This window comes from Pseudorasbora parva, chromosome 24 (assembly GCF_024679245.1).
Source record: "Pseudorasbora parva isolate DD20220531a chromosome 24, ASM2467924v1, whole genome shotgun sequence".
NCBI classification, from domain to species: Eukaryota; Metazoa; Chordata; class Actinopteri; order Cypriniformes; family Gobionidae; genus Pseudorasbora; species Pseudorasbora parva.
The window spans coordinates 7685482-7829660 of NC_090195.1; the positions used below are offsets into that span (position 1 = coordinate 7685482).

The window sequence follows — 144179 nt, forward strand, 5'->3', positions numbered from 1 at the left end:
ACACACACAGGGATGTGCTGCAGCACAAACATTTTTAAATATTAAAAATAAAAGAAGCATTCAGTCTTTACGCCCGCAAATTCCGCAATGTAAATAGCGACTCCGCCATGGTGCAAGTGCCACTGGCTTTTAAAAGGAATAGAAGATTAGACTCTGATTGGTTTATTGCACGTTGCGCCTAAAACACACCCACAACTCATTAAATGAATAGAAGATAACCATTTTAGACCATGCGCTGACCATTTGTCCTGTCACTAAGCTAGCAAAAGTGGATTCAGACTAGGGATGTTAACTGATGACCGTTTGACCGATGGTTGACCGTATCAATGTTAAACGATCAAAGTTGTCGGTTGTCGGTAAAAAAAAAAAAGTGATCTCTAAATTAGGCTATTATAGACAGTGGATTAAACGCTACTACAGTTAGCCATCTCATTCCAAAATCTTTTTGTGTGAAGTGAACAAATCCCTCACACTCAATTTTTAATAACTCGCCTGTTTGTACTTAATAAACCAATAAAAACATTTGGCCCGAGGTCACAGCGTTTGCAAAAAGTAAACACTATGAAGACGACAGTATGAAGCCTGCATTCCACATAAGTATGTATTTCCATACATTTGGAAATATATCACATCTACATTTCAGTGGTAACACATAAGGTGTTGATCATCATCTTTCTTTATTATTGTTAGCACTAACTCGAACTCTTGTTTCAAATGAGCTTCTTACGCTAGACAAATGCCTTTATTTTCAACGCGATCACCTTGTCCCCAAACCATTTAGAAACTAAGGCATTTGCTTGTCGATTAAAAATAAGCTCCTCGGCGCCGAGTTTGCAGGGGGTTATGACATGCTGTAGAGGATTTTAAAAAAGTGACGTGAGTGGAAGGGAGGCGGGAGGGCGGCGCCGGGACAGTGTGTGTGTGTGTGTGTGTGTGTGTGTGTGCGGGAGGCAGTGCGGCAGAGAGATCATAGAGAGATGCGACAGAGTTGCGAAATTGCAGGCGAGGCTCGCGGCTGTTATTTCAAATAGCGCGGCATATTTTAAACTAATTGGTTAAGCGTTTTCAACCGGCTAATGAGGCTCGGTGGTCGGTCAGGAAAATGTTTAGTTTTCGGCGTCCCTAATTCAGACATGCCCTATATGGACTTAGTCCGTGCACTTTAGACCATGAGCTAAAATTGTTAAAGGGATAGTTCATTTCAAAATGAAAATTCTGTCATCCTTTACTCACCCTCAAGTTGTTTCAAACCTGTATGAATTTCTTTCTTCAGCTGAACACAAGGGAAGATATTTTGAAGAATGTCAGTAACCAAACAGTTAACTGGAGCCATTGACTTCAATAGTAGGAAAAAGAAATACTATGGAAGTCAATGGCTCCAGTTAACTGTTTGGTTACCGACATTCTTCAAAATATCTTCCCTTGTGTTCAGCTGAAGAAAGAAATTCATACAGGTTTGAAACAACTTGAGGTTGAAGGATGACAGAATTTTCATTTTAAAGTGAACTATCCCTTTAATATAGGGACCATATCTCTCATTTCCGCCAATATCAATGATTTTGATCACTCTGCACTTCGGCTTATCATCAGACTTTCTGTCCAATCAAATGCTCTCTCTAAAGCGTTTCACTTCTACATTATATATAGACACTGAAGCTGCAGCTAAAATCGATAACTTTTACTATTTTCACACCATTTACTGTTTTCTACATCGTGAATGGCATATAGTGCACGATATGAAATGATTCAGACAGTGTAAATATGCTTTCCATTGGGCGAAATAAGTCTGGCTTCATGTTAGTGTCATTCAAACCTCCACAGCGCGCACACAGTCTGCTCCGGTCCGGAGACACGATAGCACAGAGCGGATCTTACGCACAAGTCGATGCAAAAAGTATCGGACCAATTTGAATTCTGCACAGAAAGTTATATTTTAAAGCGATATGGAGGAGATTAAGAGGAAAGAAGCTGTTAGAGATTATGAGGAAACTGGCTTAACATAGCTCATCGGCTCTAGCCAATAAATGCTATAAATGAAACACTATTGGCTAATTAAAAAACGGGAAGAGCTGTTTGATATGTCCCACCTTGTCTTCAGGCCTTTAAAGTAATGGAATTTCTATTTTATATCTATTTTATAAAAATCGTGTTAGTTTGCTTATTGTAACGGATTAATGAACGTTTCATTGTGTTTACCTTGTAATGTTTTAGAATTATGCACGTACAGTACTCTGAAATTGAAAAACAAAACAAAACAAACAAACAATTGAAAGTAAAAAATTAAGGTGCATGCAGGCCAAGACGAAGAAAAAAATGTGGTGTATTAGATGGATAAATTTGACTGAAAAAGCCAGAACATCACCAGTCATTGATCATATAGAGAAGAAGCAGTATATGCCAGCTATCTCCTGAGAGAGAGAGAGAGAGAGAGAGAGAGAGAGAGAGAGAGAGAGAGAGAGAGAGAGAGAGAGAGAGAGAGAGAGAGAGAGAGAGAGAGAGAGAGAGAGAGAGAGTGAACGATTACCAATTTAGAGAGAGATCTTTGGCTGATAGAGATTGAGACAGATGAAAAGAGAGAGGACAGCTAGAGGCTGAGATGAAGAGACGGTCAGTAAAAAAAAGGCGAAGAGAGAATAAAAGAAAGAACTCAGAAACAAAGAGCATAAAAGGAATGAGGAGTATAAGAAGGGCAGAGAGAATTAAAGAACAAAAGGAAGAGGAGAAAGGCGAGTAGGTGTGGCGCAAGAACAAGAAAATAGTCCTCTCACATAATAGTTGGATTGTTTAAAAGTGCAAAAAGGAGAGTTTGAGCAACATCATGGACATCAACATAAAATCTTATACAAAATCTTATCACACACACACACACACACACACACACACACACACACACACACACACACACACACACACACACACACACACACACGTCTAGAGAGGCTCTTGTGGTAAATGGGTTACATTAGGCATTTAGGCATTTGGCCAGTGTGCACAGAAAACTATTAAATAAATGTACTTATGAAATATGCATTTACATGGCCCCTCTGATGCACTGAACCATGACAAAACAATCCACTGCTACCCGCACACGTGAAAAAATAGGCTAAGGATACTAGTTGTATAGCAATGCTCAAAACTGTTCCTAGGCTTTTAATTAATTGAATGTGTGGTTTCATACATTGGAAATCAGTTTATTCTTTAACATGAAACTAAAGTATAAACTCAAATACCATGTGTGGAGAACATTTTACAGAATTGATTAAACTCAATAAAATCAAGTTAAGTTAACTGAGCTGAATCTTTTGCAGAAAAACTAGTAATAGCACACATTAGGATGCACAATAGGATGCAGAACCCTTCTCGAAAACTTTTAGCAAATTTTTACTATTACAGCTCTCGACTCGGTTAACTAATAGTGAAAAGTTTAGTAAATGCCTTTACTTTTGATCAATTAAATGCATTCTTGCTGAATCAAAGTAGCCTATTAATTCTTTCAAAACAAATAAAAAACACAAACTGACCCCAAATGGTAGTGTAAATAATAGTTTAGTGTAGTGGAAATATAACTAGAATAACAATGGCATGAAGTGTATAATATCTGGAGCTGAGAAACATTGATTAACAGTACATGATGGGAACTTGGAATCCCATCCCAAACAAAAAATAGGATAAGATTTGGTAAACTATGTTTTAATCATTTAAATGGACTGCACACAATGAAATTAACAGTTGCACCAAAAATTCAAACATTATGTTGCATTAGATCATTTTAATTAAAAATTTGCTGCAAGCAGCAAAAGCTCAAACAAAGAGTTCTATTTAACATACACACAAGCCTAAACAAGATAGCATGCATACATGTTCACAGGATATGGACCGCTTGTGTAGATGTGATCTGATCAGAAGGGGTCACCTAAAAGTCCTTGTTTCAGCTGGAGTTAGAAACACATGGAGCTCCAACATGCACCAGGTCTGCTCTGACAAATGGCCAGGACTGGGTTGCACATATCACGTTCCTCTTAAGAAAACAACACACGGTCCTTCTGTTGCTCATTAAACTCTTGATGTCATCGCGATTGTTCTACTAGCCAGTCCTCCTGTGTTCTATTTGCTCCATTTCCTGTGCAGGTTTATACCGTGTCCTAACCAGATGTTACATGATAAACCACCCAGCGCATCCACAGCTTTTATGTAGCGTTGTGCTGGGTCATGAGGATGAAATCTTACTGGTACAAAATTGTAGTCCCTGTATTAGACAATAAATGCACTGCAGATCAAGACTGGCTCACCTCTACAGCCGGTGAAAAAAAAATCTGAAGGGACTTGGGCAGAAATCATATTGACGGATGAGCTATGTGTTAAAGGTTTATTAACGTTACTGTAGTGCAGTGTTTCTCAAACTTTTTCTGCCATTCCCCACTTTGGAGGTAGGGAAGGGTTCAGAACCCCACCTGTCCTTAATCGCCCCAACAAAAGGGTAATTAGGCTTTTAGTTTGCCTGTTAACATTTAATTTATTAACATCAGTGCATTTCAATGCATTTATATGGGTGTGGTCCTGGTCAAGACAACCTCCTGAACTCCAAACTGAATGTCAGAATGGGAAAGAAAGGTGATTTAAGCAATTTTGAGCGTGGCATGGTTGTTGGTGCCTGACGGGCCGGTCTGAGTATTTCTCAATCTGCTCAGTTACTGGGATTCACACACACAACCATTTCTAGGGTTTACAAAGAATGGTGTGAAAAGGGAAAAACATCCGGTATGCGGCAGTCCTGTGGGAGAAAATGCCTTGTTGATGCTCGAGGTCAGAGGAGAATGGGCCGACTGATTCAAGCTGATAGAAGAGCAACTTTGACTGAAATAACCACTCGTTACTACCAAGGTATGCAGCATAGCATTTGTGAAGCATAGGCCTGAAAGCCGTTGGAGCAGAACGAGGTCAATGGAGTGAAATGAGAGACAAGCGCAACAGGGCTCGAGATTAGTTGAGCTTTTATTATGTTGCAGACAAGCACTTCCGCTTCTTCCGGTCATGCATCTGTGGAGGAATGCAGTGCTGTTTTATCATATTAGATACATTTGAGTGTGTTTAAAGTTATGTCATAATGTTACTACTTGCGTTCACTTGGCGGCTACTATGAGACAATTGATGCACACTGCTGTCAGCTAAATTGATATTAGGCATAGTAAAACATGGTACTTGCGGTAAATCAAGAAAACCAGATTGAAACAATAAGACTAACTGTGTTGAGCTATATAACAATCATTAGTTTTTTGGTGATGAATGTATCCAAACAGTTGCTCATATGTCTAACAAACACATAATATATTAAAGCATCTTTGGTGTTTCCATGGTTTCTACAAAATAAACCCAGAAATCAAGGGTAACACATGAATGATGACATTGATAGGCGACGCACAGGCACATGTCATGGTTAAAATTGCTTATTTGGATAAATAAAAAAAAATGATACTAAGGATAATGTAAGTACACAAGTCAACAAAATAACATAACATTTTTCGAGTGGTTTTGTGGACATTTGAAATAAAAAAATATTAAATTACCAAGTGTGCCTTTAAATATGGCCAAAATCCCCCTTTAAGACAAGTAATTTCACTCGGCGGCCATCTTTGAAATGTCTCTCATGCAGAAATCTGAAAACAACTGTCTCATAAATTTGGTTTCTAAACGCTCGAATCATGACAAAAAAAACTGCATGGACAAAGCATGGACACTTCCTGTTTCTATAGCAACCGGAACTTCTAACGTGACACGATGACTTTATTAATCAATGATTGGCTCTTTCATTTAGAAGGTGGGGCTTATTCGTCAAATTGGGCGTTGTACTTTCTCCCATTCATAAGTAATCGGAGTGAACCATCTTCCTATCAAATCTTTGATATGGCACATCAACCGACTATTACAGTTAATGAAGACTAAAAAGAAAACGTAATTTCATGAACTTCTTTAATAAAAAAATAAAAGCAATATAATTAGTAAAACTTTTTCATGACTCCAAAACAAATTAAGATAAACAAATTAATTTTTATATTTTTATTTTTTTCTAAAGTTTTAGAAACACAATATATTATAATATACTGGTTTGAAATTTGAGGAACTTCTTTGGAGAAGCCATTCACACAGGAGGCATTTCTTGAAAAGTTGACAACTACTTTTAACTCTAGTGCATGTTTTTAAGAGCGGTGAGATGTGCACCAGCACATGTCAAAAGCACCCGATTCGTTTTCATAGTATGGAAAAGAGCAGAAATAAAATCCTATGGGTTTGGAACACAATGAGAGTGAAAAAAAACTGATGTCAGAAGATCCATTCCTTTAATCAGGGAGCCAGAATCTCATTGGAACAATACAGGGCTGGTCCAGTGACAGCTGACCTTGCGAACCCTATACAGCACTAACCAAATGCTTTCTTATTCTGCCTGATGTTGACTGCAAACATCTGCCCTTGGGAGGAAATGAAAACCTCCTCTCAAGGGAGACACCAGCTGGGACTGGACTTCTAGGGGATTCCTAGAACTTAGGGCAAAGGTGCAGGAAACGTGCCGGCTGGGATTTCCTCAGAGCCAACAAGGGGAGCATATACTATCTTGCCTATACTAGCTGTTAAATTGAATCCAGCCTTGAAAAGCAAAGGAAATGCCATTCCTCATGCTAGATCCTTTTGTCTGGGTAAAACATCCTATACTATTGTTCTGTCTGAAGTTTTAAACTGAAACACCTGCCAGAGGCCCATTTGGACGGAGTGTCTGCTTTCACTAGAAGTTTTTCCTATAAAGTAATTAGAGTAAGCCTTTTGGCCTGCACTGAAAAATAAGCAAGTTTAAAACATAACTGCAGAACTGGGGTATTGTTCCACTGAAATGGTCCGGTTTTCCTAATAGAGGATAATGGTAAGGTTTAGAGATGTTTTTTTATTTTAAATTCCTTTCAACTTGAGTGCTGTTTTTTTAGGCTAGTGCAAAGGTCAACAGTGTTTTGTTTAATATTGAGATACTATTAAAGTGTTTTATTAATATTTTCCATTTTCATTTTGATTAAAATTGTAATTTTATTTTAGTTAAAAAGTGCCACAACTATAATTTGTCCCTCTATATGATCCTTCACAATATAATGCTTTAAAGTGAACTCTGTTAATTTGTTTATATATCATATACAGTCTTGTTCAAAATAATAGCAGTGCAATGTGACTAACCAGAATAATCAAGGTTTTTAGTATATTTTTTATTGCTACGTGGCAAACAAGTTACCAGTAGGTTCAGTAGATTCTCAGAAAACAAATGAGACCCAGCATTCATGATATGCACGCTCTTAAGGCTGTGCAATTGGGCAATTAGTTGAATTAGTTGAAAGGGGTGTGTTCAAAAAAATAGCAGTGTGGCATTCAATCACTGAGGTCATCAATTTTGTGAAGAAACAGGTGTGAATCAGGTGGCCCCTATTTAAGGATGAAGCCAACACTTGTTGAACATGCATTTGAAAGCTGAGGAAAATGGGTCGTTCAAGACATTGTTCAGAAGAACAGCGTACTTTGATTAAAAGTTGATTAGAGAGGGGAAAACCTATAAAGAGGTGCAAAAAATGATAGGCTGTTCAGCTAAAATGATCTCCAATGCCTTAAAATGGAGAGCAAAACCAGAGAGACGTGGAAGAAAACGGAAGACAACCATCAAAATGGATAGAAGAATAACCAGAATGGCAAAGGCTCAGCCAATGATCACCTCCAGAATGATCAAAGACAGTCTGAAGTTACCTGTAAGTACTGTGACAGTTAGAAGACGTCTGTGTGAAGCTAATCTATTTTCAAGAATCCCCCGCAAAGTCCCTCTGTTAAAAATAAGGCATGTGCAGAAGAGGTTACAATTTGCCAAAGAACACATCAACTGGCCTAAAGAGAAATGGAGGAACATTTTGTGGACTGATGAGAGTAAAATTGTTCTTTTTGGGTCCAAGGGCCACAGGCAGTTTGTGAGACGACCCCCAAACTCTGAATTCAAGCCACAGTACACAGTGAAGACAGTGAAGCATGGAGGTGCAAGCATCATGATATGGGCATGTTTCTCCTACTATGGTGTTGGGCCTATTTATCGCATACCAGGGATCAGGGCCGTGCACAGACATTTTGAGTGGCAGTGGCCCAAACCAAAAAAGGGGCACTATAAGGGGATTGAGTATCATCTTAATATAGAGAATGAATAATAAACCTTTTACAATCATACTGTAAATACAATTGTTAGGCGCTAGTGCTAATTAAATTTATGTTCTTCTAATTATTCTTACAAAAAGTTGATTCTGGGCTAATTTGATCACTTTTCTATTTAATTTCTTTATTGGAGATTTAAGTAGCAAATGAGAATCACAAAAATTATTGAATATATTTTGAGACAAAGGTCTTGTTTATGATTTATGTAAATCATACGCAACATTTTTTTAATAACAGAATATGTAAACTATGGTATTTGGGGTAAAAGGCATATTTAACATGATAATAAACAGCTGATTCCATTTGTTGACATGACATGGGTAAGATTCAGCTGGTAAATTTCTTAAGTTGGGTGTCCAATCTTAGAGGTAACATCATATTTATAATAAATATATGATAATAATCATATAATACAAATATATTTGGTTTGTTACAACGATAAAACTGTATTAAATTACAATGGGATTTCATTCATTCAGTGTTTTCAGATTATAATTACTTATGTAAGCCTATATTTGTCATTCTGAGTATACATATGATATGACAAACATGGACATGTAGTATACTTCCTTTTATATTAATTTAGAAAAGATAAGAAACTTATGGTTGTTTGTCAAATGGTAGACATTTGAACTTGGAAATAAATGTAAAAGACTTTACAACAGTGTTAAATTAGATTTTCCGTGTATATTTCCACCATGTATATTTCCTTGTCCGCTGTAGAGTAATGCAGGGAGTCTTGTGAGAGGTTGTTAAGCCAGCCTATCAGAATTTAGCAGTCTCATCCCTGATTTGGCTGGAAATGCATTATGTCATATTATAACGTTGAGTTGTGTTGCTAAGTAAGCCATGGAGCAGTCAGTGCGGGTATCCGAGCGCAAGAAAACGAGACGTTGCACATGTGAAATATAACGTCGGCGCACATCCAAATAAGCTTATTTTAAATGCAAAATTGATTTTCGTTAACTCGAAATACTCTCATTTGCGAGACGAAGATTTCTCCACAAAACTCAGTTCACGCGCGCGCGAAATGCCCTTTTGCGCGCTCAAAATATGATCTTGCGCACGCAGAATTGTGTCAGAATAGTAACCCCATACAAGAGGGGCACTTTAGCCGAAGAGGGCAAAAGGGCAGGGGCTCTAGCCACCGGGCCACCCCCCTGTGCACGGCCCTGCCAGGGATCATGGATCAGTTTGCATATGTTAAAATACTTGAAGAGGTCATGTTGCCCTATGCTGAAGAGGACATGCCCTTGAAACGGTTGTTTCAACAAGACAATGACCCAAAACACACTAGTAAACGGGCAAAGTCTTGGTTCCAAACCAACAAAATTAATGTTATGGAGTGGCCAGCCCAATCTCCAGACCTTAACCCAATTGAGAACTTGTGGGGTGATATCAAAAATGCTGTTTCTGAAGCAAAACCAAGAAATGTGAATGAATTGTGGAATGTTGTTAAAGAATCATGGAGTGGAATAACAGCTGAGAGGTGCCACAAGTTGGTTGACTCCATGCCACACAGATGTCAAGCAGTTTTAAAAAACTGTGGTCATACAACTAAATATCAGTTTAGTGATTCACAGGATTGCTAAATCCCAGAAAAAAAAATGTTTGTACAAAATAGTTTTGAGTTTGTACAGTCAAAGGTAGACACTGCTATTTTTTTTAACACACCCCTTTCAACTAATTGCCCAATTGCACAGCCTTAAGAGCGTGCATATCATGAATACTGGGTCTTGTTTGTTTTCTGACAATCTACTGAACCTACAGGTAACTTGTTTGCCACGTAGCAATAAAAAATATACTAAAAACCTTGATTATTCTGGTTAGTCACATTGTACTGCTATTATTTTGAACAAGACTGTATATATACACGTGTGTGTGTGTGTGTGTGCGTGTGTGTGTTCTATCCTAGTGGGGACCTCAAACTGAATGAACACTGAATCATGGGGAAACATTTTAAAATGCAGAAAGTTTTGTGTGATGGGTAGGTTTAGGGGTAAGGTTAGTTTAGGGGAGAGAATATACAGTTTGTACAGTATAAAAACCATTACATATATGGAGAGTGCCCACAAATATAGTGAAACAGACGTATTTGTGTGTGCGTTTGTGTGTGCGTGTGCGTGTGTGTGTGTGTGTGTGAGAACAGTCCTAGAGTAAAAAATAAATTGGAAGGACATCAAGGCATTTTAACTTGTGTGCATACAAATGAGATTTGAGCGTCTTGGAATAAAGTACATCACATGGACCGATATTATAGTGCTTTTTTCTATATTGTTCGGCAGAAATGATCTCGTTTTCCCAATAGAGGATAATAACTATATTGGAAGGAAGTCAGAATATATTTTGCTGTGCTGATGGGATGTGTCCAGGCACAACCTGGTTTCCCCTCAATCGCTGTTGCGCTTGCAATCTTAAGCCAACCAAATCCTTCATAACCTTTTCATCGAAGATGGTTGGGGTCGATTTCCATCCTGTTCATGCTTAGTGTAGCATGCTGCCAGTGAAAACCAAAAAAAACACTCACTCAAGTGACCATCGCCACTGAGATGTTTCCTTCTGCACGTCACTATCGGGTCTCCTGGAATATATGCCTCACCCTCCTGTCTGCTCCAGTCTTTTAACACAACACAAACAGATAAATACGCATGGACTATAATGAAACACACGTGACAAAATACTCCATACATTCTATATAAACACTCAGAACTTCCTAAAAAAAAAACCTGCATAAAATCATGTGAAAGTAAACATTCCTCTCCACAGGTGGAACCCCTTTCTTGTGAAGAAACACAATTCTGTTAATCAGCCTCATGTTTTATTCCCAAGCCATATGATAACTTCTATGGCTGTATGAGTAATCAAAACCAAACCAAAATCACGATGTGGCTTAGTGGCTCAAATGTGCTAATCATCTTCCTAAACTTGCAACGAAAACCAGCTGTTATCAACAAATGTTTCTAGCATGTTATATGCTTGGCAACAGTTACACTGTACATTTTTTTTGTTGGTTTTTGTTGGTTTAACTTAAAAAAGTAAGTAACCTGGTTGCCTTTAAATTTTGAGTTTATTGAAATTAAAAATCTGAGTTGATACAATGAAGGAAATTTGATTAATAAATAGAAACTCAAAATATGATTGTATCTGAACCACATAAAAATTTTGATAAATCATGTTTCACTGCATCATCAGAAATAAAACACACACAATTACTCAATATGCTTACAAAATCTTTTAATAATATTTTAATAAAGGTTGTCAAATCTCAAAAAATGTTCATTGTATTAACTCAATTTTAATTTCAATGAACTCTTCAATGAAATAATTTTCTACAGTGTAGAGAAATAAATGTTGTGATGTTATTTCCATCAAGAGGTGCATACATTTTTGATCAAAATCTTAACTAAGTATAGTTTAGTCCAAAAACTCAAAAATATAAGTTAGTATAACTTATTAACCTACAAAATGCATAAACTTAAGAAATCATAATTAATCATAAAAAAGCTCACTCTGGTCTTGCTTTGATGTTATTGGCCATGCAAGGAGTTCTGTCTGGCAACGAGAACTAATTCACTGATTGGAGGACATAAGATGGAGACTTTTTCATTGTGATGCAATCTTAAAAACGATAAGTAAAAATTTGTAAGTTACTAAACAATAATATGTGAACTAACCCATAATTAACCAGATTGACTTTCTTTCTGTTTTAATGAAAATAATAGTTTTGTTTAAAGTCACCGTGATGGAGATAAGTGTTTGCATTAGTTGGGCTCTTAACCCTTGACTGTGTAATATTAATAGTTCTCTGGCTGCTTTGTGTTTGTGAGACACATTTGTTAAGGAACAAAGAGTCAAGAGAAAATATCAAGTGATGTTGTTAATATATTGATGATGAAAACATCATCACGTATTACCAAAATCCTTGATATCATGCAGAGTCTAATGCTCTAATTGTCAAAGTGGTTTATAATAGTTTTGAAATATTAATATTAATAGCCATGAGATCCTTCACTGTTGTGGTAATTGAACAATGTATTTATTTAATTATTATTTGCACTAAAAGTTTACATCTACGACATTAGACCCACACACACACACACATCAAAAATCGGCGTATGAATCTCTACAACGGTGACAATCAAAAAATAAATAAAAAATCTGATAAACAGAGCAACTCTAAACATAAAACAAGCTACAAAAATACCAGAACAAACCAACAAAAGTAAAAGCAAATAGTAAGAATCAAAGAAAATTAGTCACAATTTAGATGCATAATTTATTCATGCCGCAATGCATGTTGGGACCCATGGGGAAGTTTTGATTGGTAGAACCCAGCATGGTGTACTGAACTGGTGTACCAAGTTTGGTGAACTTAACAATTTAAGCATAGTGAACGTGAACACCAAGTTAAGTGAACTTAAATATACAAGTTTTGGGAGACTCCATTACTAAATTGAATTGAGGGAACGAGTTTACTCAAATTAATTGAGTTAAATCAACCTATTAGGGTTTTCAGTGAAGAGTCCAGCACTCTGTAAAGTCTCCTCCAGCACATCCCAAAGACTTTCAGTGAATTTAAACTCTGGACTGCCAATTCATGAGAATGATTCTTCATGCTCCCGTCAACCATTCTTCCACAGTTTGAGCCTGATGAATCTTGACATTGTCATCCATGATGTGTCTTCATGGTTGTTTAATAAATGAAATGCTACACACTCCATCAATTAGGGTTAAAAGAACTGTTCCCAAAAATATAACATGCTAGAAACATAATCACTGCAATAATGATCCGACCATAGACTCTTAAGTGCTTGCCTAAGTAAATCCAATTTTTTTGGCCAGGAAGTGTAATTTATAATTTTGTCTTCCAGGGAAGAAAGAAAATCAGATGGGTTTGGATCGGAGGGTGAATTAATAATGACAACATTTTCTTTTTGGAGATGAACTATTCCTTTAAGTCGCAGTAATGTACAGTCTTAATTCTATTTATTATCATGCAGAGTCATGCCAGGAGCTACAGATGGTTGGAAAATGATAGGAAGAGGTGGAAAAGATCAGAGAGTGGGAGGAGAGAGACAGGGTTCAAGCGTTGATGAAAGATCTGCAGAACGAGATGGATCGATTTGGACTAAAGTCTCAGGATTGGGCAGATGCCAGCACTCAGAAACGTCTATCATGATAGACTTTAACAAATGACTCCTGATGGACTTTTGCCTTCCATTTAAGACGATTAGCTGCAATGATGTGCTTGTGCGTTTTAGCTTACAGTTAAAACTGATTATTAGGAATAACTATAGCACATCGAGTCCTAAATTAGCAGTACAAATATGTGCAATCTTCCCCTTTACAGATACAGAGTTTTATAGAAGGCTTCCAAAGTCTTGCGGACACAGACTTTCCTGCTGCTCTGAAAGGAAGAACAAGGGAAGAACAACTCTAATCTGTTCCATTCCAGGAATGTAGTGTTTAGAAATGGATATTACATGTTCAGCACTCCTGATGGACTTTATCCAAACTGCCTTTGACTCTGAGCCCAGCTGTCTAGTGCCACAAACCCTACGGGTTTCATTGAAAGCTGATGACTGATCACTAGCAGTCAATAATCTAGTGCAGACGGGACTGAATGGGCTCTTTTAATCTGCCGTAAGGGGATCTAGTAATCGAGTTCCCAATGCAGCATTTAGCATCGCATGAAAATGCAAACTCTACGTCTGCTCTTGTCTGGAGGGCTTTATTGCAGTGCTATTGGTCATTCTGATAAATTCATCTATTGGGAAGCAGCCAAGACTTCCTCTTTAACATCCACAGTCCATGGCTGCATCCGAAATCGGATAATTCCCTACTATACAGTAGACGAAAAACGTGACAAAAGTAGCATGTCCAGATTCACAGTGTTTCCTACCATTGACCTTTTGTGTGTGAGGCTTTGGAATAACAAAGTGTCCACCAGTCCCACAAGCATTATAGTTAACTAAAACCATAAAAACCCATTCAAAATATTAATAGAAACTATAATAATATCTCAGTTATACTAAAATAACACTTTGTTCCACAGTTCTTATGCGACTAATGTAATTAATCGTTGTTCGACTGCCAAAAGGACTGTCTTCGATGTCAAATGAGTGTCTGTGTGAGTGAGTTTTTGAACGTCAAATAAGTGTTTGACATGCTTTTTGTATACTGTGTGTAGCAGGGAAGTTTGCATATTATTGCTAGAGCATGATGCTACAAGTTCAATTTCAGGGAACACACACACAAACAATTTTTAATTTCAATGCTATGTATGTCGCTTTGGATGAAAGCATCAACTAAATGGCAAATTAGCAATTAGCGTCTACACAAACACCTGAGTATGCAGTTGACTTCATCTTATTTGCTAAGTCAGCATATAAAACAGCACTAATTATTCATCTGTTGACCGTAAACTGATCGAGGGCATGTGGGTGGGGTTTAGACAAGAAGAACCATTGCAACATCTTGTAAGGTCTTGCTTCATTAGCAGGTATAATATGTGCTAATGAGAGAGCAGCACATGTGGGTCATCTCTAAACCCGTCATAAATCACAGAGCAATCTTTCATTCAAACAGATAAACAGCTGTCATGCTACATGCAGCAAATGATTGAGGACTGCAGCATTCGTTCAAGTTTTGTGCCCTCTTTCGAGCTGTGTGAGTGAACTAAACTAAACTTTTTTATTAGGCATTATTATTCACAATCATATGTCTCTTGGTTTGTTGGATTTCTTGCCCGTTTCCCGGATTACCCGTCTCTCCTGTCTTGTTTGCCTTTTTGGACTGTTTGCTTGTGTATGACCTTTTGCCTGCTTTTGACTATGATTGTGGATTCCCCTTTTAATAAATACTGCATTTGGATCTTCTACCTACTGTCTCAGAGCGGTTCTTAACAATTAGAGACTTTTTTTCTCTTGTGAAGTTGTTGTTTGTTATCTTTAGCAAGTTACTGTGATTCCCCCCTCCCTTACTTCAACTCTCATTGCTAGTTTAGCATAATACACACTTGAAATTTGGTGTCACACTTTGAATGTTATTTATATTAATATAAATGGTTTCTGATTAACTGTAAATATTTGTCAAAAGTAAATTATTGAATACATTTTTGTTGTTGAGTGTTGTATTTACCATGGAGTTAATAAGACATTTACATAATGCTCAAAGTTGCATGTGGGCCACATAAGGGCCATTAGATTTTAACAAAACTCAGCCATACTAAAATTCCACATAAGGGCCACATACAATTGTATTGTTTGGCTCACGTTTGGTGGAGTTATGGCACACTTTGGCTGTGCTGTGGTAAAGAAGAAGTGGGCCCGATCTGGGCCGGCAAACACAATCTAATATGGGCCACATCTAAGCTGTTTATCTGGTCCAGATCTGGGCCAAAGGAAATTTGCTGACTGGGACAATATGTGAACAGTGAAGTCCGATTTACAATCAATGACTCCGAGGTGGTTCTGCAATGAATCGTTCAAAAGACTCACAAACTCAGGAATAATTAATTGAATCAGTCTGAAGAATCCTTCACTCAATGTATGCACTGAATCAGTCAGGGGTGCATTTTCCCAAAAGCATTGTTAGCCAACTATGGTCGCAAGATCCGTCGTTAACGAGTCAGTGTTTCAAGTTTAAGTCGGAAGCATCTCTGCGTGTTACCATGTCTTGAGATAACTTTCAGAATGGGCATTTGTTTCCCTCTATCAGACCAGCACTGCAAGCAATGGTTTAAGATTTCTTTTTTATTACAAATTGAGTCAGCGTCTATAAACCTTCGCATCCTCCCAGAGCAAAACATCAGCAGGATAGTCAGAGTATTTTTTATTAATGATGAAAGATTGTGAAGCACTTCTTACTGTCTCTGCAGAAATTGCCAGGGGTGCAGGACAGTAACTGCTCGATTAAATGGTTGCATTTTCATGGACGCATCTAAGCTTTATGATCACCGGATCACTGTCTAGAGTCCTTAACGGATATGAGAAGAGGTTTCAGGTTTGTGATGCAGAAATAAGAGCCTGAATAAATCAAATGCAAGAGAAAAAAATAAATAAAAAGACACTATATGGGGAAAGTAAACTTTCTAATGCACTGTTATCACATTTATCATCTAACACAACTCTTCCTACAAAAGTAGTTTTCATGCAGCTCTCCTCATCAATCGTTTTATATAATTACATGCATTCAGCGACGTCAGTCTGCATCATTTTAAGGCCCTAGAAACGAACCCAAAATAGTGAGCAACTGAAACATGCTTCATCTACCTTGGTTCAAATTTTGTGGGGAATAATTCACATAGAAGCATCTTTTACAACCAATGCAAGAGCACTCCAGGGCATCAGTGTGATTATCTCCCAGTTTCGTAAACCATTTCTCTAAACTCAGAGTTTTTATTGTGTGTTTATTACTTTTAAGACAAATTCATGCTTTCTTTTACCAAGGGAACATGAGTCCTGCAAATAATGCATTTCCTTCAGACAATGACATTTCAGCAGCGTCCATTTTTCAGCAACAGACAGTATTTGTAATCCTTTGTAACATCAACTTTGGCTAAATCTGTGTGGTCCATCAGGTTACGATTCTGTTCTGATTTTGGACCATTTTCAGTTTGTAAAACAAAAGAGACTTTTGCGAAGTCTCCATGTTTCTTTTTCCTTCATTACTGCGGAGACTTTGATCATCCAATGGTCATATTTTGCTGAATGACAGACTGGAATATTGAGCTAAAGGTGCCCAGCTGTATTTATCTAAATATCCCTTTTCTCAGTCTTTTTGGGCTCAGTCGAGCTGTCAGTGTTAATTTTTTGGCCATGTTTGTTTAGGTTTATCTAAAGGTTGTCTCTGTGTGCGTATATACAGTATGTGTGTGGTGTATCTCAGGTGTTTCATGTGCTAGCTTAACTCTTCTGTTGTGTAAGTAAGCTGCGAAACGCTCTGGCACTGATGCTCCAAAATCCTGCCAGTTTCACTAGGCACCAAACCAGTCCCAAAGCCCGTTACAGATGCAGTGGAGTCAGCCTGACCCCGCCTATTTTGCACTGTTCCCCCTGCCACAGAAGATAGAATACGATGATTCTGTTCCAAAACCTAGCTACTTCCTACATAGGCAACATCCTAACAGAATGCTTACTGAAACGGATTCTCATAAGTAACTGATTTAGAATCTTCACTTACAAGTTTTACTCAGTGTTGGGGGTAATGAATTACATGTAATGCAATTTACGTAATCAGATTACTTTTTTAAGTAACTAGTAAAGTAACATTACTTTTAAATTTACAACAAAATATCTGTTACTTTTTCAAATAAGTAACGCATAATGCACAAGTAATGCGAGTTATGTAATCAGATTACTTTTTTAAGTAACTAGTAAAGTAACATTACTTTTAAATTTACAACAAAATATCCTACCTTTTCAAATAAGTAACATAATGCATTACAAGCAATGTGAGTTACATAATCAGATTACTTTTTTCAAGTAACTAGTAAAGTAACATTACTTTTAAATTTACAACAAAATTTCTTATTTTTAAAAATAAGTAATGCATAATGCACAAGTAATGCGAGTTAAGTAATCAGATTACTTTTTCAAGTAACTGGTAAATAAACTACTTTTAAAGGTTCAATTTGTAGTATTTATGAAGCTCTATTGACAGAAATGCAATTTAATATGCATAACTATGTTTTCAGTGGAGTATAAAGACCTTACATAATGTACCGTTATGTTTTTTTATGAGCAAATTCTATCGCCATACATCACGGGTCCCCTTACAGTGAAATTGGCATTTTGCACTGTCATGTTTAGTAGCCCAACACAGATAAACTAGCCTACTCAACAGAGCAAATGTTGAACTTTTTTTTCTTTTTCTCTAATGTCCTATTCTTCTGCAATCCAACTTATTGGTTTCACTTTTTGGTGCAAGGGCATTTACATTTGTCAAAAAAAACAAAAAACACAAGCAATCTCAGTCGAGGAGAGTAATAATGTAATAATGTAATAATGCATTACTTTCCATAAAAAGTAGCTAACGCAATTATAAACTTTTTTTTTAGGAAGTAACTCTATATTGTAACGCACTAATTTTAAAAGTAACTTTCTCCAATACTGATTCTACGAGTGTTCCTCATATAAAGTGTTATTAGTCAAAAGTCATGAGATTAATCACAACCAAATTTGTTATTGACAGACACCATAAACCAGCCAATCAGATTAGACCTGGTCATTTCAGACAGAGCTTAACATTCTTGCGTACAACATGCATCAGATGGTCAGCGAATGTACTGTGGGCGGTCTGTGGGTGTGCTGTCTGAGACTAGCCATACATTGACCCCTTGGTCATATCAGCCAGTAAAACGAACAAAAAGTACCACTACCTCCCATTGTCTCATATCTTATACATTCATACACTCCTACATGTTCAGTAAATTTGCTCGGATCACAGAGGTCAGGCCGACCTCTAACCTTAAAGGTAGGCTACTGCTTAAATGTGTATAGCTTATGATGTAATGAAAACATTGTGTTTTTTCAGGGACACCTCTCTCCTGCCAGGCAAAAGAAGCACTGAGTTTTCCTTGTGTGTTTTGTATGTGGTTTGTTCTGAACTAAACTCCATCTGGACAGCAAAGGCTCAGTGTGGGTGGAGCTTTCAGCGTGAGATGTGTTAGGACAGCAGCAGTGGACCGAGCACAGACTGCAGTGGGAGTAGATGTTTGCCATTTCTGATTAATTTCTGAGTAATACTTAGACATCTGATAGCACACGCATACGCATTCACAAGTGGCATAAACTCACATCCAAAATCATTATGTCTCATGGGAAGATGTGAAATGATGCAGAGCAATACAGTAAACAAACAAACAATGGAGATGAAAAGACAAAAATAAGAAAACATTACGAATTTAAGGATTTTGATTCCTTATTATGAGACTTTAGCTGTGACTTATTCACGATACAGCATTAGCCTCGAGTACCTTTTATTAAACAGTTACCACAATACAGATATTAAAGCCAAAAATATGTATCGATGCAACTTCTATGAACTAAAAGCCTTCCTTCCACTGCCAAAAAATAAAATGGCGCCTTGATTCTTGATTCTCAACGGTTCTGTGCATCACTGCGCAACATCCTTAGCAACCACTCTTAGCAACATAAACATGTTTGTTCTCAATAGATATATCGTTCACTGAAGCTTACTGTATTATGTAGAAGAGTATTGTACGAGAAAGATTAAGTGACCGAAAAACAAAAAAAGTACTTCAGTATCAAAAGTAAAAAATAAAAAAAAATTGTCAACGCATTACTTTATTATTAATGTATAAATGCACACTATGCCATCATGGTTTAAGCCAGTCAGTGATGCTCCATCTGACATAATAGCATACAACTAACTTAAACTCATTTCAATATTGTATAAAAGTTACAAAGCTCTTTATAATGCTGCTGTCACTTTAAGGCCAAATGCACAGATCCAATACACTGATACACATCTGATATTCTCCCAACGGTTTACCTTCACCTAAGACATAATCAAATTTGTTTATGTGAATACTCAACAAAATGAACATTTTGACATCCGTCTTCTTCCACTTTGCTATAAACTATAAATCAATGTTCAAAAATGCTGTGAAATCATTGAACTTCACATGACCCTACAAAAGTGATTTCTGAAAGGCTTTCAGCAAAAACCCAAACACCTTTTAAAGAAGAAAAAAATAATCCACCGACTTTCAAAGCTGCTACAGAAACGACTTTTGACTTTGAGGACCTTGATAGAAATGTAGTGATATAAACGCTAAATACTGCTACCTTTTTAATGGGCACAAATGGAGAAAAATGTGTGTTGAATCAGATGGTGTAGTTAGGGCATCTCCCAGGCTAACTGGGTCATGCAAAACCTTGACATGAGGGTGAGCAAATGATGCTAAACTAAACTATTCCATCTTTTGGAGCATAAACGAGTAGAAATATTTACGTGTTTATCCATTTCTTCTGTGCCTCACAACAGTCATCACATGGCAGAAAGTCTATACAAAGTCCACATGGCAATACATGTGGTTATATGACTCACAATGGAAGTTCCTCAGGGAACACAGAAAATAGAGGGGTGAGCGATAACATTTATATCATATTTCCCCCTCACTCCGAACAATCCAATTATTACCTCTTGCTCACCACTCATAACCATATTAGAGTGAGTTGTCATGGCAATGGAGATTTCCAATCAGCTCTCTCACATTTCTTGTCACATGGTGGATGACGATATTAAAGGGCAGAATTTATCACCAGGGGTTCTCAAAATCTCATTTGAGATTCAATCATGAGAGCAACAATAGCTTAATATTCTGTTTCATCTGGCAATGTCCCAGAATCCTCAGGGTCACCATTAGCGGGGTAGACTGTGCACATTAATGGACCTGTCATACGTTATTTTTAATGAACCCAATGACATTTTTGGTTATGTACGCTTCTAATAGGGGAACCCAAGGCTAGTTATCACACTTTTTACTCCAGTGAATACCAAAATTAGGGCGTGTTGTCACAATGGTGAATTGAAAAATTAATTGTTTTGTCCAATAAATATTGTAATTAACAGATTCTATGCATTTACAACATTTAAAGCATGATATCATTAATCCCCTCCACACGAGAGATTTACCGCCTAGCATTGTTTTGAACCCTTTTATTAAAAATCTTGTGTGACATTGTGTGCCAGGATTTGTAGTTATATCATTGATGCTGTAATCATCAACAAACAGATACGGCATTAAAGAGTCCTGCTCTGTGGAAATCTCCAGCAGAGACAGGTTTGCCTCTTGAATCCTGTATAATCCTGCAACCTGTCTGTGTTTATGTAAGAGAGCTGAAATACCTCCCCAAATATCTTCCTCGTGCACGTGCACGGGAAACCGGCATCCCTCAGGTCGCATGGCTCAGTCATGCTGCTTCCAGGCCATAATCAGCCTCGCTGAGATGTGAACTGTGACAACAGCCCAAACCATTACATATGTCATGGGATAAAGACAGCCTGGATGTAATACCAGATCTTTCTGGATGGTGTCTGTGGTCTTTCGGGAAATAAATAAATAAATAACATTTATTATAAAAAATAAAATAAAATAAATAAATAAACAATACATTTAAATAAATTTATTTATAAAAAAAAAAATATTAAAAAAAAATTATATTTTTATATATATATATATATATATATATATATATATATATATATATATATATATATATATATATATATATATATATATATATATATAATGTGTATATATATAATGTGTATATATATATATATATATATATATATATATATATATATATATATATATATATATATATTTTTTTACAAGTTCAATGACAAGTTCTGAAGATCTTCCAAAATCAAATTATCAGAGCTTGAACTTTATACTCTGTACACTTACTGTATATCAAAAATAGTCTCATCTAAGAGAGACAACATCTAAGATAAAGTAAAATGCTTAAATAAAACAAACTAAGAATGCTATCTAGGTATAGTTAAAGGGTTAGTTCACCCAAAAATGAAATTATTGACTCACCCTAATGTTGTTCCACACCTGTGAGACCTCCGTTCATCTTCAGAACACAGTTTAAGATATTTTATATTTATTTACACTACATTTAAAAACAACCCAAGTTGGGTTAAAAATGGACAAACCCAGACATTGGGTTGTTTGAATGGGTCCATTTACTAGGGTTTAAACAACCCAATTTCTGGCACCCATTTCCAACCCAACTTGGGTTGTCTTTAACCCAGCATTTTTTAGAGTGTAGTCACCAATGTCACGTGATTTCAGCAGTTTGACACGCGATCTGAATCATGAATCAATCCGCTGATTCATGACCGTTTGAATCTTTATTAGCGGACTGAAAACAAACACGAAGAGAAGACAATGCTCAATAAAGTTGTAGTTTTTGTAATTTTTGGACCAAAATGTATTTTCGATGCTTCAAGAGATTCTAATTAACCCACAGATGTCACATATGGACTACTTTGATGATATTTTGATTCCTTTCTGGACATGGACAGTATAGTGTGCATACACTTGGATACGCTCTCGGACTAAATATAAAATATCTCAAACTGTGTTCCGAAGATGAACGGAGGTCTTACGGGTGTGGAACGACATTAAGATGAGTCATTAATGACATCAATTTCATTTTTGGGTGAACTAACCCTTTAACTATAAAACAGCTACCACTGTGCAATAACATTTTACTTTGGGAAAAGTTTGCTCATTGTTGATTGATATAATTGCCATTTAATAACGTAGTAACCTCCCTTATTTCACTATAGCAAGCAAGACAAATAATACATCACTCTTTAAAAACAACAGCATAAGTGTGGGAGTATTGGCTCAAAGTTGAAGTTTAGATCTCAACACAATCTAGTCAAATGGTCAAGCTCACAACACTGATACACTTTTAATTTAAAGTTGCATGAAAAAGTTTGTAAAACCAACGCATTGTTGAATCATGTTCCTTTTACACTTATTTTCACACACTATATTTTAATAAATGCACAAAATATTGTTTGTGTGCTGTTAATGCAAGCAGTTTATTTGGTTAATTGCTGTGACTGTCAGATCAAATTTCTGCATGAATTCGTTATCCTGCAACTGGATATTTTAACTTTGAGAACTGTTCATTTTCTTAAGCACTACTAACAGAGATTTTGTAGTAATCCAGTTGAGTTCTGCTGGATTTGAACACAAACATGAAACTCTGACTGAATTATTGATCAGCGGGGATAGATTCTGTAAACACGCCGGTCAGACTGTCCATCACACATTCTCCGCTTTTATTTTTTCTCCACTCAAATCAGATATCATGAGCAATCACACTAATGTACAGTATTATCACATTGGTTGCCATTAAATAGTGACTTATGATTTACAAGACTGGGTATTTCTGTCCAATATGTGTGTAGCTGTAATGTAACAAGCTCGCTCTACTTATTAAAAGCCTGAGTTTGCAAACATTGCAAGGCTATTTAGTCTACAGACCATATTTAATTTTTAATCACTCAGCAATTTAGTGGAAAAGACCAAACAATTTTAACACTTTAAAGGGTATTTAAAAATATATTTTCCCACTCCAATTCAAGATTATGTTTAAAATGAGATGAGGTCACCATTCAGAAAGAGTATTTGTTCTTCTAAATTACTTCAAATTTAAAGGTGCAGTTTATCATTTCTGCATCATTAACAACAGCAAATGGAATTGCAAATAAATAAATGTTAATTTCCAAACAAGTTTACCAAGTCAAACTAGCACAGTCCCACAGTTCGGCAAAAGATGACAATATATTTCAATGCTTTTGAGTTCACTGGCAAAAAGTTAGCATTCTCTTGCAAATGTATTGCGTTCGCTAAACGGTTGATGGAAATAATGAAATGGAAGGGAAAAAAGACAATGTATTGTGTTTGATCGAGAAAAAAAAAAAGGAGAAGTATTTTCTGGACATTTTTGGATTTGTGTGCAAAATTTTTGTTGAGCAACACAAAAATGATGATGGAAATAAAAGGAGAAGGGAAAAAAAAAATTATGTTCGAATGCTTCCCCATTAACTTTGCATTCTCTTGCAAAGTTTTTGCTCCGGCTTGCAAACACTCTGTGAACAAACTCCATGTCTCCTTAGGGCCTCCGTACAGTCGTGACCCAAAATCGGACCATTGGTTGGGTCAACGTCAGTTTGTTGAAAAAGACTGCAATACCATTTGGTTCCACTAGAGTCACAGGTATCACACAACTTTAAGTTTTATACATTGATTAGCAAATAGGGCTTGGTATAATTGTTGCAGCTACACACTTTAATTTGAATCAAGTTAACATGCTTTAAAATTATACTACAGGGCTGTTGACTGGTTGGCGAACGTGTTGTCAGCACTGCTGTAATGATTTCATCAGTAAAATAGTTTAGTAATTTAAAAGCTACATGACATGTCTCACTAGCAAGGTAATAAAGGTGCTATTCTTACAGTTTCCTATTAGTAGATGCTGCTGCCGAACACTGTTGAAGGCCACGCACAGGTAATTCACATATGCTCCATCTCCTCTCAATTTTTCCTTACTTAAAGTTCACCAGTGTACTAGAACTGGATGAGAAGTGTTCATTCTTAGAAAAAAGATTCAATGGGTTTCTAAAATGAATATTGACTAAATTGTTAACAACCCATACCAAAATATAAGCAGTATATTTAATCATAGACTGCAATAAAATGGATGACATACCTTCACTCTCTTCCATTGAAGTAAGTGAAGCTGCCAGTGTCCAAATATAGCGCTGACGCCTTGGGTCTCGAGTCTGCGCAGTAGTAAGTGGAGCCGCGATACACTCCCCGCACACACTCCCGCCTAATCAAAACATTTAGTGAAATAAACAGTTACGGAAATGTAGAAATTAAAGTTAAAGCTCAAATCTCCTCCCAAAGTTCCTGAAAATGTCCACTGGTGCCTCAGTAACTTCGCTCAGAGTATTCCGCTTTTCAGAAGTATTACATTTCTCGCAGTTGATCATTCAGAGGCTCCGTAGTCAGCGTGGATGCGTCATCAAAATATGCAGCATTGATGTTTTTTTAAGGAAACGCACGTGTTGTTCCCCTGAGCCAAACAGATATAATTTTTTATCATTAGTCCCACCCGCTGTGGCCAGATTCGTTGAAACTGTCATCAACTCAACCAATAAACGCAATATTTGGTCTTTTGAACCACCAATCACATGTTTCTCTGAAAAATGAATGTGAAAGTGAGTGTGAATTTGCATGCATGAAAACAAACAGAAATAAGCCTACTCACATAGCACAGCACACACAAGTCAGTATATTTCTCTATTTGTATGTATTTTGTGTTTTACACCATTTTCACTCAGTGTATTTTCCTCAATTTGTGTTTGAGAAGATTATTTGGACCGTTTGTTCATTTACATAGTATATTTTTTGCACTGTTTGTTGGTCACAACTTGTTGCATTTGTTTTTCATGTTCAAATTATATTTCTCTGAAGAAAAATGTTTATTTCAGTGTTGTTATTATATAACAATCTTTCTATTTACTTTACTCTTTAAACGTTTTAGGACACATCTACATTGTCAGTAAATAAAATACACCTGTTTTCACTCAAAAACTGAGAAACACCTAGAATTATGTTATAATAAATGGCTATAACTTGCTAAGGGATAGTTACATGTAGACAAAATTTCATCTGGAAGTCTAAAACAACCAAGTCTAACTTTCTAAAGGGACAAATCCAAACTTAATGAATTTCTGTTTGAGTTTTACAGTAAAAATACCACATTTTTGCTGCCATTTTTCTTGAAATGATATCAATTGATTCTCAGAATAAATCAATGTAAAATTGGGACATCAAATGAGCTAGACGAAAACTTCAGGTTCTCCTGTTTAAAATGATATATGGCACATGATGCTAACTGCTAAAATGGGTGAGAAAAACAAAGAAAGGCACACGCCCCAAAAATGTCTTTAAGGGTTAACTAAAGTATGTTATACGACTTGCTTAATTCATCAAATTTAATCAAAATAAAAGTTAATTAAAACTAAATTAAAACTAAATTCATAAAATTATGGGAACCCCTAAAAGTTTCTATACTGTATATGAAGTGCCTGACAGAACCCTTCTATAAGGTTCTATATACAACCTTTTCTTTTAAGAGTGTACTTTTTGTCTAGCATAGACAGAGCCAATCCCTTGGGCCACAGCGGGAAAATGTGTGTCATCCTTTGTCCTGTTTTCAACAGCTCTGATTACGCATTTAACATTTAGAATGATGGCACGCATTTGATATTTCGTCCAAACCCACCATGGCACTTCCAGCAGGAACCCGACAGGCCCTGGGGACAATGCTTCTCATTACCCTCACTTACCCCAGCAGGAGGGCATCTTGCGTCCTCACAGATGGTTCGGAAACCTGGACGTTGTCTACAAGCACCAGAATGACAGAGGCAGTGTCAGCTTCCGGAACTCTGACCATCCGTCTTTTGACGTCTGCGGTCATGACAACAAACCCTGCTCTCCCACTGACATATGCATAGCGACACATGGATACATCCCGAACAAACACACGCAAACCCGTTTCAACAACGGATGACAGACACCCTATAGACCGCTGCTGATTTCTTGGCCGGATGTCATGTGTGACCCCGCTTGCATGTTTAATCACATTATGTAAATATCGTGTTTGTCGTGCTAGTGTGCACATGTTCGCTGGTATTAGGTTGTTTTTATGCTCCATCTGTCCTCTAGAGTCGTCCTATAACCACAGCTGGACTTAAAACCAGACTTTCATGGAAAAAATCCAGACATTTTTTCAGCCAATTAAAACCAGAGGCTGTATTGTGATTTCAAGGGGGACATTATCTCTACACTGAAGTTAAAACACCCATACTGGAGCCGTGAGTGAGTCCTGGCTTTCTTAAGCGTCTATAAGGTCTGACCTCAACCTGACCCTGTGGTCTGACTGCATTTTATAACTGTCAGCGAGTCTGTGCCATTGCAGGATCTACATAAATCTGATGAAATTACATGCTTCTAAACATTAAGCATGCTTGCCATCATTAAAAAAACAACAACTGTTTTTGGATGGATGGATGGATGGATGGATGGATGAAATAGATGTGATTAAAAAATAGATGGATGGATGGATTTAACTGACGGATGGATGAATGATGGGTGAAATGGTTGGATGGATAGATGGATTTGACAAATAGATAGCTAAAGGATGGATTTATGGATGTAATTGATAAATGGATGGATTGATGAAAAGGATGTATGTAATTGACAAATTGGATGGATGGATGGATGGATGGACAGATGGATTTGACAAATAGATAGCTAAATGATAGATTTATGGATGTAATTGATAAATAGATAAATGGATGGACTGATGAAATGGATGGATGTAATTGACAAATTGGATGGATGATGCATGGATGGATGGATGGATGGATGGATGGGTGGATGGAATAGATGAGATGAACAAATTTGATGGATGGATTGATGAATGGATGGATTTGAAAAATAGATAGCTAAAGAATGGATTTATGGATGTAATTGATAAATAGATAAATGGATGGATTGATGAAATGGATGGATGGATGTAATTGACAAATTGGATGGATGCAATAGATATGATTAAAAAATTAGATAGAAGGATGGATGGATGGATGGATGGATGGATGGATGGATGGATGGATGGATGGATGGATGGATGGATGGATGGATGTAATTGATGGATAGATAAATTATGGATGGATGGATGGATGGATGGATGGATGTAATTGATGGATAGATAAATTATGGATGGATGGATAGATGGATTTTACAAATAGACAGCTAAAGGATGAATTTATGGATGCTATTGATAAAGATATAAATGGATGGATTGATGAAATGCATGGATAGAATTGACAAATTGGATGGATGGATGGATGGATGGATGGATGGATGGATGGATGGATGGATGATTGGATGGATGGATGGATGGATGAATGTGATTAAAAAATGGATGGATAAAATGGATGTATGTGATTACAAAAATGGATGGATGGATGTGACAAATAGAGAGATAAAAGGATGGATTTTTGGATGCAATTGATAAATAGACAAATGGATGGATGGATAAAATAGATTATAGTACAGTAGGCCTATGTGATTAAAAAATTGGATGGATGGATGGATGGATGGATGGATGGATGGGTGGATGTAACTGACAAATTGGATGAATGGATGTGATGGATGGATGGATCTGGTGGATGGATGAAATTGACAAATTGGATGGATGGATGGATAGAATTGACAAATAGATAGATAGATAAAAGGATGGATTTATGGATGCAATTGACAAATTGGATGGATGGACGGATGGACTGTTTATAGTCCAAGCAGAAATCCAGATGCAAAATGGAGATTACAAGAGACCTACTGAGGAAAAAAAGATGGAGAAAGAAAAGAAGAATAGAATGGTGAGAAAGGGAGAAAGTGATGCATGATGGGTCACCAGGAGAAATGGCCAAACGCTTAACCCACAAATGTGAAGCCTGGATCTGTTCAAAGCATTTGGCTGGTCTGTGAAGGATGCAGGAGGAGCGTTTTGAACCAGGCAGCCAAAGAGGAGCTTTCCGAACGGGGGGAGCAGATGCCGTTACAACACTAGAAGTGATATTGAGAGGGAAGGATATATGGAACAGAGGGACCACAACGTCTTCGATCTCACTCTGAGAAGTACTGCGCACGAGAGCGAGAGAGACTACAAACAGAACGAGCAAAAACAGAATGAAAGATGGTCAGAGAAAGAGAAAGAGGCACAGATGGTTGCTGAAATGTGTGAGTGCTCTAGTTTAGGATGTCATCATTATTGTGTGTCGACAAAGATAAATCCCAGAAATGAAATTATGGCACCTGCTCATTTCTCTTTCTCCAACACAACTGCTCAGCAAGCGTAAAACGCTTCCAAAGCGTTGCATATTGCTTGCAGTTATAGTACAGTAGGCAACATTGTGGAACATTTTAAAAGTGATAATTAAGAAAAACACAACCAAATGAAAATGATTTAGAAGTGCACTGCAAATAGATGCCTGGTTGGATTTACATACGTATATATGCATGTTATGCTTGCTGGATGAGTTGAGTTTACCTCAAAAGACCTTTTGCAGGACCACTTTGATGAGCACGTCATGTTCATCTTCATTGGCTGATCTCCACTCATGTGGCTGAAATGTGACGGTTACACAGATCCAAACAGAGAGTCATTGGCAGAGTTTATGGATTTGAAAACTAAATCAACAGAGCTATTATCCACTGCACAGCAAAGCACTAAATCAAAAGCAGCACAAAAACGCAATCCTGATTGTATCTTAACCCAAATGCAGGCTGTTGTACTTTACTTGTTCAGACTAACAAAAGTGCTGAATATTTGGAATGTATGTTCGGAATGTTTTTAGCGATGCTCATGCTAGACTTAGCAAGCACCGATATGTTTTAGCTGTTATTGGTCAGTGGAAACATGCCATCTTTCCTGCGGTCAGTGACGTGTAGGATCATGTGTAGTTTCACAGATGTTAGCGGTGGATTCCCATCTCGTCTGTCTGTTTACAGAGAAAAGCTTATTCCCTGCAGCCCCGTGCAAATTGAAACCTCATCAGAGGTCCATGGCCGTACCCTGCTGCTCTGCTTTTTTTCCCCATCACATTTGCCTCTAAGTAGAAAATCATTGATCTGGGACATTTAATCTGATTTTCGTTTCTTTTTCGCCCTTGATGTGCGTGTTCACACTGAGATGGAGATTGGCTTGTTTTGCTTAGGAATGTTTCCTGTAACAGAGGAACACACACTCCACGCAGCACCTTTGTAAGAGTGTTGAAATAAATTGTGTCAAGTAATTAATAGTAACACACAAGCAAAAGTTTGTACTGTTCAGGATCTGGAGGATTGAGTCAGAGATGGCTGACTGTTGGAACAACTATGGGAAAAAAGAAGGGGAAAAAAGACGTTATGAAGACACCTTTGATTTTATTTTCCTCTAAACCACTAGATGGCACAAAAGTTAATTCTGTGCTAATTTGATCTAATATTTTTTAAATTTTATAAAAAAAATTGTTTAGAAAAACAAATAAACAAATAGGATAATTTGTCAACTCCCCTAGTGTTAAACAGTTGAGTTTTAATGTTTTCGAATCCATTCAGCCGATCTCGGGATCTGACGGTAGCACTTTTAGCATAGCATAGCATCATTCATTGATTCTGATTAGACCGTTAGCATCACGTTCAAAAATGACTAAAGAGTTTCGTTATTATTCCTATTTAAAACTTGACTCTTTTCGAGTTACATTTTCCTTCAAACCACTAGATGACACAAAAGTTGATTCTGTGCTAATTTGATCTAATATATTTTTAAATGTTGTTGATTCAAAGAAACACTTGTTTAAAAAATGAATCAATCAATAAATAGGCTCATTTCTCATTTTAAAATAAATAAATAAACAAATAGGATAATTTTTCAACTCCCCTAGTGTTAAACAGTTGAGTTTTAATGTTTTCGAATCCATTTAGCCAATCTCGGGATCTGACGGTAGCACTTTTAGCATAGCATAGCATCATTCATTGATTCTGATTAGACCTTTAGCATCGGGCTCAAAAATAACCAAAGAGTTTCAATATTATTCCCATTAAAACTTGACTCTTCTCTATTTACATTGTGTACTAAGACAAACAGAAAATCAAAAGTTTAAATTTTCAAGACCGATATGGCTAGGAAGTATTCTCCCATTCCTGCGTAATAATCATGGAACTTTGCTGCCGCAGCTAGGTAACTCTTTGGTCCTTTTTGGTCTAATCAAATTCAATGAATTATGCTAAGCTATGCTAAAATTGCTACCGTCAGCCCCGGAGATTGGCTGCATGGATTTAAAAATGGTAAAACTCAACTGTTTAACTCGAGGGGAGGGGAAAAAAGTGGAGTTCCTTTAAGTAGAAAATGAGAATCATCAAAATTATTGAATATATTTTGAGACAAAGGTATTCTTAATGATTTTCAGTTTAACTTTAGTTAGTGTGGGGGAAACACTAGGGAAAGCAAAGGGAGATCTTTTCTTTTAAAGAAACTGCTTTTTAAGGACTACAATAAACAGCTGCTAGGGACTTCAACAAGCTTAGGGTTAGTGACATCGCTACCCCTAAAACGTACATAAATCCTGCATGCCCCCGGGAACACGCACCAAAGGCCAGAGTTGTTGTAGTAGAGCACATTTGGGAGTCTGCTCAAGTTGTCACATCCATCTTTTCACATTTATTGCAATACAGCATGTAACACAAATTCAATAGCATGTCATAAAAGCAAGATGAAACTAAACTATACCTGTTCTGTCTTAATGCAGCATATATTCTCTGGATCGGTGCATCTCAACCGTTCCCCACATGAGGGATTGATAGATTATCATGACAGAATATGCTAATCAGTGACTTGAAGATAGTTAACTCCACATCAGCTACATAAATTCATCATCTAACCATTTAGAAATGTCCTGTTGCATTCTACATGACATGTTGTCACTTCATCATTGCTAGCCTGACAAGCCAGACCCACATCAAGATGTTTGGTCTGGAAACTCACCATTGACAGCTCAATCCGAGGGGCGGGATAAACGGTTGTCTTTCAAACTCCCTCTGCACGCGATAGGATAGCGCTACACCAACCAGAGCAACGAAGGTGAAGCAGAGCTCGCTGACTGATTAAACATTCGCCGTATCCAGTCGGCTAAACTACGAACACATCTTCCCTTTTTAAGAACGACTTCAGTGCCATTCTTTGTTCTTTTCTCAGAGAAAAGCTTAGCTCCAAGTCTTCCAGAGTCGCGGTCAGAGCTGATTCGAAAGACCGCCACCGTTCGCCAGTTTCTGTGTTTACTAGAAGCACGCAAACGCAACTCGGCCGTCGTCATTATGGCCCCGCCCGTCGACTCTATACACGATGTGATTGGGCCGTCCAGATTTTGAGGAACACAGCTCAGAATGGTATTGAGAGTTCCTAGACGACACTTGCAGGCAAATTAAATTTGCTGCCGCTAGGGTGCGTCTAGATTTCTAGGCTACATCATTGCCTGACTCCGGTTTGAACATAAAAGGCTGAAAAGTTTCTGATGGGAGGTAATCGGAGCTGCTAACACAAGCTCTTGAAGCTCCGCCCCCTTCTTGAAAGGGGGATGTGAGCAGTAGCCCATTTGGATTTAAAGGGCTACACACAAAAAAGGGGCGTTTTTGCTCACCCTCAAGAAGTGACAATTTTAACATGTTATGAAAATTATCTTTGGGGTATTTTGAGCTAAATCTTTACATACACACTCTGGGGACATCAGAGGATTATTTTACATCTTGTAAAAAGGGGCATTATAGGGCCCCTTTAAGCTAATTAAAGGGGGGGGTGAAATGCTGTTTCATGCATACTGACCTTTTTACACTGTTAAACACTTGGATTCCCATCCTAAACATAGTCAAAGTTTCAAAAACTAATGTTGGACGTTTGATGGAGTATTTCTGTGTCAAAAATACTCCTTCCGGTTTCTCACAAGTTTCGGAGAGTTTTTTACGAGTATGGGTCTACTTGACGTTAAAAGATCGGAAGGTCCTTTTATGGGCCGTACGGGCTCTTCTCCCGGTAGGGTGCGCGGGCGCGTCACTAGCGCGAGAGAGGAAATGCACGCTGTAAACAGTCTCTCAGCTGCAGATCCAGTCGTCCGTGAACACTAATGTCGGTTATAGTCCGTGCCGCGCTCCACTTCATTCCTCCACTTTGACATTAAGGCGACTTCAACGCTTCAGCACAGCATTCCGGGAAGGCAGCGCTGCATTTGAACCGATTTGAACGCAGAAATGCTTCAGTCGCATCGCAAAGTGGATCTCCACACTCCAAGAAGTGTGTTTTTGACGGAGCCGTCCCAGCGATAAAGGTTCGGTCCTGGAAGCAGCCGGTAAGTAAAACTGCTTCAAATGTCTGTGCTGTTGCTTATCGTCACGTATGTAAACATCAGTAAACGACACGATCGCGTGCTTCGTCATTCAAATGCACTAACGGACTTCATTGCTGTTCTATGTAACTTATAACGTTACACTACTCTGACGTGCAAAACCGTTTTGCTTGCTACTAAGGTTTGGTCGCATACAATAGTCCATAAACCGAATCATGTCATGTTGACAGGCCTCTAAATACAGTACTTACCACAGAGACGGACGTCCTGCTGTTGCTGTTTCTATTTCAGCCTCCGAATTAGATTCTGGATCATATCTATTAGCTGAGATAGCTAAGATGGGTTTCTCCACGCTTGAGGACGTCACCGCTTTGCGCATATGTCATTCTTTAGCTCCGCCCACACGATACGCCTCCAGGCGCTCGGTTTTTTCCGGAAAGACTCGGTACAGCCCATATTTCTTTTACAAATATAATAAAACGAAAGACTTTTCGGAGATATGAAGGATGCAATACTACTCTATAGGTACTCAAGATTTACATGAGATTGACTGAAACTGAGTGTTTCACCCCCCCTTTAAACAATGAGATGGTATTTTGGGACAAAAGGCACAAAAACACAATTAATAATATTAAATTATAATAAATAGTTGGCTGACTTTTAGATTTCTTGACTTTACATGGTTCGATTCAGATGGTAAATATTATTAAGTTAGGTGAAATAATCACCATATGACTAATGACACCATATTTAAAATATGATATTAATCATATAGTATAATAAAATATAATTTATTGTTACTACTGTAACAATGCTGTCAAATTATGATGCGCTCTTTCGATGCTTTCAGAATCTTTACTTTTCAAAATAATTTTGTTTCTGTGTTTTTAAAAGATATTATATTAACATTAATGATCATTATTTATTGAGCAAAAACAAATTATTTTATTTATAAAAAATAAACAAAATCGTACAAACTTAGCTAAAGTGATTGTTTTGGAACTAGAACTAGACATTGTTAAAACATATTGATTTACCTGAAGTATCAGATGATAGAAAGCCTCATATATATATATATATATATATATATATATATATATATATATATATATATATATATATATATATATATATATATATATATATATATATATTCAAATAAAAAGACTACTGATTTATTTTCACACAGAACCTGTTGATCTATAAATGTTCAATACAAGCGTATATACCATTTTCTGCAGTCATATACTACGAGAGTAGTAAAAATCATCTTAAAGTGTGCGTTTAGCCCCGTTGTACCCTAAATTAAAAGTGGGGAAATGGGATTTTCCCATATTTGTATTCTGTAAGAAAGCAGGAGAGATGCCCTCTAGTGGACATGAACGGTACACTGCATGTTAAAAGGCATCCAAGCAGTAAGGGTAGCCAAGATGTATTGTAAACACAAAAGAAGAAAGAATTGCGTAAACATTATGCATTCACTTTATTATATGGTATAACATAGGCGATATAGACTTTAACATATATAGAATATAGTCTCTCTCTCTATAAATGTAACTAATATAAATACAAATGTAATAAAATACATATTTTAAGTTACTGCTATTACTACTACTAATAAAATATGATTAATAAAAATATGATTAAATACTATTATTGTCAATAATAAATATTAGTATTACTACAGTTGCTGTTATTAATTTACTCGAGTTCGGTGTTGGGTTTCTGATTTAGGATTCCGTGACGTTGCTCTCCGTGGGTTCTCCGCTGAGGTGGGATTCAGAGCGGAGCGCAGCGCGCATGCTCAGAAGGGAGAGGTATGGTTGAAAACTCGCAGTCCATCGCGCCGAGCAGAAGAGGAGCAGCACAACTAAATGTGACTTATCTGAGCATCATCATCATCACATCTGCGCCTCCGGGAGACCAAGACGAGACGAACTGTAAAGGAGCAAACAACGCGATCGGCAGAGCCTCCCGGAGTGATGTGATATTATTATTATTATATCTCTCGACGTGACGACTGGTTTGCCTGCCTCTAATGTTTCCAACCCACTGAGACCAGAGGGATTTATTCCTTCTTTTGTTCTTTGCTTTTTTTATTGACTATTAATAAAAGCAGCCAAAACGAATAAATACGGGTCATTATGGTTTTGTTAACACTGACTAATAGAAGAGGGTTGAATTGCTTGTGCGCGCAGTTCTTGCTGTGGATTTTATGTGCTGTGGACGGAGAGGAGCAGCAATTCAGTGTGGAGGTAAGAGATCCACAGAGGAGATGATGGTGATGATGCTGATGTCCTTCACGAGCTATGTGCATAACAAACCCTGCGCTGGATTGGGCATTTGCATGAAAACTACTAAGCTTTGCACGTTAATCTCCCATAACAAACCAATTCAAAGTTTATTAAACGACAACAACACTAGCCTGCAGAACGCAGCAGGGATGGATTGTCTTGTTATTTCTGAGACTTGTTGGTGAATGTTTACTGTAATAGCAAAAGACAAGCCCGAAGCATCTTCATTGAAACATCTTAATGAAAGCAGTTTGTTAAAATATGCATCAAGCACTAATAAGGGGTCACATGCAGTCTCAGTTAGGGGTAGTAATTAAAAAGCAGCATGCAGCTTATGTTGTGAAGCATTTTGTAATGCATGCATAACATCTCTTATTCAAAAACATAGTGAAGAAGAGTCTGTTTAGTTGCACCTCTGACTTATTGTATGGCACACTTCCATAATTCCAGTCCAGAAGCTTGAATGTTCTCTTTTCCTGCTGCTCTGGACACGCAAACACACACATAGCCTACATTGAGGTTTGTTCTATTGGCACAATCTGATTCACGAAAGGGCGGAATAAATCAACTCGACATGACTTGATATCCGGCCAGTAACCAAAAGAAGTCAACCTGTCATTACAGCCTAAATATCGTAACAGTAAACATGCTGTTACAGTTCAACTTCTTATTTTTATTAGAAATGCATGCATGCATTTCATGCAAAGTTTTCGCCTTCAAAACGTGCCAACATTATAAAAGTCCGCTGTGAATTTACAGTTGGTCAGAAGTTATGCTCAAATGAGACAGCTGTTTGTGTTGTTTGGAATAGTGAAGTGTGTTCAGGGCAAAGTTTTTCTCCATAGCTTATAATGACTCAAGCGCTGGATGGTGTTGCAGAGGCAGACCGCCTGTTTATGAGCTTGACAGCTGGGTCAGATGCCCTTTATGTCTTTGAGGAGCCTAAAATCTGCGGTCAAGCAAACAATAGCTTGAGACGCCTGAAATTTTCATTCTGACAACTGTTATTCTTTCTGTCTCTTGAAGATTGCTATTTCAGACACTTTGAGATTAGAGGCTTTGTCTCAATTCTAGCAATTCTGTTACATTTTACAGTACCAGTACCATGTACTTTGAAGTCTCCAGTCACCATGTATTTAAGCATCCCATCATATAAATGAGTATTTTGAGATAGCTCAATGAGAAGCGAAGCGGAAAACAACTCAACACAGTCTTCTTCCTGGACTGACTGATTTCATCTTAGAAATAAAGGTTCTTCTATGGTTCCATGAAGAACCTTTAACGTCAAAAAATAAAGGTTCTAAAAGAGGGTTTTCACAGCGAGGTCATTGAAAGGTTCTTTGGAAAACCAAAAAAAACGGTTCTTCTGTGAACAATTCTTAAAAGAACCATGTTTTATAAAGACATTATAAAGAACCATTAAACACTATAAAGAACCTTTTGTGCAAATCAAAGGTTACAAGGTTCTTCATATAACCACTGATGCCAATATAGAATCTTATATTTTTAAGAGTGTAATGGAAAAATAGTTCCTCATATTATTATAATGCTCTTTAAACTAAATGCTGGAATACACTAAAAGACTTTTGCTCAGATTTTCGCCCCAATTTGCGATCTGGGTCGGCAATAGTTGCCGAAAGTCTGGGCCAGTCTGCGGATTTTGTGCGTTTGGAATTGACAGAATTCACAGAAACTCGCAGTCGCAGAGTGCATGATGCTCAGCTTTTCTCTGTAACACAAAGTTGGCAAGTTTATGGTGCCTGCCATTTAAAAATCTCTTCAGATTCTAAAAGATTTTTTTTAAAGGATAGATCACCCAAAAATTAAAATGACCCCATGCTTTACTCAAGCCATCCTAGATATATATGACATTCTTCTTTCAGACGAATACAACAAAAAATGCATTATAATGGAGGTGAATTCTTCTTCTTCTTTCAGCTGTTCCCTTCAGGGGTCACCACAGCAAATCATTTGCCTTATAATGGAAGTGAATGGCAGCCTAAAATATTAAGCCCAAAAAAGTGCATTCATCCATTATAAAAATAATCCATACGGCATGGATTAGCCAGGACATACATAACTCCCAATTGTATTTGTCTGAAATAAGAATGTCATACACCTAGGATGGCTTAATGGTGAATAAATCATGGGGTCATTTTCATTTTTAACTATACCTTTAAGAACTGTCCTCTTAAAGGTTCTTTGGTAAACCAAATGGTTCTTATCCTTGGAAAAGCTACCCTTTCGGAACCTTCCATTGGGATAGTTCCCTCAAAAATGTAAATTCTGCCATCATTTACTCCCCCTATATCATTCCGAACCTGTATGACTTTTGTCTCTTGCAGAGTACCAGAAAAGGTATTTCGCAATGAAAGTCATTGGGGTCCAATGTTGTTTGGACGGCAACATTCTTCAAAATATATTGTTTTGTGTTCTGCAGAGTCATAACGGTTTGGAATGACATTAGGGTGAGTAAAGGATGACAGAACATCCATTTTTAGGTGAACTATCCCTTTAAGAAAGCCTTGTGTGATGAGTCAAACATTGAATCAGCCAGGGTAAAAGAACATGGGGCAGACAGACAGAATGCATTTTCCACTTGTCTGATGTTATAAACGGACGCCGATGTAAAAACACTGAAGTTTATTGGCGCGGTTTGGCTTGTATGCTCGGCTGCTGTGGCAGTGGCAGAGGTTTATATTGGTAGCTTCCTGAGCACACACACAAATACAGGGATAAGACGAGCTTCTGTCTTTCCAAATGACGGATCTGTGCGTTAGCCAGAGTTTAACCTAAATCTGTCCAGGTTTTGATGGCAGAGCAGCGGTCGGCTGACATGACCGTCTCTGTGGGACTGAGGTCAGGAGCTGATTGGTCACTGGGCTGCAGCATCACCTCAATTTCCTGGCTTCTTGTGTTCCACACGATTAACTCGGTTTTACCAGACACATTGAACTAGTTTTATTATGTTATGGTTCAATATCTATTCAAATGTACAATGTACACACTCCCAGTACAGTAGAAAAGGTCTCTCTCTCGCTTGCTCGCTTTTTGTCTGAGTGTGTTTTGGAGAGAGACATTATTAATAGTGTGACAGACAGACAAAAGAGGGATTTAACTAGTGTGCAGCAAAGGCAGTGAGGTGTGTTATAAAAGAAACCATTGACAAACTATTTGGTCTTTTAGAAAGCCAAATTATTAAGAGCTGACAATGGACATGTAATCTTTTCTTGGCAGTTCTCGCGCTCTCTATACGTATTGCTCTCTGGAGGTCTTTATACGAGGCTTTCAGTTTGAAAGAATGGCCTCCCAGAACCAGCCGAGAAGTTATCTCCCGGGCACACAACTGATTTATTTTTTAATTAAAAAAGAAAGATTTATTAAATGGAAAAAGTTGTATTAATATAAATCGTTTAGATTATGTGGCGTTATTTCATTCATTGTATAGATTCAAGTCATCACGTCTTACGAAAAAGCTGTAAAAAAAATCGCCAGAGCTGTCAATCTACAAAAAGCGTCACTGTGAACAGATAAAGCTCTATCACACCTCTCCAACAAAGGCGCATTCTCTGCAGAATGACATGTTTGGATGATGTTTGTCACTTTGTATAACATGATGTGTGAGTGTGAATAGAGTTCAGTTAAAGTTCAGCCTCCACCTTTCTACTGCAGCGTCTTTCGTTTTTCTAATTTTACGTTAAAGCCAGAGCGAATGTTATTTCTGCTGCCATAGCCACAGTGATTCACCCTCAAAATACACATGCATATGCACTAGATGTATTGGGCCTGGGGATATTTTCCAGAGTTTTGGTGATATTATATCACAATTGTATGCATTTGCTCTGAAATGTCCCAAAAGCGACTTTTTTAAAAAATAGCAAAAAATGAGTTGCATCTTGTATAACTAATAAAAACAAGTTTAACATTGCTCAACTTATTTTGATGAGTTAAAACAATGTAAAACATATGTTGTCATAACTTATTGAACATACATTTTTTACAGTGTATATGATGTATATTATGATTATACACTTACCTAAAGGATTATTAGGAGCACCATACTAATACTGTGTTTGACCCCCTTTCGCCTTCAGAACTGCCTTAATTCTACGTGGCATTGATCCAACAAGGTGCTGAAAGCATTCTTTAGAAATGTTGGCCCATATTGATAGGAGAGCATCTTGCAGTTGATGGAGATTTGTGGGATGCAGATCCAGGCCACGAAGCTCCTGTTCCACCACATCCCAAAGATGCTCTATTGGGTTGAGATCTGGTGACTGTGGGGCCATTTTAGTACAGTGAACTCATTGTCATGTTCAAGAAACCAATCTTAAATGATTCAAGCTTTGTGACATGGTGCATTATCCTGCTGGAAGTAGCCATCAGAGGATGGGTACATGGTGGTCATAAAAGGTTTGAAATGGTCAGAAACAATGCTCAGGTAGGCCGTGGCATTTAAACAATGCCCAATTGGCACTAAGGGACCTAAATTGTGCCAAGGAAACATCCCCACACCATTACACCACCACCACCAGGCTGCACAGTGGTAACAAGGCATGATGGATCCATGTTCTCATTCTGCTTACCCCAAATTCTGACTCTACCATCTGAATGTCTCAAAAGAAATTGAGACTCATCAGGCCAGAACATTTTTCCAGTCTTCAAATGTCCAATTTTGGTGAGCTCGTGCAAATTTTAGCCTCTTTTTCCTATTTGTAGTGGAGATGAGTGGTACCCGGTGGGGTCTTCTGCTGTTGTAGCCCATCCGCCTCAAGGTTGTGCGTGTTGTGACTTCACAAATGCTTTGCTGCATACCTCAGTAGTAACGAGTGGTTATTTCAGTCAAAGTTGCTCTTCTATCATCTTGAATCAGTCGGCCCATTCTCCTCTGACCTCTAGCATCAACAAGGCATTTTCACCCACAATAATCTCACATACTGGATGTTTTTCCCCTTTTTAGACCATTCTTTGCAAACCCTAGAAATGGTTGTACGTGAAGTAACTGAGCAGATTGTGAAATACTCAGACCGGCCCGCCTAGCCCCAACAACCATGCCATGCTCAAAAGATTGGTTGATTAATTAATTGCATTCATGAGAAATTGAACAGATGTTCCTAATAATCCTTTAGGTGTGTATACTATATGACATTCTCTACTGACGGTCTATGATGTTGAAAGCTTTTCTAAGGATGCTGATTTTTTAGAAGGCAGACTGAGATGGTGAAATGCAAAAGGAATATGGTTTGTGTAACATTAGCAACACATTATTAGTGGTTTGATAATGTAGTCTATCAAAAGGCTAATCATATTAATAACCGTTAAGTGTCCGACATTGTAAAGAGTGGTGCAGCATTTACTACAGTAAAGTTAACCTGGCCAAATGTATCTCTGAGTAGATGTGAGTGGAGGTGGGGCTATTTTGCACATTCATGAATCCACATATACTGAAGCAAGGGTGTAGTTACAGTCAAGCTATTTTAAGGCATGAACACATTTTCAGGAACATTTTTAAATGTGTCATCTTGGTGATCAAAGAGTTGTAAGGGATGAAATTGTTGACTACAGGGCTACTTTACATGATCAGACTCTTTAAATGCACTAAAATGAGCTAAAAAAATAAATTAAAAAAAGCTGTAAAATGTTTCATTGGAATGGATCAACATAACCACATACCAATAAACTGCAATATTTACCTTCGAATGTCTTCACATTTTACTGAAACATATTAATATATGGGAAACACTATGCTGATTCAAACAGATAAATCGTAAATATTTAATATATTGTCTAGCCCTTCTTGTATGCCAGTGTTTTGGGGATAAAACATTATGTGATGATGCAAATAAACTGATTTACATAAATGTTGATTCATGTAAATGAATCAACATTCTCTGATGCTACTTTGAAAAAAAACCAAGCAAACCAGTGTAAAAGCTCAAATACCTAAGAGTCATAAGACAAGGAAAGATAGTCATCTCCAATATTTCATAATATATCACCCAGCCATAATTGGACATAGAGGTTGACAATAATATGCTATAATATTCATGATGTGCATGTGATGACACAAATAAAACGGTGAATTAGAGTTGAATTGATTCATTTAAATGGAAAGTTTGAACTGATTTAAGTGAATTATTGACAATAATTAATTTAATCAAAAACACTATCAAAATGCTCTTATACCTTTGAGTAAGGATCAGGCTTGCCATCTCGGATATTTCAGCAGTAATAAGAATTTCAACCAGCCCTATTGTTTTAGCGTTGTAAAATGAAACATTCAATTTGATTTGAATTCATTAATTTAAATGGACAGTTTGAACTGATTCATGTAAATTAAAGGAACCAATTATAATGCTAATGATTCTTTTAATTAAAAAACACAAGTAACACTTATTCAGACAACTCTCAGACATTTCAAATATATCCGAAAAAAATCGCCTAGCTCTGATAGTATGCAAGTGTTTTGGGTTGAATAAATCAGATTATAGGTCTATATTTAGATAATCTGTGTATCATTATTCAGAGCCACGCTTTGGATTTTGTCACACTCATACAAGCCACTTGCGCATACAATACACACACATTTTCTCATGCTCGGCTCTCAGCGCAACACACAGCTTCAAAGAGAATACACAATGCACAACTCATCCTAACTAAGCCCTTCGCCTTAACTTTATATGTGGGTTAGTGGCATTGAGGTTGCATCCTGCTGAGCGGCGAATCCGTGAAGGCCCAACTACACGGGTTCAGTTCTGTCTTTTTCACTGCCCGACAGATTCGATCACAAGAATCCTTTAAATAATGGAGCCATTTGACTTGGTCGGTTTTGCTCCCGAGTACAACATTAAAGTCTCTTTTGATGGCTCATGAATGAACAGAAGCTCAAATGTTTATTAGATCGTTCCCTTCATCCTTCCATCTGTGTTTATACTTGCAGTGTTTATGAGCAGCACTTTCTGTCTTGAGGCTTACTAAGGACATGAGGAGACTGCTGACCTTTTATCACTGCTTATTTGTTAACAGTTGCATTCATACATAATGAGAATCTATGTGTTCGCATGTTTGTAAATGCGTCAATGCATGCATGCTTTCTAGTCCTACATTGTGTCATCGTGTGCATTTCCAGGAAAGATTGTAGTGCTCCGTGTTTCATGTAGCATGTTGCGTTCACACATGGTCTCTCTGATGTCAGTTTGGCTCTATACGGCGAGCAGATTTTCACTGTGGAGGGGACGACACATCCGTCTGTTTATCTGTCAGAGTCTTGTGAGAACCAAAGCGCACCAGTACAACCCAAACACAGTCGCAAACCTAGCGCGTGATTCTGTCTGTGTGCAATGCCTATTTCTAGCTTTCTTACTCCCCGGACGTTATTTCTTTTCTGTCTCACTCTCGCCGTCTCTTGGTGTTTTTCTTGGCGTAATGTTTGTGTGTTGAAAGAGACCGTTGCTCTTCAGTCTTTAATGGCACGGGTGATTGCTGGTGTTGAACAGACGCACATGACACTATCGGCCCTCTTGAGATATTTGGGGTTTTCTATTTACACCGTAGGGACCTGGGGAAAAAAAAGGTTCTTGAAGCTCAATCCAGTGGTGACATGATGCCGAGCTCACTTCTTTTTAATTTTGTCAAATTAAATCAGATTTTATTTACTTGAAATAAGTCAATAACAGTTAAAGTCCATTTCTGATTTTATTGTTGTTCGCATTTTCATGTTGCAGGGTTCTACTTGGCGATGTTTTAAAAATATATATATATATTTGATATTTTATAGGCTCTGTCAGTGATTTGTGGAGTACCATCTCCTAGTGGGGGCTATTTTATATATTATAAAAATAATTCAGCAGAGGCAGGGATATATTACGGTGGCCCAGTAGTGTGCAACACAACAAAATTTAAACCGCATACATAAGTTCACAACACAACGAAATCAAGCCATAAAACAACGGAAACAAGCCACAACACAACAAAAATGCTCCTAACCACTAGGGGGTACATTACAGTTAGTTGTCCTAGCCATCGTTCTATAGATTAGTCTTACAAAAATATAAACACTTCAGTTTTAAGTGTGTAACCATTGTATATCAACATGAAATATCAATTAAAATCACCTACATGCATCATAGCTGCATATTTATACTCGTAAACGCTTTTAAGTGGTTGAAACGTATAATTTGTATGAATTAAAATGACTTTTTTTGTTTAAATGTTCAAATTCCAATGTGTGCATTACTGAGTCAGTTTTACCAATACAACCAAGCTGATGAGTTTTAACAGGTCTTTTTTTTTTTTAACAGTAATTTTAATTCATACCAATTACAATTTTCAACTGCATGGTGGAACTGGCAGACGTTCCCTTGGGCATCAAGCCCGAGTAAAACTGTTCACGAGGATAAATATGCAGCTATAATGCATTTAGGTGATTTTGAATTCATATTTCAAATCGATATACAACATGAGGTTACACACTTAAAACTGATCGTAGTGTTTATATCTTTGTAAGACTGGTGAATCTAAAGAACAATGGCAAGCAAAAAAATGTACCGCACTCCTAGAGCCCCCTAGTTGTCAGGAGCATTTCTGTTGTGTTGTGGCTTGACTTTGTGGTGTTGTGAACTATTGGGCCACCGTAATATATAGACCAGAAGGGGAAATATATATATATTTTTTTTAATATATATATATATATATATATTATATATATATATATATATATATATATATATATATATATATATATATATATATATATATATATATATATTCTGTCATGACAACTCTCAAAGTGTTTGGCATGGTAATGGACTTGACAATGTTGAAATGTTGATATGGTCTTGGCGCAATAGATCTGCTGAGCTGCTGCTGTTATTGATGTACAGGACTTTCTACTGCCAATGCATACATGGCACTGTTGTTAGCAAGTAGGACATGCTGCTGCTGTACAATACTAGCCTAGAAATCTAGACGCACCCTAGCGGCAGCAAATTTAATCTGCCCGCAAGTGTCGTCTAGGAACTCTCAAAACCCTTCTGAGCTGTATTCCTCACAATCTGGACGGGCCAATCACATTTTGGTAGGCGGGGCCTAATGACGACGGCCGAGTTGCGTTTGCGTGCTTCTAGTGAACACAGAAACTGGCGAACGGCGGCGGTCTTTTGAATCAGCTTTGACTGTGAGTCTGGAAGACTTGGAGTTAAGCTTTTCTCTGAGAAAAGAACGGCACTGAAGTTGCTCTGGTTGGTTGTAGCGCTATCCTATCGCGTGCAGAGGGAGTTTGAAAGACGACCATTTATCCCGCCCCTCGGATTGAGCCCTGTCTATGGTGAGTTTCCAGACCAAACATCTTGATGTGGGTCTGGCTTGTCAGGCTAGTACAATACAGCATACATGAAAAACCTGTAGCAGATCTATACAGGTGGAGCTGGAGAAGGTGGAGGGTTTCTGAAAGTGCGACGCAACTTCTACAGCAAATGCTGACCAAGTATTTGAAGGTTGAGCAGCCAGCTCATTGGCTGCTGATACAGAAGGAACCAATCAGCGGTGCCCTGTTTTTATAGTAACTGTAAATAAGAAACAAGTATTCTTTTCTTTAATCTACATTTATTTTGTATATATTTATTTATTTTGGGGGAGAAATATGGTTCTGTATATGTAGAATACCTGAATGGTTTACTACATTTGCCAAAATGAGCAGTACAACAGGAGCACAGTGCGTTTTCCTCAATGCACTGAACTGAACTTGACCTTCCATTTCAAATGGAAGCAAAGGCCACAATGGTAACATCTATTTCATGTTTTATTGATAATTTAAAAAGTCAAAACATAAGACATTTCACACAAAATTAGATTAAAAAGGCCACTCACTGAACTAAAATGCAATATAATACAACGATTTAGCACACTACAAGATTTAATGCATACTGCTTCACATAAACTATAAAATATTAGGTCATATACTGAGTACATACTGAGCAGTATGCTAGTATTCAATTCTGAACATGTAGCAACAGAAACGAACTTCTCTCTGAAGGGAATAAACTGCGAATAAATGAAAATGTTTTGTTTGGAACTGGGTCGAGAGGTTAAAAGCGTGCTAGACCCGTTATAGAACTGTGACATTCTCTGACATTTGGCCAAAACAGTCGGCAGCGGTTGATGGAGGGCATGAGACGGAGGGGGTAGCCATGGAGATCCCATGTGCGATATGACGGTTTGGTATGTGTCCGGATTAATAATTTAGTTTGTGTGAAAACGGATACCAGGGAGCGATAGCCCTTACCCACACACACTTACACTCACTTAAGCACAAGTGACGCAAGAGATCCAATGTGACTGGTGTCACAGCTCAGCTAAAACAGACATTGTGTGAAAAGGTCCATTTTTAATATAAGCCACACTGAGTGCTTGGAAACACACACACGCATATAACACATATGCATATATAGAGGCAGCAAAGCAGTTATGGTGACTCAAATTGCATGCTGGGATGAAGGTTAAATCACACATTAAAATGAATTAGCCTTGCAAAGCTTTCCAAATGCCAATAAGGATCAAATCTAAGGATCTGAAAAAGTTATGAGTGACTAGCTTAACTAGAAATTCCAAAAATAGTGACTGTTTTCATACAGGTTTCGTCAAACACTCCCCTCGTCTGCCATTGGTCACACTCCCGCCCCCAAACTCACCCCAGTGGTTGAGCCAGTGTTGCCGGGCTGGTCGAGATGCTCAAACAAACAATATTTTAAAATCACCACAGAGCCAAATGTTTATCGTTTTTAATACAACAAAATTTGAACAGGATTTCACAGGATGGAATCGGAAGTATTTTTGACCACCCAAACAACAGTCACTTATTTATGTGTTATGTATATTACATCTGTACATGTTGCCATGGACACATCATTGCTAATGAGGCGTTAGAACGGCCTTTAGGATTCAGCTTTGATGTTTCTATGAGGCTAATTAGGCCTTGTTTGTCTTATTACCTATTGATCCATAAAACACATCAGCTCTGAAAGTTCACTGGTGTGGTTCAGCGATCAGAGTATGGCGTCAGGTACACTCCGGCCTAGACCTTTTTGGAGTTCAACAATGGCTATGTTCCTGTTGTTATTGTTAATAAAAATGACTATCATATATAGAATTATTTCAGCTGAAATAAAGCCGGAAAATAATAATATTAGATAAAAACTTAAAGGGATAGTTCACCCACAAATGAAAATGTTATTACTTACCCTGAAGTTGTTCCAAACCAGTATAGGTTTAATTATTTTGCTGAACACAAAAGAAGATATTTTGAAAGTGTTGGTAACAAGAAAGTTGACAGGACTTCCATAATCATTTGAAACAACCTGAGAGTGAGCAAATGATTACGATTTAAATTGTTGGATAAACTATCCCTTTAAACTTTAACAAAAAAATACAATAATTATCCTGGTGATTAGTCACATGGCATTTACGGCTCAAGTGATTGACTAAAAAATACGTTTCCACAAAAATGCCTATGAATAAACTAGTCAAACTATTTAATTATTATTATAACTAGTTTGCTATTCAAAACACAGAATGATAAGAACACTGAATGGTTACAAATATTAAAATGCAGTTTCCAGCAAAAATAATAAACAGGGAATGAATGGGGCGGGAGATTTTAAAGGTAGTGTAGTCAATTTTCTGAGCAAATTAGCAATTTAGCAATAGCAAGCTAGTTTTGAAAACATAGATCCCATCCTTCCTTCAAAACGTCTCCAAAGCTACACCTCTTTCAAAAGACATGAACGTACAGCAGGGAACAAACTAAAGCGTCACAAAAGATGGCGTTAAATTACCTCATGTCTCAAAATACATAACATTACAGTAATAATGAACAATGATAATGCAACCAGACCGAATTCAATGATTGAAGAAACATTTTATGGTCCTACACCTTCCCGCACCTTGGCACTTAACTTAGTGATTGCCATCAGGATGTGAAAAGTCTTTCAGCCAGCATAATAAAGAATGTTTCTGGAACAAATCACCTACCCTGCCTTTAATGGTAAAAGGTTAAAGATTTCAGCTAATAACTGGAAGTGTGTAGGATTAAACCCCAAACGAGTCTTTTAGCTCAAGTTAAAATAGTTTTTTACAGTAAAGTGCTTTTGACAACAGCATCTGCCAAGTAAATAAATGCCAATCTCACCAAAAAAATATAGGCTACCTGTAGGCCCAAAGCTCTGTTCATTTGGCACAAAATCCACATCCAAGGAGCCAACGTATCTCATGTCCTGGTTGTGGTTTTTAATGGCCTAAATCTTTTTGAATCTGCACCAAACATGCTATGTGTTCCCAAATCCAAAACCACCTGAGAAAACTCTCCCTCCCTCTAGAGGTCCCCTGGGGTAACAGTCCTCACAAAACCTCTTCCCTGTCTTAAAGACACAGTAATTTAATAAATATGGCCCAATATATGTCATACCATACCATATCACCAACTGAACAATCCATAGCATAAAATAAACATTTTCTGATGATTTCTCTACTAATATAACATTAATTAATCTGCCTTTACTGTAATAAATGTGTTTCTGCTCTGATATCAAGTGATTGATAGAGAGGTGTAAGAAAACATCGACCTTCCATGTGGAGCTCCGCTGTCTATCATGAGCAGATAAAAGAGGGCATATATAACTGAGAGAATAAATGAGTTTACATACCAGTGAAGGTGAACCTAAAGAGCCAAACAAACACCTTGAATTATCTGTCACTTTACCTTCACTCCTCCTGTGTTTCTTTTCCCTCACTAATTATATGTGGTAAAGCAAGTGCACAGTATGTGAATGTTTGAATGCCAGCTAGCATAAATCTCATATTCAGACAGGAGAGAGGTGTTATACATTTTAGGACGAATCAAATGCTGATGACTCTCAGCAACTTTTACTGACATATCTTATAATATGTCAGTGCCATTGTTTTGCCTCAAGATGCACATGTTTTTTTCCCCTAAAGCACATTTTAAAATGGACTCTACTAGAGCCCTGAAGGTGTGCTGTGGTATCTGGCACCAAGATGTTAGCAGCTGTTCCCTAAAGTCCTGCAAGATGCGAGGTGGGGCCTCCATGGATCAGATTTGTTTGTTCAGCACATCCCACAGATGTTCGATTGGATTGAGATCTGGGGAATTTGGAGGCCAAGTCAACACCTCAAACTCGTGCTTCTCAAACTATTCCTGAACCATTTTTGCTTTGTGGCAGGGCGCATTATCCTGCAGAAAGAGGCCACAGCCACCAGGGAATACCGTTTCAATGAAAGACCATACATGGTCTCCAACAATGCTTAGGCAGGTGGTACATGTCAAAGTAACATCCACATGGATGGCAGTACCCAAGGTTTCCCAGCATCCTGGTGCCATGTGTTGCCCTAGTAAGCGACACACATCCACGTGATCAGGTCACCTCCTTCCATTGCTCTATGGTCCAGTTCTGATGCTCACTGTTGGCACTGTGGTGGACAGGGGTCAGCATGGGCACCCTGAATGGTTTGCGGCTATGCAGCCCCATACGCAACAAACTGTGATGCACTGTGTTTTCTGACTCCTTTCTGTCAGAGCCAGCATTAACTTCTTGAGCAATTTGAGCTACAGTAGCTCATCTGTTTGATCAGACCACACAGGCCAGCCTTCACTCCTCACGTGCATCATTGAGCCTTGGCCACCCATGACCCTGTCGCCGGTTCATCACTGTTCCTTCCTTGGACCACTTTTGACAGATACTGACCACTGCAGACCGGGAACACCCCACAAGAGCTGCAGTTTTGGAGATGCTCTGACCCAGTCATTTAGCCATCACAATCTGGCCCTTGTCAAACTCGTTCAAATCCTTACGCTTGCCCATTTTCCCTGCTTCTAACACATCAACTTTGAGGACAAAATGTTCACTTGCTGCCAAATATATTGCACCCACTAACAGGTGGCGTGATGCAGAAATAATCAGTTTTTTTACTTCACCTGTCAGTGGTCATAATGTTATGCCTGATATATATATATATATTAGGGCCGGGACTCGATTAAAAAATATATATAATTAATTAGAGGCTTTGTAATTAATTAATCGAAATGAATCGCATTTTAATTGCATATAAATATTTGACCTGAGAACAGTGAGAAGTAATTTTTCACATGGATTTTTAGTATACCATTGAATAATGACTGAATACATAAGCTTAATCAACAAAATATTGTTTATTTATTTCAGTCCAGCAGATGCAAATTCCTTGCACACAACCATGCTCTTGTCGACGCTTCCATCCTTTCGTTTTCCCATCCACGGGGCCAAGCAAAGCAGTCTCCTCAGCTTCTTCGTTCATGTTCACACTGATTTGTTGTTGTCGTGACTCGTGAGCGCTAGTTGGTGTTCCAGTATAATCGGTCCGTCGAAACTCATTCATTGAAAAAACGTTCCGCGGTGCAAAAATAAGTGTGGTTAAAATTGTTATTTATTTTTTGTGTAATTAATCTTAATTAATGTGTTAAAGTCCCGTAATTAATTAAACTTAATTAATGTGTTAAAGTCCCGTAATTAATTAAACTTAATTAATGCGTTAAAGTCCCGGCCCTAATATATATATATATATATATATATATATATATATATATATATATATATATATATATATATATATAAATAAAAATATGGTTATATTATAATATAATTATATATATATATTAATAGGGTTTATTTGAGAGTACTAGATTAATCACATGACTGATAAACTAATTAAATGCTGCTTCAAAACTATTTTTTTTAATTATTTATTCTATTAATTAATATTATTATTATTAGTTTTTACAATGTTTGAAAACCATTGCCGTAGACCACTAGCCTGACAAGCCAGACCCACATCAAGATGTATAGCCATTGTTTAAAGGTGAAGTTTATAATTTATGCTCCACTACTGGCAACAGAAACACAAAAGTAATGATTTCAAAGTAGTTTTCATTGATTTGGACAAACAAATAATCCCACAACAGGGGTTAAAACAATGCTGTTATGCTTAAACCAGTCAGGACTTTCAAACAAACAGATTGCAGTTCTGAAATGGCACACTTCACTTTTAAGGTTACTAGTGCAAATAATACAGCCTTTCTAAAACCTTGCCAATACTTAACGCAATAACTTTAAAGCACCATACCTTCTACAGATTGAGGTGTTGAGAAGTTGAGGTTCACTGTGTTTATTTATACTCAAGTTTTTTGGCAGGATTTTAGTTTGTTTGCAACCTTTGGGGTTTGATTGAGGGTTTTGAAATAAAGCCTGAAAATAGTTTGTCATTCTGTTTTTCTGGAAAAATGTCCCTCAGCATGCTAAACAAATAGAGGAATGTGAAGTGTTGGGCGTAGACGCTGGGAAGCAATAGCTGTGTTGCGTTTTGCAATCAAATAATAGCACCTCTGCACAATGCCGCCCATGAAAATGTGATACATTGGCTTCTCTGGTTTAGTTTCCTCACTTACTTCAGGTCTGTGCATCATGCAACACCTTACCACATATGTGCTTGTGAACCTGAACTACCATAGATCCCCTTGGATCCCGTTCCAACATCAAATTAGGTAATGATTTTTATTCATGAAGTCAGACTTTCAGTGCCAAATGCCTGTGCCAGGTAAAAGCATGGTTCCTGTGCAGGGGGAAGACATCTGAAGATAACAGATCACTGTTTACCTACAGCATGCTGTGAGTGAATGAAAATACAGGATACATTAGCAGAGTGTTAGACTTTTTCTGGCCAGACATGCCATCAGCCTGGGGTGAAGGTCAACCAGTAGGCAGAGGGAATTCTGTGAGGAAACTCAATGTAATTGTCTAGTTGGCAGGTCTCTGCGTTTACTGTGCATATTTTAGCTGACCCCTAGATCATATCTAGAAGAACATTTAAATGCACAGCTTTCTATATATCTCAGTTGATATAATGGAATTCTAAATTTCAATAACACCATTGTCAGATATTTCTACTCAAATCTGTTAGTAGAGAGAAACAAACAGACAGTTGCTGACATAAAGTAAGATTAACCTTGGAAGGTTGGACTCTGATGGAATTTGATGAAAAATGTTTGCGTTTATATTGAAATATAGTTCTGATTGCAGACTTTTGGGACATATTTACTCAAATGTGACAAATTAGCGTGACAGCGAAATCCCAAAAAAGCACAGATGGGAGTGGAAAGTTCTGAGTGGAAATTAAAGAACACAGACACAACCGGATAATTTCCGTAATGAGCAACGCAATCTACCAGTTAGCGTCTGGTTTAAAGCATGCTTTTTTGGGGGGTGGTAAATAATGCCGCAAACACCAGTAAATTGACGAGTAAATCACTGTGCAGGATTCATTTAAATACTCTCATCCCCTAAATTTAGCATATGAAAGGGAAACTCCTACAAATGCAATATGCTCAGCCACAAAAATAACCCTGCCCACGACTTTTCAGCGCTATTTTTTCCCTTTTTTGTCTTTAGTAAAGCCTTACACGGCCAACGGCAAAAGAGGGTTTGCGATGGCTCAAGCAAATCTGGCCCCAAGTATCTTGGTGAATCTGAGCACAGTTTGAGACATTGTCGAGTTCGTCTTCAGTAGTTATAAAACTGATATTAAATATAAGTATTAGACAACGAACTTTAAATATTCATGAAAATTAGAAATGTTGCCTTGGCAGCTAATTTGAAATAAATAAGTTAAAGTACCAAAATTACTAAAACCGAAATATATATATATTTTTAAAGCTACACAGAAATATATATTTAAAGCTGCTGTCCTTAACTTTTTTTGTGTTCAAGATTTACAAAAATTATATAATGAAAATGTACAACATGAATCCATTTTCCAAACTGCGTTTTTGTCTTACCCTGAATCATTATGGTACACTTATAATAAGTGTTTATATTGGGACTAATTCAGACCGGTCTGGTAGGAACCGCTGCGGAGGAGCACAGCCCCTGCGTGACTCGCCATAGACATAAACAGAGAGAAGTAGATCCGGCTGCAGTGTTCTTCCGCAAAACGCATGCCGTTCTGTTCATGAACTGCTACAGCGCAAATAGTTACGCTGCAGCTTTAAAAAAAATATAATAATAATAATAATAAATATGACAAAAGTACATTAAAAATGACCAACACTTAAAATAAAAGCTAAAATATAAATAAAAGCTTTATGAAAATAAATTCATTTTATGACTCTTAAGTATTAGCCTATTTAAATCTAAACAGCGACTTTTTTGGGGGGGGGGGGGGGCGGACAGGGTAAATAAAGCAGTAGAAAGAATGTGATTTCAGAAGCAGCCATAGGGAAGACTAGGGTTAGAGTACGTGATCGTCAGCACCACCCTAACTTTTGGTCTGATGCTGCTGGCCTGCTGTTGCTGTCCTCAGACTGCTGTGACGTGTGGTTCTGTGGCTCTGCAGTCACCTGACCGCTGCAGGTTCATTTAGGCCTTTATGGTGCTATCATAATTCCCAGTGAACAGCTCTAAATAGAACATCACATGTTGTCATCTCGAGACTGGTAATTACGACATTGCGTGAACTCAGAATAACACACCACAGCTAATTATCCTTGTGATGCATAACACATAAAACTACTTAAGTGAATCAAGAGTGTGTAATGGAGATATATTCATGTGACCTGTTATATATTAAGCTTTCTCCCATGTACCTCACAGAACAACCTGAATTTGTTCTTTATTCTTACTTTGGCTTGATGAATTCTCAACATTCCTAGCAAATAACATAGAAAAGCTGTGTGGCGTTGTGTTGAAGGACGTCATGAATGCCTTAAACAACGTTCAGTGGCCGGTTGCATAAACATCTTAGACTAGTTTTAAAAGTTAGTAACCTATTTTTTTCTTCAAGATTGGTCCTAACTTTTTGAGGTCAGTTACATTAAAAGGTAGTTTGGTCTAATCTAAATCTGAAAAATAGTGATTCCCGATTGTATAACTGCTAGTTGATCAAACTAGTTATTAAGAAGCTAAGTTTATGCAACAGGCCGCAGTACGTATACGTACATACTTGAAACTTTATTTGATGACATTCTTAAATAAGACGCATAATATGATTTACCAAAGTAGATCAACAACATTGGAAGGGCTATCATTCCCATTGATTTTAGGGGTGGATTAGAATTAGGCTTAACTTCAGAGACATGGTTTGGCTTATGATTGTTTGCTAGGAAAGTTATTACAGATAAACAATGTTGATCCAGTTGATTTACTTGGGTAAATCGTGTAATGCGTCTTATTTAAGAATGCCATCAAATAAAGTTTGCCAGCTGCAGGACACTACAATGCTGAATCTCACACAGAAATGTCTAGATCATATTTCACCCCAAAATTAAAAGAAAAAAATGGAAATTATACTTGCCATATTTTGCATAAATATCATCCTTATTACAGTAATGCAAAATAAATATTCTCATTACTGAAAATGATGAATGGAGAAATCTGCATCATTTTCTTTATGCGAATATTATAATTAGATGTCCAAGCACAGACGGTACAGAAACTCAGTTGTATTTTCTCAGTTTAAGATATAAGATAAAATAGTTGCATGTGGGCTACAATTAATAATTTAAAATTTTGTCTTAATGCAAACTTTTATGAAAGTTAGAAAGCTAAGTTAGTATTATCAAAGACTTTAGATATGCAAAGACGGTGCACTCGTATTATTATAGATGGGAAAAAGTGCGCACAATATGGCAGAATAAGTCCCACCTTCTAAGTAAAAGAGCCAATCACTAATTAGTATAGTCATTGCGTCACTGCAGCTGGCGTTAGAAGCTCCGGTTGGTATAAAAACAGCATGTGCATTCGCTGGTCTATAATGCATATATGAACAAGTTCTCCATTTAGGATTAGAACGAACCCAAGCGGTCTTTGGTGATGTGGATGATTACGTTGCGTTATCTGTCAATCATCATCGTATAAAGCCCGCCCTGACAATTTTGATTGGTCCGAACAGTTTCAAGTCTCAAGTTTCGGATCAAGTCCAGACCGAATTGCCCGACCTCAAATGTTGTGGGTAGGGCTAAATTTGGCTGGCATCCAGGCTACCTCAACACAACCCTCTCAGAAAACGTTCTGCATTTTTACATTTAAAAAAAAAAACATCATTTGGTGTGATTTATAAGCTGTTTTCCTCATGGGGACCAAAAATATGTCTCCACAAGGTCAAAAATGTCTGATATTACTATCAATGTAGGGTTAAACAGGACCACACACACACACACACACACACACACACACACACAGTGCCATGAGTGTTGTAGAGTTGTGATGCATTTGGCTGTTGGCTGAAGGCAGCAGATGGGTCAGCAGAGGATCCGTGTAAGCACTTCCTACTGCTTCTCTCTGGCATTAATGAGAAAACCACTTCAAAACAAACTCAACATTCTTTTTAATCTGCTAATGGCAGTAACGGTAGCAGCGGCCATGTTTCTACAGAAAACACTGTCAGTATGATTTAGTTCAGCTATGCTAAGATAATATAATTCTGGATTTAACTGGCTAGGCCTATATATTAGTGTTTTTTTTTTCTTCTTCATTGCGTATTCATTCATAAGAAACAATGTCAGAATTAGTTATTTTAGCTATGTTAAGAAAAAAATATTTTTTATATATATATATATACACACACAGTTATATTATACTGCGCCATTAATGGAATTTTCCGGCTTTCCACTGTTATATGGTAGGAGGCGATTCAAATCACAGGTGAAAAAGAAGCAGAAACAATCGATAGCATATGTAAGCAGATGTATATGCAAAATAATGTGATCATCAACATTAAAAACAACAACATAAATCAAAACTGCGTTTTGGGGGTGTTAATGTACTCGATCAACATCTATGTTTTCATCATCGTTCAGAGGTAGCACGATTCAACAGCGAAAAATGCTACCTATCAGATTGTGCTACTAGCATCATATTCATGTGATTTGAGGCTTCATTAACATTCATACCTATCACTACCCTAAACCTTAAAACAATGCAAATATATATATATATATATATATATATATATATATATATATATATATATATATATATATATATATATATATATATATGCATTGTTTAAAGGTTCAGGGTAGTGTATATATATATAAACTTTCTCCATTTTGACAGTATTGATGTGCACATGTGTAGTAAGCTCTGGTAGGACAATAGATTTTGACAAAAGTGTGATTTTCTCATGTTTTTGCTCAAAATGTTTTTTTAATAGTAAAATGTATTTTTTTTTTATTAAACTTACCCATATTCAAGAGTTGATAAAAATGCATAAATTCACTTTTTTTTCTTACTTTTTTTTGATCAGAAGCTCTTTCTTGTGGTATATTGCATGTTCAGATATTCAAACAATAAAATATTATGGAGGCCATGAAAAGTTTGTGAAAATTTTCAAAAATGCTGACTGGGAAAGAGATATTAGCAAACTGTTTACATTTCCAATGTGTTTTCTATGGAAGCTTGTTTCTGCCACAGAATAAAACATTTTAAAAGATAATTGCAAATTTTTATCTCACAATTGTGACCCTTTTTTCAGAATTGCAAATTATAAAGAAAGATTGCGAGATATAAAGTCAGAATTCTAAACTTGCAAATTCTGACCTTTTTTCTTGCAATTCCGTAGCCTGAGAAGCCAAACCCACATCAAGATGTTTGGTCTGGAAACTCACCATAGACAGGGCTCAATCCGAGGGGCGGATAAATGGTCGTCTTTCAAACTCCCTCTGCACGCGATAGGATAGCGCTACAACCAACCAGAGCAACGAAGGTGAAGCAGAGCTTGTTGACAGATTAAACATTCGCCGTATTGGGTCGGCAAAACTCCGAACACATCTTCCCTTTTTAAGAATGACTTCAGTGCCGTTCTTTGTTCTTTTCTCAGAGAAAAGCTTAACTCCAAGTCTTACAGAGTCGTGGTCAAAGCTGATTCGAAAGACCGCTGTTCGCCCGTTTCTGTGTTTACTAGAAGCACGCAAACGCAACTCGGCCGTCATCATGGCCCCGCCTACCGACTCTATACACGATGTGATTGGCCCGGAAAGAGTTAGGTAATTACAGCTCAGAAGGGTATTGAGAGTTGCTAGACGGCACTCGCGGGCAGATAAGATTTGCTGCCGCTAGGGTGCGTCTAGATTTCTAGGCTAGCAATTCCGAGTTAAAACTTGCAATTCTGAGAAAACAAAAGATGTAGATGCGAGATGTAAACTAGCAAAAATTGTGAGATTAAAAATCGCAATTACCTTTTTTATTTTTTATTCTTTGGTAGAAACAAGCTTTCATTGTCTGATTATGGGATTTTGCTGTGAAATCTTTATGGAAGTAATGTGTAATGATTAAACAAAAGTATCTCTCTCTCTCTCTCTCTCTCTCTCTCTCTCTCTCTCTCTCTCTCTCTCTCTCTCTCTCTCTCTCTCTCAGGCTTGGCTGCAGAAGTATGGCTACCTCCCTCCCACAGACCCCAGAATGTCTGTCCTGCGGTCAGAACAGACCATGCAGTCTGCTATCGCTGCCATGCAGCGCCTCTACGGCCTTAATGTCACCGGTGAACTGGATAAGAACACCATTGAGTGAGTAGGAGTTACACTCACCATAGCTCCCATAGTGACTGATTCTGGGTTAGAAGTTTAAGATGATGTTGTTCTTCTCAGAGACTCTTTAACATTGCTGACTGTGTTTACATGTACAACAAAAGTGCCCTTAAAGTGACTGACCCTGTTTAAAACAGCAATAAAGATGGATGCCAGTTTGGTTCCCTGTCATGATGTGTTTTTACCAGCAGTGGCGCTAGCAATACCAAGGTCATGGGTTCAATTCCCAGAGAACGCATGAACTAATACAATGAATGCAAAGTCTCGCTGGTTTATCATCTGCCAAATGAATAAATATATTTGAGTATGCTATACCCCCAGCTAGATCAGTGTAAACCAGTCTGGACTTACTTGAAAACAACCTAATTTGATCGTTATAGGGTAAAGGGACGGGGAAATCAGAAACGTCTTCACAAGCTGCTCAAAGCCCAAAACACAACATGATAAATGTATTGATTATATAAAATGTATAGTTCTGTATCTCCTGCACACTGAGTATGATGTACAGCAGTGATTCTCAACCAGTTTTAGAAGACATTTTTTGCTGTCTTTGCAGTTTACTGTTATTAAAAGGTACTTCAGCCATTCTGATAAGAATGAAGGGCCACATTTGACTGAAAATGTTGGGAAACACTGACGTACAACATCTGGCGGGAAGGATCATGTTGATTTCATAACTCTTATGTATTCTTTTTGTTTCCTTTTTGCTTCGGTATAGTGATATCACCGTAAGGTGAGACTGATTACTCTCTCTCTCTCTCTCTCTCTCTCTCTCTCTCTCTCTCTCTCTCTCTCTCTCTCTCTCTCTCTCTCTCTCTCTCTCTCTCTCTCTGTAAAATCTATTGAAGCTGCTCTTAGCAAGATCATATCAGGATAAGAGGTAGCTGATTTACAGTATAATTAAATATATTAGTGATAGTGGAAAGCATTAATTCATTAGCTGGTATTTGGCATGTCTATATGTTGGTATTGGAATTGAATATTTAAATTAAAAAAACAACATGGTGGTCCTACTACCACTAAATGCAAAAACACTAAGTAAGTTAATTATACACAAGCATAGTTTGACATGATGTATATAAACTTTACATTTGAGAAACCTCATGGAATTTGAGACGCTATTCTGAATTGCTAATTTATCAAGGCCCAGACAGGCTGAATGTCATGAGTGTAGAGCAATGCAATATTAATGAATCTACTTCTTTCTCTCTCTCAGCTGGATGAAGAAGCCACGGTGTGGGGTGCCAGACCAGTTCGGCGTTGCCTCGAAATTTAGTGTCCGAAAAAGACGTTACGCCCTCACAGGGCAGAAATGGCAACATAAACATATCACATACAGGTGAGTTACAAAAGCACAATTCCTGTGTGTATGTGTGTGAAATAAAATGCAGTTTTTGTTTGGAGAAATCTTTAAAACAAGAGTTTACTTCAGAAACAAAATTGCAAGAGATACTAAGTTGATTTCAGACATAGTTTATTCTTCTTGCTTTTTTAAAAAGATTAAATCTAACAACATTCAGTGAGGATCAAGAAAAAAGACTTTGCCATGGGGTAAGAAAAATACTTAATTTAAAAAAAGTTTTAATATTTCATGCAATTGTGCTTCTCAAGAATAAATGTGTCTTGTTTTGGGGATGTTGAAATAAGTTTACTGGAAAAAGACTCTAATACTGATTAAGAAAATGATTTTTGCCATGCCAGAAGCAGTGCTATCATAATTAGGCAGTGATTCTTCTCCCTCACGTCACTGTCCACCTGTCAGACTCCCTTCACTCGTCCTAAATCACTCTGTCCAAATTTGTCATCTCTTTGCCTCTCCCAGTTGGACTCCTTCGGTCTGTGTTTACAAACCTTTATTGGAATGACTGTAAAGGATCAAGTTTCACTAAATGATTCAAGCCAAATTGTTACCCAAATAATTTAAAGATTATTTACACCAGTCAGGCATAACATTATGACGGGTGTAGTGAATAACACTGAATATCTCTTCATCACGGCACCTGTTAGTGGGTGGGATATATTAGGCAGCAAGTGAACATTTTGTCCTTAAAGTTGATGTGTTAGAAGCAGGGAAAATGGGCAAACATAAGGATTTGAGTGAGTTTGACAAATTGTGATGGCTAGACAACTGGGTCAGAGCATCTCCAAAACTGCAGCTCTTGTGGGGTGTTCTTGGTCTGCAGTGGTCAGTATCTATCAAAAGTGATCCAAGGAAGGAACAGTGGTGAACCGGCGACAGGGTCATGGGTGACCAAGGCTCATTGATGCACGGGGGGGGCGAAAGCTGGCCGGTGTGGTCCGATCAAACAGATGAGCTACTGGAGCTTAAATTGCTCAATAAGTTATTGCTGGTTCTGATAGAAAGGTGCCAGAATACACAGTTAATCACAGTTTGTTGTGTATGGGGCTGCATAGCCACAAACCAGTCAGGGTGCCCATGCTGACCCATACACAGCCAAAAGTGTCAACAGTGGGCACGTGAGCATCAGAACTGGATCACAGAGTAATGGAAGAAGGTGGCCCTGGTCTGATGAATCACGTTTTCTTTTATATCACATGGATGCCCGGGTGTGTGAGCGTTACTTACCTGGGGAACACATGACACAGGGATGCACTATAGGAAGAAGGCAAGACGATTGAGGCAGTGTGAGGCTTTGGGTGATATTCTGCTGGAAAATCTAGTGTCCTGACATCCATGTGGATGTTACTTTGACCCATACCACCTACCTAAGCAAATGGGGGACCAAAACAATATTAAGAATAATGGTCATAATGTTATGCCTGATTGGTGTATACATTATATACACTGCCATTTAAAAGTTTGAGGCAAAATTCCTTTTTCAAACAAATGCTGTTCTTTTTGCGGGATCAGACTCGGATCAGACTCAGACATGTATGGGTCAGGCCTCATTCTATCTTAAATAGTGAAATAACATTCATTTTTGAAGGATCATGTGTCGCTGGAATAGAAGATGCTGAAAATGCAGCTTTCTATCACATGAATAATAAGAATTATGTGTTGCATTGTTTCTGACCTACATTGTAACAATTTGTTGTTCTTATATGACATCATCAACATTGTGATTTGTACAGTATTGTGAGATGTATTGTACATTATGCTCTTGATCCTAAATGCAAGATTTCTTTGATAATCCCAGAGCTCATGTATGTATGACCTATATCCAAATATAACTGCATTACATATGCCTCAAATAATCTGCCTGAATCATGCAGGGAAAAAAGTGTCCAAAAAGCAGCCCAATCCTCCTAGAACATAATCAGAAGTTTATCCACCTTTAAAACTAGTCCCACCTGAAAAGGATGTGTACACTTTAAAAATAATTAGTTGTTTCAACTGAAAAAAAGTAAGTGTTCATGTTGCCTTAACATTTTAAGTTTAGTCAACTCATATCCAAGTTGTCACTTAACCTCTTACACTCCAGGGCCATTTTTTGGGATTTCCGCCTGGATTTGGCCTACCCAAATTGAAAAGCCTCCCATACACACATAAGCCCCGTTTCCACCAAAATTGCCCGGAACTATTTGTACCAGGAACTTTTTTACAGGAACTTTTCTCCCCCCCAGACCTGCAGCTGTCTGCGTTTCGACCGCGATAAAGTTCCGAGAAGATTAGGCAAATTAGTCCGGTGATGTAGGACTGCGCGCGACTGTTCCTCCAAATCAGTGAAGGACAGTAATCATTTGTGTGTGTACCGATTGAAAGATTTAGTGATCTGTTTACATGAGACGTTATCTAAACCGATCTGGTGTTTACATGTGATGACTTTCAATCGCAATCATTTTGTCACATGCAGTTTGTCTGCCGCACCAAAAATGTCAACGCTGTTTTCTCCAGCAGCTGGAGTGTGTTGACTGTAGCCATAGCAACTCTTAACGGCCACCAGGACTAATACAGTATTATTTATAGCTATTTGTTGTAAAGTGTAATAATCATCTCAGAAAAAAAAATCTTCTGTCAGGCGCAGTTAAAGTAAAAACTGCCTGGGGCAATATACGCTGTGCCATTACTCCAACATTATCTTCATAACTTACGAAATAAAAAGTTTAGCCCTCAGAAAAATGTACTTTCCTCTCTTGTCAACATGAGCGCGGCGCGCGCCGTCACGTCATGTAAGGACACACACTTAAAAGTAATCGGTCAGGTCGTTTACATGGTGAAAAAAAATTAATAACGAGTATGGAAGAGATTCAAGCTTTGCTGCTTTTGCTGGTTATGTATAGGTTTACTAAAGAGGTAATTAACAACGACAGAAAAGAGCACTAATATGCAGATTCAGCAGCATGCAGCTGCAGCATATTCAGAAAGCTTGTAAAGCTAGATTTAAAATGACAATGTATATTATTATCAGCTATTACGGACATTGAACGTGAGATGGCTGAGACGACCGCGCGCCACCAGACAGAGAGCAAAGACTGATATTTACTGAACGCAGAACGAACCTCGCAAAAGACTTTTAAAAATGCCGGTTGAACTGCGTGAGCTCAACCAATCAGCATGTTCAGCGCCCAAGTCCCGCCCTCGAAAGTTCCTGAACTTTGAAAAAGTACTACCTCGCGAGCAGGGCCGTTTGGAGGGGGAAATATTTACCCGGAACTTCAATTTTACCCTGGTTCCTGCGGTCTAAACACACGAAGTACCACCCAAAGTTCCTAGTTCCTGGGTAAAGTTCCTGTGGTGGAAACGGGGCTTAAGTGTTACAAGTGTGTAACTCAGGCCCTGTGAGATCTAGGAAACTGCAGACAGATTGGGCTATTTCCACTAAACTCCAGAAAATAGTGGAAAAAAGAAGTTTGTCTGTGTCATGATGTATTCGAGATTTAGGCCCTGTCCACACGAAGCCAGCGCGTTCCCAATCCGATCTTTTTTTTCCTCGTTTCAAGAAATATCTGCGTCCACACGAGATTACAAAAACGGACTAAAAACGATGTAGTTTGCATGCCAGGCCAGTGTGTGGAGCTGTAATTCTGCCACAGAAATACACTAAAAACGGAGAAGAAGAGTTGTGGCTAGCAGGGGTATAGCAGTGGTCGGAGGTGAGGCAAAATCTCCATAGACTGTAAAAAGCATGGACGTAGTGTCCGTGAAGTCACCCATAGGATTCCGATAAGCCATTCTGAAGCTTAAAGTAGGGTCGAGCTGGGCGTTGCCATCTTGTGAGCGAGTCATCGCGTGTCACTCCTGGATAACAGAAAATGGGGAAAAGGCGGGATGTGCGCGGAGCTTAGGTGACGCAATGACTATAGACGGCGGATAAATGGCTATCCACTTGTAACCACGCCCTTAATTATGCAGAACTTTAAGTCTTTAGATAACGTAAACAAATGAGTTATAAAAAAATTCACCCCCCTCACAGTTGTCATGAAGATCAAAATTAGCCTTATAAGCCAAAACCACAATTTGTCCCAGGCTGTAAACATGTTTTTTTCTGCTTTAAAGTTTTAACATGGAGCTCAATGAGATTCTGCTCCCTTCTGGAGCCTGTCCCTAGAGGCCAGTTAAGAAATTGCAGTTTACATTACTTCCGTATTGGCTTCAAGAGAAATCGTGGGAGGTTGCCGCTTGAAAATCTCACAATAAAATAACAATAAATAAATTTGCTACTTAACAGATGTGTTTTAATAATGCCTACACCTACCCAACCCTAAACCTAACGTTACAACAATGCAGATACGGTCATTAAATGAGGCAATATTGATGTGCACATGCCCAGTGCCCATAGTTGTATCCCTTAACTCTTCACTGTGCTGGACGTAGTGTGATGACATTACCGTTTCAGAAAATATACGGATTCGCTGTACACACGAAAACGGAAGATGATCGTTTTCAGATTTACCCACTTTGGGACCCGGTTTCGAAAAATATCGGAAGCATGTTTCTAAAACGCCTTCTAAAAACACAGTTTCATTGAATTAATTATACCTGCTGGAAGCAGCCCAAACTGTCTGCAGGTTCCTAGAGCACACAGGGCCTGAGTTACACACTTTCAAAAATTAATTTATAATAAAAAAATCAAAAAGCGCCTAATTTTTTGGGGGGAGTTATAACAGCTTACACAACATATACTTACATGTTTATGACTTTAAGCAGTGTTTAATGTAACTTTAAAGGGTTTCCTGTAAAATGACACCAACATTTTGAACCTAGACCACTGAATGTGTGTATGGAAGGCTTTTCAATTTGGGTAGGCCAAATCCAGACGGAAATGGCACCAGAGTAATTTAGTGTAAATACATTACTTTGTGTAAAACAAATGCCAAAGTGATGCATATCTTACTGAATAATTCCATAATTCCTTTCCATTAAGCTCCACATTTCTGCTTTAAAAACTCTATGGACCAGTTTGACTTTGAAAGCGTGTTAATCTAAAAGCATTTTCGCAAACTGATGGACATGACAAAATTACAAAAGACCATACCGGTGTACCAGCATACTTTGATATGATGTAAATCAAACAATATGGTCTACCGAGGAAGAGAGAGAGAGACAGAGAGAGATTATGATTATGTAATGGAATGCAGCTCGGTGGCTTTAGGCAGGAGTGTGTGTGTGTGTGTGTGTGTGTGTGTGTGTGTGTGTGTGTGTGTAGCCAGGCTGAGCAGATGGGTAGGCAGATGTTCCCTTCAGCACTCCCTGCTCTCTGTCTTGGTCCAGACTGTACCACCCTTCACCTTCCCCCAACCCTGGATCATACCATGTGAACTTGCACACACACACACACATGCACACACAGAGCCCTCTCCTCATCCTCATCATACTATAACAAGCAAAAATACCATCGCTCTGTGTGTTTGCGTGTGTGCGCGGCTGTGCGCTAACTGAGTTGGTCTCAAAGCAGTCTGTGTTCTCATAACCACTGACACACACAGTCATTCACGTAACTGACATGGTTTCAGTGTCGCCAGCTAAAGACTTGGAAGAACAAAGCACAGGGTTGTGTATTCAGTGTCAAGGGGACTCTTTTGTGTGAGCCCTTGTGTTTACATGAGTTTATACGGTATAATACCATAGTTTTCATAGGGACAGCATGTGTAATGAACATTGTTGTTACCTTTTGATTTGGCAGAAGCTCGTCTGGGCTGGGTAGAACATTTTATACAACAAAGGAACACTTTAGGATATTTAGGATTCAATACGAGCTCTGTGGACAGTGTTTGTGGCATAATGTTGATTATCACAAAAAATAGCTTGTCATTTTTTTTAAATGGATACAGTACCACACTTTCATTAGATGTATACCAGCGTTTTAAAAATATGACTAGATTTCTAAAAAAAAATGTTTGTTGTTTTTTTCAGTGGAAGTAAATCAAGCCAGTGAATTTAAAATAAAAAATTCTAATGTTTTTATTTATTTTTATTTTAAGCACTGGCCTGGCATTGATTGATCATTCAGTAATTAATCATATTATAAAATAATATTCTCTATTTAATTCTGAAAGGCACACAACCCTGCGTTGTATAGTGGACAATATCCTTGCTGTTCAAGTGGAAAGACTTGCTTCTGGTGGTGGTGGTGGTGGTGTAGTCTAGTGGTTAAAGAGCTGGGCCAATAGCCAGACAGTTACAGGTTCAAACCCCAAAATAGGTGATATATGAATTATAACCATTGTGCCCTTCTGGCAAACACTTAACCCCTACCTGACGTTATGATTTAACGCGGTTAGATTGTGGAAACGATTTCCACTGGCTCAGTTCATCAACCAAGTGCTTTTTGGCATCCAGACTTTATGCAAATGTATGCTCCTTTCTCTGTGATTCTTTAACATCTACTGAATCAATTCTGCATGTAGCAGATGAGAAGCACCGCTGGAAGTTTTGTAAGACACCTTACACTCCACATAGCTAACAAGCAGCTATCACGGCAGTTGAGCTAAACAAAACAACAACTAAGACTAGAGACAAAAAGAAATATATTTGAAGGTCATGAAGTTCAAAGACAGGATTAGGATTTCTGGGAAGTACAGCTGAGAAAGAAAAATACATGAACAGTGGAAGCCAGATGTTGATCTAATAGTTTGCTCTCACAGACAGAACAACTGTACAAGGGTGATATCCAAACCTCATCCTGCACCACCTGGAGGGAATGAGAGAGAAATAGAGATAGAGAGCTTAGGTTTCCCTGAGATATTATGTCTTGTAAATATTTTAAGAGGCACAGCTTTAATGCAGTTTAAATTCCTCAGCACATTTTAGAAAACAGATGCTACTGAGTTGATGGAGAGTTTTGGCTAATACACAGACACAGACACTAGCACAAAGTGTCCAATGTTACACTTAAGTATAAGAGTCCAAATCTGTTAGGGGTAATTACATGTAATAAATCATGTAAAAAAAAAATGCAATTTTACCAAACTTTGATAGTTGCCTTTGCCTTTGACTTGGAAGATTGTGATTAAACTACATTTTATAAAAATCACCTATCAAGTTTATAATATATATTAAATCAGCACATGAGAGTCAAATTGGATGACTACAAGGGACTCATCTCAAGATCACTCATTTAACAGTGCATATAATGCCAAGATTATAAATAAAAGATCAGAACAGAATAGTTTGTGCATAAAATAAATCAAGTCAAAACCAACACGTTGAACGATGTTCACTAACCTGGGGAAGTTTTTCAGTTGGATTGGCATTTGTTCTCTTTAGCATGCAGTGTGAAGTATTTCACTCAGCTCAAAGCAAGTGAAGAACAAATGTATACTCTCGTGTGTTATGTATTACTGTTACAAACTGCTCTGAAACTCGGGTTGAGTATCCAAATGCAGCTCTTATTGGGGCAATAAAAAATCATAATCCATAAAGCAATAGGTCAAAACACAGGGCAGATAATCCAAAAAGATAACACACAGACAACAGGGAAAACCACAAAGCCAGGCAGAAGATCAAAGCCATGACACAGAAAACCAAAGAGAGAGCGCTCAGAAATGCAGTGTGACACTTACATGACTTCGCATAAAATGAGTGAAAACACAGGGCTTAAATAGGCAGCCATTTAATTAATCAAACACAAGTCCAGGTAATGGGTTCAGGGAAATGCGGTTCATGATAAGATAGCCCAGGAGTTGGGAGGAGTGTCCCAAGTGATTATGGGATTATGCAGATGTGACAATTATATGTTATTATCTCTGACAGACAGCATGTTGAAGCCATTCATGCTGCCATTTTCACACAATACACTTTTTTTAGAAAGTGAAGATGCAGTCAAAACATCCGGTAGTGTGGGTTTTTCAAGAAATTCATGTACCTGCAGGATCTCTGCTTCTCGTAAATGCTACCGTATATTGTGCACATCATTTTTTTGTCATTCATTTAGACACATATGGCGTATTTTCATTACAGTCCCTGACAAAAGTCTTGTCGCTTATCTATTTTCTAGAAATACCTGATATTAACCTGACTTTTAATTAATTAATTGGTGTTAGAAATACCTCATATGAAAAGCTAAAACCCTCCCAAATGATGTTTAATGCACTAAAATAAATAATTTTCACAGAAAAAATATTTATCATTTAATCAAGACAGAAAGGTCCAATTTTGGCAAGACAAAAGTTTTGTCGCCTGTACAAAAATTGAACAAATTTACTGCAAATACAAAAGTATGTCAGCAAATTAAGTTGTGGTGCTGTGAGATCCAAATGTAATATCTTGTATGACTTCCATGAGCTTGAAGGACTGCATCCATGCGGTTTGGCAAGGATTCATACAATTTATTGATGAAGTCATCAGGAATAGCTAAGAAAGCAGTCTTGCATGCCTCCCAGAGTTCATCAATATTCTTTGGTTTCGTCTTCCATGCGTCCTCTTTCATCCTACCCCACATATGCTCAATGATGTTCATGTCTGGTGACTGGGCTGGCCAATCCTGGAGCATCTTGATCTTCTTCGCCTTGAGGAACTTTGATGTGGAGATGGAAGTATGCGATGGAGCACCATCCTGCTGCAGAATTTGGCCTCTTTTATGGTTGGGAATATAAGAGGTAGCTAAGATTTCTTGGTATTTTAGACTATTGATGTTGCCTTCCACCCTGCAGATCTCTCGCACACCCCCATACTGGATGTAACCCCAGACCATGATTTTTCCGCCACCAAACTTCACTGTTTTCTGGGTGAATCTCGGATCCATTCGGGCACCAGTAGGTCTCCTGCAATATTTGCGGCGACTGTGGTGTAATTCAACAGAAGATTCATCTGAAAAATCCACCTTCTGCCACTTTTCCAGCGTTCATCCTTTTAGCAGGCTGTGGGCCTTGGCAAATGCCACACGGTTTTTCAATTGTCTTTTGTTTAGTGCTGGCTTCTGGGCACTGATTCGACCATGGAGGCCATTTCGAGACAGAATCCGACAAACTGTTCTGGTTGACACAGGGACTTCAGGTGACCAGGTCTCGTGGAGCTCTGCTGCAGTGGAAAATGGGCTGGCCTTGGATTTTCGAGCCAACAAACGGTCCTCTCGAGCAGTTGTCTTACGGGGTCCGTTTTGGACGGGGTCCCTGCCTGACCTGGGCTTGTCAAAAACGTATCCAGTCTCTTCAAATCTTTTTTTTATCCTCTGTACTTGACGATGAGACACATTGAAGGTGTCTGCCACATCAGCAGTGGATCTGGTCTTCAGCCTCTTGATAATCAAAACTTTAGTCTCAGGGTGAATCTTAGGCATGTTTGCAGAGGTCTAGTTGCAGTTGATGTGACGGTCTAGTGTACTGGGGTTCTTTTTATACACACTTGAGACCTAATTGATCCATTATTATTTACAGGTGAAGCTCATATGACAAGGTGACAACACTTATGTCTTTGCAAAAATTGACTCAATGGGCTTTACCAAGCTGTGAATATTAGAATACTTTTTGAAAGTTTAGTTTTTCACTGAGACATTATCACAAAAGCTGGTGGGATTAAAATGCTGATTAAAAAAACAGCTATCGCCATTTCTTGTAAAAAAAATCTTGATTAGAAATATATTTCAGCGGCACTTTAGGTCAATTTGTACACAAGCGACAAGACTTTTGTCAGAGACTGTATATCTGAACATGGTAAAATTCCAATGCAGCCTAATGTATATCCTCAGATCAGTGTTATATAGAGGTTTTCATTTTTTTTGAAAACAATGACTCAGACAGAATGCAATCCCAAAATACACTGCGATGAGCTTAGCAGAAAAAAAATATAAAGAAGTAATCTAAATAGTAAAATTGAACACCACGCATTAATGATGCCTCATAGCAGCATACAAATAGCTCTGAGTTTCCTGTATGCTTCATAATTATGTGCAACACAGAGATGATAAAAATGATGATAAAATTCACACTTTCTGATTGCTGTCATCTACTCTTTCCAGCATAAAAAACGTCACGCCTAAGGTGGGAGCGGAGGAGACCCACAACGCCATTCGCCGGGCGTTCGACGTGTGGCAGAACGTCACGCCGCTGCGTTTCGAGGAAGTGCCCTATAGTGACCTGGAGCGCAACAAGAAAGATGTGGATATTACTATCATTTTCGCCTCAGGTTTCCATGGCGACAGCTCCCCCTTTGATGGAGAAGGGGGTTTCCTTGCACATGCCTACTTTCCTGGTCCAGGGATTGGTGGAGATACACACTTTGATTCGGATGAGCCCTGGACACTAGGGAACCCTAACCATGACGGTATGTAAACCTGTTTATATTGGTCGCGTATAAACCCAGCTTTATTGGAGAATAAATCCCAGTTCTCTCTCCATTAAAGCGAATAACTTTGTTGTCTTGCCCCTGCTTTTCTGGGCTGCTCTAGAAAATCGTACAATATATCTGTAGTCAGTTTGAGTTTACATTCCTTTAAAATGAAAAGCAACTGATATTTTGAGAGCTTTGTTAGAACAACAAAAAGTTTTGCTGATGTTTTAATAGTTCAACAGCAGAACTTTATATTCAGTTTTTTTCTGTGAAATAACCAATGAAATAACCAGTACTTATTACTTTTGGATAAATGTTCTGCTATTATTATTTTTTTCTACACGGGTCTCTTTCAGTATTATTGGTTAAGTGATTTCAGATTTACCCCTAAACTTCTCATAAAAACTATAACAAACTGTGGTTGCTGTCCACACCGGTCAAATGGTCTCTTTCTGTCTAGGTGGGCATTTCTTGACCAGAATAAACTGCAGCGTAAATCGGCCAAGCCAAAGTCTGTCTCTGCAAAACCAGATTGTCTCTGACAACTGTTGGCAGATCTCTCTAGAAAAGAACAAGCAAACAAACAGAACAACTAAGACAAAATAAACCCAACGTAAGCGACTACATTATACATTGGTGTGGGTTGGTGGTGTTAATTGTTGTGTGGGATAGTAGCTATTTCTTCTACTCATCTGAACATTCTGGGGGCGAAAATCTAACAAGCCCAAATTCAGAAATAAATGAACCTGACCCTGTGGTGCAAACTGTGATTTTTTTTTTTTTTTTATCACTTTATTTTCATTTTCTTATTTCAGCACATACACACAATGTCACCAAGTACAAAAACTATACACGTTATACGTCTCTAATTCGTAAGGTTCCATTGTGCAAACTGTGATTTTAAAGAAAAAAGAACATAAAAGTCGCTTAAACTATCCAGACATGGCAACATGGTTCTGACATTGAGTTTTCCGAATTAGAAAGTATAATTTGCACACAATACACATTGTGAGGGGCAGAGCCAGAGAGCTGTCAGTCATTCTACAATTGTATCCATTACCTCAGATGTGTGCAATATTACACATCAACTAGAACATATATTTTTTTATACTAATGCCACAAAGCAATAATAAACTTGGCTCGCAACTCTGTGCTACACTTTCAGAGACTTCACAGTATAACAATGGTAACCACACAGCATGCTATACCATCACCAGTTCTACCAGCATGCCCATGGGGGCAAATGCATTTGCTATTTAAATAACGTGGCACGCGAGATAAACATTGTAAATGCGTCTGGCTGAAACTAGCAAAAAATAAATACATTTGTTGGCATCGCATTGCGTCGGGTGTATAATAGAGCCTATGAAGTCTGATTGTAGTAGCCCAGTATATTTCTATGGCATCGCAGTCAAAGATTTACGAGGTGGATTTACTTACTGTAGAGTTAACAAAAGTTAACACGAGCACTGAAATCTTTGAAGTGGATATCATAACTATTTAAAAATGTTTTAAAATGAGCAGTTCATTCATAATTCCATAAGATCTTACCTTCATACTGTGGAAATGCAAACCCGAAGATGGAGCGAGCACAGCACTGAAAAGGGACAGGGCTATAAGATCTATAAAGTGAGATATAAAGATGAAATTATGAGAAGCAGTCACAGCTGGCTGATATAAAGTCAGAAACACGTAAAAAATGCAATTGTGAGATATAAAGTCACATTTTACCATATAAACTACACTCTCAGAATAAAAGGTACACTGCTGTCACTGGGGCGGTACCCTAAGGTACAAAACCGAAAAGGTACTAATATGTACCTGTAAGGTATATTAATTCGCACTCTTAAAGTACCGTTATGTACCTTTTAAGGTACTCATATGTACCATTTAGGGGTGAGTAAGGTACAAAGATGTACCTTTTCACTTTTGTACCTTAGGGTACTGCCCCGGTGACAGCACTGTACCTTTTTTTCTGAGAGTGTATTTTGTTGTGATAAAAAAACACAATTGTGAGACATAAAGACATTTTTAAAATGATATACAATAACATTTGTGAGATATAAAGTCACATTTATGAGAAATACAGTGTCAATTACAACATATAACATAGAATGGGTTTATCCATAAAGAATAAATTTGTATATATATAAAGTCACAATTACGAGAAATACAGTGTCAATTACAACATATAACATAGGATCCCCTTGAAAACAAGATGGTGCATCTCAAGGGGTTTATCCATGAAGAATAAATTTGTATATATATAAAGTCACAATTACGAGAAATACTGTGTCAATTACAACATATAAAGTCACAATTTAATGATTCTTTTTTTACCCTGAGGCAGAAACAAACAAGCCTCCATACTTCAATATCCTCTCCTTCAAATCTAACTCCTCTCTCATCCTCCATTTCCCCTGCACTCATTCCCAGCTCTTTCTCTCTCTATTTTCTACATTTCCTACACTTGTCATCCTGCTATTATAGGAAACCTTTAGGTGTCTGTATCTCATTCACCTCATTTCAAATTGTTGCCCTTTCTGACATCTATCTTTATAATAGACCCATTTACATTTATACACTCAAATACCCACAAAGTACGTGGTCAACAGGAGACAACACTTCTGCGCCTCTGTCGAATCAGTCCCCTGCCTGCCTGCCTGCTGCCGGGCGCAGTTGTTGTGTTTGTTTTGTTGATGTGCAGTGAGAGATTACAGCTCTCTGAGACCGCCACATCCTCCCTCACGTGGGCTGACACTTCCACTCTCTGGTTGTGGACATCCTCTCTACCTCTCCACCTTCTCACTGTCTTGTCAGAGACTCAGCTTTAAGTAGGTCAGCCTGTGTGTAAAGCAGTAAGTGACAAGGATTCTGGGAGTATAATAGTACGCGGGACGAAGCTCACATGATGTTTAGTCTGGGTTAGGGGGACAAACCACACAGAAAAATGCAATTTTCTCCCTTGCGTGGTTGCTATTTTCACATTCTTACCTTCTCTTTCAATTTTATCGCTCCGCCTGAAGCAGACACAAGCAACATTACGGCTGGGCTGAAGAACTGTGAGTGTGTGTATGTGTGAAGGAGAGCAGTTAGACCTCACAGCAGGAACAATCTTCTGGTCTCGTTCTAGGCTGAGAGAAAGAGAGAATTGTCTGTGACGATAAAGCGATAAAACCATTTGTTTACTTGTACAACTGCAGCTACAGTTTAGCACCAAAACTGTGAACAGATGAAGCTGTGTCGCTTCTGCTATGGGTGTTGTGGAGGAAGATATGGGGTGGTAACCAAAAGGTTTGAGGTTCAAATCAGCATGCCGAGTTTTGATTGGCTAGCATGGTCCCATTAGCCTGTTCTAGTAAATGCCAACTACATTATGCTCCATTAACAACCATTCAAAGAGTAGTTGCATATATCCAGAGTTAAGTGTCACTAGTATTTTTGCTTCCTTTGAACTCGAGCATAATGGTTTTCAAATTTTTTAATGCCAGGGATGCTCAAATATAGCCTGCGAAAACCCAGACAACTTCCGGCAAATTTAGATTTGCTCTGCATGTAGTCTGGCAAAGAGCTCATTCAAGCCCATTTCTAATCTGTTAAAATCGCGGCACCAATCAGAAACATTGGGGCGGGCTTTACACAATGACGACAGTGCAGTGATGGTGAAGCAGGATGCGGTGGAACATCTCTCGTTCGAATCAGCTATCGCATCGGTTTTAAGCGATTTAAACTTATCCTTTTCGTTAAAACCCGAGCAAAGAACAACCCTCGGCTACCAGATGTGGATTACACCGGTTACTTTAATGAGGAGGATGGGGAGTGTGATCATGTGCTAACACACACAGCAGCTCTGGATCTGGCCTTTCTGGGCTTATTTCCTCACACTAGATCTGATAGTCATGTAAAAAAAAAAAAAAAAAAAAAAAACTAGCGTAACTATGCTCATGTCTGAAAATGTTCTAACACATCTGAAATGACTGCATTTGAATGAAGTTCATCAATATTATTTTATTTTCTAAATATTAAAAATCACATTCTATTCGCAATACAAATGCCTTACAACAGGGGCAAATGCGATCATAGTTTGATGTTTTCTGTTCAACCGTCAATAAGAGATGTTTCTGTTGGTCTGAGATGATATTAGGGTTTCCAAATTTGGCAAAAATGTTGACGGAGTGGCGGTGGACACCAGCTATTATCATATTTCTTTTACAACAAGAGCAAAAGTCATCAGAAGCCATTGGAACATCTTCCTCAAAATCACAAACAGAGAATTGCTGTCTCAGATATTTCTCCGTCGCTCTGCTACGTCATCGTCCGTTGGTGACGAGCCTTTGGAAATGATTTGTTCATGAAACTTTGCCAGACCATAACTCCGTTACTACTGAGAATGGTCTGGTTTTAACCAGGCTAGCTCAAATATAATGATGGCATTATGATATAATGAAAAGATCCTATTCATATTCATATTCATAACATCTACTTTAGTAAAAATATTATTCATTTTCTAATATTAATATAAATAAAATGTTATGTGTGGAAATATAAAGACTTTTAAAAAATGTAAATGTAAAAAAATATATAAAAATATTTTATGGCAAATGTATACTTGTTTAATTTGTATAGCACTTTTCATAATAACTTATTTTAAATGATTTTGAATTTTAGAATTTTCAACTCCAATTCTGTAAATGCTTTAAAAATTGCATTTAACAAGTATTTAAAATGTAATTTCTCATTTTTTTTTTACTTTATTTATTAATATACCATAACATATTTATTTTAAACATTTTTTTTTTCTTCATCAATTAAGTAAAAAAAAAATTGCATTAAGGTTAGCAAAATTGGCTTTTGTATTAAAGGGTTAGTTCACCCAAAAATTATTTCATTAATCACTCACCCTCATGTCGTTGGACACACGTAAGACCTTCGTTCATCTTCGGAACACAAATAAAGATATTTTTGTTGAAAGCTGACGGCTGAGAAAGGCTTTAGAAAGGCCTCCATTGGCATTCAGTACATTCCCACTCACAAGACCCATAAAGGCACTAAACACATCGATACAAAGTCCATCTCACTACAGTGGCTGTACAATAATGTTACAATGCGACGAAAATAGTTATTATGCGCGGAAAAAAATCAAAATAATGATTTTATCCACCAAATTATTGACGTGAACTCGACGCATGCACGAGAATATGACGCTGCTCCGCCGTTCGAATACATACCCTTAAGAGGAGGAGCGCCGCTATCGCGTGAGTTCACGTCCGAGACCTACACGAAAGACAATAACTTGCCAGATAAAGTCATTATTTTTATTTTTTTGCACACAAAAACTATTTTTGTCACATTGTAACATTATTGTACAGCCACTATAGTGAGATGGACTTTGTATCGATGTGTTTAGTGCCTTTATGGGTCTTGTGAGTGGGAATGTACTGAATGCCAATGGAGGCCTCTCTGAAGCCTTTCTCAGCCGTCAGCTTTCAACAAAAATATCTTTATTTGTGTTCCGAAGATGAACAAAGGTCTTACGGGTGTCCAACGACATGAGGGTGAGTAATTAATGAAATAATTTTCATTTTTGTGTGAACTAAAACACAACAATTAAAGTGTTTTTCCTTTATTTTAAAGGTACATTATGCCATAATTGTACAGACAGGTAGTTTTATATCTAACATCTAATTCAAATCAACCTGTATGTAACAAGAAAACCTGTAATATTTTCAACTGCTGGTACAGGCACCATTATACTTTTGAAAAGATAAGCAGCAAATGTTTTGTTTTTCACCAAAATGTCCCCGGGGATGGGTACACACAGCCAAACGTGGATTCCGACGGATTCTGAAGTTTCCCGCACTCTTAAGTTGATGCGATAACATCGACTACAGTGGAAAATATGGAACATTCATGTGGCTGCATTCATGCAGGAAATTAAAATTCCAGAGTGATATTTTCTCTCCCTCACACAAATCATGTAGAGACAGGGTCTGCTGTGAGTGAGGAATGCCCTGAATGTTTCCTGAATCAGGAGACATGCTTAAATAATTCAAGAATTCCACCTACATTTCTGATGAACAGTTAGTCACACACGTTGGGCCGTCCACAAGAGCAGGCAGGCAGGAATCGTAGCTCGTGTTAGCGCAGTGTGCTGGATGCTGGAGGAAGAGGAGGGAGGAACTGTAAAAAGCTGTGCAAAGAACAAGCCCTGTTGGAAGAGAATAACTGGCAGGATAAGTGTGGATGATTCAATAAATGCGCAGAGGAAGATGAACTTTTATACTGCGTGTACACATGTGTCAGTTGGCTATCAACATAGAGCAAGAGGTGTGTGTATGTGTGGATATTGATTACAGATGTCAGTGGCGTATAAGAAAACCCTTAAGGATAGATAGATAGATAGATAGATAGATAGATAGATAGATAGATAGATAGATAGATAGATAGATAGATAGATAGATAGATAGATAGATAGATAGATAGATAGATAGATAGATAGATAGATAGATAGATAGATGGATAGATGGATAGATAGATAGATCTTACCAACCACCAACATTTTCAATCGTAGTGTATATTTTTTCAAATAAAAGAGACAGATAAACATATAGACAGAATCAACACAATGGCTGCAGTCAAAAATGAAATCAACCAATCATTGCAGAAGATTCACAATCCAATCAAAACCTGATAGATTCAACAAATTATAGAAGTTAAATGCAAATGCAGCTTTATGTTGTCTTGTTAAAACCATTGCTGCATTCACTACGTGTCAGAATTACTGTAATTATGGGATGACAACTCTGAGACTGAGCACGTCCTCAGAAATTATTCATTTCTATGGCAACTCTTACAACGGCAAAACGGATGTATCCGTTTGTTCTTTGTTCTCGATGCCATCAAAACTTATTCACTGCAGTCTGGATGAAATCCCTTCTAAAAATGTTGAAGAATAAGCAAAGTGCAATATTGACTATAATTAAAACCGCAGAAACATGACAGAGAAGTCGGTGCTGTAGTAGTTCAACAAAATAAATACTGTTTTTTTTTTTACTATTTGGAACGGGTTTTTACGGCATTGTGAATGCAGCATATGTCATGTGACCAGTCTGTGATGTCAATGCATGCTAAAAAAAAAAAAATACATTTCAGCTAAAGAGACCGAGCACACAGTACACACTTAATTGAATACAGTATATGGCAGAATTAGCATTTATGAATAACCAATATGTGATTTGAATGGCCTGCAGACATTGCGTTGTACTGTACAGTATGTGATCCATATCCTGTATGTGTAAGGAGAGCGACTCACACTGCTACACACCAGGCCTGCTCTCAAAATAGGCTCTCACCCACCGACTGGAGCATTAGCATTCCATGTGGGGAGCAGCAGCACCTTCCGCCGGCACAGCCTGCCCGCTCTCTCTCTCTCTCTGTCTCTCTCTCTCTGTCTCTCTCTCTCTCTCTCTCTCTCTCTCTCTCTCTCTCTCTCTCTCTCTCTCTCTCTCTCTCTCTCTCTCTCTCTCTCTCTCTCTCTCTATCTATCTATCTATCTATCTGCCTTCCTTCTTATAAAGCAGTTTGATAGTGAATTTAATATAAAAGTGAGCTCATAAATGTGGATTCTCATTAAGTTGTATTTGAAATATTGCTATATGTAAATTGACACTAACAAAACAAGGCTGTGATAGACTAAAGTCCATTCAATATAGTTCAAAATCATACATCTGATCACTTACAAAAGTACCGTAACTACTGAACACCTGTTCTCAACAAGTAGCATGTTTTGAGGTCGCATTCATGTCTGTTCGTAGCACAAATTATTCATGCAGCAAAGTTTAATATGTTTGCACAATTTGGCAAAAAACAAATCTAATTTAAATTTTTCTGAAAATGTTTTGATTTCATTAAAAAAATCACAAAATATTAGCCAAATTGTGCACAAGATATGTCTGTGAATGGCTACAACGATCGCCATTTTGCACCACCATGTTTTTATAGTAGCCCTGAAGGGACAAACTGCTATCTACTCTCTGTGCTCTCAGATGAGGACATTTTTGTCCTGTGTCAGCCACCATAGCTTTTCTATATGCTTTAAAAGTGAGGGGTGAGCGGTGTGCGGTTGCAATTCGCGACCTCACTGCTAGACTCAGATCAGAGGCAGAAATCGAGTTTGTGTGGAGTAACATTTACTGTGAATTGAGCCACTCTGAGAAACTCAAAACACTGGATGGTGAGCTGATCATGTGTGAAAAAAGATGTCCACGTCCAAAAATGGCTGAAAAATGGTACTTTCAAAGGATTGATTCCAATAAGGTAAGGCATGAAGGCACGTCTGAATTCAATGTTAGCTTCTCTTCTTGTCTCTTGAGGTACCTTCATCTGATCGATTTTTGAAGGCAACATAGATGTATCCTTTGCTGCCTTTGATATGCTAAGCCATATCGCATTTTCTCTTTTATTTTGATTAATCGTGCAGCCCTAGTTAAAAGTTTTTAAAAAAAATCGTTAAACATGAGCAAGCGCTAAATATTCTACACGAGTACTGCGTTTTTGATATGGTTTGTGTTCAAGGTCAGCATATATATTAGTAAGGATGAAGATCTGAATTTGAAACAGCGGCAGTAGAGCCAAAGTAAAGGCCGTTAGTCTAGTCTAGACGTGAGAACTGAACAAGAGAGGGGTTTTTGGACAGATGAAGAGAGAAAGATGGCCGAGCAGCTGTTCTCTCCACAATGCTTCATCTGTTCACGGGCACCGGCTCATTTCTTCACACCCAAGAATGAACCTGAACCTGATCTCTCCTGGAATCAGCCACGGCTAACAGAAGAACGCCAGGAATCTGAGTACTCAGCGTTCTGTTCGCCTCCCTTTTTCTCCATTCCTGATCCAATTACTTAGCGATGGCCTTCTCAGAGGGCTAACAAAAGCCCTCTTGTTCTCAACTATCCCATGTTTTTAATTAGCACTCATGTTGAAATGAAGACTAATAACGTTTCTCGTCCAAAATTTGCATTTCAGAAGGGATTCTTCTGATTTGCAGTTTTACCGTTTGTGCTTTAGTAGCTGTTACAGCTATGCCTAATGTTTTACTGTAATGATTTTCCCACTGTTAGCATGGTATTCTTAGCTGCGTCTGTTTACCAAGTATAATTCAGCAAGGGTCTGTTTGGGGATTGCGTTAGCAATACTAAGTAAAAGGTTTGTGAGGACAACACAGGTATTGATTATTCAACAAAAAAATGTGTCAGATATGTGTGCATGATGTAATATCAAGTCAAATTTCCGACTTTACATGCTGATAAAACTCAATTAGCAAACAAATTCAGTGACAAGTGTGTTAAAACATGGTAAATGAGCCACTTTGTTGATAATCATACACCTGCAAAACAATACCATTGCATAATTTGGTTGCCAAATTGCACCAGCGACAGGGTCATGGTCGGCAAGGCTCATTGATGCACATGTGGAGCAAAGTCTGGCCTGTGTGGTCCGATCAAACAGACAAGCTACTGTAGTTTAAATTGCTCAAGAGGCTAATGCTGGTTCTGATAGAAAGGATTCAGAATACCCAGTGCATCGCAGTTTGTTGTGTATGGGGCTGCATAGCAGACCAGTCAGGGTTTGCTGAGAAACCTTGGGTCCTGACATCCATGTGGATGTTACTTTGGCATGTACCACCTACCTAAGCATTGTTGGATATTATGTTCACTCTTTCCCTGGTGGCTGTGGCCTCTTTCTGCAGGATAATGCGCTCTGCCACAAAGCAAAAATGGTTCAGGAATGGTTTGAGGAGCACAACAATGAGTTTGAGGTGTTGGCATGGCCCCCAAATTCCCCAGATCTCAATCCAATCGAGCATCTGTGGGATGTGCTGAACAAACAAATCCTATCCCTGGAGGCCCCACCTCGCATCTTACAGGACTTGGTGCCAGATACCACAGCACACCTTCAGGGGTCTAATGGAGTTCATACGGGGCAAACTAAATATTAAGAAGGTGGATAATGTTATGCCTGATTAATATATATATATATATATATATATATATATATATATATATATATAGTAAGGAAGTATGTGATTTTGGATGCAGCGTGTTTCACCAACGTACACTTTCAGCTGTGTGTTTTTGATTCCCTCAAAAGCCCTTTGTTTGGGAATCGTTCTATACCATCTTGATTTCTTACTCTATGTTTAGTCATATTCAGGCCCTTGCCACCATGTGATACAAAAAAATAAGTTAAAATCATACTGATAAATGGTTCAACAAATGCATATACCATCAATTAACAACCTTGTAGCTCACAGTGGGTCTGTCTTTAAAGGCTTATATGTCTCCTATGTAGAAAGCGATTACTATTTTTACTTCCAGAAGCAGAATAGTGTCTAGATGACATTCTGACGTCCTCTGTGGAATATCGTAGTGCTGTTTCACACAGCTTTGTGCATGATCTCCATTTGGTGTGATGTTAGATACTACCCAGAAGCTCTTCGTGCACTCTGAAGAAAGAAATCGTAGGGGAAAATCAAACATGGTTCACTTTAAAAGAGGGGAAGACATTCCGTTAGGCCTTGGGCATTTACTGTTTTCTCTGAAATCCTCTTGACAATGCTGTAAGCGTGGGCCAGTATGGGAGATAGAGATGTAACATTCTGCTAGACAGAGGAAGTCAGTATGGCGAATATGGCAAATAAATGAAATGGGGTTCTTGCTCACTCTCTAATACCTGTGCTTTCTGTCTCTAGTTGAACAGGACGTTTGTCCCCCTGCAGAAAGGAAATCCGTATGGGATATAAAAAGGGTGTAACGTGCCCCGTGGGTATCCTGACTGATGTCTTTGTGTGCGTGTTTAGCTTCTCATTTTTAAAGACGCCCTGTTCCTCAATGTCACAAACATCCACACAGATCTTGCCTTACTGAATTGCTCTCTGTTCCCCTGAGAAACGCTGAGTGATGTCATATCTTTTGAAGGCTAATGAATCCCTGAAAGTTCATCAAGCCGTTCGCTGTTATTAAAATAATTTCCTGGCAGTGCATGTGGTAGAAAGGCTTGTCAATCATTCAGCGTGTAGGATGATCCACTTCGACATTTCCCATCTCGTGTTTGGAATTAAGCGGATGGATCCATCATCTGTAATCAGAGCCTAGGTCGCTGGAGCCTTTATCGTGTGTGTGTGTGTGTTGGCCTGTGTGAGTAGGAAGTTCATCAAACGACTTAAAAAGGCATCGCTCATTTTGCAATGACTAGAACTTGAACCCACTGTTATGTCTTTGTTCCACATAGAAGTGTACCATAGTATTACCATGGACATCATACTATTATAATGCCATGTCTTTTTTGTTCTTGTTCATTCCCTTTAAAAATGTTACTATGGCAGTATTATGCTGCAGAGATGGTAATATTATGGTACCTTGAAATATACCATGGTAAGTTAATGAATGTACCATGGTATTTATATGATAGTCCAAAGTACTTTTAAGGTCCATGATCCTATATGGTAAATGTCCCAAAAATATGGTAGTACCTTAGTCAAATTTGAAGGTTTTACTGGGGTATTATTTTAAGTACTTTTGCAGTACCTTAGAGTAGCATAGTCAATTAATATGGAAATCCTTGCATGCCATGGTATTTATCAATGTACCACTGTATTGCCATGTTTTATTGGACATTTAACATTTACCAAAATGTCCTTATTTTAGGTAACTTGGGCTCCTTGTTAAATATGAATGGCAATCATTCAGGAGTATGGTATACTGTATATCAAAGTATTAGGGTATCATCGTGTTTTTTACCATGGTAAAACCATATTATTTGTTAAAGGTGCACTATGTAGTATTTTTGCAGTAAAATATCCATAAACCACTAGGCCAGTGTTAAATATTTTGTTCAGTTGAGTACTTACAATATCCCAAATGTTTCCAATTATTTTAACTAAGGACCCGGGACGTGTCAGCATAGCGTTTGAGGGAGTTGCCTGTCAATTGCGTCATATCTGCGTTACCCTCAGTTTTATTTGGCAGAAGCGCTTTTCTCTTAGCAGTGTGAACATGTCACAGCAGCCACAGAGCGAACGCACAGAGTAACGTCATAACATCATTTTAAACACACTTAAATGTATCTAATATGATAAACAGAGCTGCTTTACCTTATAATCATGACCGGAAAAGAGGAAATACTGCGGGCGCCTGGCAACTGTGTCCCGTCCCGTCCCGTCATAATAAAAGTCCCAGTGCTTGCGAGCCATGTGTTTGTGTAACAATTGCTCCAGCCGCCGTGCTCAGCTCCACAACACTCAGTCCTGCTCTGCTTTACACTACAGTAACATTAATAACCGCATCCATGAACATGATTTCTGCCGAGTCCTATTTTCCACCAGCTGTGAGGTGAAGACCACATGTCCCAAGATACTGCGCTCAAACTTGGCGTCATCAAACTACACCTTTGTTTTGAATAGGCGACCTCCAGTGGACAGAAAATTACATAGTGCACCTTTAAAGGGTCATGAAACCCCCCTGCTGCAGCGGTGTTTTTTCACACCTTCGATTTGAAAAAGCTTGTTAAAAGGGGAGTGGTCGACTGTGAAAAGGTGGGATGGTATTGTGTGGAAAGAGGGAATGTTTGCATAAATAGGGGAGTGTCAGTAGGTGCATTAAGATTAGCGATACCAACAGCAGCAGTTACAGCGGTTCTGAGACATGTTCTTGGTTCACGTTGGCATTGTTTACCACAGTGAGATTAAATGAGGGATGAGTACAGCGAATGAGAGAGCTATGAGTGGCGTGCAGCAGAGATCGCAAATCATTCAGCTCTTCAAAGTTCAAACCAGCATAATTCAGTGAGAAATGAAAATAAATGTTATTCTGCATGACGAAATATTTTGCAAACGTGATAAAACTATATTTGTCCAAATATGCACGCTGTTTGGCAAGATGAACAACGCGCCGACGTGATAAGAGAACGTGAACCACCCAACATGCGATGCGACAGAGAAGTAATTCTAGATCGGGGTAAAAGCGAAGGGGTTTGAGGCTAGTCTTGACTGCGCATCTGAAGCAGAGCGACGCGCGCTGGGTTGCCGTGACGATCCGCGCTGTCTATCACTCGGCAGCTAAATCTATATTTGTCCAAATATGCACACTGTTTCACTAAGAGCCCGAACACATGCGGTTTAGTGCATGGCTGTGACGACAAATAAAACGGAGAGGACGTGGCTTTTGTTCATTAGCCTACAGATTACAGATTGGTTATTTTGCACTCCTGACATAGATAGTCAACGCTTGCAGGTTCGGCGTGCGATTCCTCAGGTGAATTTTACTTTACCGAGCCTTTGTAGCAAGGCTTCCACAGACGGCGCCGGTTACAGCTCGCTCGGCACCCTTTACGTTACTTCGTATCAGCACAACGCCTAGCTTTCCTCCGTGACTTTTCCGCACGCTGCTTCCAAAACTTCTCTAACATATCTCTACAATAATGATGGAAGAACGAGCCTGACAGAAGTGACTGTCTCATGCATATTAACTAAATTATCTTGTATGCATACTACAGCGCAGGGATTGGACTGAATGAGCTTTATGTCATGAATATATCGAGAATCGCTCAGAGCGGTCGACGTCAGCATGTGCCCAGCAGCCCATACTTGGGCCGAAAAGGCCGCGCCGACGTCAGCATTTGGGACGTTGCTCCGACTAAGCTTTTCAAACCGGAAGACAGAAATCGCTCTGAAAAATTCAAAAATAACTATTTTCACATATGAATACCATTAATGAGTACCCTTAGTGTTTTCAATGATGTGCAGCCTATACATATCTGTTTACATCTCAAAAAAAAGTGTTTTGGGGTTTCATGACCCTTTAAAGAACTTTAGAGTACCTTGTAAATATCATGGTATGCAAATATGGTAGTTATTTAGTATCATGGTATATATTGATGGGCCATGGTGTTAACGTTCTTTTTGGACATTTAACATGGTAAAAACATATTATTCTTGAACAACCGTGCAAATAACATGCCAAAAAAGTGGAATCATTCAGTACCATGGTATACAGTCTATATCAAGATGCTATAGTATTACTATGTTTTATTGGACATTTACCATAGTAATCACTTGTTCAAATAAATTTGAGTACCATATAAATAAATACCATGAAACATGTGAATAATATAATCCTTCAGTACCATGAATACACATATGGTAATCATTCAGTTCCAAAGTATATATATCCCGTTTTTGTTTCCATCACATTGCCTTTCTTTCTCCTCTTTTTGAACTTGCCTTTCAGCTGCCTGCTAATTAATCAGGGTCTCTGGTCTTACATAAGAGATGTGATGGTTCAAACACAGCTGTTCCTGATTGAACTTCAGCAGGAGCATCTTGGGAGAACTGGGCCTGAGCTCGAATCGACTGATACTGTGTGACACGCACACTGGTTATATCCTCCTCTCTGTAGAAGGAAGCAAATATTAAAATACATTTTTATATTTTATGGAAAAAGCACCCTTCATGTGCACTTGCATTCTTGTAATCATTTGTGAATCAAACTACAATGATTGCACTGTTTCTGATTCACTCAGACACATTCGATCATACTAATTATTTGTTCAGGAATCATACTGGCCTTGCTGTTTTTGATTCATCCTCCCCTCCCCCTCCCCATGCCTATTTTTCTGTGGAGTGAGCTTATGAAAAGAATATACAAGTGGTTGCTGTTCTAAGAATTGGCTCATAAGAATCATGTAAATTTTCATTCACAAAAAAGAAACAGCTAACATGAGTCATTTGTATGTTCTGATTCACACACACAAAGAAAGAAATGCTCAGAAGAGTCGTTCATTTGTGAATCAAATTACAATGGCCATGCAGTTTTTTTAATTCTTTAAAATTAACTCATAAGATTCAAACTTGAGTACCAAGTGGTACCAAATGGTCTTTTGCTATGATTTTGGATACATTTCTCAAGCCTGGTTTTATCCTTTATCACTGTGGAGAGAGTACAAATGGACTAATTTTATGAAAAATTACTATGCTTAAAATAGTCATGTTTTGCCAGTTTTGGGGTGGCTCAGGAGTTGATAAGTGGTTGCTATGAGGTTCTGACTGGTTGCACTCTGCCTTAAAGGAATAGTTCACCCATTTACTCACCCTCGTGTCATTCAAAACCTTTTGGACAGATTCATTCTTGAGTGAACTATCCCTTATTTCAAAAGAGCTCACCCAAGTCTTTATATTTCCCCTTAAAAGTTTTGAAATGCTATTCACTATTCATCTGTGGTATAAACAGTGAAGGGTGATTTATGCAACAGCGTTTTGAAAAAACTAATCGCTCTAATTTCAGACAGCTCAGTTACAATGTGGCCCACTTTCTATAGTACTACAAAGTCTCTCTTGATTACGTTCTTGCACACCCACCATCCCGTTACTCATAAATTCTTAATAACTCTTCTGTGTTATGAGGCCTATGTACAGTTTGTTTCCTTCTAAAACCCTACCAAACTAATATATTTATCGGATAACAGAACTGTAACTGTTCTCATGTGTTTTGTTCGCTCAGTAGTATTTGGTCAGTTGTGTATTTTGGAGTGTTTCACAGTCATCTGCTTTGATGCCGCCGAATTCCCCGGGGCAACGTTCCGTCCGCTGAAATAGATCGAAATACCCAGGAGTGCAAAACGCATCATTTGATCAGCGTCTCCTGTGCCGAGCAGTTTAAATAAAACACAAGTTGACTGAATAAAAATGTGTCATATTCATTTGTGTCGGCACGAGATGGAGTAAGTCACAACTGAAGGAGAAGAGAAAGGATAGACCGCTGTCTGTAGCTGCTGATGTGGCCGTCATGGGGTGTGCTGTTCTCTACGGGCCTTGTTTTCCTTCGCATGACGTCTGCCTTACTTTGGTGTCTGGCCTGTGGAGTAAAGTCCCACTTCCAAACCATCACGAGGTGAACAGGGTGGGGTTTTCCATTTGTGCACAGAGGGAAGATGCTCAGTGTGGATGTTTGATATGAGGGCGTGTAGTGACTGCTCGTACTGTAATGAATCCCAGCAGTAGCTGTGGTTTCTCTGGATGAGTTATTCTGGAGTGGAAACCGAGATGGATAACAATTACGCACACAAACAACCACACACACACACACATACAGACTGCAGCTTTGATTGTGACATATTGTGAATTTAGTGGTATCTTCTTTCTTTTAGACCATACATGCACTTCTCATGATTCAATATTTTGTTACATATTACAATCTCATAATTAGATCCTCATTATTACTGCTAAAAGGTGCAGTAAGCGACTTCTGAGAAACGCTGTTGAAAGTGGATCAGACTGAGCACCAAAATAAACGTGTAGCCAATCAGCAGTAGGGGTGTGTCCACTCATGATGGGGAAGGAGAGAGAGTTAGCAAGAGGGAGATTTGAAGAACGACTGTAGAAAGCGAGATGGCTGAGAGACATTACAAAAGAGAAAAGCTCAGAGAAATATCACTGGAAAAAGAAGGGCTATGATCAGGCCAGAACCTTTAGGACCCGTGTTCTATTAGAAAAGCTTTCCAGCACCTCTCCAGAGAAGGCCTGAAAATGGACGGTTGTGTTGTTTCTGCTCCATACGTGAGTAACATTGATTTTGAGTGTGTGCCGCTAGCGACTAACAACAAACTCTTTCTTGTATAGTCTTGGGTTTTGTAAGTACATATGTTTGGGCTTCCTTGTTTATTTTTTTTAGCAGCGCACTGTTTGCTTCACTTGCTATGATAAAGAGGCATTCGCCCGTGCGTGTTTGTGGATTGGGGGGGGGGGGGGCAATGAAGGCAGGGGGGTGTTTTTTATGGGTTTATTTCAAATATTAAGTGTTCAACAACGATTCTCAGAAATTACCTTTAAAACAAATTCTAGTTGATTGGGTCCTTAAAAGTGGGGTTTACATATCAGAATGGAGCCAGGTTGCTGAATGTTTTAGATTCATAAAAAAGAAAAGGCTCAAAAGAGTCACCTTAGAAACCATTTGCAAGAGCACATTTTGATTCACTAAAATCAAAATGACTCGAGTTGTTTATTTGTGAATTTGACTACAATCATCATGGTATTTTTTAAAATATATTTTTTTTGATGAATCGAGTAAAAAATAATCCACTCATAAGAATAATTTGTTCATTTTTATTTACCTGATTTTTATTTACCTCATTTTTATTTATCTGAATCAGACTGCAATGGTAGCACGCTGTCTTTATGTTTCACTAAAATGAACCAACTCTGAGTTGTCTCAAATCAAAATAAACAATTTGAATTGAATCTTTAAATCAGCCCATCTCTTGCTCTATATTTTTTTATTTACTTTTACAAATTCAGGAATCAGACTTCAATGATGTTAGGAAATTTAAGAAGTGACATCGGAGGGTTTTAACGGCCTCAGTTTCACAGTATGTTGTTTTGTGTGTGTAGGGAATGACCTCTTCCTGGTGGCGGTACATGAGCTGGGTCATGCGCTAGGCCTGGAGCACTCCAATGACCCCACTGCCATCATGGCCCCCTTCTATCAGTACATGGACACAGAGAACTTCAGACTGCCACACGACGATCTGCAGGGCATCCAGAAGATCTACGGTAACATTCACACAGAAACGCACTAAATTCACAACATACCTTTTCTCAGCAAACACTAAATATTAAACCTGAGTGTGTAGCTCAAATCAGTACTCCTTAAAGGGGTGGTTCAGTGGTTGTTTTCTAGGCTTGGTTGTTTTTATGGGGCGCAGTATAACATGTCTTAATACTTTATTTTTCTTATATTTGACCTTTATTCCACACCGCTGTTTCCCCTGTCCTTTGAAAAGCTCATTTGCTTCCTGCTTCTATGAAGCCCAGCCCCCCGAGAAACGCAATGTTTTTCTGTTTTTCCGCATACTCTACAGTAGGGAAGCAGCAGCCTGTGTGTTTTTGATTGACAAATTGACTCATAAGTGTCTCTGATGCTCACTGTTTTTTATTCATCACGCTATACTGCACTGATTTTATCCCCTTTTTCTGTGGAGAGAGGATTAATTAACAAAAAATTTACATTTTATTAAACAATTTAAGTGCTGTTTTGCCTGTTTTGTGATCAATATGTCATCTTGCTCTGGTTTTATCTTTTTTACTTTAGAGAGAATATAAATTAATAACATTTTTACATTTTATTAAAATATATATATATTTATAAAAAAGCTGTTTTGCAGATGTTGAGGTGACTAGGGTTATTGGGTGGGTTGTATGCAGGCTTAAAGGGATTTTTCACTCAATTTTTTTTTAATTCTGTCATTATTTACTCGCCATTCCAAACCGGTAGGACACATCTTCTTCATAAAATGTAAAATCTACATTTCCCTCCGTTCCTCCACACCGATCCAGAATAACATGTTGGTGAGATGTTCAGATCCTCTTTCCTGGATCCCATTCAACATCCGTCCCTTCAGTCTTCCTCTTTCCTCCCCGACACAGGAAGCGACTGCGGAGGGCGGAGATACTCGTTCATCTTATGTATCACGCACACATTCCCAACCACATTCTTTCAATATCCATTACTCTCACGAGACCAGATCTCTCTCTATATTTCTGTTTCATTCGTCTGTGTTATACAACATGAAGGGCTGTAATCCTCGCTCTATTTCAGGAGATTTGATTTCATACAGTCCCTCCTCTCTGTGGTCCTGTGGGCCGCTCACATCTCCAGAGGGGTAAATCCTGTCAGGAGACACTCCTCCTTGATTCATGCTTAAAGTCATTCATTATTTTCTCTGTTTAACCACCTATCCTTTCATTCTGACAGAGGACTTCTTGACCTCTCGATCTGTCAGCTCGTAGCGTTCTGCCGGCTCTTCCAAAAATCTGACGTCTTAGTTCATTGTGCTAACAGCTTGAACTCTTCAGCGCGGGTCAGCCGTCTGCTGTGATAATGAGTCCATAGATAATCGAGGTGGATGCTGGACTATAATTGATGCGAGAGCACATTATTATACCAACACTCCAGATGAATATTATGAAACCAGTTATTCAGTTCACTACATTATCTAACTTGTCTGACCATTATTTTTTAAATAATGCATAAAAAAACACATATTCAATAATAAATTATATATACAGGTCCTTCTCAAAAAATTAGCATATTGTGATAGTTCATTATTTTCCATAATGTAATGATCAAAATTAAACTTTCATATATTTTAGATTCATTGCACACCAACTGAAATATTTCAGGTCTTTTATTGTTTTAATACTGATGATTTTGGCATACAGCCCAAAATTCTTAAAAATCTAAAAAAAATTGCATATCATGAAAAGGTTCTCTAAACGAACTATTAACCCAATCATCTGAATCAACTAATTAACTCTAAAAACCTGCAAAAGATTCCTGAGGCTTTTAAAAACTCCCAGCCTGGTTCATTACTTAAAACCGCAATCATGGGTAAGACTGCCGACCTGACTGCTGTCCAGAAGGCCATCACTGACACCCTCAAGCGAGAGGTTAAGACACAGAAAGACATTTCTGAACGAATAGGCTGTTCCCAGAGTGCTGTATCAAGGCACCTCAGTGGGAAGTCTGTGGGAAGGAAAAAGTGTGGCAAAAAACGCTGCACAACGAGAAGAGGTGACCGGACCCTGAGGAAGATTGTGGAGAAGGACCGATACCTTGGGGGACCTGCGGAAGCAGTGGACTGAGTCTGAAGTAGAAACATCCAGAGCCACCGTGCACAGGCGTGTTCAGGAAATGGGCTACAGGTGCCGCATTCCCCAGGTCAAGCCACTTTGGGCTACAGAGAAGCAGCACTGGACTGTTGCTCAGTGGTCCAAAGTACTTTTTTCGGATGAAAAATAATTTTCGGTCATTCAGAAATCAAGGTGCCAGAGTCTGGAGGAAGACTGGGGAGAAGGAAATGCCAAATTGCCTGAAGTCCAGTGTCAAGTACCCACAGTCAGTGATGGTCTGGGGTGCCATGTCAGCTGCTGGTGTTGGTCCACTGTGTTTTATCAAGGGCAAGGTCAATGCAGCTAGCTATCAGGAGATTTTGGAGCACTTCATGCTTCCATCTGCTGAAAAGCTTAATGAAGATGAAGATTTTGTTTTTCAGCACGACCTGGCACACGCTCACAGTGCCAAAACCACTGGTAAATGGTTTACTGACCATGGTATTGCTTTGCTCAATTGGCCTGCCAACTCTCCTGACCTGAACCCCATAGAGAATCTGTGAGAATCTGTGATTGTGAAGAGAAAGTTGAGAGACGCAAGACCCAACACTCTGGATGAGCTTAAGGCCGCTATCGAAGCATCCTGGGCCTTCATAACACCTCAGCAGTGCCACAGGCTGATCGCCTCCATGCCACGCCGCATTGAAGCAGTCATTTCTGCAAAAGGATTCCCGACCAATAGTGAGTGCACAACCGAACATAATTATTTGAAGGTTGACTTTTTTTGTATTAAAAACACTTTTGTTTTATTGGTCAGATGAAATATGCAAAAAAAAAAAAAATAGATTTTTTTGAGGGTTTTCAGTTGGTGTGCAATGAATCTAAAATATATGAAAGTGTAATTTTTATCATTACATTATGGAAAATAATGAACTTTATCACAATATGCTAATTTTTTGAGAAGGACCTGTATATAAATTATTATCCCAGAGAACGCATCCCAAATATATATATATATATATATATATATATATATATATATATATATATATATATATATATATATATATATATATATATATAATTAAGAAAAATATATAAATGAATTATTTTTGTAATGTAAGATTTATAATAATACTATTTTTTTTTAGGTAATTATTTATTATTATTATTATTATAACACAAAAACCATAAACTGAATTAAAGTTAGGCTAATACAATATATATTTAATGATATAATTGTAATAAATATAATTAATTATAAGTAATTATTTATTATTATTCATTAAAAACTGAATCATATACATTTGATTATTTATTTATTTAATTTATTAATAAAAAATATATTATTGAATTTTAATATTTATTAAATAATTTTGTTATATGTCTTTTAAAAAGCGATAACAGAAATATGATGATAATAAACATATAGCAGTTTTCAGTGAGATTTAATTAGGCTCTAAAAGTTGTATAAAACTGCATCATGATAAAACACAATATCATTCCGTCAAGTAATGAACTAGCTGAGCTGTAGGGTGTTGACACGCAACATGGCACATTAATATGGTCTTCATACTTCTTTTGAAACCAAATTTTGCTTTTTATAAAGAGGTTTTTGGCTTAAAACACCTCAATTGTGAAAAAAATACTAGAAATTAGAAATCATTGCTGTGTTTGATGACCCTCATCTCTCTCTCTCTCTCTCTTTTCAGGACCTCCAGATAAACTTCCTCAGCCCACAAGACCTCTACCAACGGTTCCGCCCGTCCGCTCGCACCCTCCCGTAGATCCACGCAAAAACGACAGGCAGACGCGGCCTCCACGAATACCGACCGGCGACAAACCTTTGCACCCGAACGCTAAGCCAGACATCTGCGACGGCGGCTTTAACACGCTTGCCATCCTCAGGAGGGAGATGTTTGTGTTCAAGGTAAGCCAACGAATGAGACAAACAGTATCTCTCTGAAACGCACAAAACATACACACAGATTCTTAATTACTATATGAAATGAGCTCATTTCAAGCTTATGGTCTCATAACTGCAGCTTCAACACTGTGTTTAGAGCGCTGGCAGCCTCAGCTGACAAACACACACGTGGCGGCCGCAGGAAACGTTTCAGTGTGTGGGTGTTTTCCTCTTTGTTCTCTTGAGCTTGTGCTGAAAGCAAGTGACCTATTAGTCAGAGCCAATGAGCTTTTCTTTGCTCGCTGAACCTGAGAGCTGCCTTCAATGAATCCTTAAACCTCTAGTGTGATAGTTCAGTGTATCAGAAGAGCTGAGCGTTAGCAATCACTGTGTGGATTATGAAGCTCTGACCCTACTAATGAAAGCTTGAACCTCACCAGTGGAAAAAGATAAAGGGAGGCTCATGGAAAGCAGATCAGCTGAACTGTTTAGTTCTACATATAATGTAGGCAACAACATTTTCAGATAATGTCTTGTAATTGCATATCATAATCACATGGTATTCAGAGTAAAGTAACCATAGGAACAGAAGGCTATTCGAGTGTTTTCTTTATTGAAGTATTAATATTATTTTTTCAATTTGTTATAGATTTTTATATCACCAATATATTGCCAAATACACTGGTTTTATGCTATAGATCAGTCAGAAGGATGCATTTAATTAGAATAAAGGATGTAAAACATGTACCCAGCCATCCACGTGATTCATCAGACCAGGCCACCTTCTTTAATTGCTCTGTGGTCCAGTTCTGATGCTCACGTGCCCATTGTTGGCGATTTCGGAGGTAGACAGGGGTCAGCATTGGCACCCGGACTGGTCTGCGGCTATGAAAATCTGACACCTTTCTATCAGAACCAGCATTAACTTCTTGAGCAATTTGAGCTCCAGTAGCTCGTCTGTTTGATCAGACCACACGGGCCAGCCTTCACTCCCCATGTGCATCAATGAGCCTTGGCCACCCATGACCCTGTCGCCGGTTCACCATTGTTACTTCCTTGGAGCACTTTTGACAGATACTGACCACTGCAGACCGGGAACACCCCACAAGAGCTGTAGTTTTGGAGTTGCTCTGACCCAGTCATCTAGCCACCACAATCTGGCCCTTATCAATCAAAGCCTTACGCTTGCCCATTTTTCTGCTTCTAACACATCAAGTTTGAGGACAAAATGTTCACTTGCTGCCTATATCCCACCCACAGGTGCTGGGATGAAGAGATAGTCCGTGTTATTCATCTGTCATAATGTTATGCCTGATTGATATATATGAATAACACCGATTATCTCTTCATCACAGCACCTGTGGGTGGGATATAGGCAGCAAATGAACAAATTTTGTGCGTGCGTGCGTGTGTGTTCCAGATGTAAAAAAAAATCAAATCTAAAAAAAAGGTTTATGACTCCAAAATCCATAACTGCCAAAGTCTATAAAATGTCCAAACAAGAACAAATTAAGAAAAGTTGTGAATCAATGTCTAGTAACTGCACACAGGGCACCAAAAGAGGTTTGCAGAAGATAAAACTTGAATAGATTAACAATGGAAACTCTTTTTAAAAAGTCAATTCTCTCTGAAAGTATATTATGCCATCTTACTTATGGATCTTTAGGAGATGTGAATAGAGGCTGAACTCGAGTGTTGTGTTGTAGCTCTCTGATATCTCCGAAGGCCACTGCAGCCAGTGTTTTTGTATATTTTGCTCTGTTTAAAAATAGATGGAATTCATTTGTCAGACTTTGCAGAAAGTGTTTTTTTTTTTTAAGAATAGCCAAACTCATACTGACGTGTAGATTTATTCCACTTGAAGAGGGTTTTTGTTGGGCTCTAATCTTGTCACTTGGTCTCCACTCCCAGTTTCACAGCAGACGCCTCTGGGAAAACAAAATCTATCATGAATACTGTTACATTTCCTCACTCACTCAGTCTCTCGCTCTCTCGCACGCTGTAAACTGGAGTAGTCTATCATCGCATCTAGACAAAAACACAAACATATTTCTGCGCAGTAAAACGCTCAAAGTCTGCCATCTAAGTGTACTGAGGTGTATCAACAGTAATATCGGCGTCGGATTCCTCATATTGGCGGCACATAGTTGTGGACGGACGACCTGATTGGCTGAAAGACAACAGACTTACACTGACAGATCCATAATAATTAATAATCAAATATATAAATCACTGCATGCCATACAGGGCAATTAGATTATCTAGGTTATTTACCTTATAATGGAATAAAAAAAAATCTATTTTAAATAATATGATATAATGCATGATACATTTATGAATAAAGAAATATATAAATATCATATTTAATATATTTTAGATTTACAATAAATATACAATATGAATATATTGCACTTTTATTTCCTAATCTAAAAAATGTTTTTTTAAATGTCAAAATTAAGTCTGTACACTAAAGTCTATAAAATAATACAATTAAGAATGTATATTAAATAATAAATATTATATACTGCATGATAAATACATAAATAAATACATAAAATATGTAACATACGGTATAAATATATTCAATAAGCTTTTATTTTTAATATTAAATTCAAATTTTGTACATTATAATAAGTTCATATATAAGCAATAAAATATATATAAAATAATGAAAATTATATATATATATATATATATATATATATATAGATAGATATGTATATATAGATATATACAGTAAATTTTAATACATAAATAAAATATATAAAATATTTTATTTATAATAAATATACAGTAAAAATATACTTCATAAAAAATGTTAAATGTCAAAATTAATGTCTACACTGAAAAAAAAGTGCATTGGATTTACATAATTTAATTGTGTACATCGGTCTCACATGAATTATGTTATTAGTTGTATTAGTCCAGAGCCTAAGCAAATGCTTCACTCTTCTTCATAAAAATAACCCACAATAATTAAAAATTTTCCTACAATCCCAACATAATTGAAAATTAAACTCTATTAAACACAATCAAGTCTCCCCCTTTCTCATTGTGCTCAAAAATACTTAAAAAACACTTTTACATATAAAATAACATTTACTCTCTTTCGATTTAGCCATATGCAAATCATGCTGGGAACTAACAAGCACCGTCCAGTTTCAGTTAATGCAACACAAATCAATCATGTTACACAACACAAACGGATTAAGTTTGACTTCAATTTGACTTATATTTAAATGGATTGAACAAAATCAAATTAAGTTTGGACCAAATGTAAAGCAATTGTATTGCTTTAGCTCATTTTAATTAAGCAATTTGAACAAGCAGTAAAAAAAAAATCTGTGTATAAACCCTGTACGTACAATTACTACCAAAGTAAATAAAAGCACACTTTGTTCTGTATCATTTCTCCAGTAATATAAACAGTCAGCTCCCTCCTCCTCCCTTTCTCTCTGTAAGTATGTGTACAGTGTGTGTGAGTGTGTACGAGAGAGTCTCCCTCACTCATCTGACTGCCCGTCTCCCGAGCGCTGGTGTTTGATGCGGTTTAAGTCTGTGCCCGATGACAGATCTCTTCCGTCCAGTCCTGTGAGGAGAGTTTCGCAGTCCGGTGAGGGATCTGTAGACTGAAACAGTGAGAGGCAGAGAGATAGCGGCCGATCTCCCAGCAGCAAGCTCTCAACCTGCCCAGCGCCACACTGCTTGTGCTGCTTTCATCTTTCCGATGCATCTCTCATCCCTCCATCTCCCTGCACGCATCCCTGTGTTCAATATTGGCTGGTTGTTACGGTCTGCTTCATTTGAACAGGCTAAACCTCACACACACACACCACACGAACGCCCTGCGTGGAATCCGTATTCAAATCCTAATGCTAAGCTCTTGTAACTTACTGTTTCGTCCTGAAAATTCAGACAAATTAAAATATTAGTGAAATGTAAATATTAAATATCAAACTTGTATTATAACTTAAACACTATTCCCCCCAATTCCAGCCCAATATAGTATAGCTTTTAAAAGATCACAACTAAACCATTCTGATTTCACAAGAAGTTCTGAGCCTCTGATCCTAATAATTCAACAGCATGTGCTTCAATTTCTCTAATCCTACCACTGCTTCCTGTACTACAAAATTACATTTACTTTTCACTCCTCCATGTTACACAGCTAAATTTAAGATATTTTAAATTGAAGACAGTCCAAATTGTACCAGATAATGGTCTCTCTGAGAGAGACTGTTCCTCAAAATGAGGTACGGAGGGTCACATAAGGCTGTCTTTCTTACAGAATAAAGCAGAATACGTTTTTTGGTCCATGACCCATTTTTTAAGTTCCAAAATCTACATTTTTAGCCTACATTTTAAGATTTCACAGATGCACTATATTGTTTAACTGCCAATTTTTTTTTACTGTTTAACATTATTTAGTCAATTTAATTGTTATTAAAGGGCATCTCCGGTGAGAAATGAACCTAGGGGTAATGAACACATGGTTACCGACTAGATCGTTCCCTGGGATGCGTTTTCATGAAAATCGAATGTAAAGAGTTTCATCTCAAAAAACAGATTAGCGTATAACTCTTGTCTATGGGGCACAGAGTACGTGAAACTAAATCGCTAGTTAATACCACTTACAAGGCTCAAAATAGTCTCACTAACACGGTAGCATAATGAGGGTCCCTACATGCAAACCGAAGCATTGCAAACTTTGTAAGAGTACAAACAGTTTAATAAGAAGATAAAGATTACGCGTATACAGACAGAAGCCATCTTGGATAACAGTCTCAACGAGTCGAGCCACGAAAAAAGTTTAATTTGGGATTGTCCAACTCACGACCCCAAACTACAAGCCAAAGCATTAGTGATTAGTAAACACCACTAATAACCAAAATGCCAGTTATTTATCTGTGTGATACTTTTTCAGTTACAGTATTTTCTCCAAGAACACCGAATACTACTTTGACTCCCAAAAGACTGTGTGTGGTTTGATGAACGGCAGCTCTGACAGTGTCTGTGTAGTTGTGTATGGTATCAGATAATGGAAAAAGAATTGATTACACATTCATAGTATCATAGATAAACACGTTCTCAAAATCTCTCTCTCTCTCTCTCTCTCTCTCTCTCTCTCTCTCTCTCTCTCTCGTTTAAAAGGAGTTACAAAACATGTTACAAAACATTCACCACAAGTCAGGCATTTTTCAAAACAACATTTCCGTTCCATTTAATAACATTAAGTGATAGAAATTATATTTAAATCAATTTTAGATATATAATAATACTTTGCTTGCATCAGTTTTTAATGCACATTAAATATTGAATAATATTTTTACACTTTTGCGTTGTTTGATAAAATCACAGCTTGATTGGAAATGACAAACAATAAAAATATTGAATAACCAAGTATACCATTCTTCTGTCAGTGTGTAAATGACAATTCGAGGAATATTTTGCAGGGGATACAAAAAGGGGATGATTGTTATTGTTAACTAAAACTAAGAATGTTGAAATAATTTTTTTATTTAAAAAAAAATGTTTTATTTGCAAATAGCTGAAATATATTTTTTGTTATATATAAAATTACTAAAACTGAAATAAAAATTAAATTGAAATACTTATAAAATAACAAAAACTACTAAAAATGACTAAAGCACTTAACAAATTACAAAAATCTCAACTTGAATTTTATTGAAAATAAATATTTAATTTTAAATATTAATGAATAATAGCCTGACAAGCCAGACCCACATTAAGATGTTTGGTCTGGGAACGCACTGTTGGCAGGGCTCAATCCGAGGGGCGGGATAAACGGTTGTCTTTCAAACTCCCTCTGCACGCGATAGGATAGCACTACAACCAACCAGAGCAACCACAGAAAGTGAAGCGGAGCTAGCTGATAGATTGGCAAAACTCTGAACACATCTTCCTTTTTTAAGATTGGCTCACTTGCCGTTCTTTGTTCATGTATCAGAGAAAAGCTTACAGGGTTGCGGCCAAAGCCGATTTAAAAGAGCACTGTTTGCCAGCTTTGTTTTCAAGTAGCATGCAAAACCATTGCAACTCTGCCTTCATTATGTTAAGCCCGCCCACCGACTCGATACACAATGTGATTGGCCTGACCAGAGTTTGGTTTTTCAAGCTCGCAAGCCTACGAAGAGTTGCTAGACGACCCTGGCGGCAAATTACCACTAGGGTGCATCTAGGTTTCTAGGCTAAATGAATACTAGAATAGTGTATACATATAATACTACAATAGCACTAGTATGAGATTTTGTCATCTCTGTAATGGAGTACAAACTACTGTCAATGGGAACAGGCAGGATTTACAGGCTGAAGAAGTGTCATCTGAGTGCGCTGTTTTAGAGATACGGATGGTCAAATGACATGCTTCAATTTGCTACAATAGATTAGTCAAGAGAAGCAAATCTGCTTGAAGAATAATGGAGGTGTCATTCTCGATCCATGTTATGCTGAAGTTTGCTTTTACTGTAAATTCTGTATTCTGAGACATACAGAGATACAGCAAAGTGTCTCAAAACTTCTCATATAAAAGATGCACTTTTAGATGCTATAACTGTGACGTTGGTCAGTACCATGTTTCAGCTGTTTTACACAAAACATCCCATCCAAAACATGACATCCCATTCTTAATCCGAAGTGTTTAATATGGAGTAAGCTTACCCTTTGCCGCTATAACAGCTTCAACTCTTCTGGGAAGGCTTTCCACAAGGTTTAGGAGTGTGTTTATGGGGATTTTTGACCATTTTTCTAGAAGCTCATTTGTGAGGTCAGGCACTGATGTTGGCCGAGAAGGCCTGGCTCTCAGTCTCTGCTCTAATTCATCCTAAAGGTGCTCTGTCGGGTTGAGGTCAGGACTGGCCAGTTGAGTTCCTCCAGACCAAACTCACTCCTCCATGTCTTTATGGACCTTGCTTTGTGCACTGGTGCGCAGTCATGTTGGAACATCACAAAACTGTTCCCACAAAGTTGGGAGCATGTAATTGTCCAAAATGTCTTGGTATGCTGACGCATTAAGCGTTCCTTTTCCCTGGAACTAAGGGGCCAAGCCCAACCCTTTAAACAAATCAGCACACCATAATCCCCCATGCACCAAATTTACGTTTGGCACAATGCAGTCAGGCAAGTACTGTCCACCAAGCAACCACCAAACCCAGACTCATCCATTGGATTCCCTGATAGATAAGTGTGATTATCTGCAGAGAGAACTTAGATAAGTTCTCCACACGTCTCCACTGCTCTAGAGTCCAGTGGTGGTGTGCTTTAAACCTCTGCATCCGACACTTTGCATTGCACTTGGTGATGTAAGCCTGGGAGGCCATGGAAAGGCCACACAAAGTTTGGAGGTTTGTAGTTTCTGACTCTTCAGAAAGTTGGCGACTTCCTCTGTGCACTGTGCGCCTCAGCATGCGCTGACCCCGCTCTGTGATTTTATGTGACCTACCACTTCGTGGCTGAGTTGCTGTTGTTCCCAATTGCTTCCACTTTGTTACAATACCACTAACAGTTGACTATAGATTATTTAGTAGGGAGGACATTTCACAGATGGACTTATTGCACTGTTAGTAACCTATCACGGTACCACTAAAGTAAGAAGTCTACAGGTTTGGAACAAATAGAGATAATGCTTGCAAGAAAATGCTTGTTGTTAATCCAGTTTATGAGGCGACAGGCTTGATGTCCCATCATCCTCTGTGGCTGTTAAAACACAGATACGCATCAATTAAACACCTAATGTGCATCCTCTGCTCTTCACTAGGACTAAAAAGCCTTTGCGTCTGTCAGGAACTGTGAATTAGAGAAAAAAAAATCAAATTGCCCCCAGTGTCTATTCACTTGAACGAACATCCCATCATAATCTTGATTTCTGGACTCATGAGTAGGAAATTCCCAGGAGACAACGATTGTTACAGCCACCACAGAGTGATGACGGAGATATTGTCTGTTTTGCCACCGACGTTTAAACAAGCTTTGGAGACATCAAAGCAGTGACATCAAAGCTGTAGATATGTGACGGAGGATTTTCCAAAGCTGGAAGTGAGAGCAGCTGTGGCCGGCACACAGTAGGTAAAGGGCAGGATGCAACTAAAACTATTCCATGTAGGAAAGTGCCTGTTTGGGTTTGATTTAATCAAATATCATTTTTCGCCCTAAAATAAATGACGGAATAGCTGTTTATAAGACAAAGCCTCTAAAGCCTCAAACTGACCAAAGAGACAACATGCAAAGCCTTATGACATCCATCTGGAGCTGTAAACCCCGAAACATGCCATGCAACTAATGTTTCTGTATGTGTTTTTTCTCTTTCAATCATCTTCCATCTATGAAGGACCACTGGTTTTGGAGGGTCAGAGATAATGCTGTGATGCCCGGTTACCCCATGCTCATCAATGTCTTCTGGAGGGGTCTGCCACCCAAGATTGATGCCGTCTATGAGAACAGCAAGGGCAAATTTGTGTTTTTCAAAGGTAAGATTTTTACACATCAGATCAACATCCCTCAGCGCAGTTTGTTTACAAGTGTAAGAGGCAAGTTGTGTTTAGAGATAGCGAGGGAACAGAGTGAAGGTGAGACTTAACCTCGTTTCTACAGAGAGGTCAACTGCTGGAGGGCTCTCACTGGGTTTATCTACACCGATTTATGGAAAAGGAGGCAGTTTGCCTTTAGATATAACAACATTAGGAATTCATCTAATGAATACAGGAGAATGCATGTGTGTGAGAGCGAATCTCAAAAAACCTGTCAAGAGCATGGGTCATATTTTACCCAAAATTAAAACATCAAGATGCTTGTATTTTATATATTTTTTATATATATATATATTTATTTATATTATATATTTTATATTTTGCTTACAGAAAATTAAGAAAATTTACAGAAAATTAAATATTAGAAAATATTTTGCTTTTGCCAAACTCACTCTTCTCCATTTTCCCATTGCATATCAGCTCAGAAGGCATTTATTTGAAATAAATATTAAGAAAATATTATTAAAGTTGGTAACGGATATTTAATAGTTGGAAATAAAGTGTTTAATTGTTAGGGTTTACAAGTAAACAAGTAGTGTATAATAACAGGCCTTTAATATAATACTATAATCCCCTGATCTGTAAATAGTATCCGCCATTATTTGCACTACGTATAAACAGCATCTAGCAACTATTTAGTGTAAAGAAAATACTTTTTGTCGCTATTTGCACTTACTACCTTAATATTTTTTTGTATTGTGCTTTTTTTTTGACAATTAAGCACATTTTACTTAAGTTCAAAATCTCATCAGGTCCCAAATACTAATAATCACATACAAATTTTACACTGTTTATTCATAATAATAATGATAATAATAATAGTCATAATAACATAAATGATCAGGGCCAAGCACAGACGTTCGTACAAATTGTATCAGCTGACGTTCTTATTATTCTGCTTTTTTTCTTATTCTTCCGCTCTTGAGTCTATGAACTGCTTGTGTGAAAGTTGGCCTAACATTAACTACACCCATTTTGGAGTCTCTAACTCAATCCCTCTAGTGCCACCAACTGTCCAAATTTGCACTCATGTTTATACTAATAACTTTTGAAGGGCTAGAAACAAAATAGTAAAAATTGTCCCTCTGATCGCACCCAATAACGTCATTTTTTGTAGTTTCGGAAAATTAACTTTTATCCGATTTGCAAGAAAATTTAACCAGATCATCTTCAGACAATGGGAAAAAAAGTTATGTAATTCAAATCGATTCATCATTCGTTTTCGAATAACATGCAAGACATGTGGCTTAAGTTTGCATGTGTTTCCAGGTCCGTATATATTTCTGCCTTGTGTATTTTTCTTTTTAATAAACAGTTAATATTTTTTTCTTATTTATCTCTCTACTTGTAATTTTTAGAGTAATTACGAGTCTTTCCTAGTAAACTGTCAAGTGTCAGCTTTCAAATGATACCTTTGATTTGTATGTAGTCAGAAGGACTCATTAGCAGCAACTATTTTATTTTGGATATGTCATTTTGCACTCCCTTGCCAAAAGGTGGGCTGACTGCTAAGGGGTTAAACATCATATAAATTAAAACTGCCTGATGTTAGTGAATGAAATGTGGACCTCTGGACGAGCTACAGAACTGTGCAAGCATTAGGAGTGTTGATGGACTAGATCTACTCCATCTGTGTTTAATCATCGCTCTGAATCTGATCTGGAAACAGTCTTTCAGAAAAACATGATTTTCTCAGCTTTTTGTTCAAAATGTTGCTTTTTTTAATGAAACCTACCCATATTCAAGTGTTGATAATAAAGTAATGCAAGAAGCTAGAATAAAATGTTTGTTTCAAAAAAGAGGGTCCGCTCTTTCTTTTGATATATTGCATGCTCAGATGTTCAGAAAACAAAATATTCTATGAGCTATTACATTTTGGTGAAAATGTTCAAAAACCCTGGCGGTGCCTGGCAACCTTTTTTTAAAAACGCTGGCAGGGAAAGAGTTAAACAAAACATGAAATTGGTTCAAAACATGAACTCAATGTATTCATGGGTTTTCAACCTTTTGCTTAAAATTGTCTTCAAATGTGTTTATTCGTTTTTGCAGTTGGTCTGCTGCTAGCTTTCTTGTTTGTTTCAGTTGTGCTTGACCCTGATAATTGCTATATTTATCATTATTATTTAAATTTGCAATATTATATTGATGATTTATTATTATTATATAAATAATTATATAAATATAATGATTATTATTATTTTATTAGAGAGAGAGAGAGAGAGAGAGAGAGAGAGAGAGAGAGAGAGAGAGAGAGAGAGAGAGAGAGAGAGAGAGAGAGAGAGAGAGAGAGAGAGAGAGAATAGCCAAAGAGGAAAAGAAGAGGCTGGGCCAAATTAGATACACACACACCTACACAAACACAGCAGTTTTCCACACACTTTTGTTCCTCGACAACCAGACAAATGGTCTCCCGTGTTCAGAGAGCTTAATGAACCTTTTTAGCCCACCATGCCTGTCATCTTAATTATTTATTGCCTGTACACCTCACATCCCCAGTACCAGATCAGAGAGTAAGGAAAAGAGAGGGATGGATTGAATTATGGATGGAACATTTACCAGTTGTTTATGTGTTTTGCCGTGTGATAGTTAAAGCTCACTGAATCAACCTAGTTCCAGATTTTTTTCCTAAAATTGTAAGAAATAATTACATTTGTTTGACATACTGCATAGTAAGGATATAGAGCTGCTTTTAAACTACAAGAATTGTGAAAAATGTTATGTAAATATAAATATAGATAATATAAATGAACATGACTATAATGACCTAAATATATATAATAATAAAGATAAAATGGCTGTATACGAATTTGAATCCAATAATATGGTATTGATGAGAAAGGTTTGAATAAAGTCATCACATTTGTGATTTTCCTTCCCATGGGATAGTACATACACAGTGTGTGTGGTCCATGTGGAAGCAAATAAACACGTTTTTTTTCACACTCATTGCCGGTAGAAAGCAACACACAGTGAGGATCACTTACACTGACCTCTCAGCGTTTAAGTAGGTCAGAAAGCAGGGCCAAATCTGGAAATTTAAATCTGTTGCCCTGGATAACATTGACCTCAAGCCAACATTTACAATAAAATCATCCTGCAATTTCGCTTTCACAAACATACTCACACAATCACTGGCAAAACACACACGCACACTAGAGCTCTCTCGCACCCATCGGCCCCGACTGGCACAGAGAGACGCTGACCCCGCTGAGAGGGTCATGAGAAAGACCCAGGTGACGGGACAGGCATTTCCTCTTCCAGAGGGAAAAAATGACGGACCCGTCCTCCTCTGACCCCTCGGACTCCAAAAAAAACCATGACACCCTTAACCCGTCTACCGTCGACATGCATCACAGACGGTTTCCTGAGCTCAGAGGGTCGCCTGTTCGCCTCCCTCCTCCATAACCGGCACTAAAGCACACTGACATTTTAAAGTGAGGGCATTAACATGTCAGGTCTGAGTAACAGTGGCAGACGCACAGTCAAAGGCCCGGTCACGGTAATTAAAAGCAAACAGGAAGTGCCTGAGCTGTGAAATTGGATGTTTAGTTTTGCTGAAGCAGACATTTATCTGGAAATGATGTAAATATTGGGGATTCCGTATCAATAACCTCAGTGTCAGATCATCAGCGTTTCGAGTCAAATTTTTTACTGTCACAAACAGGATATTCTGTATAGACCCTTATCTCTCAGTCGTAAGTGGAGCAAAACTTGAACAAATCAGCAAGTCAAAGAGAATTTATAGAAACTATGATTTACATTTTCTTCCTTTGACTGAACTAAATCACTGAGCGCTCTCATGAGGCCCAGTGAAAACGTGCAATGGGCTGAACACTGTAATCTCCTGATTTCTCCTTTGTTCTTGTGCTTTTTCTAGGGAAGCAGTTCTGGGTGTTCAAGGACACAATGCTACAGCCTGGCTACCCCCAGGACATCTCAATGTTTGGAAACGGCATGCCATCACAGAGTATAGAGACAGCCGTCTGGTGGGAGGACGTAGCCAAGACCTACTTCTTCAAAGGAGATAGGTATGTGCACAGCATGTGAGCGTTCATCTGTTTGTGTGAGTGTGAGTGTGTGTGTAACTTTCTCGACTTGCCTATATGCAGGTATTGGAGATATAATGAAGACATGAGAACGATGGATCCTGGTTATCCCAAGCCCATCACAGTATGGAAGGGTGTTCCAGATTCTCCGCAGGGAGCGTTTGTTGACAAAGCTAACGGTATTGTTCATCTTTTATAATGTATTTTTTAATGCAACTCAATCAAGATTAAAGTTAGCTGGTAGCCATTTTAACAAGGCTTTTACTGCGAAACTTGAAAATGCAAAAATTATTCAAATCATTTACTCACCCTTATTGTCGTTCCAAACCCGTGTGTTTCTTCTCTAAGGACGGATGCTGTTGGGTTTCAAAAAAGACACGAAAAGCTTTGTGTGAAGAACATGGTGATATATAATTTTTCCTTGGCCTTTCCTTTCCCTGTTCTGCTTTCAAATGTAATACGATGCACAAGTCATATGGTAACAAAATAATAATTTTAAGTCAACTTACCCCAATAAAATAAGATTATGGACCGTATTTTCACGATCTGAATGCATGGTCTTAAGCGCATGGCACAGGTGCACTGAATCCACTTTTGCTAGTTTATTTGTGGATAAAAACAGGCTGTGCTCCAGGTGCATTGTCCAAAAGGGTTGTACCTATTCCCCTAATGAGTAATGGGTGTGTTTTGGGAGTAATGTGCAATAAACCAATCAGAGTCTCATCTCGCATTCCCTTAAAGTTCCCAGAGTCGCTATTTACATGGTGGAATTGGAGAACAGAGAGGAATCATTTAATTTTTAATATTTAATAATGTTTGTGTGCTGCTGCGCATCCCTGTGTGTGTAATAAGCAGAGTGGATGCGCATTGGACACCCGCTTATAGGGCCAGATTATTAACACGCCCTTTAAATAACAAAAAATACTGCACTATTAACTTAAGACCGGGTTTTTTGTTGGTCAATGGCCAAAAATGCACCTGAACACACCTTGTTTTCAGACCAGCGTGCCTATGGGCGAACCGTGCATTTGCTATTTAAACAATGTAACGCTGAAAGTGAAAATTATAACCGTGTCAGGCTAAAACTAGCAAAAAAACACCTGTATTGCGCCGGGTGTATGATAGGGCCATATGAGTTGATATGCTAAGTAAATTTGAGCATCTTGTCAGAAAAGTGAGGTAGTGGTTACTGCTGTTGTGCTCATGCAGATGATATGGGTTTGAATGCGGCTTGCAACGCGTACTAATCTCATGGAATTTCTTGCCGTATCCACTATATTCTGAATGAAAAGGGGAAAAAATGTCAGAAAAAGAACTGGGTATTCCCAAATTTGGGCCCAACATAAAAAGTTGCAATAGATAAGAACAATCAAAAAAATTATATGCTATAAAAACTAATTTAAAGGTGACCTATTATGGCCTTTTTTCAAATTATTGATGCTGCGTATGGGGTCTACTATAATAGGTTTTCATGCTTGAATGTTAAAGCTACACTATGTAACTTTTTTTGTTTCTTAGCTAAAAACACTTAGTTCTTTCAAAAATATATGTGCTCATTAATGTATATTTACTTCTTTCAAGTAATAAAGTATTCTCGTAAGTTTATAATATGCTATTGAAAATACATACGGGTGAGGGGTTCGAATGGCGGTCGCCATGTTGCTCCTCCATCTTGAAAGTACATTAGCCAAAGAGGGACATACCCGTAAATTCAAGCTTCGCCTTTCGTGTTTTAACACTCGATGGCATTGTGTCGAATGTGAAGAGGGGGATTGCCATGTTAATCTTGGACTAAATCGGCCACCGTAGGGGTTAAAACAAAATCAGAAATTGAGAGGAACAGAAACTAATATTCACTGGATTGTCACCTTTTCACCGCTAGATAGGGGAAAATATCACACAGTGTAGCTTTAAAAATCACATAATTTTTCACATTGTTGCAGGCTCTTTACAGTCTAGCAGTAATGCTCTGTTCAGTTCTGGTCTCCATGAAGCATCTTCTTTCAAACAAGGAGTTGTTGTGATTGGTCAACTGCTTCAAGCTTGTTTTGTAAAATAGAGAATAACTCCCTTTGCAGGGAGTCCATGCAGTCCATGAATAACAGCTCATGCAGAACACAGCATCTGAGATTATACAGCATATGATTCAGAATCTTTTCTGTCCATTATGAAGCAGTTTAAAACATTATAGTTCTCATTTACACTGCCCTATTTTCATTCTGCATACAAGAGCTCAGGGTTATGCATTTCAGGGCAAGTGTGACTCTCTGTGGGGGCTCTCGAGGTGGGTACGTCTTGCATGAGTTCAGTCCATAGCTGCAGGCTCGCAGGTCGACCGCCACACACATGCCATCTGTACCCAGCCCCAGTGCCAGGTTTGCCCGTGGACGCAGGCGATCATCTGAGCGTGAAGGGTGGATTAATATTCCAGGGAAATTGTTTGGCTAACCACACTTTGAAAGTGATTGTGGGCTTTCTTTCAGCCCTGTCTCTGCACGTTATCCAAAAGGCCTCTGTGGGCGAGACAGAGGAGAGAAAATTGACCCTAATTATGTGTCATCATGGCCAGCCGATCATGGGGAGATCGGAAAGGACAGCTTTCTTTTTAGCTCCGGTCCCGTTTTATTGCATGTATAGATTTTACGATAACACAGTGGTCTTACGATAAGCCTTTTTCTTTGGTTTAGTGTCTTTCAAATCACACTGAGCCCCTGTTCCAGTATAGACCATTTTTATTTCAAGGATTTAGAATCTTTATTAATCAGATTTAGTGGAGAGTGACAGGAAATGATTGGGGAGAGACGGGATCAGGATAAATGTCTGGTTGGAACTTGCATCCAGTAGGCTTGAGAAATAAAATAAAATAAAATAAAATAAAATAAAATAAAATAAAATAAAATAAAATAAAATAAAATAAAATAAAATAAAATAAAATAAAATAAAATAAAATAAAATAAAATAAAATAAAATAAAATAAAATAAAATAAAATAAAATAAAAAAAGCAACTTGTGGTTTTGGATAAAAGCAAAAAATAAATTAAATAAATTAGGTATCATAACGGGAGCTAAATGGGTTTGTCAACTTTTAAAAGGAAAGTGAAAATGCTATACACTATAAAAATAAATATTTTGTCTATTCCAGCAGGCTTGAGCTTGTGGTTTAAAATAACATGTAATATAATTGTCATGTATGTGTCATACATATTTTTATTTAATAATATATGTATTTTTGTTAAATATTTTTAATGGCTCTATTTAATTTGGTTTACATACTGTGTCTATCTATCTATCTATCTATCTATCTATCTATCTATCTATCTATCTATCTATCTATCTATCTATCTATCTATCTATCTATCTATCTATCTATCTATCTATGTTTCTATCTATCTATCTATCTATCTATCTATCTATCTATCTATCTATCTATCTATCTATCTATCTATCTATCTATCTATCTATCTATCTATCTATCTATCTATCTATCTATCTATCCATCCATCCATCCATCCATCCATCCATCCATCCATCCATTCATCCATCTATATTTAAATGCTACAAGTGTATTTAGGCATCACAATATTATGTACAGTACAGTACACCTTGAGATTTATTAAAGATTATTTTTACATGACCGCATATAAATATAAAACCATCTTACAAATGTCTCCTGTGTCTATGCTTTGCAGGTTTCACGTACTTCTACAAGGGTAAAGAATATTGGAAGTTCAACAACCACAGGCTGCGGGTGGAGTCCGGATACCCTCGCTCCATCCTGAAAGACTTCATGGGATGCGACCTCACGCCCATCGACCCCGACCTGCAGCCGACGGATGACGAGGAAGTCGTGATTAAACTGGACAACGAAGCCAGCACGGTCAAAGCCATCGCCATCGTCATTCCCTGCGTCCTGGCGCTCTGCCTGCTGGTGTTGATCTACACCGTCTTTCAGTTCAAGAGGAAGGGTACGCCGCGACACATACTGTACTGTAAACGCTCCATGCAGGAGTGGGTGTGAGTCAGATAGCCACGAGACACAGTGGTGAAAACACCCCGAACCTGCGGACTTTGGCTCTTGACCTGCGTCTCGCTCAAGGAGAACAGCGAGGGCCTTTGCTTTGATTCCCCTCTCCAGGAGATGAGGGGCGCATTCCCTCCCCTCCCCCCTCCCCCAAAACCCCCTTCTCTTCTCTCATTGGCCCCGGTGCACCCGCTGTAGGACTGCAAGGATCCCACGGTGCATTGGGACGTCCAGTGCCACTGTTCGACGTGGAAATCGCTGATTGCTATACCTTTAGGTTTTACAAGTGCACGCTGAAAACACGAAAAGAAAAAAAAATGAAAACGCAGCAGGAGTCCGCGTTTTGTTTCATCTTTTCCGATTTTTGCTTGGCTCCAGTCTATAATTTATTTTCAGAGATATTTACGATTCCCTTTAAAGCACTCCCAAACCAAATAAAGACTTTCTCTCCAAAGAGGATCTTTTTTTTTCTTTTCTTTTTATATACGTTTTTTTTTTTCTCCCTGCCTGCTCTTAATATTTTGCAGTGATATGTAGTGGGGGAAGTTTTGACTGTTGTGGCAGTCTGTCTCAAAACAGGGGCCAAAATATTCTGCAATATTTTTAACAGCCTTAATTATGGATTGTGTTGTTTGCTTTTGTCTTAGTTTATTCACTTGTTTTTGAGAACCGCTTTGTTTGTCTGTCGGAAAGGCGGTGCAATATTGCTTCGCTCCCTTTGAGATCGTGGTTAACCTCATTTGCGCCAGGGGCTGCACTGCAGGGTCGCCCCGGCCGCTGGAGCAGGGGCGTGACTCCTTAACCTCTGCCTAACATGAAGCATATCAGTCAAAACAGAGGGAAGACCAAGCCACCGCAACGACAAATATTTTATTACGCTTTTTCCGTCCGACGGTGGAATCGCAACCGCAAAGGACGAGCTTGAACCGTTATCGCGCTTCACTCGTTTGGTCGTGTTCGAGATTTGAGAATTCGTATCTTCCCTTTTTTCCGAAAGGTTGCTGTTCAAGCATGTCATCTCCTTCGGACTGCCTTGTTTTTGGGTCTGGATGGGATCCTAGAACCTTAAAGTATGAACCAGAACCACCAGAGCAACTCAGGACCGCGCTTGATTCAAAAGTGTATGCAAGCATTCACATCCAGTCCTGTGTCTTTATTATCAACCGAGAAGAAAATCATGGAAATATCATGTAACGTTTCACCATCGCCTGTGATCGGAAGTTTCTGCAATTGGATCGGGCGATGTTTTTTTTTAAACAGAGTCAGAACTCTCAGTTTTCGGTTCATGTTTCCAAGTCTGACTCTAGATCGGTCCTTTGCATCGAACGGATGTTTGAACGTACAGTTATTCGCTTGCATTAACATTTTATATGTTTGTTTGTTTTTTTGGTACATTTGAACAAACCGAATGGTCTCAACCTCAACATTAAAGTGGTACTTAAAGTGCTAAGCTGTCATCCGGCACGTTTCCTTTAGATTTCTTCTAAAGGAAACCATATGTGTGTTTCTGGCAAGCAGTGTTTGAATGTGTGTCTGTATCAATGCTAGATTTTTTCAATTTTTTTTCTTTTCTTTTCTTTCTTTTTTCATTGTTTTAAGAAAAAAAATGGGACGTTCTTCAAGTTCATGTACTTCATGGCTCGGTTTGGGACAAATCGTCCTGACAGACTTAATAAATTAATCAGTATATGATTAAAATGGCTTTTAGCGATTTGTTCACATTTACTTTGCATAAATAAAAGTCTGGGAAAATATAAACATCTACTCTCAAAACGTACAAAAATACCATGGTAATACCACAGTATTTTAGTATGGTAATCATTCAGTATCACACTATATATAAAAGCACTATGGTATTACCATGGTACTGTCGTAGTTCTTTTCTTCCTTTCTGTACCATGGTATTTTGAACATGATTACCATGAAATTATATTTTGCACATTGTGCCATGATGTTTAATCATGGTACCATGATACTACCATGGTATTGAACATTGTTCAATATGCTATCTTAGACATTTTACTATGATGTTTTATCATGGTACCATAATACTACTACTACTATGGTATCTACCATGGTATGTTGAACATGGTACCATGCATGGCATTCTGGACATTTTACCATGGTACTACTATGGTATTTTGGACATAGGACCATGGTACTGCTGTGGTATTTTAAAAAATGTGCCATTTTACTACTTATGGAATATTAGACTTTAGACATAAGACTGTATTTTGAACACGGCATCATAGTACTACTATATTTGAAACATTTTACCATGGTAATACTACATTTTGAACATGGTACCATGCCTGGCCATCTGGACATTTGACATGGTACTTTTAATATGTACCATGGTACTATCATGGTATTTTAGATGTTTTATCATGGTAGTATCATGGTATTCTGAACATGTACTATGTTTATTTTTATGTGTATTGTGGTAGTACCATATAAATACAATGCCACACCCAATGTAAAACCCAGTACCATGGTATACTTCAAAATTACCATAGTATTACTGTCTGATCCCATGGTACCACGATAATTTTTGTAAGGGTTCTATATTCTCTCTTTCTTACTGTGTGTGTGGGTGTGGGTGTGTGCACATATGTATGATCGCATCTGAACACTTCCCAGAATCCCATCCGATCAAACAAAAGTCAGCTTTAAACAACTGCGAAGAAAGGGCAGTCATTAAATAATACCAAAAATTGAGTATCGTAAAGGTGGTGTGTATCCTGTGGTTATATTTAGCTAGTATGATAAGAATCAAATCATAAAATATGAGACGGCGGTGAGGAGAGGCATTTAGAACTAAAGTTAACAGAGACAGACACGGCCCATGCGCATTCAGAGCGCTGGCGTGGCGGATGAGTTCAGCTCAGGCATCCAACTGCCATCTATGTTCCAAATCAAATCTAACTCAGCAAAATCACTGAGGCCATAGTTACTGTGAGCATAATGGCTCAGATGAGAGATTAAAGCAGTAAATGAGCTGAATTACTGTCTGTGGGAAACTTGGACTGCTTTTTAAACGTTAATCACTCTAAACCGACCAGCGATGTTGATGTGCAAAACTACGTATTTCCAAAATCAACTATTTGTGGGTCGTCTGAATGACTAGTCGACTAGTTAGATTTAGGCTTAGAGTTTATGTCCACCAGACACCAATCAGATGTGTGTCTTAATGGGAGGCATTCACAATCAAAAATTGCTAGATGGAGCTCAACATGAACAATGCAGGGATCTAAAGCATTTTTCTAAGTTTTAACGTGACACGCCACATTGAAACATGACAGAAAAACTGCGAGATACATCCCAAGGCCAAAAAATTGCATTTACACTACAATTCAAAAGTTTGGGGTTGGTAAGATTTTTTTATTATTTTATTATCTCATGCTCACAAAGGCTGCAATTATTTGTTCAAAAACAGTAAATGTGAAATATTATTACGGTAAAAAGGTTTTCTATTTAATATACACTGAACAAAATTATAAACACAACACTTTTGTTTTTGCCTCCATTTTTCATTACAACTTACACAAAAGGCCTATTTCTCTCTAAATCTGTGTTAGTGAGCACTTCTCCTTTGCCGATAATCCATCCACCTCACAGGTATGGCATATCAAGATACTGACAGTGCCTTAGGCTGTCCACAATAAAAGGCCACTCTAAAATGTGTAAAAACAAAAGTGTTACATTTATAATTTTGAACAGTATTTACATTTTTTATTCCTGTGATGTCAAAGCTGAATTTTCAGCATCATTATGCCAGTCTTCAGTGTCACGTTATCCATTGATTTGGTGCTCAAAACATTATCAATGTTGCTAATTAATATTTTTTATAACATTATATATTATTGTTATTATTTTAATCAATGAATGTGTCCTTGCTGAATATATTTCTTCATTTCTGAAAAAAAATACTTTGACCCCAAATTTTTTAATGGTAGTGTGCATAATATATAAAAAACACAATATTAATAATGACTTTACTTTAGTAAAAAAATATATATTCTTCTGAAAATCATATCTTGAAATTTGTTTTAGAAGATAGTGAATTTGTTTTTTGATGGAAGCTACGTTTTAGCATGTTAGCAATCTAAATCAAGGTCACCATGCTAAAGCTCAGTGTGCTAAAACAAAATGGCAACAAAGTATAAAACTTCATTAAATAAAACCATTTTTAACTCATTATTTTCCCCCATTAAACTACTTTTTGCATGTGTAGTCGACTAGTTGATCATCATTAGTAAGAAATGTCAAACAGACGAGTGTGCAAGGCTTATGTGTATTCGCTAAGAAGCTAATCTGTGGCTCTGTGTGTTTGGTGTAAGAACAGAGTGTGCTCTTTTTGAACGTTTTCTGTCTACCCGACAGAACTTGTGGTGCTATCTGGACCTACACTGGTGAGCATCATTCTGTAATCTTTTGGTGCTGTTATTATTTTAGACATTATGGACTTACACTTGATTTGACGACGGTCCTTGCAGGAATAATGTATCCGCGCTCATGTAGCACTAGCCATGATGATGAATGGAGTGGTAATGTTAGTTCAGTGTGTTAAAACCTTGGATATATATTTCCTGTGTGTTCTGTGAAGGCCTTAAGCTTAAGCTAAGTCAGGTGTCAAAGGTTGTGCCGCCCATTGGCTACATGTTGGTGCTAGACCCTGATTCATGTTTACAGTTTCTGTAACTTTAGCAAGGATGTGGTTTTCTGTTTGCTTTGCGACATGATATCATGATCTCAACTCCTCAAACTCATCAGCATCTGTGCTTTTCTCAATCCTCCTCATTGTCCTGTTTATCATCTTGCCATCCTGATTATTTTAAACGATTCCAAATGAAGGAAACAAAGTCTGAAAAACCTGTTTATACTTTTTCATTCTGTCTGTATCCCTGTATTTGTGATGTATCTGTTGACGATCCATTTCATTGATCAATAAACACATTTGAACATATTTCCCCAGAGCATTTTTGTGTTCATCTGCCTTAACCACCATCATGTTTCTTCATTGCTTGATTCATTATGGATCATTCCTAGTCCAAACATCCCTTAACCTCAGCTGTGAATAAAACTGGCACTAAACATAATATTCATTTCATTAACCCAAAATAATCAAAATCCCCTCAAATTAATTACATTTTTCAAAAATCATTTGTTTAAATGTAAACTTTTAGTTTTAGTGAAAAATTAAGAAACTGATAAAATTAGAAATATGAAAAACATGAAACGAATGAAAAATTCTAAACTATACAATAAAAAACTAACAATAACAACTACATAAGAAATTATAAAAAATATAAGCTAAACTGTTAAATATTTTATATGAGAACTTATAAAATGTCTAAAACAACACCAAATTGCATACAAATATTTTTAAATATACAGAAACTAAAAAATTCTGAAACAAAACAAACCAAAACCATAAAATACGATAAAAACATATTGACATATATAAATAATAATAAAAATATTATATATATATATATATATACACCTAAAGGATTATTAGGAGCACCATACTAATACTGTGTTTGACCCCCTTTCTCTTTCAGAACTGCCTTCATTCTACGTGGCATTGATTCAACAAGATGCTGAAAGCATTCTTTAGAAATGTTGGCCCATATTGATAGGAGAGCATCTTGCAGTTGATGGAGATTTGTGGGATGCAGATCCAGGGCACGAAGCTCTCGTTCCACCACATCCCAAAGATGCTCTATTGGGTTGAGATCTGGTGACTGTGGGGTCATTTTAGTACAGTGAACTCATTGTCATGTCCAAGAAACCAATTTGAAATTATTAGAGCTTTGTGACATGGTGCATTATCCTGCTGGAAGTAGCCATCAGAGGATGGGTACATGGTGGTCATAAAGAGATGGACATGGTCAGAAACAATGCTCAGGTAGGCCGTGGCATTAAAACGATGCCCTATATATATAATGTGAATTGCCAAATGAAAAAATAAAAAAATTGACACATTTTTACAGATTTGACAAATTTGATATGAATAGATAAAATATAAAACATTTGCTCAAAATATCATAAAAAATATTCATACACCTAATTATTCTGAAAGAAAAAAATGGAAGACAATAATTGTAAAATTAAATAGTTTACGGTCATATTGTTCTTATCAGGCATGTTTTCCATGCCAAAAAAGGCTTTTTAAGATATTGCCAAATCTCACTCCATTAGCAGGGTATTTTTATGAAAACGTTTTATTTCATAATGTAAGTGATAGACTTAAATAGGCTATAAATGCATTGCCACAATTGCCAAGTCCTTTTAATTAAAGCGCTTAGTGTTTTTTTATATATGAGATTCTGAAAACATTGATATATAATGTCTTTATGAGTGTCTGCAGGCAGATGTGCATCGATGCAGCTCAGCTAGGTGCCACAACTGCAGTGAGAGATCATTATCCTCATTAGTCGGACTGTGCTAAAGTGATTCGAACTGCAGGAAGAAATTAGCTCCATTTCTCAGAATATTGACTTGCTCGTGGGATTCATTCTACTCTCCACACCTTAATGACTTTTCTTATTTCTTATCAGTTGCTAAGACAGAAAAAGTAAACAATCACACAAGCTACCAATAAATGGCACATTTTCCGACTATGCTTAGTAAAAAACTAAATTTGTATGAATAGAATAACATTGCATAAACTACCAATTTCTCCAAATTGCGCAATAAAACAGATTACTGTGTGATTACTGTGTGTAGGCTTAATATAGATTTCTGTACTCAACATTTCTTTGGACTGCCACATATTCAGACATTTGTACAAAAATTGGATAAGGAATGCAGTCTTTAATCTGTTCAGATTTGTTCACTGACCCTTTTCTGCAGGTTTCACAGATAGGTGGCGACAAATGACTTTGACCGTTATGCTACAATTCTCTGCAAATGAATCAATAAATCATTTGTTCAGACGATTCATAAAGATCTAGTTTATGTCCAAAACTATTCGTAATATAATTCATTTGAATTTTAATGATTACAAATCTACTATAAAACTCCAGGATGAGTGTTGAAACATCCTGCGGATGATGACACAGAAGATCGAACACTTCTGACACGGTTTTCATCCACGATTCGTTCAGTCAAAAGATTTGCTCACTGGTTGCATTTGGAAATCTAGGCGGCTGACTTGTAAGGCAGTGTAAGTGCACAAAAGTTCCTCACAAAACTGATTTACTTAATTCAAAAACAAATATTTAATTACAACAGAAGTCACTTTTGGCTAGAAAGGATATCAGAAGTGGAAAAAAGTTGATATATATTATATTTACACACAAACTGACCAGCAATAGCAACTTTTAGATGCCATCATTCTTTTTCTAGCTCAACAGGAACACATGGGATTGTGGGAAATTAAAGGCAGAGAAGGATACATCTATGCTGCCTTAAAAAAATCGTTTAGAACTTCCTACCTTGAAATGTGTCCTCCGAAAGCAGCTTTTTCCAGTTTTCGGATGCAGCCACTGTCTCGTTCACACTCGAAACACAACTGCGCGCAGCCTGCTTGAGACACACATGAAAAACTGTATTGCGGAAGTTTTTAAAAATTCCAAAGAGTAAAAACATGCCTACCCTATAGCCTAGTAGTCTAATGTCATTCTGGACTCTGGATTTTAAAACGCAGACAGTAAGTTGAACTGAAACACAACGATTGCGAACCGCACAATGATTTAGTCATACAGATGCTGTGCCGAATTCTGTGACCCACTGAATTATGTGAGCGCATGAAGCGTACATTTTTAGTTTACTTTACTAATGTCAGATTGTTGCTGACAAATTGTATGTAACTATACTGCAGCCAGCCACCAGGGGGGAAATCAAAATACTTTGGTTATTCGGCTTCACTTTTTATTGCTGTCTGAAATTGCGCCCGTACCCTTAAATAGGGCATTATTTGAAGGGACAGACATTTGTAGTGGTGTCTAAAACCATAGTGGATATTATCGAGTGCACTCATTCAATCCCACAATGCACAGCATTAACGAGTGTACAACCAAGCGCAACCTCCCTCTGTCTCTCTTGAAACCAACATTAAACTGCAGTTCATCAACTGGCCAAATGAATTCCAATGTATTACCAGAAGATGGAGCCCACAGCTGAATCATCCATATATCCATTTTCCAAACCGCTGGTCCAATGTGGGTTCAGCGTATTATCATAAAGGTATAAATTCCTTTTAACTGATTATTAAATTGTTTAAACATGCTAGTTTCCATGACAGAGCTCAATATAAATCTAATAGGAGCAGCCAGTTTGCTATACTGTAAAATCCAAAAGAATTTTTAGTTTACTTTACTAATGTCCAATAATTTGTTGAATTTACTTAAAACAATTTAGTAATCTGTAATGTTTGCATATGCCTTCGTTACTTAGAAAACCAAGGACAATTACTGGACTGGTTTGAGCAAAAGAAAAGGGGGAAAAAACTGGCGGGCAAAAGGTTTTTGAGGTGGGGTAATATTTAATATACTTTACACTAATTTCCTTCACTTCCTCTCACAATTGTTGTGATTAGATAGAATTCAGTTGACAAAACGTAAACGGTTTAAGTAAGATCAACTTGATGCAATTAAGCTATGCTTACTGAACTGAATTAATGCAACGGGTTTCCTCAGGGGTTTTTTTAAGGCAGCGGCTAGATGCTATTTACACCAAGTGATTTACACCTATTTGCACTCTGTGAAAATAGCATATTTTCTTAACGATAATTGCTATTTACACTAAGTGCAAATAACTACAGATGCCATTTACTATGTGAAATAGAATTCTAAAAATCAAAAATCAAAATACTTTGGTTATTCGGCTTCACTTTTTATTGCTGTCTGAAATTGCGCCCGTACCCTTAAATAGGGCATTATTTGAAGGGACAGACATTTGTAGTGGTGTCTAAAACCATAGTGGATATTATCGAGTGCACTCATTCAATCCCACAATGCACAGCATTAACGAGTGTACAACCAAGCGCAACCTCCCTCTGTCTCTCTTGAAACCAACATTAAACTGCAGTTCATCAACTGGCCAAATGAATTCCAATGTATTACCAGAAGATGGAGCCCACAGCTGAATCATCCATATATCCATTTTCCAAACCGCTGGTCCAATGTGGGTTCAGCGTATTATCATAAAGGTATAAATTCCTTTTAACTGATTATTAAATTGTTTAAACATGCTAGTTTCCATGACAGAGCTCAATATAAATCTAATAGGAGCAGCCAGTTTGCTATACTGTAAAATCCAAAAGAATTTTTAGTTTACTTTACTAATGTCCAATAATTTGTTGAATTTACTTAAAACAATTTAGTAATCTGTAATGTTTGCATATGCCTTCGTTACTTAGAAAACCAAGGACAATTACTGGACTGGTTTGAGCAAAAGAAAAGGGGGAAAAAACTGGCGGGCAAAAGGTTTTTGAGGTGGGGTAATATTTAATATAAAATATTACCCCATGTAATATTGTAGCAGTTCATGTAAGAGTAGCATGTAAGAGTAGCAGTTCTTTGCAATAAGTGTAAATAGTAATTACATGCAGTTTATACTTTTATTTTGACAGATAACACACTATTTGCACCTCAGGATTATTGTAGATTAAAAGGATGCAATAACAGAGTGTAAATGATTATATTTATTAAAATGATAAAATGGATGCTGTCTTAATGGGACAATAAAAGCCTTCCCAACACCTACCCCTAACCTAATGTAGGGAATAGTGAATGAGGGTAGGGGGTGATTTCGAACACAGCCCAGGCCTTGTGTGGCACACTCGTTTTCTCGCATGAGGTGGGCACGCTAACAAGGACGCTAAAGACTCCAGCCTCTAGCTTGGCCTCCGTTACATTAAGGCACTGTATGAGTTAATCCTGAACACAATCCTCCTAATCCTAAAACTACCATCACTACATTATGTGAACCGTCACATAATTCAATATAACACCGGCTTCACAGACCCACCTTTGGGTTGTTATTTTAAATATTTTTATTAAAATACAAGGGGTATCCATGTGCTTGTTGCATAATCAATCTAATGCATCTTTTTTTCAGGGCTTTATCGGTTTAATTCATTCTGCAGGCATTAATCATGTTTCTTAATAATCACATATATAAACTACAGACTAACTTTTTCTACCTCCAATAACATCATGCATTCCGCACTCACGACACCTTCTACAAACATCCTAAATATCTAGTGACTTAGAGCATTAGAAAAGAAAACCAGATTAAACCAGTAAGTAACTGATTAGTCCACTCAGGCACTTGTGCAATATTGCATGTGGCCCTGCTAATGGTTCTAACCTTTGTTGTTGCTTTAATGATCAGCATTTAACTGGAGGCCTGAAGGCTGGAAACATGTTCTGTGGGAACTAATCAATACACGGCATGGTTCACTTGACCGCGAGACATTAATCAGCGGCACACATCCAAACACAAATATAATGGAGGAGGTTTTCATTCTACATTTAATACCCAAGTCAGCTGTGTTTCTAGAGAGTGGAGCATGTGTTCCCAGGTACCGGGATTCTGTTTTACACATCCATCCGCATCCTTTCATCTCCCAGGAGTGATCCTTTCTGCCTAATTTAACCTGCCACAGAGACGCTAGTTGCTGAAACATTTAGCTTACTTGGAACAGAGAGGGGGAGGGGAAATAATGGTGTAAATAGTAAGAAGTATGGATGTATAAAAGCATTTTCCACCACAGAATAAAACATTTTAAAAGATAATTTTTACATTTTTTCTCACAATTGCAAGTTTACATCTCGCAATTCCGACTTTATAACAACACGCAATTCTGATATTCTAACATGCAATTGCAGCTATATCATGCAATTTTAACTTTATATCACGCAGTTCTGACTTTATCAAAATAAAAAAGACTGGGTAAACCAAATCTGCCGGCGATTTGATTTTGTCCTGCAACACAGTCGGGAAACCTGTAATTTGATTTTTTTTACAGCTTCTGTTACACTTTTGTGGTAACCAATCACAGACTGGCTTATCCACCTGGCGCGCAATTGGCGTGTTTAACACGATGACCGATAGAGAGCGATGGGTCGTTAACCATTGATCATGTCTCTTGAGGTCTGATTGGTTGAAGGACTATCCAATTGCAAACAGAGTCATTTGAATTATGCTCGTTTATCACGCCTCGTGTGCAGTTGAGTTACACACCAGACTCCACAGACCAATGTTCAATCTTAAACTGAGCTTGGTCTGATAGCCAGACAAACAATTCTGACTATATAACACGCAATTGCGAGTTTATTCTAAGTCTATCCTGACTTCTTTTCTTAGAATTGTGAGATATAAACTTGCAATTGTGTGTTACAAAGTCCAATTCTTAAGAACAAAAGGCTTTTTCCTTGCCTGACGTCGTCATACTGCATACTAGTCCGATATTGCTCCATTGAGCTGTGACTATGGGGACGTTTCAACCGAACCAGGAAAGAAAATATCTCTTCACTCAATTGGATAGACCAATAACCAATCAGAAAAGCCCGCCCTGACAATTTGATTGGTCCAAACAGCTCTGGTTCGAGATTAGTTGCTCGAAAATGGATCAAGTCCATGCAGACCAAACCTCGAATGTTGTGGACGGGGATTAGTTCGGCTGGCATCTAGGCTAGCCTTTTCCTCAGAATTGAGAGTTTATATATCACAATTCTGACTTTATAACTCGTAATTGCGAGTTTATATCTCGCAATTGCAACTTTATGTCAGGCAATACTGAGATAAAAAGTCTCAGATGTAAACTCACAATTGCGAGAAAAAAGTCAGAATTGCAAGATTACAAGCTTCCATAGGGATGATGGAAAGGCAGAATAAAAGTACTGCAAAAAACAAGAACCCTCAAGTTTTCCAAACCTATCGCTATTTTTCCTCCACACAAAACAAGAATTTTGAAGAATCTTCACAGCTAATTTTACATTAAAGTTCATGACCATGCATGGATGCTAAATGTTCTTAGATGCCAATAAATGTCTAAGATTCCAAGTCATCTGAAGCTTTGTGAGAGGAACAGACCAACTGTAACCAACATTTAAGATATTCAGTGAAAAGCGGACCTTATATATAGTATATTTGAGTTTTAGTTACATGCTTGATGATGTTCACAGCAGGTATGTTCCTCCATATTTCCCTGGTGGTTCTGAACCAACTGGGGGTTAAACACATAAAGTGTTCATGCACTTTTAAGTTCATGATCTCTAAACTCCAAACATGCCAGAGGTGTTTTAGAAATAACTGACTGATCTCCTGTGGTGTCCAAACTGAAGAAAAATGCAATGAGACAGCTGTTTAGTGTCTGAGGCCACACTGTGGAAAAACACAAACATCACATTATTGTTATTATCTTTAAAAAATTATAGTTGGCAAAACTGCTGTAGTGTGTCTACAAGAGGCCCTAAACGCTTTATTTCTAATGCACAATATGCCCAGAGCTCTTATTGTATTTCAGATTATTCTCTCCGAAATATAATTTCCTTGACCGAAATTGCAGTGGAATGATAATTAATAACACAAGTCCGTCTGACAAAGCGCTACAATCTAATCTTCGGGAGATCAGCAGAACGAATGGGAAAGCAATTAATAGCAGTCAATGGAGTCAGCATTTCCTTTTGTTTGTGGCGGGGTAGAATGCATTTCTGAATATTTTCATTTTTAGAACAGAGAAGCAATTTAGCAAGCTATTGTAACCAAATAAGAAAAAAGGAAAAAGAGTTTGCAAATAACTTCCCTAAAACATACACTTTAAGAAAGAACAGACTTAAAATAACACTATCCACTTTTTCTGATTTTTTTTTAAACCAGGGTATCCCAACTGAGAATGTGTGAAAAAATATTAAGCATTGTGTTAAAGCAAATATTGTGGTATTAAATATTAAACATGTTCCCAAAAAATAAATCGTTTTTATATTTTCCTTCAGCTACAGTTTTCTATCCTCTGTAAGGATAGATGTACAAATCTGACAAACATTTTGATATCAGACAATATATATGTCTGACGAACACTGTGTTCGTCTGAAAGAAATCATATATATCTAGGATGACTTTAGGGTGAGTAAATCATGGGATAATTTTCATTTTTGGGTGAACTATCCCTTTAACTCTGTCCTTGCCACTTTCAGAATTTTACAACTTTTCATGTTTTCACTGTCATGCGGTAGGGGGCGCTATCTTCTTAAAGAGTAGAGAATCTCTGGATTAAAACACAGGAAAAAAATGAGCAGAAACAAACGATAAAAGCCTTGCTTATGCATGCTGTAGTCTTTGCAACAAAAGAAAATGCTTTTTGTTCAAAATGTATTTTTAAATGACACTTACCAACATTTAAGTGTTGATAAAAAATGCATGAAGCTAGAAGAAAACAGGTTATTTATTTATTTTATTGATTATTTTATTGATATTTATTTTAAGTGACTGGCAACTTTTTTTTAAAGGTGTCCTATGCAACTTTCCATCCACTTGAGGTCGCCTATTCAAAACAAAGGTGTAGTTTGATGACACAAAGTTTGAGCGCAGCATCTTGGGACATGTGGTCTTCACCTCACAGATGGTGGAAAATAGGACTCGGGCAGAAATCATGTTCATGGATGCGGTTATTAACGTTACTGTAGTGTAAAGCAGAGCAGAACCAAGTGTTGTGGAGCTGGGCACACCCGCTGGAGCGATTGTTAAACAAGCACGCGGCTCACGAACACCGGGACTTTTATTATGACGGGACGGGACACAGTCGCCGGGCACCTGCACTGATCCGCTCTTCCGGTCATGAGTATAAGGTAATGCAGCTCTGTATATCATATTAGACACATTTAAGTGTGTTGAAAATGATGTTATGACGTTATTCCGTGCGTTCACTTGTTCACACTGCTAAGAGTCAAGCGCTCCTGCCAAATAAAACCCAAAACCGAGGGTAGCGCAGATATGACACAATTGACAGGCGACTTCATCAGACGCTATGCTGAAACGTCCTTGTCCTTAGTTAAAATAGCAATTTTCTCACAATTTACAAATAGTTGGAAACATTTGGGATATTGTAGGTACTCAACTGAACAAAATATATAACACCGGCCTTGTGGTTTTTGGATATTTTACTGCAAAAAATACTACACAATGCACCTTTAAAGCGCTGGTGGGTAAAGAGTTAATATAGAATGTGATTAAACTGACTTGGAACATACCTGTGCGTTAATCGGTTTCATTGCACACCTTCCAGCCAATCAGAATTGAGTATTCAGACAGACCATGGTATGAAAAAAACATTATCAACTGTATGTGTGTTATACCCTGGAAATTAGTTGGGCATGGAGGCAACACTTAAAATACTATTTATTAAAATGGATAGTCCCGTTCCTTCATTCTGATTGGTTGAGCTGCATTATAAGGTGTTGTAAATTACTCCATAAACATACACCTGTGACCTCATTCGAATATTTTTTTTTATGGACCAAACGTGTTATAAAAGAAATAAGCCCCATGAAGCTGTGCTTTTTAGAAAACTCCGCTCTGCATTGTACCTAACGCTGTTAAATTCACTGAAGACCACTGCTTCTTGGAGCTTATTGCTTTAATAAATGTCATTGCTTTAGATATAACATATCAAAACAAGTACTATTTTACTAAAGTATTGAATTTTTTTTCCTAAAACACATTAAAATGTATTGTGATGAAATCACCTTGACACTAGTTAAAAGTCATTGCATAAATGCCTAAGAGAAGTTCTAGCATCATTTGTTTGCAGATATGTGTATAATCTAAAGCAATTACATTCGGATATTTTCAAGTGTTGCTCAATTGTTCAAATATTTGGAGTCATTGATGAAGGAAGCTGACCTGGCAATCTTAATGCACAATGTTCTTTGAAGGAACCTTCACTTCAAAAGTGGCTGTGGTGAGACTTTTAAGCATATTAGTGACTTCAATGACCTGCAGGGAACAAACAGTACTGACAGTACTGAGGATGATGCAGACTTTGGCAGCATTTACACTGCAGGTTTTAATGCCAAATTACATTTTTTTACAACTAGCTTCCATTTTCTTTTAAAAGTGACCCAAATCTGATATGCATTTACACTATACACTTGGCGAAACAACCCAAGGTAGACATACTGACCCGGAAAAGCTTAGGCCGAAAAGGAAGCAAAAATGGCATGATTTGTAATAGATGCAGATGAAATAATGCAAGCTTGCTTTCTGCACAATGGCAGCGTTCCACTCCAATTTTAGACATGCACTTGCAAACTTTCCTAAGCGCTTTCCCTCATGAGAAGAGTCATGTGAACGCGGTTTGTGTCCATCTCTCGTGTAGCCAGACCTCAAGACTGACGCAGAAGGTCTGGACTCTATCGCAGCTTTCATTGGTCAAGGACCTCCAGAGAGGATATTTGACTGAAATATCACAGATCGTTTTGTTCCACGTCATGTTTATGGGCGTTAACATGTATAATAGTAGATGTCCCTGCAATAACAGAACTATAAATTGAAGTTCTATAATAGAACTGCGTCTATAAATTATTAATTTAATAATGTGCAAGTTTACTGGAACAATATTGCGGCGAACTTCGCATACTTTTGAAAATCCAAATTTAAGTGTGCCATATGCATCAGACGTTCAGCCAACGGTTCGTGGCCGTGACGTCTGAGGCTGAGACTAGTGTCCGCCTGTGTTGATGTAATCTGTCATGGGAATATCCGATCTGTGCGCTTGCATGGCAGACAAAAATGCACATATTCAATTCCTATCAAATTTATTTCCACATATATGAGACCTGAAACTGATCTGGGAATATCGGAATCCATGTGCTTACATGTTCATCCATATCCGATTTGTGCCACATGGGAGGAAAAAAAACACGGAATTGGGTCATTTGAACCATGTAATGTAAATCCGGCCTTGGGTTTTGGATAATATTTGCAAATAAATGCATTTAAAAACATGAGTATAGACGACACAATCCTGAAAAACACAACACAAATATAGTATAGATCTAAGCAGCACTAGGTCTGCATAAATAGACCGACACGCACTTCAGAAATCACCTAACGCGGAATTAAAATGAGGAAAGGCTTTGCTTCAATGCAAAAATTTGTTTGAAATTCTGGTAATTTTTTAGTCATTTGAAATCCAGCAGTCGAAACTAACAGATACTTGATGCAATCCGTAGTCACAAATATTCATCGAGTTAGAGTCAAGGGAGCTGATACAGAGCGAGGACCTTGGAAAAGACAGCAATTATAGGACAGAGAGAGAGAAATGATAGAGATGAAACTAAATGAGCAGTTTTAGACCTGTGGGGCACAATGCTGTAACTCGTAATGAGCAAATCTCATTTTAAAGCCATGTGAACTCTTTATTCTTGGAATGTGGACATAAAGTAAATAGGCAAGGATAATATATCATGGCATAAAAGAGGAGAGCGAACAGATGGATGAAATGCTTTTGAAATACTTTTTTTATCATCTTGCTGTAACAATGTTTAATGGCACCTTTTTTGTGTTTTTTTTTTTTTTTTTTTTTTTACAGAATGCAGTTCTAATTATGGTACATAATCAGCTGTGAATAAATGATCTAGATTTCACTGCTCTGATGTCAAGGTGTTGTTATGGGGTTGCTTGGTCTTGAGCTGAATTACATTTACAGCCCCACTGCCCACACAAAACTGCAAAACGACACATATATATTATAAAGCATTGCATTAAATTAATTCCACTGGTCAAAATAGTGACTGTAAAGAATTATTTTCACTTATAAAGCTCAAAAAATTTTACTGACTGGTGTTTTAGTGCAAATTGTCACATGACCAGAGCAGTTTACTTATCGTTAGCAAATATGAGAAGATTATGGCTTCATCAAAGCTCCAAGATTTTTGATACACATTATCTTTAAGGTGTCTAGTATTAATATGTGGATTCACAATTATTCAGTTTTGTTGAGTGTGGTCATAGAATTAGTAAACATGTTGATGGACACAATAGTGACCGGTGGGATAATACACTGCATTTAAATATAGAGATAGTTGCGCTAAAATGTTGAAATGACAAAAGTACAGTGAACAATTCAAATGTTCCAAATAAGTTACAATATTGATGTTTTAATACAGGTTGCACTAATACAAAAATGTTAGGATAAATGTTGCAATAAAGTAAAAAATGTGTATTTATATTACTTTTATTTTATTTTACTTTATAATATTTTTTGTCTTTTATATCAATATAGTGCTGTATTCTGGTTTTTATGTATAATAGTAACCCTAGAATGCAATGAATAACTGGGCTGAGAATAATTTTGCAATACTTAATTAGCAATATGTGGATGGATGGATGGATGGATGGATGGATGGATGGATGGATGGATGGATGGATGGATGGATGGGCATGGATGGATGGATGGATGGATGGATGAATTGATGGAAGGAAGGATGTGTAGCTGGATGGATGGATGGATGGATGGATGGATGGATGGATGGATGGATGGATGGATGGGTGGGCGGATAAATGGATGGATGGATGGATGGATGGATGGATGGATGGATGGATGGATGGATGGATGGATGGATGGATGGATGGATGGATGGATGGATGGATGGGTGGGTGGATGGATGGGTGGGTGAGCGGATGGATGGGTGGATGGGTGGGTGGATGGATGGATTGAGCGGATGGATGGATGGATTTCATATATTCACAAATTATAAAGAAAAGTAACACTGAATTAAGCAGGACATTTTAGGGTTTTATTCACACACTTTTCCATAAAAATAAAAAAAATCGATTATTTCAAGAGTTACTAATGACACATAATTTGGATATTTTTGTTAAATGGGTTAATTCAGGTAAACCATGCGTGTTGTAGTTTTACAACAATTCCAAATAACAAGGGCAAGATTAAAAAAAATCCTCATTTTACTCTACCGCTCAAAAGTTGAATGCCTCCATACTTAGTAAACCAGTATTCATTTCTTACAAAAACCCCAAACCTAATAACGGTAGCGTACTGTGTGTTACTTGCATAGCTGAATGTGGTTAATGGCAACAAGTTGCACAATCTGGGATATATTCAGAACATATCCCACATCATCCCACATTTGTTCAACCATAACAGTGATTATCCCAATAGTGCACGGATCATGTACAATTTGAGTTCACTGTGAATCATTTAGAGGACCAAGATAAACATTGTATTAGCTGGAATGGGTTTTCTTTAGGATAATGTGATCAGCTAATTGTACCTCATGTGAGCTCAAGCAAACATTACATCATTGATTTTCAATGACAGCAGGGTGGATCCGGGGCTCAATAGCATCATTTTGAAGGCAGGGAGTAATTGTAAATTAGAATGGGACATTATCACGTTAATTTAATGAGACCTGGCCAGCGGTCGACGGAATCTCCTGTGGTGCTCGTGTAAATTATGTTAATACGTCTACCCGGGCCACCTGACGTTCAGACGAGCGGGTTGATTTATTTCTAATTTGTTTCACAACAGGAGAAAAACAGACAAAATCTCAGTCGAGTCTTATTCTTTGGCTGTAGATGCGGGTCAAACTGAAACCGATTATGTTGATTGGAGCACAGGGGCCGCTGATGGGGAATAAATGAGAGCTGGTCAGAGGGTAAAACGAGGAGAAAATAATGTCGTCGTTTGATTTTCATGCTGTGAAGGTTGCAAAATCCTACTGTGGACTTTTCATTAACATAATTATGATTACTAACGGGAAAAAAAACATCTTTGTATTTAGTAGAAATGTGGAAATATTACTTCTGTCAAATGTAATTGTTTTTATACCTGATTCCTGGTGTTCACTGGTAAACAAGACTCCAAAACTCACATGACAAAACTGAACTGTTGATCAGGGTTGTGCAAAATTCAAAACAGAAAAGTTGGCTCTTTATCTTTATCTATATACGCTGTAAAGAAAATATTTTTGAAGTTGTAAATAAAACAGATTATTGGAGTACATTTTAGAAGAAAATACTATTCCAGTTTTTATTTTTTTTACTTAAAAACTTCATTCTTAATTCAGTTTTACTTGCTGTTTCTTTGTAAATTGTTTGTCATTGTTTGTGAAATCTATCCATTTATCCATCTATCCAATATGTCTATAAAACTTTTTTTTACTTTTTTCAAAACTTTTAAACAAGCTTTTGTTGAGCCAAAAAAACTGCCATAGTTTCTTCACCCTGAACCTTTAGTCCATACATTTTTGCGCTGTAGCAGTTAATAAACAGAACTGCATGCGTCTTGGGGAAAAATGGGTGGTTGGATAGATGGACGTCTCGTGTTGGCAACCTCAGACTGAAGAAGGAGCTGAGCCGTAAGGCAAAGCTCTCGATTTACCGGTCAATCTACGTTCCTACTCTCACCTATGGTCATGAGCTGTGGGTCATGACCGAAAGGACAAGATCCCGGATACAGGCGGCTGAAATGAGCTTTCTCCGCAGGGTGGCTGGGCGCTCCCTTAGAGATAGGGTGAGAAGCTCGGTCACTCGGGAGGAGCTCAGAGTAGAGCCGTTGCTCCTTCACATCGAGAGGAGCCAGCTGAGGTGGCTCGGGCATCTATTTCGGATGCCCCCTGGACGCCTTCCCAGGGAGGTGTTCTGGGCACATCCCACCGGGAGGAGGCCCCGGGGAAGACCCAGGACACGCTGGAGGGATTATGTCTCCAGGCTGGCCTGGGAACGCCTCGGGGTGCCCCCGGAGGAGCTGGAGGAAGTGGCCAGAGAGAAGGAAGTCTGGGCGTCTCTGCTTAGACTGTTGCCCCCGCGACCCGGCCCCGGATAAGCGGAAGATGATGGATGGATGGATAGATGGAATAAGGATGGATGGAGGGATGGGTGAGTGGATGGAAGAATGGATGGATGGATGGATGGATGGATGGATGGATGGATGGATGGAAGAATGATGGATGGGTGAATGGAAGTATGGATGGATGGATGGATGGATGGATGGATGGATGGATGGATGGATGGATGGATGGATAGATGGAAGAAAGGATGGATGGAAGAATGATGGATGGGTGAATGGATGGATGGATGGATGGATGGATGGATGGATGGATGGATGGATGGATGGAAAAATGATGGATGGGTGAATGGAAGTAAGGATGGATGGATGGATGGATGTAAGGAAGGATGGATGGAAGAATGATGGATGGATGGATGGATGGATGGATGGATGGATGGATGGATGGATGGATGGATGGATGGATGGATGGATGGATGGATGGATGGATGGATGGATGGAAGGATGGATGGAAGAATGATGGATGGGTGAATGGAAGTAAGGATGGATGGATGGATGGATGGATGGATGGATGGATGGATGGATGGATGGATGGAAGAATGATGGATGGGTGAATGGATGGATAGATGGATTTCACTATAAAGAAACTGAATGAAGCGTGACATTTTATTTTATTTTAATTACCGATGTCCTTCAAAACACTCTTTAGTGTTCGGCAGAACAAAGAAATTCATACAGGTGGTTTGGATCAACTTGAGGGTGAATGAATGATGACAGAATTTGTATTTATGGGTGAACTTTTCTTTTAAATCATACTTTTATCTTTAAATTTCAATTCTGCTTCCTTATATTCAAATTCAAATAGCAGTTCCACACCCTGCTCACTAGTACCACCTTTGTATCTGAAGGCATTTTCAATTCAGCTCTGAATGCTTCACACCCCCTGATGCTCACAGTATGACATTTAAAGCCAATATATTTGTACAATATAGCTTGTTTATTCTCCCATCTAATTTTTCCACTCTGCAGGTGATCTCTACTTCTAAATAAAGTCACAAGTAATTTTGCAGCACATATGACAGACTCCACCTGTTACCTCATGCAAATCAGAGCACACTGAGGCACCGAGGAGCTGTGCTCTGATTGGCTGCGGTCTCTGAAGGCTTCTTCATCAGCTCAGTTGACTCCTGGTTGTCTTGTTAATCGGAAACACACCAATTGCAATTTCTGAGAGGAAGGAGAATAAATTAGGAAAGTGTTTCATACACATTAGACACCTGCAAGAGAAGAAACACAATGATAATAGCAGGAAACACTTGGTTAAATAATGGTTTGCTTAGCAGCAGATGTGATACGTCAGCACATTGTCCTCGCCTTTATGGCTCCTGTCGGTTCTGATAAATATTAGTAAACTGTGTGGGAGGGACCCGACATATTTGTCAGTTTGTGTGAAGACAGCATTTCCGATAAATAAGAATTGACTCGTCGCCTCATTAGTCATTGATTAAATATATTAATAGGGTTGACGAGCTAGTTTATCAAACAGACAGTTTGCTGATTTCTTGTTTTCGGAAGTTCAATCATTATTGATTTACCTGATCATGAGAGAAAAACCCAAGTTAACAAGAAAATTAATGCAGGGATTATGGCACTGTGAGTTACGGATGTGTATTTAACATTTCAGGTGACTTCTGTTTCTGATTGCTGTTTTTTTATTATTATTAAAAATATATTATATTCTAAAATATATTGCTTAAAGTTCTTAAAGGGGGGGTGAAACACTCAGTTTCAGTCAATCTCATGTCAATCTTGAGTACCTATAGAGTAGTATTGCAGCCTTCATATCTCCGAGAAGTCTTTAGTTTTATTAAACTTATAAAAGAAATATGGGCTGTACCGAGTCTTTCCGGAAAAAAACGAGCGCCTGGAGGCGTATCGAGTGGGCGGAGCCAAAGAATGACTTGTGCACACAAAGCAGTGACGTCCTCAGGCGTGGAGAAGAAAACGTTACTCTAATAAACCATAGCTATCAATCAGATTCAACTAGGCATGTGCCGATATCAATTTTTCATGTTGCGATTAATTGATGAAGTTTTATCACGATATACGATATTATCACGATATTGAAATAAGTTGCAAAAAAAAAGTGTTGCCATAGCATAACAGCTTTAAGAACTATTTTTGTAAGAACAAAAATAACTGAATGTTTAAATATAATAATGCACCAAAAATATATACAGCTCTGGAAAAAAATTAAGAGACCCCTCATTGAGAAATCAATGTTAATTGGTCTCTTGATGTTTTTCAGAGCTGTAAAAGTACAATTTTCAAACTTTTTCAAAATTGCAAAAAAATTAGGCTATAAAGAACAACAGGTAGGCTTACAAATTACAATAAGGTCTCAATATTTAATGCATTAACTAAGATTGAGCAATAGCTACATTTGGTACAGAAAATAATGTTTTTGGTAATGTTAGTTAAGAAATACTGATCATTGCTAGTTTTATCTTAGGTCCATTAACAAAGTTATTTTGATTTTGATTTTAATGTTATTAAACAGTAACTAAGAAATTAACATAGAATGATTCATTCTTTATAAGTATTTTTCATTGTCAGTTTGGTGAATAATGAATTAACATGTTAACTAATGAAGTCTTATCTCAAAGTTTTACTGAACAATAACAGAACGTTCTAATTATTAGGGCATGTTGTAGTCCAGATTAAAACATAAAAATGTTTAAGTTTGAAAATAAATAGCCTATTAAGTCTTTAAGTATTAAGAATTTGGTGCTTTGATGAACAACACTGAGATTACAAAAACGAATGGCTGTTTTAAAAACTAGCTACATGGTTTTTGTTTTGTTTGCGGGGTTCCCGGGGTAACAGCCGCATTCTGCAGTTTATCAGCGCCCTCTGCTGTCACTGAGCGGCACTTCAGCAGCGCGTCTCCTTCACCGATTCAGTCGTGTGCAAACGCATGTTGGGCTTGTTTATATCTGAGCGTGTGTCCCTTTGACGCAGAATACAGCGGTGTTGAGCATTTATACGGTTGATGGGCGAAGTATTCTTGAGTGCATTATAAAAAAATTATAAATTGTTAATAAATTATTATTTACGATATTTTAAAGTGCCCACGATAACAATATCGTGCATATTCATTATCGTGATAAATCGCATTATCGAAAATCGGCACATGTCTAGATTCAACTAATACAGATATGATCCAGAATCAGATCCGGAGGATGAAATAAATTGAACAGGAGAAACAGCAGCAGCAGGACGTCCGTCTCTGTGGTATGTACTGTATTTAGTGGCCTGTCAACATTTGTGTGTCTTTACTCGCAGTTTATGAGGACATGATTCGGTTTATAAAACTAAACCTTAGCAGTAGCAAGCAAAACGTTTTTTAAACGTCAGACTAGTGTAGCGTTATACATAGAACAACAATGAAGTCCGTTAGCGCATTTGAATGGCGAAGCACGCTTTTTGAGAAAGCTAGGTTTATGTTTGGGGGGTTTTACTGACACCTATAGTGGTCAGCTGAACAAATGTATTTAAACACACACCATAGATCGCATGCTCCATTGATAAATTAAATATACGCGATCGTGTCGTTTACTGATGTTTACTCACCGAACGATAGCCAACAGCACAGACATTTGAAGCAGTTACAATACAAGGACCTTCCGCTCTATCGACGTCAAGCCGAGCCATACTCGAAAAAAACTCTCCGAAACTTGTGAGAAACCGGAAGGGACACAGAAATACTCCATCAAACGTCCAACATTAGTTTTTGAAACTTTGTCTATGTTTAGGATGGGAATCCAAGTCTTTAACAGTGTAAAAAGCTCAATATGCATTAACCCCCCCCCCCCCCCCCCCCCAAAAAAAAGGTCAGATTTGTTTCTAAATACATTATAAATGTTAGAAATGTATTGTGACAAACTCAGAACACATTTAATTTTGACTTTACATGGACTTTATTTAATATAATTTTTTTATTATATTTTAATCAAATCTTTTTATTTAAATTATTAATTGAGTTTATCCTTAAATAATAATGATTGCATCCTTATTTGATATTACAGTCATCAAATGGACTCAGGGGCGTAGCACCAAATTTTGGGCCCTGGGTACAAACCATCTTGCTGGGCCCTCGTACCATGTATGTGTATGTATAGAAAACGGACTTCCCTGCCTTGGGCCCTGGTTACTCAGTACCCTTTTTCCCCCCAGTCCCACGCCCCTGAATGGACTAGCCTGACAAGCCAGACCCACACCAAGATGTTTGGTCTGGAAACTCACCATAGACAGGGCTCAATCCGAGGGGCGGGATAAACAGTTGTCTTTCAAACTCCCTCTGCACGCGATAGGATAGCGCTACACCAACCAGAGCAACGAAGGTGAAGCAGAGCTAGTTGACAGATTAAACTTTCGCCATATCCGGTCGGCAAAACTCTGAACACATCTTCCCTTTTTAAGAATGACTTCAGTGCCGTTCTTTGTTCTTTTATCAGAGAAAAGCTGAACTCCAAGTCTTCCAGAGTCGCGGTCAAAGCTGACTCGAAAGACCGCCGTTCTCCAGTTTCTGTGTTTACTAGAACCACACAAGCGCAACTCTGGCATCATTATGTTAAGCCCCGCCCACCGACTCTATACACGATGTGATTGGCCCGACTAGAGTTTGGTTTTTACGGCTCAGTATATTTTCTGAAGGCAGATTAGATTTGCTGCCGCTAGGGTGCGTCTAGATTTCTAGGCTATAAATGGACCCTATTAGATATATAAATAATTATTTTCCAATAAAAATATTTTCTCCAAAAGCATTTTGAAAAATGATTTAATGAACCAAAGATACAAGATGAATTGTTACAACATTTGATTCGAAGCAAAGGAATTCTAAAATCATGTGGGGGGAAAAAGAAAGAAAAATTAGGGATAAAAAAATGTGACTTATTCCATGAAACATTTCAAATGGCGAATCAGAATCAGCAAGAATATTATATAAGTGCTAACTATTTTATATTAGTTATTGATTAAAGCATAAAATATGATATTTTAGAAATATCCAAAATATTCAATATCACTAAAAATGTAATTGCTTAATGGAATAAATAAATAAACCTTTATGCGGTGCATGTTCAGCGGTCGGTGTCAACAATACACTAAAAAACACTGCAATCATTGCTTCAGGGCTCTACCATTCACTGCATGTTCAAATGGTCTCTCAGCATCTGTAGCTACGGGCGTCGCAGTCAGTCATTTTAATTGACACTTGTTGCATGTATAAAAAGTCTAAATTGCTTCCCCTGAGATGCTGCCAAAGATGGATGATATCACTCTTAGCATTATTAATTTAATTCGCTGCTTTTCCCCATCAGTCAGCTTTTAGGTAATTAGTCCTGTTGAGTGAAAGTGTAAATCAGTTTTAAAAAAAATCAGTTGCAAATGGGACAGCTGTCTGTTTCTACATGCAGGAGATTTTGCATAAACCATCTGCCTCACCAACACAAGCACGCAGGAGAAAGTTTCTCATTTCACAGTGAATTTGCCACATCAGTGAGAGCTTCAGAGATCAGCCACTATGAGACAGCAGGTCATAAAAGACTGAGCCACAATGATAAGAGAGATTGAGGCCACAAACAGGCCATATGCAGTGTCTAAATCATTACTAACTCACTGCATACCATATAGGCTACTTTATACAATGTCCTCCTATTTGCAAAATATTTTTTGTATTAATTAATATCATAATCTTTTTGATAGTATCATTAATAAGGTTACACTTTATTGCACTTCTAAACAACTTCTACTAACTAGAAGTAACTTTCATTAGCGTATTAAGCTACGTTCCCACCAAAACTACCCGGAACAATTTGTCCCAGGAATTTTTTTCCCCTAAACCTGCTGCTGTCTGCATTTCCATCGAGGTCTAGAGTGAAGATTAGTCCGGTGACGTAGGGCTGCACGAGACTTTCCAAAACCCACTGGATTTCGTCTTCCGCAAATAAACTTTGTCGTCAGTCCATCGGTTGTATTTTTTAAAACTGTTACAGTATGGTAGTATGTGATTTTAAACTCACCCCATGACACAAATCTAAACCCTCACAGTGAAAGGCAAATGAATGTCTCGTTGAGTGCAGTGGGACATCCCAGACTATCAGCAGGCTCAGGAAGCATGATATTTATGCACTCCTGTCATGTGCATGACCGTCCTGGGAATGTCAAACTCAATCACACAATGAAGACACACTCAAGCACACTCATGCACAAACGTACAGAAACAACCATTAAAGGTGTCATATGTGAAACCGAATTTGCCTTGATCATGTGGAATAAAAGCATCTGTTGAATCAGTCATAACATGATGCAACTTTCAGAGCCCAAGACTTGCAATTGCATACTAAACACTGCTTTTCATTTTCACAAAGAGTATGTTTACACAGAAGCAGCAGCAAAACTGTTTAAGTCTAACAGAAAAGGTGAAAAAAGGTCACGTTAAACTAAATGATGCAATAAACTCGACTAATATTACTTTGATGCGGAACAAAACTTTACTAACAGTATAAGTGGTTCAAAAACTGAAAAAAGTGTGATATGATCCAGATTGCTCACAAGAATATATACATTTCTTTTATTTAGTTACTCATATACTTATATTTAATTACTGTATTGCAGTAATAATCATTATGAGCATTACAATTACACAACTGTCAAAAAACAATATTACGAGCAGTGTTGTGGAATGTTACTTTGAAAAGTAATGCAATATTGTGTTACTCCCTTAAAAAGTAATTGAGTTACTACTTTTTAAGAAAAGTAATGTTACATTACTTTTGAGTTACTTTTTTCTCTCCTTTGTTTTTTATAACAAAAAAAGTTATATTTTTGTGCAAATGTAAAGACCTCTTCACACAACATTTTTTATAATATGCCTCAGGCCGAGGTAAAAAAACAAAAAAAAACACGCATGTACAGTAGAGGGCGTCGCTCAGACAAACCGTTCTGGATAATGGAAGAATAGGACGTAGGAGAAAAATAAATAAATACACTTACTTCACCAATAAAAAACAAAAATATAAAGCCATTTTTGCTTTTGGTTTAACTGAATCATCAAAAGTTAGCAGCAAAAAATTGGTGAATATAGGAAGATTAAATGCATAAAAATGTTTTATTTAATATTTAATTATTGGAGGTTTGCAGAGTATTCTGATTTTATATTTGACTGATTATAATAATTTTGAGGAGTACTAAATCTTTATTGTGCAAGTGAGATAAATAAATGCTCGCATTTAGCCTAGAACTACAATAACCCATTCACACACAACCCCTTACTCTTGATTTTTTTCCACATGGGGAGACGAGAGCTGCCAGTGAAATTTGAAAAACTAACTCCGATATTTTGTTGTAAATTTTAAAAGTAATGCTTTAATTTGCTAGTTTCTTGGAAAAGTAATCTGATTACATAACTCAAGTTACTTGTAATGCATTACCACCAACACTGATTATGAGTATATATATATATATATATATATATATATATATATATATATATATATATATATATATATATATATATATATATATATATATATATATATATATATATATATATATATATATATGATAAATATATTTGATATATCCAGATGCATTGTTGCAATGGAAAATTATTCATTTGATTAAATAAAATAAAAAAGCATCCTTTTATTTAATATTATTTTTGATTTTCATATTTTGGGTGAAATCTGAGATGGATTTATTTTATTTTTCTTGTGAGATTCAACCCTAGTATAAACACAGACAGTCCTAAATAAATAGACAGACATCAGTCTGTAACTACGCTTGTTTGGTCTCTGCAGGCAGTCACATCAGCGCTGATGCTCCCCTGGAGAAGAACAATGACTCAATCTTCATCAGCTTTACAAGAAACTCCCACATGACCCATTTTCCTGTATGCCTGCTCTCCACACCTCTGGATTCATTATTGCCCCCCACTTACAAGCCTTTTGTATTTCCAAATTTCCTCTAAAATCCCTCTGCAATCCATCTGACACTCCCCTCACCGTCCTCCACTTCCTTTCCGGCTACAGAAGGAAAGATAACTCAGCTCATGGAAGCAGGACGTTCCCAATCGTGCGCTGTTGGCGGGCCAAAGAGACGGCAAACAGTCATCTGTGTTTGTGTGCACTACAGCAGCAGACAGAAAAAAACACATCGGCAAAGGCCCAACAATATTTTCCAAAGGAGATGATTTTGTTTTCGTTTTGTGGCCTCTGAACCATTTTGCTGAGTCGACAGAATGAGAGGATGGACACGGTGGCTGCTGGCTTTAGAGGTTAGGCCCGGTCTGGAAGGTGTACTGTGAAAATGAGGAGGAAGAGAAAGATGAATAAAGAGAGGAACAAAGAAACAAAGGCGGTGTGCTGATGCCAGACTGGAAACGGTGAGTCAAGCTGGGAAACAGGTCGAATGTTCCTGTAAATGAAACAAGGGAACTCTGGACTGACATTCACTTAGTCAGTCTCACACAGTGCACAGGAAACACATGGATAGTTCTTTCACACAGATGTAGGTTATATTGATGTTGACAAAATGGTGATACAGTGTATATATACACACCCTGAATGGGCTTATTCTGCTGGGTGTACATTATCCCGCTTATTACACGGCTACTTGCCACATCGGTAAATAATTAGACATGATATATTGATCTGAGTCGAAATATTTTATTAGCTCTTTAAACAAAGCTTCTGTGGAGAGAGCAGTTGCTTGTCGGGAGGTGGAGGGTTGTGATGTTGGGTTGTTTTTCAGGGATTGGGCTTGGCCCCTTGGTTCCAGTGAAGCCATTTCGGATAATTTCATGCTCCCCACTTTGTGGGAACAGTTCCAACATGACCGCACCAGTGCACAAAGCAAAGACATGGAAGAACGAGTTGGGTGTGGAGAAACTTGACTGGCCTGCACAGAGTCCTGACCCGATAAAACACCTTTGGGATGAATTAGAGCGGAGACTGAGAGCCAGGCCTTCTCGTCCAACATCAGTGCCTGACCTCACAAATTCGCTTCTAGAAGAATGATCAAAAATCCCCATAAACACACTCTTAAAATTTGTGGAAAGCCTTCCCAGAAGAGTTGAAGCTGTTATAGCTGTAAAGGTGGGCCAACTCCATATTAAACCCTACGGATTAAGAGATTAAGAGTTCATTAAAGTTCATGTTCATGTAAAGGCAGGCATCCCAAAACTTTTGGCATATATAGAAAACAACCCACCCAGAAAAATAATATAAGAGAGAGGTCTCTTTTCTTCACCTAGGGTGGATTTATTTTATCATAAAAGCAGTGAAGAATATTGTGAAATATTATAACATTAAATAAGTGTTTCTATTTTAATTCATTTTAAAAAGTAATTTATTCCTGTGGTGGCAAAGTTGAATTTTCTGTGATCATTTTTGTCAGGATTCTTTGATGAACATAAAGTTTCATATATATTTAAATAGAAATCTTTTTCAACATTATTAATGTCTTTTTGCCACAGTTAATCAATTTAATGCATCCTTGCTGAATACAATTTTTTATTTATTTCTTATAGGCTATGTATTCCAAAGAATTACATTTCATGAGTGCTTTAATATATAAGATTATTTTGAGCCTTAATATTACACTGATATCAAATTTCATCATAATATAACCATATGCTGTCCAGTTGAGTTTAGCTCAAGCTAAACAATGAAAGAGTAAATGTTATATCAGTAATTCATTGCTGTGTAGCCTCTGTTCACAATTATTTTTATGTGGCATGTTTCAACTCATCACTACGGCCACAACATAAGCAAAATAAGCAGCAATACGCAATCAATCAATGTGTAATAAGAGACAGCTCTGTTTATTGACTGTACAGATGGTCTCCCTGTCAGAGGATGGTATTAGATGTCATTAGCAACAAATAAATCATTCAAAGATATAACCATCCATTCCCTCCAGGGTGAGATCCCATGTCCTACATAGAGAGTGGCGGAGGGGCTTCTGATGAAGGGAAGGTGGACTGTTGAGAAAAAACAAACTAGTGAGCGGCCAAAACCTAGTAAGCGGCCTTACTGTTTACTGACTATAGACAGCTGCCCAGACAGAATCCTGATATATATATATACACATACATACATACATACACTGAAATAATATATATTATAAATATATAAATAAAATATATAATAAATGTAATAATTATATATAGAAAATGTATAAAAACAATACAAATCTAATAACTGAATAAAAATAAGCCTAATAAAGAACTACAAAGCATATTTTAAAAACTACTAATTTTAAAAAAATATTGTTAAAAAGTTTTTTTTAATACAATTGGATGTTTTTACATAGTGTTGTTCACTTAGTGTTCATATATATATATATATATATATATATATATATATATATATATATATATATATATATATATATATATATATATATATATATATATGTGATGGAATGTGATGTGAAAGTGTGTGTGTGTGTGTGTAATATATATATGTATATATATGTATATATCACATTCATCACACATTTTACATTTCACACAATATTTGTAATATTACACATTACACTTTTTACACTTTTATTACACATTACACTTTTTATCAATATATTTTTGCACAATTTCCCTATTTATTTTTCATTCTGATATTTTGATTGTTGATATTTGTGAATTTTAAAACCTTTAAAAGATTTTAAAGGTCCCGTTCTTCGCGTGTTTTCGAAGCTTTGATTGTGTTTACAGTGTGCAATATAACAGTTAATGTTCATGTTTCGCGTGTAAAAAAACACAGTATTTTTCACACAATTGACTTATCTGTACGCCGCTGTTTTCTCTGTCCTAAAAACGGCCTGATGATTTCCTTGTTCTATGAAGTCCCTCCTTCAGAAACACGTAACGAGTTCTGATTGGGCCAGCGCTTCCCGTGTTGTGATTGGACAGCAGCTTAGCGCACTTTGCCCGGAAAGGTCCCGCCTCTTACCATAACGGGGAGATGCAAGCGCTGAATGCGCGCTCTTCTCCACGTGGGAGAGCAACAACACCACGCCCCCTATTTTGCGTGTTCTTGTGGGCGGAGGGTTAGTCAACAAACGGTTCTAGTGACGTCATTACATCCCTGCACTTCCTGTTGTAGTCCAAACCGGCCGTTCGCTGTAGGCTTTGAAAGGGAACTTCTGTTAAATAAAATATCTCGCTTGGCATTGAACTTTGAGCTGTATAATTTTACAGGTATTATTTATGCTCCAACAGCAACATTACACACTAACTAAAGTTTGAAAGATGGAATCGCGAAGAACGGGACCTTTAAACATTCCCACATTTGCATCCATAAATGTTTTGAGATGTTTCTCAAAAAGAGCTTGGTATAAAAAATATAGAGCAGAAAAATTATGACGGAAATGACAACATAACAGATGTAAATAGGATGTATCCCTGATAACCGTCAGAATGTGTCACCTTGTGATGCAAATGCCAACTGATGCATATTTAAAACCTCGGTGAACCCTGAGGGTTTTCTATCTCTCAGGCCGGGGAATGCCACGAAGGCGCAGCCCATATGTGAGGTGGACAGCTGAAGTCCTTCCTCAAAACAATAGAGGTATCGATCATTCTAATTCGTGCACAACCTGCTGACCTTAAGAAGGAGATATTAGAGCTCTGGGTTATTGCAGCTCTGACATTTGCAAAGAGCCTTATATGTAATGTGACTGTAAGCTGTTTTAATGTCACATTTTGATTTGGCACTTGTGTTCAGAATTTCCACATAAGTGTCGGGACAGGTTGGAAATGCATGACTAAATCGAGCACATGTGAAAAAGTTTCAGCCTGTAGACTTCCTTCATCAACTTTCCTTAAGAAAGCGAGAGAGAAGGAAGTAAGAGGCAAAGTAAAGACAGATATGGATGAAACTCAGTATGGTGTAGAGTAGGCTTCACAACATCATGAATTTCATTTCACGTCTTCCCTTCTTGATAAATGTCTCTCGCATACTTTCATCTCTAAAAGAGGAGCGTAATGTTGTGGAACAAACCTTTAAGGGGCGGCACAAAGTGCCCGGCGCGCTGTCGGTTAGATCTGCTGAGACTGGATGGCAGATGGATTGATTGTCTGAATACAACTGGCCAGCTGCTCGCAGACACCAGGCGCTTTAAATCAACTTGATGCCCTTGTTTTTGCAGCTCAAAATCAGCCATGGAGCTGTAAAGATCCTTACTTTTGCCTATGAATGCGCTCGTGAGGTGAGCTTGGGAGATCTGGAGTGTGAATGAGAACAGTGCACCTAATAGAAAGAATGCAGAATGATATAAAAAGAATGTTTGTAGATACTGATTATCCAACAAGCACAACAGTAAAATTATATTTTGTAGTTTTACATTTTTACTGTAGTTTTGTTTTTTTAAATCATAAGTTATAATTAAAGTTTAAACTTTGTTTAAAAAGTTTAAAAATTTGGCATTGCTGCCTCTATTGTGAAATCCAAGCAACATTAAACTAATATACTACTGTATAATCATAGATATTTTCCACTTTTTAAAATGTTTATGCACTACCATTTGAGGTCTTAAGATATTTTTATATTCTTTAAGTCTTTTATGCTCTCCAAGGCTGCATTTATTTGACAAAAATACAGTAAAAACAGTAATGTTTTGAAATATTATAACTATTTAAAATAATGGTTTTCTATTTGAATATATTTTAAAATGTATTTTATTCCTGTGATCAAAGCTGATAGTAGCATCATTATTCCAGTCTTCAGTGTCACATGATCCTTCAGAAATCATTCTAATAGGCTGATTTGCTGCTCAAGAAACATTTATTATTATTATCAATGTTGAAAACAGTTGTGCTGCTTAATATTTTTGTAGAAACTGAGAAACATGGATCCCAAATGGAACATTAAAAACAACAGCCTTTATCTTTGTTCACACTATAAATGTCACTTTAGATTTTTAAATAAAATATTTAATTTAAGTTTCAGACCAATAAGAGTTATTTATTTCAAAAATATAAATTTCTATTTTAGCTATATTTTACATTAATGTTGACAAATACATATTTGTATTACAGGGCATATTTGCTATATAGAAATTATAAACAGAATAGTGTTAAGCCACACTGACATCTGGTTCTATTAAAAATCAGAAATATATATATATATATTGTCGTCTGAGACAGCAGAGAGTAGCTAGTGCTCTGTAGAGCAGTTTGTCCGTTTAGGGCTACTGTACAATCATGATGGCCCAAAATAGAGATTTCGCTGTAACACCGTGTCCTAACTACACGCAACGCGACACCGCAAAACGTGATAAAAGGTATCTTTTCAATGTTAATTTGAGTTTTTGTCCTAACCAGTCGAGACAGCGTCACACAATGATTCTATTTTAGAAAAAGTTTCTATTTCTGCGACGTTGCGGCCATAACAACAACACACAGCATGGCAATGATAATCTCAGGTAATGTTTATGTGCTTCATTTAATGTTAAAATGCGACTTTGAATATCATTTAGTGCTCCCAACTTTATTAACGAATTTGTACTAGAAGCATTAATGGATAATTCACCTCAAATCTTGAACATGAACAAATGGATACAATAACCTCCAAAATGTGAACAGACAGTTATATTCTATGACAAAGATTGTTTTAGTGACACTGTATGTAATTTTAGTAAGGTTTAAATGGCGTAACATTTGTGAATTTGATTAAGTACACTTGCCACAAGAGCCCGCCCACACGCTGTTCTGATTGGCTGTGGTTTTGATTGATTTGTCGCATCTCATAGTCGCGTCACGTCTGGTGTGGATAGACAAGTTGTTTGTCGCTGGAATCCTATTGTGTCGTGTGTAGTTAGCACACGATGTAAGGGACACGTGTGTACATGTATGTAGATAGAACTGGCTCATTCTAAAGTAATAAAAACATAACGGTTCATTATGTGTCAATAGATCCTGCACCTTTAAGGTTTTCTATGCATACATAAAACTGTCATATTGTGCACAAAATGCATACTGTATACTTCTAAAATAGCATAACATGCTATTTCTGATTGTACGGTTTAAGGGTGAAGTGTAGTATTTGAGGGTAGTTTGTTATGCATGATAGTTGTGTACAGTGTGTGAAGCTAGTGGTTAGTGGGTTAGTACAGTGTGTGGAGTGCAGATGGCTGCATAACAGGAGGTTTAAAGGTTCTGGCAAAAAAAGTGAGGAGTATAAGCTTTACAGCGTCTCATATAAACTGGTACAGTATCATATAAAGTCCATTATTTTTCCTGTGAGATTTATACATGGGATTTTATATCTCGCCAGATGTGCGTGGTTGTTTTAGAAGCGAGTGGTGCTGAGCACACACATGAAAGCCAAAGATGAGCTCACTGACAGATCTGGATGTTAAAGAGAGGCAGGGTAGAGTTCTGGCCCGGTTCAGCCCGTTGGGAGAGAGACAGAGAGTTGGATCTCTAACAGGTGGCTAATCTTCAACTGCGCTTCGACAGAGGAAAGAAACATCACAGCGTTTCCCAAACATATCACCCCGTTTCACCCCAAACTGACTTTAAAACACAGAAATGTTTGTGGGTGATTTTGTTTATTTTTCCTACAAGCCAAATTCAGGCCTCTCAATCTAGTTTAAACGTATATACAGTGTACACAGTGAATACAAAAGATATGATACGCGGCCGTCACATGAGTGCGTGATGAGTGTGGAGGGAGCGGTGGCGCTTCTTGGATGCCAGCCGAAATTAGCTCCGCCCACAACATTTGAGGTCGGAAAGTTCGGTCTGGACTTGTGGAGCAACTATGCTCAAACTATGCTAAATGGATAACTTGTTTGTATATGCGTTCACCTTTACTATTTTATTCATAAATTATGTTATTACTCCGTGTATCCTTAAATTATTATAATAATCTTCTTCTACTTCTTCCAGCGTGTGCATATAACCCCTACTGTTCGAACTGCCCGCTCCAAGTGGGACTTGAACCCTGGTCCGTTGGCATGAGAGTCGGATGCTCTAACAAGGAGGCTAAAGACTGCAACCTCTAGCGTCAGTTGCTAGAGCATCTCTTGAGGACAGAGGAATGAGGTTTACTTGCACAGTGACTACTAGCTGGCCTCTGTTACACTCACCCCCTTAAAACCTCACTCCCATCTGGGTCATGCTACCAAAGTAACCCCTCATTTTCAAACTACCTGCTCTAAGCTGGACTCGAACCCGGATCCGCGGCATGAGAGTTGGACGCTCTAACAAGGAGGCTAAAGACTGCAACCTTACCAATCATGGCCTCCTAATAATCCCCATCCACTGAATTGGCTCTATCAGCGCACTGGCGCCGTTGTACTGTGGCTGCCGTCGCATCATCCAAGTGGATGCTGCACACTGGCAGTGGTTGAGGATAGACCCCTGACATGAGTGTAAAGCGCTTTGGGTGTACAGGAGTACATATGAAAGCGCTATATAAATGCCTAATTCATTCATTCATTTCATTGAACCTCTAGCATCAGTCAGTTTAGGTCAGAGGAGTGAGGTTTACTCACACATTGACTACTAGCTGCTTCTGTTACAATCACCCACCTAAACCTCCCTCCCATCCGGGTCACGGCACCAATATAAACCCTTCTGTTCGATCTGCCCGCTCCAAGCGGACTCGAACCCTGGTCTGTCGGCATGAGAGGCAGATGCTCTAATAAGGAGGCTAAAGACTGCAACCTCTAATGTCAAACACTAGCAGTTGCAGTTAAGTTCTGTTCACAACTATGCGTCACATGTCACTTTGCTCTGATTGGTTGTAGGTCTATCCAAAAGAGTGCAGAGGCGTTTTCTTTCCTGGTTCTGTTGAAATGCCCCATATTCACAGCCCAATGGAGCAGTATTAGACTCATATTCTGACTAGAATCTGAGTATGATGAAGTCAGGCTAGTAAAGCTGAAGACTGATGCTGAAATAAATTAAATTAAAAAATATATATTTAAATAGAATTCTGTTAGTTTAAATTGTAACAATATTTCAGTATTACTGTTTTTACTGTATTTTTGAACAAATAAATGCAGCCTTTGTGAACAAAACACACTTCTTTCAAAAAAAAAAATTTAATCTCTTGACCTGAAATGTGTAAAAAAGCTGGGATGTAGAAAATCAAACAGTGCATGTCTCAAAATGTTGTACCTGGTGTAAGTGTGTCTCTAATCACAGAGAAACATTCAAAGCGTTTCAAGGTTTTTATCTCTCTCTCTCTCTCTCTCTCTCTCTCTCTCTCTCTCTCTCTCTCTCTCTCTCTCTCTCTCTCCCTCTCTCTCTCGTAGGCCAATTGCAAACAAATACTGTACGTTTGCATTACAGAACAATTTGTCCTTGGTTGCCATAGTGACAGCATATCCCTGTTTGTCGTGGATGACCTCATGCAATGCAGCAAATGGCAGAATTAGGTCAGAATTATTAGCACATGCTCTGGTCTCCAGACAGAGTGCTTAAAATCGGCTTGGGTCTCCAACAAGTGCTTCAGTACGGCATCCTTCCAGCTAATTATAAATAATTACTGGACAGAACACCATTCTAGTTAACATTTATGAAGGCCTACATAAGAAGAAACCCAAGAGAGGAGAAAAAAACAAAAAATGGCTGCTGAGTGATTTTGGAGCTACAGTTTCAAAGTTATGACAAGTTATGACATTGCCTTGCACCTTGCCCTGGAGCGATTGTCCCCCTCTCCCTATTACTCTGCTGGCCTATCATATCATACAGGGCATATCAAAAAGCTCCTCCCCTTTTTTAATTAGCCAATAGCATTTCATTTATATCACAGCTTGCCAGAGCTGTTGAGCTCAGTAAAGCCACAGTTTCCTCCTTATCTCTAAACTGATTTTGATGGATTAATTTGCAGTTTTACTCACAAACTACAATTCTTGTTCATCAAGAAGGTGAGAACCAGACCCATTATAAACCTAAATAATTGATTTGATTTAAAATTTTAAGTTTTTTTTTTATCCTACCTGGTGTGTATTGCCTTAATCCTAACCTCATCAGTCCACAAAATAACAAGAAAATGCACAGGAGAAAAAAGGCAGACATGCTTTGAAGGGATGGGAGTGTGTGTTCCTCTCCTTTCATTTTCATTCCTGGAAAATAATACTTTATCACACCACTCCTCCTGCTTCTAACACCTGCGACAGTGGAATCTCCATGTCTCCAATAATCATCCCTCGGCCCTCCTGATGCTGGCCAGTGTCCAGGCTCACAATAGTGGCTAAGGATAGACACGCGTAAATGAAACATTGCTGGCAACTCGTGATGAGCCGCACCTGGTGCCCATTGAGCCTCGCCACTGTTGCCATAAATCCACTATTGTGACTCTCATCCAATGAAACTATCCCATCATGAGCACATGCATGATGCGTACTTGAGGTTTTGGAGCAGATGATCATCATCTTCGCCAGAGTTGCTGAACATTATGTACGCCGAGGGGAACATTTGGAATTACACACTACCATTCTATGTACAGTATTCATATTGCAATAATAGTGCACAGTATAAACATTACAGTACAGAAAACTATTTGCAAATCTATGCAACCAGAACAGTATTATGGTAATACTTTAAAGAATAGTACTATATACAAAATCCTGCAATGCAATTTGCTAGACTGGTGCCACCTAACATAACTTTTAAAAAAATGAATGCCATACTTAAAGTGCACCAGCAAAGTATTTACAGCGCTTCACTTTTTCGAAATTATGTCACAGCCTTATTCCAAAATGGATTACATTTATATATGTTTTCCTCAATTCTACAAACAATACCCATAATGACAATGTGAAAGAAGTTTGTTTAAAATCTTTGCAAATTAATTAAAAATCAAAAATTCCAAAAGAAAATCACATGTAGGCTACATAAATATTAA

General features: G+C 37.8%; 1 protein-coding gene across 2 annotated transcripts; it reads left to right on the forward strand.

Moving 5' to 3' along the window:
• Nucleotides 1-34526: 34526 nt before the first annotated feature.
• LOC137064239 (matrix metalloproteinase-16-like) lies at nt 34527-111459 on the forward strand. 2 transcript variants are annotated; one of them, XM_067435606.1, is made up of 11 exons: nt 34527-34988; nt 56483-56631; nt 57371-57385; nt 57869-57991; nt 68010-68314; nt 85758-85919; nt 89690-89907; nt 98228-98366; nt 102304-102454; nt 102536-102651; nt 106162-111459. In XM_067435606.1, exons 1-11 carry the CDS (start codon nt 34878-34880, stop codon nt 106488-106490), a joined length of 1818 nt encoding a protein of 605 aa, XP_067291707.1. In that variant the 5' UTR covers nt 34527-34877; the 3' UTR covers nt 106491-111459. The 2 variants fall into 2 exon arrangements, with proteins under 2 accessions (XP_067291707.1, XP_067291708.1); XM_067435607.1 differs by lacking the exon at nt 57371-57385.
• The last annotated feature ends 32720 nt before the right edge of the window (nt 111460-144179 follow it).

Coding starts and splice junctions, on each gene's coding strand:
- LOC137064239 (XM_067435606.1), top strand. CDS start 34,878: ATGGTTTTGTTAACACTGACTAATAGAAGAGGGTTGAATTGCTTGTGC. Junction 68,315..85,757: donor AGGGAACCCTAACCATGACG/GTATGTAAACCT, acceptor TTGTGTGTGTAG/GGAATGACCTCTTCCTGGTG. Junction 98,367..102,303: donor CAAATTTGTGTTTTTCAAAG/GTAAGATTTTTA, acceptor TGCTTTTTCTAG/GGAAGCAGTTCTGGGTGTTC.